We start from the raw sequence: 144,179 nt of genomic DNA, 5'->3' as shown, positions 1-144,179 counted from the left end.
AGAACCATTAGCGGACAATGAGCGCGGCTTATGATCCGAGACGTTGAATCGAATGTTGAGGCCAGAACACTATAACATGCCTGGAATGTCGGATCTGAACGCCTTTTAATCAGACCAGGCAGCTTGCCCACCCCGGATTGATTTCCTGTACGGTTTAAATTCGGCAGCCAAGGGACTAAATCCAAAGCCAGCTTCTCCCATCTTTTCAGCGCTAGAGAAACAGGACGCACTCATATTCAGGGCAGAGTCTGTTTCACGTTGAAGTTGAGATTGACGCTGAATGTATCCATATCCCAATGGAGGTGAGCTCATGCGTGCAGAACGGAAGATGGACTGATCAAGAATTGGCCAGAATCAAACACGGGTTTAGGTTGTCCAATGAGACACTGAGCCGAGTACATCTGAGATGCATGAACTTTACGCAGTTCGGTGAGTTTCACTTTGCTCCTGGGAATCTCCAGGATTTTTGGACGCTGTGTGAACAACGGCGCGCAATCAAACGTTATAATTTGAAACATGTCGACCGGCTGAAAAGTGTTTTTTTTGACTAAAAGTTGTCAGGGCTCGTCTGGGATTTGAACCCGGGACCTCTCGCATTTCAATTATTAGAACCCCTAAGCGAGAATCATACCCCGAGACCAACGAGCCGCCGACAGTAAGGGATGCAGCTCTCAGATTCTGACGTTCGTTTGCTATTCGGCCCATCGTGCCTGTGCTGACTCTCAGAGACCAATCTCATGAGTCCCCCTCTCCATAGTCCTGCTAATGTTTTCCCTTTGATGAATAGATTATTCTTTGAGACATTACTTCACCAACGAGCTGCATCCTTGTCAGTAAAAGGTGAATTTGGCAATGAGGTTAAATGTGATTACCGAAAAAAAACGAGTGGAAACGGTTTATGACAATAACGACGAAGTTGAGGGCATACTCGATTAGCAGTGGATTGCCTGAACTTCTCAGTCACCTTATCTCCTATTTACTGCAACGTCAGACATCCATCCCCTACTTTTTCCATTCAAACAGAAATAATGTGCACGAAAGTCTACTTCACCGCTTGTTTTGCCCGTGCAACCAGATCGACAGTGATGAAAATGTGCCATGAGCTTTTTAAAGCAAACAGCCTTCCTTTACTTTCGGTGAGTGACTGCACGAGATGGTTGGTTTTGAGGCAGAATCAAAATAAAGAATATAAAATTTCACGCAGCAATTTAGCTGACCGCGGCAGGACTCGAACCTGCAATCTTTTCATAACATCACAGTTGCAATCGAAGTCAGACGACTTATCCATTAGGCCACGCGGCTGCTGCTGCTGGCATGAAATTAGTTGTTTTTTTATACTGAGAGCAAATTTGGGACAAGGGATCTTTCAAGGAGTGGATTTATGAAAATATGGGCATATTTTGAGTAATGAACCGTTGCGCTGCGATATGGATGTGCACGGAGACAGGCAACGTCAATGTAGCTTGATACACAACAGTTTAACAATCGGTTATCGCACCTGAAATCACACTCCTTTTAAATTATACAGGATGATACCGATTATGAGAAAATGCGTCTTAAAGGGGCAGTTGATGAACCGGAACTGACAACCATCCCGTTTGAACAGACACCGAATGATCCAGGAAAGGAAGCACATCCATCTTACACAGCTGTAGAATGGGCCTTCACGGACAGCACTTGCCTTTCAAAAGATTAAAGTGGGATTTCTATCATTCCTGAAGGCAATTGTGCTGTGCGTGAGTGAGCGCGGATCTCAGGACAACGAGGGGCTGGGACGGTTTTTGAAGCCACAGGTGATTGACAGGCAGGAAGGAGGGAGGGAAGTAAAACCAACCCAGACAAAAAGACAATTTAAAACATATATATATTTATCACAATAAGAAAATAAATACATTTAAGTTTTATTGCAAAAAATTGAATTTAGTTTTATTTCAATAAATAAATAATTATTTCTTAATCTCTATGTTTTTGATTGAACGAAGGCTGTGCGACTGCTTGAAATCCACTGGAAATCAGGGCGTGCAGTCAGTAAATACACAAACAAGTAAGCCCATGGTGTAAGACAAGCCACGAGCGAAGATATGGGCAACAAAGGCGATCTTTTAAAGTCGCGAGTGCCTTTCTGCTGGATCTGACAGCAGCTGCGTGTGCTGTGAAAGAGCTCAAATGTAATAGACACCAGTGCTGGCAGAACAGAAAAGGCACATTTATTGTGAAAGTTAAAAAGTACGGATTGTTTGTAAATATACGTAGACATAAATATGTATACATATATTTACATATACAAAGTCAGTCAGTCAGTCATGTCTTGTCTTGTCTTGATTTGATTTGTATTTGAAAATAAGGGGGAAAGAGCTCATCATGTCACAAAGCCCATCCGCAAGCTCTCGATCAAATCGCTATGTTTCTAACTTATATAATTTGCCTTCTTTCAGATGTGGAACAGCAAAATCCCACAGCAGATTCTTCTCCTGTCAGGCAGTCCTCGAATGCATGTTCAATCAAATCAGTGTGGCTTCAAGTTGCATGTAATGCATTTTTTCTCCCATGACATGAAATGCACAGTAAGATCACGCAGCACGTTCGCACACACTCCCTCGCTACACAAACACACGAACAAACTAAAATTCCTGCAACTTCCAAAGGCAGTTTTTGAAATTTGAAATTTAAAATCCGGGACAGACAGCACATTCCTTTTTAACAGATACATAATGATCCGATACTGATAGCATACCATTTTGGAGAGACAGCGAATGTCCCCGGACAGACCAGCACATCACCTTAAAAGGGATACAGAAACACAGTGAACAAAAACAAAGAATTCTGTAAAACTCAGCTGGTCGTGTACATTCTGTGGATGAAGATCCCGGGCTCACGTTCAGTCAGATGATCATTCCGATATTTTAAGAAAAATGTAAAGTTTACAGATTTTTTCCACGAAAATAGCGCCTGGAAATAAATAGGCAGCGAGGAAGGACAAAATGTCTGTGATACAGTGGAGCGTAGGAGTGATTGAATAATAAATGGCACAATGCGAAAAGGCAAAGTGGGTGGTAAGCGGGCAATACGGTAACAAAGGATGGACCAGAGGAGTTGTTAGTGGGAACTGCAGAACCATTAGCAGACAATGGGAGCGGTGCTTATGATCCGATACGTCGAACCGAATGTTGAGGCCAGAACACTATAACATGCCTGGAATGTAGGGTCTGAACGCCTTTTAATCAGACCAGGCAGCTTGCCCACCCCGGATTCATTTCCTGTACGGTTTAAATTCGGCAGCCAAGGGACGAAATCCAAAGCCAGCTTCTCCCATCTTTTCAGCGCTAGAGAAACAGGACGCACTCATATTCAGGGCAGAGTCTGTTTCACGTTGAAGTTGAGATTGACGCTGAATGTATCCATATCCCAATGGAGGTGAGCTCATGCGTGCAGAAAGGTAGAAGGACTGATCAAGTATTGGCCAGAATCAAACACGGGTTTAGGTTGTCCAATGAGACACAGAGCCGATTACATCTGAGATACATGGACTTTACTCAGTTCGGTGAGTTTTACTTTGCTCCTGGGAATCTCCAGGATTTTTGGACGCTGTCTGAACAACAGAGCGCAATCAAACGTTTTAATTTGAAACATGTCAGTTTTCTCACATGTCGACCGGCTGAAAAGTGTTTTTTTGACGAAAAGTTGTCAGGACTCGTCCGGGATCTCTCGCATTTCAATTATTAGAATCCCTAAGCGAGAATCATACCCCGAGACCAACGAGCCGCCGACAGTAAGGGATCTAGCGCTCAGATTCTGACGTTAGTTTGCTATTCGGCCCATCGTGCCTGTGCTGACTCTCAGAGACCTATCTCATGAGTCCCCCTCTCCATAGTCCTGCTAATGTTTTCCCTTTGATGAATAGATTATTCTTTGAGATATTACTTCACCAATGAGCTGCATCCTTGTCAGTAAAAGGTGAATTTGGCAATGAGGTTAAATGTGATTGCCGAAAAAAAACGAGTGGAAACGGTTTAACACAATAACGACGAAGTTGAGGGCATACTGGATCAGCAGTCCATTGCCTGAACTTCTCAGTCACCTTATATCCTATTTACTGCAACGTCAGACATCCATCCCCTACTTTTTGCATTCAAACAGAAATAATGTGCACGAAAGTCTACTTCACCGCTTGTTTTGCCCGTGCAACCAGATCGACAGTGATGAAAATGTGCCATTCGTTTTTTAAAGCAAACAGCCTTCCTTTACTTTAGGTGAGTGACTGCACGAGATGGTTGGTTTTGAGGCAGAATCAAAATAAAGAATATAAAATTTCACGCGGCAAATTAGCTGACCGCGGCAGGACTCCAACCTGCAATCTTTTGATAACATCACAGTTACAATCGAAGTCAGACGACTTATCCATTAGGCCACGCGGCTGCTGCTGCTGGCATGAAATTTGTTGTTTTTTTTATACTGAGAGCAAATTTGGGACAAGGGATCTTTCAAGCAGTGGATTTATGAAAATTTGGGCATATTTTGAGTAATGAACCGTTACGCTGCGATATGGATGTGCACGGACACAGGCAACGTCAATGTAGCTTGATACACAACAGTTTAACAATCGGTTATCGCAACTGAAATCACACTCCTTTTAAAATATACAGGATGATCCCGATTATGAGAAAATACGTCTTAAAGGGGCAGTTGATGAACCGGAACTGACAACCATCCCGTTTGAACAGACACCGAATGATCCAGGACAGGAAGCACATCCATCTTACACAGCTGTAGAATGGGCTTTCACGGACAGCACTTCCCTTTCAAAAGATTAAAGTGGGATTTCTATCATTCCTGAAGGCAATTGTGCTGTGCGTGAGTGAGCGCGGATCTCAGGACAACGAGGGGCTGGGACGGTTTTTGAAGCCACAGGTGATTGACAGGCAGGAAGGAGGGAGGGAAGCAAAACCAACCCAGACAAAAAGACAATTTAAAACATATATATATTTATCACAGTAAGAAAATAAATACATTTAAGTTTTATTGCAAAAAATTGAATTTAGTTTGATTTCAATAAATAAATAATTATTTCTTAATCTCTATGTTTTTGATTGAACGAAGGCTGTGCGACTGCTTGAAATCCACTGGAAATCAGGGCGTGCAGTCAGTAAATACACAAACAAGTAAGCCCATGGTGTAAGACAAGCCACGAGCGAAGATATTGGCAACAAAGGCGATCTTTTAAAGTCGCGAGTGCCTTTCTGCTGGATCTGACAGCAGCTGCGTGTGCTGTGAAAGAGCTCAAATGTAATAGAGCCCAGTGCTGGCAGAACAGAAAAGGCACATTTATTTTGAAAGTTAAAAAGTAGGGATTGTTTGTAAATATACGTATACATTAATATTTATATATATATCTGTAAAAACAAAGTCAGTCAGTCAGTCATGTCTTGTCTTGTCTTGATTTGATTTTATTTGAAAATAAGGGGGAAAGAGCTCATCATGTCATGCAGCCCATCCGCAAGCTCTCGCTAAAATCGCTATGTTTCTAACTTATATAATTTGCCTTCTTTCAGATGTGCAACAGCAAAATCCCACAGCAGATTCTTCTCCTGTCAGGCAGTCCTCGAATGTGTGTTCAATCAAATCAGTGTAGCTTCAATTTGCATTTAATGCATTTTTTCTCCCATGAAATGAAATGCACAGTAAGATCGCGCAGCACGTTTGCACACACTCCGTCGCTACACAAACACACCAACAAACTAAAATTCCTGCAACTTCCAAAGGCAGTTTTTGAAATTTGAAATTTGAAATACGGGACAGACAGCACATTCCTTTTAAACAGATACATAATGATCCGATACTGAGAGCACACCATTTTGGAGAGACAGAGAATGTGCCCGGACAGACCAGCACATCACCTTAAAAGGGATACAGAAACACAGTGAACAAAAAGAAAGAATTCTGTAAAACTCAGCTGGTCGTGTACATTCTGTGGATGAAGATCCCGGGCTCACGTTCAGTCAGATGATCATTCCGATATTTTAAGAAAAATTTAATGTTTACAGATTTTTTACACGAAAATAGCGCCTGGAAATAAATAGGCAGCGAGGAAGGATAAAAGGGAATGCCTGTGATACAGTGGAGCTGAGGAGTGATTGAATAATAAATGGCATAATGCGAAAAGGCAAAGTGGGTGGTAAGCGGGCAATACACTAACAAAGGATGGACCAGAGGAGGTGTTAGTGGGAACTGCAGAACCATTAGCAGACAATGGGAGCGGTGCTTATGATCCGAGACGTCGAACAGAATGTTGAGGCCAGAACACTATAACATGCCTGGAATGTAGGGTCTGAACGCCTTTTAATCAGACAAGGCAGCTTGCCCACCCCGGATTGATTTCCTGTACGGTTTAAATTCGGCAGCCAAGGGATTAAATCCAAAGCCAGCTTCTCCCATCTTCTCCCAGCTAGAGAAACAGGACGCACTCATATTCAGGGCAGAGTCTGTTTCACGTTGAAGTTGAGATTGATGCTGAATGTATCCATATCCCAATGGAGGTGAGCTCATGCGTGCAGAAAGGAAGATGGACTGATCAAGTATTGGCCAGAATCAAACACGGGTTTAGGTTGTCCAATGAGACACAGAGCCGAGTAGATCTGAGATACATAAACTTTACTCAGTTCGGTGAGTTTCACTTTGCTCCTGGGAATCTCCAGGATTTTTGGACGCTGTGTGAACAACGGAGCGCAATCAAACGTTTTAATTTGAAACATGTCAGTTTTCTCACATGTCGACCGGCTGAAAAGTGGTTTTTTGACTAAAAGTTGTCAGAACTCGTCCGGGATCTCTCGCATTTCAATTATTAGAATCCCGAAGCGAGAATCATACCCCGAGACCAACGAGCCGCCGACAGTAAGGGATCTGGCGCTCAGATTCTGACGTTAGTTTGCTATTCGGCCCATCGTGGCTGTGCTGACTCTCAGAGACCAATCTCATGAGTCCCCCTCTCCATAGTCCTGCTAATGTTTTCCCTTTGATGAATAGATTATTCTTTGAGACATTACTTCACCAATGAGCTGCATCCTTGTTAGTAAAAGGTGAATTTGGCAATGAGGTTAAATGTGATTGCCCAAAAAAAACGAGTGGAAACGGTTTAACACAATAACGACGAAGTTGAGGGCATACTGGATCAGCAGTCCATTGTCTGAACTTCTCAGTCACCTTATCTCCTATTTACTGCAACGTCAGACATCCATCCCCTACTTTTTGCATTCAAACAGAAATAATATGCACGAAAGTCTACTTCACCGCTTGTTTTGCCCGTGCAACCAGATCGACAGTGATGAAAATGTGCCACTCGCTTTTTAAAGCAAACAGCCTTCCTTCACTTCAGCTGAGTGACTGCACGAGATGGTTGGTTTTGAGGCAGAATCAAAATAAAAATACAAAATTTCACGCGGCAAGTTAGCTGACCGCGGCATGACTCGAACCTGCAATCTTTTGAAAACATCACAGTTGCAATCGAACTCAGACGATTATCCATTAGGCCACGCGGCCGCTGCTGCTGGCATGAAATTTGTTGTTTTTTTTATACTGAGAGCAGATTTAGGCCAAGGGAACTTTCAAGGAGTGGATTTATGAAAATATGGGAATATTTTGAGTAATGAATCGATGCGCTGCGATATGGATGTGCACGGACACAGGCAACGTCAATGTAGCTTGATGCACAACAGTTTAACAATCGGTTATCGCAACTGAAATCACACTCCTTTTAAAATATACAGGATGATCACGATTATGAGAAAATACGTCTTCAAGGGGCAGTTGATGAACCGGAACTAACAACCATCCCGTTTGAACAGACACCGAATGATCCAGGACAGGAAGCACATCCCTCTTACACAGCTGTAGAAAAGGCCTTCACGGACAGCACTTCCCTTTCAAAAGATTAAAGTGTGATTTCTATCATTCCTGAAGGCAATTGTGCTCTGCGTGAGTGAGCGCGGGTCTCAGGACCACGCGGGGCTGGGACGGATGTTGAAGCCACAGGTGATTGATAGGCAGGAAGGAGGGAGGGAAGTAAAACTAACCCAGACAAAAAGACAATTTAAAACATGTTTATATTTATCACATTAAGAAAATAAATAAATTTACAGTTTTATTGCAAAAAATTGAATAAGTTTGATTTAAATAAATAAATAATTATTTCTTAATCGATATATTTTTATCGAACGAAGGCTGTGCGACTGCATGAAATCCACTGGAAATCTGGGCGTGCAGTCAGTAAATACCCAAACACAGTAAGCCCATGGTGTAAGACAAGCCACGAGGGAAGATGTGGGCAACAGAGGCGATCTTTTCAAGTCGCGAGTCCCTTTCTGCAGGATCAGACAGAAGCTGCGTGTGCTGTGAAAGAGGTCAAATGTAGTAATAGAGCCAATGCAGGCAGAACAGAAAAAGCGTATTTATTGTGAAAGTTAAAAAGTAGGGAATGTATGTTAATATACGCATATATAAATATTTATACATATATTTATATAAACAAAGTCAGTCAGTCAGTCATGTCTTGTCTTGTATTGATTTGATTTGTATTTGAAAATAAGGGGGAAAGAGCTCATCATGTCACAAAGCCCATCCGCAAGCTCTCGCTAAATCGCTATGTTTATATAATTTATATAATTCGCCTTCTTTCAGATGTGGAACAGCAAAATCCCACAGCAGATTCTTCTCCTGTCAGGCAGTCCTCGAATGCGTGTTCAATCAAATCAGTGTGGCTTCAAGTTGCATGCAATGCATTTTTTCTCCCATGACATGAAATGCACAGTAAGATCACGCAGCACGTTTGCACACACTCCCTCGCTACACAAACACACCAACAAACTAAAATTCCTGCAAATTCCAAAGGCAGTTTTTGAAATTTGAAATTTAAAATCCGGGACAGACAGCACATTCCTTTTAAACAGATACATAATGATCCGATACTGATAGCACACATTTTGGAGAGACAGAGAATATCCCCGGACAGACCATCACATCACCTTAAAAGAGATACAGAAAAACAGTGAACAAAAAGAAAGAATTCTGTAAAACTCAGCTGGTCGTGTACATTCTGTGGATGAAGATCCCTGGCTCACGTTCAGTCAGATGATCATTCCGATATTTTAAGAAAAATGTAAAGTTTACAGATTTTTTCCACGAAAATAGCGCCTGGAAATAAATAGGCAGCGAGGAAGGACAAAATGTCTGTGATACAGTGGAGCGTATGAGTGATTGAATAATAAATGGCACAATGCGAAAAGGCAAAGTGGGTGGTAAGCGGGCAATACAGTAACAAAGGAGGAACCAGAGGAGGTGTTAGTGGGAACTGCAGATCCATTAGCAGACAATGGGAGCGGTGCTTATGATCCGATATGTCGAACCGAATTTTGAGGCCAGAACACTATAACATGCCTGGAATGTCGGGTCTGAACGCCTTTTAATCAGACCAGGCAGCTTGCCCACACCGGATTGATTTCCTGTACGGTTTAAATTCGGCAGCCAAGGGACTAAATCCAAAGCCAGCTTCTCCCATCTTTTCAGCGCTCGAGAAACAGGACGCACTCATATTCAGGGCAGCGTCTGTTTCACGTTGAAGTTGAGATTGACGCTGAATGTATCCATATCCCAATGGAGGTGAGCTCATGCGTGCAGACAGGAAGATGGACTGATCAAGTATTGGCCAGAATCAAACACGGGTTTAGGTTGTCCAATGAGACACAGAGCCGATTACATCTGAGATACATGAACTTTACTCAGTTCGGTGAGTTTCACTTTGCTCCTGGGAATCTCCAGGATTTTTGGACGTTGTGTGAACAACGGCGCGCAATCAAACGTTTTAATTTGAAACATGTCAGTTTTCTCACATGTCGACCGGCTGAAAAGTGTTTTTTTGACTAAAAGTTGTCAGGACTCGTCCGGGATCTCTCGCATTTCAATTATTAGAATCCCTAAGCGAGAATCATACCCCGAGACCAACGAGCCGCCGACAGTAAGGGATCTAGCGCTCAGATTCTGACGTTAGTTTGCTATTCGGCCCATCGTGCCTGTGCTGACTCTCAGAGACCGATCTCATGAGTCCCCCTCTCCATAGTCCTGCTAATGTTTTCCCTTTGATGAATAGATTATTCTTTGAGACATTACTTCACCAATGAGCTGCATCCTTGTCAGTAAAAGGTGAATTTGGCAATGAGTTTAAATGTGATTGCCGAAAAAAAAACGAGTGGAAACGGTTTAACACAATAACGACGAAGTTGAGGGCATACTGGATCAGCAGTCCATTGCCTGAACTTCTCAGTCACCTTATCTCCTATTTACTGCAACGTCAGACATCCATCCCCTACTTTTTGCATTCAAACAGAAATAATGTGCACGAAAGTCTACTTCACCGCTTGTTTTGCCCGTGCAACCAGATCGACAGTGATGAAAATGTACCATTCGCTTTTTAAAGCAAACAGCCTTCCTTTACTTTAGGTGAGTGACTGCACGAGATGGTTGGTTTTGAGGCAGAATCAAAATAAAGAATATAAAATTTCACGCGGCAATTTAGCTGACCGCGGCAGGACTCGAACCTGCAATCTTTTCATAACTTCACAGTTGCAATCGAAGTCAGACGACTTATCCATTAGGCCACGCGGCCGCTGCTGCTGGCATTAAATGTGTTATTTTTTTATACTGAGAGCAAATTTGGGACAAGGGATCTTTCAAGGAGTGGATTTATGAAAATATGGGAATATTTTGAGTAATGAATCGATGCGCTGCGATATGGATGTGCACGGACACAGGCAACGTCAATGTAGCTTGATACACATCAGTTTAACAATCGGTTATCGCAACTGAAATCACAGTCCTTTTAAAATATACAGGATGATCCCGATTATGAGAAAATACGTCTTGAAGGGGCAGTTGATGAACCGGAACTGACAACCATCCCGTTTGAACAGACACCGAATGATCCAGGACAGGAAGCACATCCCTCTTACACAGCTGTAGAATGGGCCTTCACGGACAGCACTTCACTTTCAAAAGATTAAAGTGGGATTTCTATCATTCCTGAAGGCAATTGTGCTGTGCGTGAGTGAGCGCGGGTCTCAGGACCACGCGTGGCTGGGACGGATGTTGAAGCCACAGGTGATTAACTGGCAGGAAGGAGGGAGGGAAGTCAAACCAACCCAGACAAAAAGACAATTTAAAACATATATATATTTATCACAATAAGAAAATAAATAAATTTACAGTTTTATTGCAAAAAATTGAATTTGGTTTGATTTAAATAAATAAATAATTATTTCTTAATCTATATATTTTTGATTGAACGAAGGCTGTGCGACTGCATGAAATCCACTGGAAATCAGAGCGTGCAGTCAGTAAATACCCAAACACAGTAAGCCCATGGTGTCAGACAAGCCACGAGGGAAGATATGGGGAACAAAGGCGATCTTTTAAAGTCGCGAGTGCCTTTCTGCTGGATCTGACAGCAGCTGCGTGTGCTGTGAAAGAGCTCAAATGCAATAGAGCCCAGTGCCGGCAGAACAGAAAAGGCACATTTATTTTGAAAGTTAAAAAGTATGGAATGTATGTTAATATACGCATATATAAATATTTATACATATATCTGTATAAACAAAGTCAGTCAGTCAGTCATGTCTTGTCTTGTCTTGATTTGATTTGTGTTTGAAAATAAGGGGGTAGGAGCTCATCATTTCACACAGCCCAACCGCAAGCTCTCGCTAAAATCGCTATGTTTCTAACTTATATAATTTGCCTTCTTTCAGATGTGGAACAGCAAAATCCCACAGCAGATTCTTCTCCTGTCAGGCAGTCCTCGAATGTGTGTTCAATCAAATCAGTGTGGCTTCAAGTTGCATGTAATGCATTTTTTCTCCCATGACATGAAATGCACAGTAAGATCGCGCAGCACGTTTGCACACACTCCCTCGCTACACAAACACACCAACAAACTAAAATTCCTGCAACCTCCAAAGGCAGTTTTTGAAATTTGTAATTTAAAATCCGGGACAGACAGCACATTCCTTTTAAACAGATACATAATGATCCGATACTGATAGCAACCATTTTGGAGAGACAGAGAATGACCTCGGACAGACAGGACATCACCTTAAAAGCGATAAAGAAACACAGTGAACAAAAACAAAGAATTCTGTAAAACTCAGCTGGTCGTGAACATTCTGTGGATGAAGAACCCGGGCTCACGTTCAGTCAGATGATCATTCCGATATTTTAAGAAAAATGTAAAGTTTACAGATTTTTTCCACGAAAATAGCGCCTGGAAAAAAATAGGCAGCGAGGAAGGACAAAAGGGAATGTCTGTGATACAGTGGAGCGTAGGAGTGATTGAATAATAAATGGCACAATGCGAAAAGGCAAAGTGGGTGGTAAGCGGGCAATAAAATAACAAAGGATGGACCAGAGCAGGTGTTAGTGGGAACAGCAGAACCATTAGCAGACAATGAGCGCGGCTTATGATCCGAGACGTTGAATCGAATGTTGAGGCCAGAGCACAATAACATGCCTGGAATGTAGGGTCTGAACGCCTTTTAATCAGACCAGGCAGCTTGCCCACCCCGGATTGATTTCCTGTACGGTTTAAATTCGGCAGCCAAGGGACTAAATCCAAAGCCAGCTTCTCCCATCTTTTCAGCGCTGGAGAAACAGGACGCACTCATATTAAGGGAAGAGTCTGTTTCACGTTGAAGTTGAGATTGACGCTGAATGTATCCATATCCCAATGGAGGTGAGCTCATGAGTGCAGAACGGAAGATGGACTGATCAAGAATTGGCCAGAATCAAACAAGGGTTTAGGTTGTCCAATGAGACACTGATCCGAGTACATCTGAGATGCATGAACTTTGCTCAGTTCGGTGAGTTTCACTTTGCTCCTGGGAATCTCCAGGATTTTTGGACGCTGTGTGAACAACGGCGCGCAATCAAACGTTTTAATTTGAAATATGTCGACCGGCTGAGAAGTGTTTTTTTGACTAAAAGTTGTCAGGACTCGTGCGGGATTTGAACCGGTGATCTCTCGCATTTCAATTATTAAAACCCCTAAGCGAGAATCATACCCCTAGACCAACGAGCCGCCGACAGTAAGGGATCTAGCTCTCAGATTCTGACCTTCGTTTGCTATTCGGCCCATCGTGCCTGTGCTGACTCTCAGAGACCTATCTCATGAGTCCCCCTCTCCATAGTCCTGCTAATGTATTCCCTTTGATGAATAGATTATTCTTTGAGACATTACTTCACCAACGAGCTGCATCCTTGTCAGTAAAAGGTGAATTTGGCAATGAGGTTAATTGTGATTACCGAAAAAAACCGAGTGGAAACGGTTTAACACAATAACGACGAAGTTGAGGGCAGACTGGATCAGCAGTCCATTGCCTGAACTTCTCAGTCACCTTATCTCCTATTTACTGCAACGTCAGACATCCATCCCCTACTTTTTCCATTCAAACAGAAATAATGTGCACGAAAGTCTACTTCACCGCTTGTTTTGCCCGTGCAACCAGATCGACAGTGATGAAAATGTGCCATGAGCTTTTTAAAGCAAACAGCCTTCCTTTACTTTCGGTGAGTGACTGCACGAAATGGTTGGTTTTGAGGCAGAATCAAAATAAAGAATGTAAAATTTCACGCGGCAAGTTAGCTGACCGCGGCAGGACTCGAACCTGCAATCTTTTGATAACATCACAGTTACAATCGAAGTCAGACGACTTATCCATTAGGCCACGCGGCTGCTGCTGCTGGCATGAAATTTGTTGTTTTGTTTATACTGAGAGCAAATTTTGGACAAGGGATCTTTCAAGGAGTGGATTTATGAAAATATGGGCATATTTTGAGTAATGAACCGTTACGCTGCGATATCGATGTGCACGGACACAGGCAACGTCAATGTAGCTTGATACACAACAGTTTAACAATCGGTTATCGCAACTGAAATCACACTCCTTTTAAAATATACAGGATGCTCCCGATTATGAGAAAATACGTCTTGAAGGGGCAGTTGATGAACCAGAACTGACAACCATCCCGTTTGAACAGACACCGAATGATCCAGGACAGGAAGCACATCCATCTTACACAGCTGTAGAATGGGCCTTCACGGACAGCACTTCCCTTTCAAAAGATTAAAGTGGGATTTCTATCATTCCTGAAGGCAATTGTGCTGTGCGTGAGTGAGCGCGGATCTCAGGATCACGAGTGGCTGGGACGGTTTTTGAAGCCACAGGTGATTGACAGGCAGGAAGGACGGAGGGAAGTAAAATCAACCCAGACAAAAAGACAATTTAAAACATATATATATTTATCACAATAAGAAAATAAATAAATTTACAGTTTTATTGCAAAAAATTGAATTTAGTTTGATTTCAATAAATAAATAATTATTTCTTAATCTATATGTTTTTGATTGAACGATTGCTGTGCGACTGCTTGAAATCCACTGGAAATCAGGGCGTGCAGTCAGTAAATACACAAACACGAAAGCCCATGGTGTAAGACAAGCCACGAGCGAAGATGTGGGGAACAAAGGCGATCTTTTAAAGTCGCGAGTGCCTTTCTGCTGGATCTGACAGCAGCTGCGTGTGCTGTGAAAGAGCTCAAATGCAATAGAGCCCAGTGCCGGTAGAACAGAAAAGGCACATTTATTTTGAAAGTTAAAAAGTATGGAATGTATGTTAATATACGCATATATAAATATTAATACATATATTTATATAAACAAAGTCAGTCAGTCAGTCATGTCTTGTCTTGTCTTGATTTGATTTGTATTTGAAAATAAGGAGGAAAGAGCTCATCATGTCACAAAGCCCATCCGCAAGCTCTCGCTCAAATCGCTATGTTTCTAACTTATATAATTTGCCTTCTTTCAGATGTGGAACAGCAAAATCCCACAGCAGATTCTTCTCCTGTCAGGCAGTCCTCGAATGTGTGTTCAATCAAATCAGTGTGGCTTCAAGTTGCATGTGATGCATTTTTTCTCCCATGACATGAAATGCACAGTAAGATCGCGCAGCACGTTTGCACACACTCCCTCGCTACAGAAACACACCAACAAACTAAAATTCCTGCAACCTCCAAAGGCAGTTTTTGAAATTTGTAATTTAAAATCCGGGACAGACAGCACATTCCTTTCAAACAGATACATAATGATCCGATACTGATAGCAACCATTTTGGAGAGACAGAGATTGACCTCGGACAGACAGGACATCACCTTAAAAGCGATACAGAAACACAGTGAACAAAAACAAAGAATTCTGTAAAACTCAGCTGGTCGTGAACATTCTGTGGATGAAGAACCCGGGCTCACGTTCAGTCAGATGATCATTCCGATATTTTAAGAAAAATGTAAAGTTTACAGATTTCTTCCACGAAAATAGCGCCTGGAAAAAAATAGGCAGCGAGGAAGGACAAAAGGGAAAGTCTGTGATACAGTGGAGCGTAGGAGTGATTGAATAATAAATGGCACAATGCGAAAAGGCAAAGTGGGTGGTAAGCGGGCAATAAAATAACAAAGGATGGACTAGAGCAGGTGTTAGTGGGAACAGCAGAACCATTAGCAGACAATGAGCGCGGCTTATGATCCGAGACGTTGAATCGAATGTTGAGGCCAGAACACAATAACATGCCTGGAATGTAGGGTCTGAACGCCTTTTAATCAGACCAGGCAGCTTGCCCATCCCGGATTGATTTCCTGTACGGTTTAAATTCGGCAGCCAAGGGACTAAATCCAAAGCCAGCTTCTCCCATCTTTTCAGCGCTGGAGAAACAGGACGCACTCATATTAAGGGCAGAGTCTGTTTCACGTTGAAGTTGAGATTGACGCTGAATGTATCCATATCCCAATGGAGGTGAGCTCATGCGTGCAGAACGGAAGATGGACTGATCAAGAATTGGCCAGAATCAAACACGGGTTTAGGTTGTCCAATGAGACACTGAGCCGAGCACATCTGAGATGCATGAACTTTACTCAGTTCGGTGAGTTTCACTTTGCTCCTGGGAATCTCCAGAATTTTTGGACGCTGTGTGAACAACGGCGCGCAATCAAACGTTTTAATTTGAAACATGTCGACCGGCTGAGAAGTGTTTTTTTGACTAAAAGTTGTCAGGGCTCGTCCGGGATTTGAACCCGGGACCTCTCGCATTTCAATTATTAAAACCCCTAAGCGAGAATCATACCCCTAGACCAACGAGCCGCCGACAATAAGGGAGCTAGCTCTCAGATTCTGACCTTCGTTTGCTATTCGGCCCATCGTCCCCCTCTCCATAGTCCTGCTCATGTTTTCCCTTTGATGAATAGATTATTTTTGAGACATTACTTCACCAACGAGCTGCATTCTTGTCAGTAAAAGGTGAATTTGGCAATGAGGTTAAATGTGATTACGGAAAAAAACCGAGTGGAAACGGTTTAACACAATAACGACGAAGTTGAGGGCAGACTGGATCAGCAGTCCATTGCCTGAACTTCTCAGTCACCTTATCTCCTATTTACTGCAACGTCAGACATCCATCCCCTACTTTTTCCATTCAAACAGAAATAATGTGCACGAAAGTCTACTTCACCGCTTGTTTTGCCCGTGCAACCAGATCGACAGTGATGAAAATGTGCCATGAGCTTTTTAAAGCAAACAGCCTTCCTTTACTTTCGGTGAGTGACTGCACGAGATGGTTGGTTTTGAGGCAGAATCAAAATAAAGAATGTAAAATTTCACGCGGCAAGTTAGCTGACCGCGGCAGGACTCGAACCTGCAATCTTTTGATAACATCACAGTTACAATCGAAGTCAGACGAACTATCCATTAGGCCACGCGGCTGCTGCTGCTGGCATGAAATTTGTTGTTTTTTTTATACTGAGAGCAAATTTGGGACAAGGGATTTTTCAAGGAGTGGATTTATGAAAATATGGGCATATTTTGAGTAATGAACCGTTACGCTGCGATATGGATGTGCACGGACACAGGCAACGTCAATGTAGCTTGATACACAACAGTTTAACAATCGGTTATCGCAACTGAAATCACACTCCTTTTAAAATATACAGGATGATCGCGATTATGAGAAAATACGTCTTAAAGGGGCAGTTGATGAACCGGAACTGACAACCATCCCGTTTGAACAGACACCGAATGATCCAGGACAGGAAGCACATCCATCTTACACAGCTGTAGAATGGGCCTTCACGGACAGCACTTCCCTTTCAAAAGATTAAAGTCGGATTTCTATCATTCCTGAAGGCAATTGTGCTGTGCGTGAGTGAGCGCGGATCTCAGGACCACGAGTGGCTGGGACGGTTTTTGAAGCCACAGGTGATTGACAGGCAGGAAGGAAGGAGGGAAGTAAAATCAACCCAGACAAAAAGACAATTTAAAACATATATATATTTATCACAATAAGAAAATAAATAAATTTACAGTTTTATTGCATAAAATTGAATTTAGTTTGATTTCAATAAAGAAATAATTATTTCTTAATCTATATGTTTTTGATTGAACGAAGGCTGTGCGACTGCTTGAAATCCACTGGAAATCAGGGCGTGCAGTCAGTAAATACACAAACACGAAAGCCCATGGTGTAAGACAAGCCACGAGCGAAGATGTGGGGAACAAAGGCGATCTTTTAAAGTCGCGAGTGCCTTTCTGCTGGATCTGACAGCAGCTGCGTGTGCTGTGAAAGAGCTCAAATGCAATAGAGCCCAGTGCCGGTAGAACAGAAAAGGCACATTTATTTTGAAAGTTAAAAAGTATGGAATGTATGTTAATATACGCATATATAAATATTAATACATATATTTATATAAACAAAGTCAGTCAGTCAGTCATGTCTTGTCTTGTCTTGATTTGATTTGTATTTGAAAATAAGGAGGAAAGAGCTCATCATGTCACAAAGCCCATCCGCAAGCTCTCGCTCAAATCGCTATGTTTCTAACTTATATAATTTGCCTTCTTTCAGATGTGGAACAGCAAAATCCCACAGCAGATTCTTCTCCTGTCAGGCAGTCCTCGAATGTGTGTTCAATCAAATCAGTGTGGCTTCAAGTTGCATGTGATGCATTTTTTCTCCCATGACATGAAATGCACAGTAAGATCGCGCAGCACGTTTGCACACACTCCCTCGCTACAGAAACACACCAACAAACTAAAATTCCTGCAACCTCCAAAGGCAGTTTTTGAAATTTGTAATTTAAAATCCGGGACAGACAGCACATTCCTTTCAAACAGATACATAATGATCCGATACTGATAGCAACCATTTTGGAGAGACAGAGATTGACCTCGGACAGACAGGACATCACCTTAAAAGCGATACAGAAACACAGTGAACAAAAACAAAGAATTCTGTAAAACTCAGCTGGTCGTGAACATTCTGTGGATGAAGAACCCGGGCTCACGTTCAGTCAGATGATCATTCCGATATTTTAAGAAAAATGTAAAGTTTACAGATTTCTTCCACGAAAATAGCGCCTGGAAAAAAATAGGCAGCGAGGAAGGACAAAAGGGAATGTCTGTGATACAGTGGAGCGTAGGAGTGATTGAATAATAAATGGCACAATGCGAAAAGGCAAAGTGGGTGGTAAGCGGGCAATAAAATAACAAAGGATGGACTAGAGCAGGTGTTAGTGGGAACAGCAGAACCATTAGCAGACAATGAGCGCGGCTTATGATCCGAGACGTTGAATCGAATGTTGAGGCCAGAACACAATAACATGCCTGGAATGTAGGGTCTGAACGCCTTTTAATCAGACCAGGCAGCTTGCCCACCCCGGATTGATTTCCTGTACGGTTTAAATTCGGCAGCCAAGGGACTAAATCCAAAGCCAGCTTCTCCCATCTTTTCAGCGCTGGAGAAACAGGACGCACTCATATTAAGGGCAGAGTCTGTTTCACGTTGAAGTTGAGATTGACGCTGAATGTATCCATATCCCAATGGAGGTGAGCTCATGCGTGCAGAACGGAAGATGGACTGATCAAGAATTGGCCAGAATCAAACACGGGTTTAGGTTGTCCAATGAGACACTGAGCCGAGCACATCTGAGATGCATGAACTTTACTCAGTTCGGTGAGTTTCACTTTGCTCCTGGGAATCTCCAGGATTTTTGGACGCTGTGTGAACAACGGCGCGCAATCAAACGTTTTAATTTGAAACATGTCGACCGGCTGAGAAGTGTTTTTTTGACTAAAAGTTGTCAGGGCTCGTCCGGGATTTGAACCCGGGACCTCTCGCATTTCAATTATTAAAACCCCTAAGCGAGAATCATACCCCTAGACCAACGAGCCGCCGACAATAAGGGAGCTAGCTCTCAGATTCTGACCTTCGTTTGCTATTCGGCCCATCGTCCCCCTCTCCATAGTCCTGCTCATGTTTTCCCTTTGATGAATAGATTATTTTTGAGACATTACTTCACCAACGAGCTGCATTCTTGTCAGTAAAAGGTGAATTTGGCAATGAGGTTAAATGTGATTACGGAAAAAAACCGAGTGGAAACGGTTTAACACAATAACGACGAAGTTGAGGGCAGACTGGATCAGCAGTCCATTGCCTGAACTTCTCAGTCACCTTATCTCCTATTTACTGCAACGTCAGACATCCATCCCCTACTTTTTCCATTCAAACAGAAATAATGTGCACGAAAGTCTACTTCACCGCTTGTTTTGCCCGTGCAACCAGATCGACAGTGATGAAAATGTGCCATGAGCTTTTTAAAGCAAACAGCCTTCCTTTACTTTCGGTGAGTGACTGCACGAGATGGTTGGTTTTGAGGCAGAATCAAAATAAAGAATGTAAAATTTCACGCGGCAAGTTAGCTGACCGCGGCAGGACTCGAACCTGCAATCTTTTGATAACATCACAGTTACAATCGAAGTCAGACGAACTATCCATTAGGCCACGCGGCTGCTGCTGCTGGCATGAAATTTGTTGTTTTTTTTATACTGAGAGCAAATTTGGGACAAGGGATTTTTCAAGGAGTGGATTTATGAAAATATGGGCATATTTTGAGTAATGAACCGTTACGCTGCGATATGGATGTGCACGGACACAGGCAACGTCAATGTAGCTTGATACACAACAGTTTAACAATCGGTTATCGCAACTGAAATCACACTCCTTTTAAAATATACAGGATGATCGCGATTATGAGAAAATACGTCTTAAAGGGGCAGTTGATGAACCGGAACTGACAACCATCCCGTTTGAACAGACACCGAATGATCCAGGACAGGAAGCACATCCATCTTACACAGCTGTAGAATGGGCCTTCACGGACAGCACTTCCCTTTCAAAAGATTAAAGTCGGATTTCTATCATTCCTGAAGGCAATTGTGCTGTGCGTGAGTGAGCGCGGATCTCAGGACCACGAGTGGCTGGGACGGTTTTTGAAGCCACAGGTGATTGACAGGCAGGAAGGAAGGAGGGAAGTAAAATCAACCCAGACAAAAAGACAATTTAAAACATATATATATTTATCACAATAAGAAAATAAATAAATTTACAGTTTTATTGCAAAAAATTGAATTTAGTTTGATTTCAATAAAGAAATAATTATTTCTTAATCTATATGTTTTTGATTGAACGAAGGCTGTGCGACTGCTTGAAATCCACTGGAAATCAGGGCGTGCAGTCAGTAAATACACAAACACGAAAGCCCATGGTGTAAGACAAGCCACGAGCGAAGATGTGGGGAACAAAGGCGATCTTTTAAAGTCGCGAGTGCCTTTCTGCTGGATCTGACAGCAGCTGCGTGTGCTGTGAAAGAGCTCAAATGCAATAGAGCCCAGTGCCGGTAGAACAGAAAAGGCACATTTATTTTGAAAGTTAAAAAGTATGGAATGTATGTTAATATACGCATATATAAATATTAATACATATATTTATATAAACAAAGTCAGTCAGTCAGTCATGTCTTGTCTTGTCTTGATTTGATTTGTATTTGAAAATAAGGAGGAAAGAGCTCATCATGTCACAAAGCCCATCCGCAAGCTCTCGCTCAAATCGCTATGTTTCTAACTTATATAATTTGCCTTCTTTCAGATGTGGAACAGCAAAATCCCACAGCAGATTCTTCTCCTGTCAGGCAGTCCTCGAATGTGTGTTCAATCAAATCAGTGTGGCTTCAAGTTGCATGGAATGCATTTTTTCTCCCATGACATGAAATGCACAGTAAGATCGCGCAGCACGTTTGCACACACTCCCTCGCTACAGAAACACACCAACAAACTAAAATTCCTGCAACCTCCAAAGGCAGTTTTTGAAATTTGTAATTTAAAATCCGGGACAGACAGCACATTCCTTTTAAACAGATACATAATGATCCGATACTGATAGCAACCATTTTGGAGAGACAGAGAATGACCTCGGACAGACAGGACATCACCTTAAAAGCGATACAGAAACACAGTGAACAAAAACAAAGAATTCTGTAAAACTCAGCTGGTCGTGAACATTCTGTGGATGAAGAACCCGGGCTCACGTTCAGTCAGATGATCATTCCGACATTTTAAGAAAAATGTAAAGTTTACAGATTTCTTCCACGAAAATAGCGCCTGGAAAAAAATAGGCAGCGAGGAAGGACAAAAGGGAATGTCTGTGATACAGTGGAGCGTAGGAGTGATTGAATAATAAATGGCACAATGCGAAAAGGCAAAGTGGGTGGTAAGCGGGCAATAAAATAACAAAGGATGGACTAGAGCAGGTGTTAGTGGGAACAGCAGAACCATTAGCAGACAATGAGCGCGGCTTATGATCCGAGACGTTGAATCGAATGTTGAGGCCAGAACACAATAACATGCCTGGAATGTAGGGTCTGAACGCCTTTTAATCAGACCAGGCAGCTTGCCCACCCCGGATTGATTTCCTGTACGGTTTAAATTCGGCAGCCAAGGGACTAAATCCAAAGCCAGCTTCTCCCATCTTTTCAGCGCTGGAGAAACAGGACGCACTCATATTAAGGGCAGAGTCTGTTTCACGTTGAAGTTGAGATTGACGCTGAATGTATCCATATCCCAATGGAGGTGAGCTCATGCGTGCAGAACGGAAGATGGACTGATCAAGAATTGGCCAGAATCAAACACGGGTTTAGGTTGTCCAATGAGACACTGAGCCGAGCACATCTGAGATGCATGAACTTTACTCAGTTCGGTGAGTTTCACTTTGCTCCTGGGAATCTCCAGGATTTTTGGACGCTGTGTGAACAACGGCGCGCAATCAAACGTTTTAATTTGAAACATGTCGACCGGCTGAGAAGTGTTTTTTTGACTAAAAGTTGTCAGGGCTCGTCCGGGATTTGAACCCGGGACCTCTCGCATTTCAATTATTAAAACCCCTAAGCGAGAATCATACCCCTAGACCAACGAGCCGCCGACAATAAGGGAGCTAGCTCTCAGATTCTGACCTTCGTTTGCTATTCGGCCCATCGTCCCCCTCTCCATAGTCCTGCTCATGTTTTCCCTTTGATGAATAGATTATTTTTGAGACATTACTTCACCAACGAGCTGCATTCTTGTCAGTAAAAGGTGAATTTGGCAATGAGGTTAAATGTGATTACGGAAAAAAACCGAGTGGAAACGGTTTAACACAATAACGACGAAGTTGAGGGCAGACTGGATCAGCAGTCCATTGCCTGAACTTCTCAGTCACCTTATCTCCTATTTACTGCAACGTCAGACATCCAACCCCTACTTTTTCCATTCAAACAGAAATAATGTGCACGAAAGTCTACTTCACCGCTTGTTTTGCCCGTGCAACCAGATCGACAGTGATGAAAATGTGCCATGAGCTTTTTAAAGCAAACAGCCTTCCTTTACTTTCGGTGAGTGACTGCACGAGATGGTTGGTTTTGAGGCAGAATCAAAATAAAGAATGTAAAATTTCACGCGGCAAGTTAGCTGACCGCGGCAGGACTCGAACCTGCAATCTTTTGATAACATCACAGTTACAATCGAAGTCAGACGACTTATCCATTAGGCCACGCGGCTGCTGCTGCTGGCATGAAATTTGTTGTTTTTTTTATACTGAGAGCAAATTTGGGACAAGGGATCTTTCAAGGAGTGGATTTATGAAAATATGGGCATATTTTGAGTAATGAACCGTTACGCTGCGATATGGATGTGCACGGACACAGGCAACGTCAATGTAGCTTGATACACAACAGTTTAACAATCGGTTATCGCAACTGAAATCACACTCCTTTTAAAATATACAGGATGATCGCGATTATGAGAAAATACGTCTTAAAGGGGCAGTTGATGAACCGGAACTGACAACCATCCCGTTTGAACAGACACCGAATGATCCAGGACAGGAAGCACATCCATCTTACACAGCTGTAGAATGGGCCTTCACGGACAGCACTTCCCTTTCAAAAGATTAAAGTCGGATTTCTATCATTCCTGAAGGCAATTGTGCTGTGCGTGAGTGAGCGCGGATCTCAGGACCACGAGTGGCTGGGACGGTTTTTGAAGCCACAGGTGATTGACAGGCAGGAAGGACGGAGGGAAGTAAAATCAACCCAGACAAAAAGACAATTTAAAACATATATATATTTATCACAATAAGAAAATAAATAAATTTACAGTTTTATTGCAAAAAATTGAATTTAGTTTGATTTCAATAAAGAAATAATTATTTCTTAATCTATATGTTTTTGATTGAACGAAGGCTGTGCGACTGCTTGAAATCCACTGGAAATCAGGGCGTGCATGCAGTAAATACACAAACACGAAAGCCCATGGTGTAAGACAAGCCACGAGCGAAGATGTGGGGAACAAAGGCGATCTTTTAAAGTCGCGAGTGCCTTTCTGCTGGATCTGACAGCAGCTGCGTGTGCTGTGAAAGAGCTCAAATGCAATAGAGCCCAGTGCCGGTAGAACAGAAAAGGCACATTTATTTTGAAAGTTAAAAAGTATGGAATGTATGTTAATATACGCATATATAAATATTAATACATATATTTATATAAACAAAGTCAGTCAGTCAGTCATGTCTTGTCTTGTCTTGATTTGATTTGTATTTGAAAATAAGGAGGAAAGAGCTCATCATGTCACAAAGCCCATCCGCAAGCTCTCGCTCAAATCGCTATGTTTCTAACTTATATAATTTGCCTTCTTTCAGATGTGGAACAGCAAAATCCCACAGCAGATTCTTCTCCTGTCAGGCAGTCCTCGAATGTGTGTTCAATCAAATCAGTGTGGCTTCAAGTTGCATGGAATGCATTTTTTCTCCCATGACATGAAATGCACAGTAAGATCGCGCAGCACGTTTGCACACACTCCCTCGCTACAGAAACACACCAACAAACTAAAATTCCTGCAACCTCCAAAGGCAGTTTTTGAAATTTGTAATTTAAAATCCGGGACAGACAGCACATTCCTTTTAAACAGATACATAATGATCCGATACTGATAGCAACCATTTTGGAGAGACAGAGAATGACCTCGGACAGACAGGACATCACCTTAAAAGCGATACAGAAACACAGTGAACAAAAACAAAGAATTCTGTAAAACTCAGCTGGTCGTGAACATTCTGTGGATGAAGAACCCGGGCTCACGTTCAGTCAGATGATCATTCCGACATTTTAAGAAAAATGTAAAGTTTACAGATTTCTTCCACGAAAATAGCGCCTGGAAAAAAATAGGCAGCGAGGAAGGACAAAAGGGAATGTCTGTGATACAGTGGAGCGTAGGAGTGATTGAATAATAAATGGCACAATGCGAAAAGGCAAAGTGGGTGGTAAGCGGGCAATAAAATAACAAAGGATGGACTAGAGCAGGTGTTAGTGGGAACAGCAGAACCATTAGCAGACAATGAGCGCGGCTTATGATCCGAGACGTTGAATCGAATGTTGAGGCCAGAACACAATAACATGCCTGGAATGTAGGGTCTGAACGCCTTTTAATCAGACCAGGCAGCTTGCCCACCCCGGATTGATTTCCTGTACGGTTTAAATTCGGCAGCCAAGGGACTAAATCCAAAGCCAGCTTCTCCCATCTTTTCAGCGCTGGAGAAACAGGACGCACTCATATTAAGGGCAGAGTCTGTTTCACGTTGAAGTTGAGATTGACGCTGAATGTATCCATATCCCAATGGAGGTGAGCTCATGCGTGCAGAACGGAAGATGGACTGATCACGAATTGGCAAGAATCAAACACGGGTTTAGGTTGTCCAATGAGACACTGAGCCGAGCACATCTGAGATGCATGAACTTTACTCAGTTCGGTGAGTTTCACTTTGCTCCTGGGAATCTCCAGGATTTTTGGACGCTGTGTGAACAACGGCGCGCAATCAAACGTTTTAATTTGAAATATGTCGACCGGCTGAGAAGTGTTTTTTTGACTAAAAGTTGTCAGGGCTCGTCCGGGATTTGAACCCGGGACCTCTCGCATTTCAATTATTAAAACCCCTAAGCGAGAATCATACCCCTAGACCAACGAGCCGCCGACAGTAAGGGATCTAGCTCTCAGATTCTGACCTTCGTTTGCTATTCGGCCCATCGTCCCCCTCTCCATAGTCCTGCTCATGTTTTCCCTTTGATGAATAGATTATTCTTTGAGACATTACTTCACCAACGAGCTGCATTCTTGTCAGTAAAAGGTGAATTTGGCAATGAGGTTAAATGTGATTACGGAAAAAAACCGAGTGGAAACGGTTTAACACAATAACGACGAAGTTGAGGGCAGACTGGATCAGCAGTACATTGCCTGAACTTGTCAGTCACCTTATCTCCTATTTACTGCAACGTCAGACATCCATCCCCTACTTTTTCCATTCAAACAGAAATAATGTGCACGAAAGTCTACTTCACCGCTTGTTTTGCCCGTGCAACCAGATCGACAGTGATGAAAATGTGCCATGAGCTTTTTAAAGCAAACAGCCTTCCTTTACTTTCGGTGAGTGACTGCACGAGATGGTTGGTTTTGAGGCAGAATCAAAATAAAGAATGTAAAATTTCACGCGGCAAGTTAGCTGACCGCGGCAGGACTCGAACCTGCAATCTTTTGATAACATCACAGTTACAATCGAAGTCAGACGAACTATCCATTAGGCCACGCGGCTGCTGCTGCTGGCATGAAATTTGTTGTTTTTTTTATACTGAGAGCAAATTTGGGACAAGGGATTTTTCAAGGAGTGGATTTATGAAAATATGGGCATATTTTGAGTAATGAACCGTTACGCTGCGATATGGATGTGCACGGACACAGGCAACGTCAATGTAGCTTGATACACAACAGTTTAACAATCGGTTATCGCAACTGAAATCACACTCCTTTTAAAATATACAGGATGATCGCGATTATGAGAAAATACGTCTTAAAGGGGCAGTTGATGAACCGGAACTGACAACCATCCCGTTTGAACAGACACCGAATGATCCAGGACAGGAAGCACATCCATCTTACACAGCTGTAGAATGGGCCTTCACGGACAGCACTTCCCTTTCAAAAGATTAAAGTCGGATTTCTATCATTCCTGAAGGCAATTGTGCTGTGCGTGAGTGAGCGCGGATCTCAGGACCACGAGTGGCTGGGACGGTTTTTGAAGCCACAGGTGATTGACAGGCAGGAAGGAAGGAGGGAAGTAAAATCAACCCAGACAAAAAGACAATTTAAAACATATATATATTTATCACAATAAGAAAATAAATAAATTTACAGTTTTATTGCAAAAAATTGAATTTAGTTTGATTTCAATAAAGAAATAATTATTTCTTAATCTATATGTTTTTGATTGAACGAAGGCTGTGCGACTGCTTGAAATCCACTGGAAATCAGGGCGTGCAGTCAGTAAATACACAAACACGAAAGCCCATGGTGTAAGACAAGCCACGAGCGAAGATGTGGGGAACAAAGGCGATCTTTTAAAGTCGCGAGTGCCTTTCTGCTGGATCTGACAGCAGCTGCGTGTGCTGTGAAAGAGCTCAAATGCAATAGAGCCCAGTGCCGGTAGAACAGAAAAGGCACATTTATTTTGAAAGTTAAAAAGTATGGAATGTATGTTAATATACGCATATATAAATATTAATACATATATTTATATAAACAAAGTCAGTCAGTCAGTCATGTCTTGTCTTGTCTTGATTTGATTTGTATTTGAAAATAAGGAGGAAAGAGCTCATCATGTCACAAAGCCCATCCGCAAGCTCTCGCTCAAATCGCTATGTTTCTAACTTATATAATTTGCCTTCTTTCAGATGTGGAACAGCAAAATCCCACAGCAGATTCTTCTCCTGTCAGGCAGTCCTCGAATGTGTGTTCAATCAAATCAGTGTGGCTTCAAGTTGCATGTGATGCATTTTTTCTCCCATGACATGAAATGCACAGTAAGATCGCGCAGCACGTTTGCACACACTCCCTCGCTACAGAAACACACCAACAAACTAAAATTCCTGCAACCTCCAAAGGCAGTTTTTGAAATTTGTAATTTAAAATCCGGGACAGACAGCACATTCCTTTCAAACAGATACATAATGATCCGATACTGATAGCAACCATTTTGGAGAGACAGAGATTGACCTCGGACAGACAGGACATCACCTTAAAAGCGATACAGAAACACAGTGAACAAAAACAAAGAATTCTGTAAAACTCAGCTGGTCGTGAACATTCTGTGGATGAAGAACCCGGGCTCACGTTCAGTCAGATGATCATTCCGATATTTTAAGAAAAATGTAAAGTTTACAGATTTCTTCCACGAAAATAGCGCCTGGAAAAAAATAGGCAGCGAGGAAGGACAAAAGGGAATGTCTGTGATACAGTGGAGCGTAGGAGTGATTGAATAATAAATGGCACAATGCGAAAAGGCAAAGTGGGTGGTAAGCGGGCAATAAAATAACAAAGGATGGACTAGAGCAGGTGTTAGTGGGAACAGCAGAACCATTAGCAGACAATGAGCGCGGCTTATGATCCGAGACGTTGAATCGAATGTTGAGGCCAGAACACAATAACATGCCTGGAATGTAGGGTCTGAACGCCTTTTAATCAGACCAGGCAGCTTGCCCACCCCGGATTGATTTCCTGTACGGTTTAAATTCGGCAGCCAAGGGACTAAATCCAAAGCCAGCTTCTCCCATCTTTTCAGCGCTGGAGAAACAGGACGCACTCATATTAAGGGCAGAGTCTGTTTCACGTTGAAGTTGAGATTGACGCTGAATGTATCCATATCCCAATGGAGGTGAGCTCATGCGTGCAGAACGGAAGATGGACTGATCAAGAATTGGCCAGAATCAAACACGGGTTTAGGTTGTCCAATGAGACACTGAGCCGAGCACATCTGAGATGCATGAACTTTACTCAGTTCGGTGAGTTTCACTTTGCTCCTGGGAATCTCCAGAATTTTTGGACGCTGTGTGAACAACGGCGCGCAATCAAACGTTTTAATTTGAAACATGTCGACCGGCTGAGAAGTGTTTTTTTGACTAAAAGTTGTCAGGGCTCGTCCGGGATTTGAACCCGGGACCTCTCGCATTTCAATTATTAAAACCCCTAAGCGAGAATCATACCCCTAGACCAACGAGCCGCCGACAATAAGGGAGCTAGCTCTCAGATTCTGACCTTCGTTTGCTATTCGGCCCATCGTCCCCCTCTCCATAGTCCTGCTCATGTTTTCCCTTTGATGAATAGATTATTTTTGAGACATTACTTCACCAACGAGCTGCATTCTTGTCAGTAAAAGGTGAATTTGGCAATGAGGTTAAATGTGATTACGGAAAAAAACCGAGTGGAAACGGTTTAACACAATAACGACGAAGTTGAGGGCAGACTGGATCAGCAGTCCATTGCCTGAACTTCTCAGTCACCTTATCTCCTATTTACTGCAACGTCAGACATCCATCCCCTACTTTTTCCATTCAAACAGAAATAATGTGCACGAAAGTCTACTTCACCGCTTGTTTTGCCCGTGCAACCAGATCGACAGTGATGAAAATGTGCCATGAGCTTTTTAAAGCAAACAGCCTTCCTTTACTTTCGGTGAGTGACTGCACGAGATGGTTGGTTTTGAGGCAGAATCAAAATAAAGAATGTAAAATTTCACGCGGCAAGTTAGCTGACCGCGGCAGGACTCGAACCTGCAATCTTTTGATAACATCACAGTTACAATCGAAGTCAGACGACTTATCCATTAGGCCACGCGGCTGCTGCTGCTGGCATGAAATTTGTTGTTTTTTTTATACTGAGAGCAAATTTGGGACAAGGGATCTTTCAAGGAGTGGATTTATGAAAATATGGGCATATTTTGAGTAATGAACCGTTACGCTGCGATATGGATGTGCACGGACACAGGCAACGTCAATGTAGCTTGATACACAACAGTTTAACAATCGGTTATCGCAACTGAAATCACACTCCTTTTAAAATATACAGGATGATCGCGATTATGAGAAAATACGTCTTAAAGGGGCAGTTGATGAACCGGAACTGACAACCATCCCGTTTGAACAGACACCGAATGATCCAGGACAGGAAGCACATCCATCTTACACAGCTGTAGAATGGGCCTTCACGGACAGCACTTCCCTTTCAAAAGATTAAAGTCGGATTTCTATCATTCCTGAAGGCAATTGTGCTGTGCGTGAGTGAGCGCGGATCTCAGGACCACGAGTGGCTGGGACGGTTTTTGAAGCCACAGGTGATTGACAGGCAGGAAGGACGGAGGGAAGTAAAATCAACCCAGACAAAAAGACAATTTAAAACATATATATATTTATCACAATAAGAAAATCAATAAATTTACAGTTTTATTGCAAAAAATTGAATTTAGTTTGATTTCAATAAATAAATAATTATTTCTTAATCTATATGTTTTTGATTGAACGAAGGCTGTGCGACTGCTTGAAATCCACTGGAAATCAGGGCGTGCAGTCAGTAAATACACAAACAAGTAAGCCCATGGTGTAAGACAAGCCACGAGCGAAGATGTGGGGAACAAAGGCGATCTTTTAAAGTCGCGAGTGCCTTTCTGCTGGATCTGACAGCAGCTGCGTGTGCTGTGAAAGAGCTCAAATGCAATAGAGCCCAGTGCCGGTAGAACAGAAAAGGCACATTTATTTTGAAAGTTAAAAAGTATGGAATGTATGTTAATATACGCATATATAAATATTAATACATATATTTATAAAAACAAAGTCTGTCAGTCAGTCATGTCTTGTCTTGTCTTGATTTGATTTGTATTTGAAAATAAGGAGGAAAGAGCTCATCATGTCACAAAGCCCATCCGCAAGCTCTCGCTCAAATCGCTATGTTTCTAACTTATATAATTTGCCTTCTTTCAGATGTGGAACAGCAAAATCCCACAGCAGATTCTTCTCCTGTCAGGCAGTCCTCGAATGTGTGTTCAATCAAATCAGTGTGGCTTCAAGTTGCATGTAATGCATTTTTTCTCCCATGACATGAAATGCACAGTAAGATCGCGCAGCACGTTTGCACACACTCCCTCGCGACAGAAACACACCAACAAACTAAAATTCCTGCAACCTCCAAAGGCAGTTTTTGAAATTTGTAATTTAAAATCCGGGACAGACAGCACATTCCTTTTAAACAGATACATAATGATCCGATACTGATAGCAACCATTTTGGAGAGACAGAGAATGACCTCGGACAGACAGGACATCACCTTAAAAGCGATACAGAAACACAGTGAACAAAAACAAAGAATTCTGTAAAACTCAGCTGGTCGTGAACATTCTGTGGATGAAGAACCCGGGCTCACGTTCAGTCAGATGATCATTCCGATATTTTAAGAAAAATGTAAAGTTTACAGATTTCTTCCACGAAAATAGCGCCTGGAAAAAAATAGGCAGCGAGGAAGGACAAAAGGGAATGTCTGTGATACAGTGGAGCGTAGGAGTGATTGAATAATAAATGGCACAATGCGAAAAGGCAAAGTGGGTGGTAAGCGGGCAATAAAATAACAAAGGATGGACTAGAGCAGGTGTTAGTGGGAACAGCAGAACCATTAGCAGACAATGAGCGCGGCTTATGATCCGAGACGTTGAATCGAATGTTGAGGCCAGAACACAATAACATGCCTGGAATGTAGGGTCTGAACGCCTTTTAATCAGACCAGGCAGCTTGCCCACCCCGGATTGATTTCCTGTACGGTTGAAATTCGGCAGCCAAGGGACTAAATCCAAAGCCAGCTTCTCCCATCTTTTCAGCGCTGGAGAAACAGGACGCACTCATATTAAGGGCAGAGTCTGTTTCACGTTGAAGTTGAGATTGACGCTGAATGTATCCATATCCCAATGGAGGTGAGCTCATGCGTGCAGAACGGAAGATGGACTGATCAAGAATTGGCCAGAATCAAACACGGGTTTAGGTTGTCCAATGAGACACTGAGCCGAGCACATCTGAGATGCATGAACTTTACTCAGTTCGGTGAGTTTCACTTTGCTCCTGGGAATCTCCAGGATTTTTGGACGCTGTGTGAACAACGGCGCGCAATCAAACGTTTTAATTTGAAACATGTCGACCGGCTGAGAAGTGTTTTTTTGACTAAAAGTTGTCAGGGCTCGTCCGGAATTTGAACCCGGGACCTCTCGCATTTCAATTATTAGAACCCCTAAGCGAGAATCATACCCCTAGTCCAACGAGCCGCCGAGAGTAAGGGATCTAGCTCTCAGATTCTGACCTTCGTTTGCTATTCGGCCCATCGTCCCCCTCTCCATAGTACTGCTCATGTTTTCCCTTTGATGAATAGATTATTCTTTGAGACATTACTTCACCAACGAGCTGCATTCTTGTCAGTAAAAGATGAATTTGGCAATGTGGTTAAATGTGATTACGGAAAAAAACCGAGTGGAAACGGTTTAACACAATAACGACGAAGTTGAGGGCAGACTGGATCAGCAGTCCATTGCCTGAACTTCTCAGTCACCTTATCTCCTATTTACTGCAACGTCAGACATCCATCCCCTACTTTTTCCATTCAAACAGAAATAATGTGCACGAAAGTCTACTTCACCGCTTGTTTTGCCCGTGCAACCAGATCGACAGTGATGAAAATGTGCCATGAGCTTTTTAAAGCAAACAGCCTTCCTTTACTTTCGGTGAGTGACTGCACGAGATGGTTGGTTTTGAGGCAGAATCAAAATAAAGAATGTAAAATTTCACGCGGCAAGTTAGCTGACCGCGGCAGGACTCGAACCTGCAATCTTTTGATAACATCACAGTTACAATCGAAGTCAGACGACTTATCCATTAGGCCACGCGGCTGCTGCTGCTGGCATGAAATTTGTTGTTTTTTTTATACTGAGAGCAAATTTGGGACAAGGGATCTTTCAAGGAGTGGATTTATGAAAATATGGGCATATTTTGAGTAATGAACCGTTACGCTGCGATATGGATGTGCACGGACACAGGCAACGTCAATGTAGCTTGATACACAACAGTTTAACAATCGGTTATCGCAACTGAAATCACACTCCTTTTAAAATATACAGGATGATCGCGATTATGAGAAAATACGTCTTAAAGGGGCAGTTGATGAACCGGAACTGACAACCATCCCGTTTGAACAGACACCGAATGATCCAGGACAGGAAGCACATCCATCTTACACAGCTGTAGAATGGGCCGTCACGGACAGCACTTCCCTTTTAAAAGATTAAAGTCGGATTTCTATCATTCCTGAAGGCAATTGTGCTGTGCGTGAGTGAGCGCGGATCTCAGGACCACGAGTGGCTGGGACGGTTTTTGAAGCCACAGGTGATTGACAGGCAGGAAGGACGGAGGGAAGTAAAATCAACCCAGACAAAAAGACAATTTAAAACATATATATATTTATCACAATAAGAAAATCAATAAATTTACAGTTTTATTGCAAAAAATTGAATTTAGTTTGATTTCAATAAAGAAATAATTATTTCTTAATCTATATGTTTTTGATTGAACGAAGGCTGTGCGACTGCTTGAAATCTACTGGAAATCAGGGCGTGCAGTCAGTAAATACACAAACAAGTAAGCCCATGGTGTAAGACAAGCCACGAGCGAAGATGTGGGGAACAAAGGCGATCTTTTAAAGTCGCGAGTGCCTTTCTGCTGGATCTGACAGCAGCTGCGTGTGCTGTGAAAGAGCTCAAATGCAATAGAGCCCAGTGCCGGTAGAACAGAAAAGGCACATTTATTTTGAAAGTTAAAAAGTATGGAATGTATGTTAATATACGCATATATAAATATTAATACATATATTTATATAAACAAAGTCAGTCAGTCAGTCATGTCTTGTCTTGTCTTGATTTGATTTGTATTTGAAAATAAGGAGGAAAGAGCTCATCATGTCACAAAGCCCATCCGCAAGCTCTCGCTCAAATCGCTATGTTTCCAACTTATATAATTTGCCTTCTTTCAGATGTGGAACAGCAAAATCCCACAGCAGATTCTTCTCCTGTCAGGCAGTCCTCGAATGTGTGTTCAATCAAATCAGTGTGGCTTCAAGTTGCATGTAATGCATTTTTTCTCCCATGACATGAAATGCACAGTAAGATCGCGCAGCACGTTTGCACACACTCCCTCGCTACAGAAACACACCAACAAACTAAAATTCCTGCAACCTCCAAAGGCAGTTTTTGAAATTTGTAATTTAAAATCCGGGACAGACAGCACATTCCTTTTAAACAGATACATAATGATCCGATACTGATAGCAACCATTTTGGAGAGACAGAGAATGACCTCGGACAGACAGGACATCACCTTAAAAGCGATATAGAAACACAGTGAACAAAAACAAAGAATTCTGTAAAACTCAGCTGGTCGTGAACATTCTGTGGATGAAGAACCCGGGCTCACGTTCAGTCAGATGATCATTCCGATATTTTAAGAAAAATGTAAAGTTTACAGATTTCTTCCACGAAAATAGCGCCTGGAAAAAAATAGGCAGCGAGGAAGGACAAAAGGGAATGTCTGTGATACAGTGGAGCGTAGGAGTGATTGAATAATAAATGGCACAATGCGAAAAGGCAAAGTGGGTGGTAAGCGGGCAATAAAATAACAAAGGATGGACGAGAGCAGGTGTTAGTGGGAACAGCAGAACCATTAGCAGACAATGAGCGCGGCTTATGATCCGAGACGTTGAATCGAATGTTGAGGCCAGAACACAATAACATGCCTGGAATGTAGGGTCTGAACGCCTTTTAATCAGACCAGGCAGCTTGCCCACCCCGGATTGATTTCCTGTACGGTTTAAATTCGGCAGCCAAGGGACTAAATCCAAAGCCAGCTTCTCCCATCTTTTCAGCGCTGGAGAAACAGGACGCACTCATATTAAGGGCAGAGTCTGTTTCACGTTGAAGTTGAGATTGACGCTGAATGTATCCATATCCCAATGGAGGTGAGCTCATGCGTGCAGAACGGAAGATGGACTGATCAAGAATTGGCCAGAATCAAACACGGGTTTAGGTTGTCCAATGAGACACTGAGCCGAGCACATCTGAGATGCATGAACTTTACTCAGTTCGGTGAGTTTCACTTTGCTCCTGGGAATCTCCAGGATTTTTGGACGCTGTGTGAACAACGGCGCGCAATCAAACGTTTTAATTTGAAACATGTCGACCGGCTGAGAAGTGTTTTTTTGACTAAAAGTTGTCAGGGCTCGTCCGGGATTTGAACCCGGGACCTCTCGCATTTCAATTATTAAAACCCCTAAGCGAGAATCATACCCCTAGACCAACGAGCCGCCGACAGTAAGGGATCTAGCTCTCAGATTCTGACCTTCGTTTGCTATTCGGCCCATCGTCCCCCTCTCCATAGTCCTGCTCATGTTTTCCCTTTGATGAATAGATTATTCTTTGAGACATTACTTCACCAACGAGCTGCATTCTTGTCAGTAAAAGGTGAATTTGGCAATGTGGTTAAATATGATTACGGAAAAAAACCGAGTGGAAACGGTTTAACACAATAACGACGAAGTTGAGGGCAGACTGGATCAGCAGTCCATTGCCTGAACTTCTCAGTCACCTTATCTCCTATTTACTGCAACGTCAGACATCCATCCCCTACTTTTTCCATTCAAACAGAAATAATGTGCACGAAAGTCTACTTCACCGCTTGTTTTGCCCGTGCAACCAGATCGACAGTGATGAAAATGTGCCATGAGCTTTTTAAAGCAAACAGCCTTCCTTTACTTTCGGTGAGTGACTGCACGAGATGGTTGGTTTTGAGGGAGAATCAAAATAAAGAATGTAAAATTTCACGCGGCAAGTTAGCTGACCGCGGCAGGACTCGAACCTGCAATCTTTTGATAACATCACAGTTACAATCGAAGTCAGACGACTTATCCATTAGGCCACGCGGCTGCTGCTGCTGGCATGAAATTTGTTGTTTTTTTTATACTGAGAGCAAATTTGGGACAAGGGATCTTTCAAGGAGTGGATTTATGAAAATATGGGCATATTTTGAGTAATGAACCTTTACGCTGCGATATGGATGTGCACGGACACAGGCAACGTCAATGTAGCTTGATACACAACAGTTTAACAATCGGTTATCGCAACTGAAATCACACTCCTTTTAAAATATACAGGATGATCGCGATTATGAGAAAATACGTCTTAAAGGGGCAGTTGATGAACCGGAACTGACAACCATCCCGTTTGAACAGACACCGAATGATCCAGGACAGGAAGCACATCCATCTTACACAGCTGTAGAATGGGCCTTCACGGACAGCACTTCCCTTTCAAAAGATTAAAGTCGGATTTCTATCATTCCTGAAGGCAATTGTGCTGTGCGTGAGTGAGCGCGGATCTCAGGACCACGAGTGGCTGGGACGGTTTTTGAAGCCACAGGTGATTGACAGGCAGAAAGGACGGAGGGAAGTAAAATCAACCCAGACAAAAAGACAATTTAAAACATATATATATTTATCACAATAAGAAAATCAATAAATTTACAGTTTTATTGCAAAAAATTGAATTTAGTTTGATTTCAATAAATAAATAATTATTTCTTAATCTATATGTTTTTGATTGAACGAAGGCTGTGCGACTGCTTGAAATCCACTGGAAATCAGGGCGTGCAGTCAGTAAATACACAAACAAGTAAGCCCATGGTGTAAGACAAGCCACGAGCGAAGATGTGGGGAACAAAGGCGATCTTTTAAAGTCGCGAGTGCCTTTCTGCTGGATCTGACAGCAGCTGCGTGTGCTGTGAAAGAGCTCAAATGCAATAGAGCCCAGTGCCGGTAGAACAGAAAAGGCACATTTATTTTGAAAGTTAAAAAGTATGGAATGTATGTTAATATACGCATATATAAATATTAATACATATATTTATATAAACAAAGTCAGTCAGTCAGTCATGTCTTGTCTTGTCTTGATTTGATTTGTATTTGAAAATAAGGAGGAAAGAGCTCATCATGTCACAAAGCCCATCCGCAAGCTCTCGCTCAAATCGCTATGTTTCTAACTTATATAATTTGCCTTCTTTCAGATGTGGAACAGCAAAATCCCACAGCAGATTCTTCTCCTGTCAGGCAGTCCTCGAAAGTGTGTTCAATCAAATCAGTGTGGCTTCAAGTTGCATGTAATGCATTTTTTCTCCCATGACATGAAATGCACAGTAAGATCGCGCAGCACGTTTGCACACACTCCCTCGCTACAGAAACACACCAACAAACTAAAATTCCTGCAACCTCCAAAGGCAGTTTTTGAAATTTGTAATTTAAAATCCGGGACAGACAGCACATTCCTTTTAAACAGATACATAATGATCCGATACTGATAGCAACCATTTTGGAGAGACAGAGAATGACCTCGGACAGACAGGACATCACCTTAAAAGCGATACAGAAACACAGTGAACAAAAACAAAGAATTCTGTAAAACTCAGCTGGTCGTGAACATTCTGTGGATGAAGAACCCGGGCTCACGTTCAGTCAGATGATCATTCCGATATTTTAAGAAAAATGTAAAGTTTACAGATTTCTTCCACGAAAATAGCGCCTGGAAAAAAATAGGCAGCGAGGAAGGACAAAAGGGAATGTCTGTGATACAGTGGAGCGTAGGAGTGATTGAATAATAAATGGCACAATGCGAAAAGGCAAAGTGGGTGGTAAGCGGGCAATAAAATAACAAAGGATGGACTAGAGCAGGTGTTAGTGGGAACAGCAGAACCATTAGCAGACAATGAGCGCGGCTTATGATCCGAGACGTTGAATCGAATGTTGAGGCCAGAACACAATAACATGCCTGGAATGTAGGGTCTGAACGCCTTTTAATCAGACCAGGCAGCTTGCCCACCCCGGATTGATTTCCTGTACGGTTGAAATTCGGCAGCCAAGGGACTAAATCCAAAGCCAGCTTCTCCCATCTTTTCAGCGCTGGAGAAACAGGACGCACTCATATTAAGGGCAGAGTCTGTTTCACGTTGAAGTTGAGATTGACGCTGAATGTATCCATATCCCAATGGAGGTGAGCTCATGCGTGCAGAACGGAAGATGGACTGATCAAGAATTGGCCAGAATCAAACACGGGTTTAGGTTGTCCAATGAGACACTGAGCCGAGCACATCTGAGATGCATGAACTTTACTCAGTTCGGTGAGTTTCACTTTGCTCCTGGGAATCTCCAGGATTTTTGGACGCTGTGTGAAAAACGGCGCGCAATCAAACGTTTTAATTTGAAACATGTCGACCGCCTGAGAAGTGTTTTTTTGACTAAAAGTTGTCAGGGCTCGTCCGGAATTTGAACCCGGGACCTCTCGCATTTTAATTATTAGAACCCCTAAGCGAGAATCATACCCCTAGTCCAACGAGCCGCCGAGAGTAAGGGATCTAGCTCTCAGATTCTGACCTTCGTTTGCTATTCGGCCCATCGTCCCCCTCTCCATAGTCCTGCTCATGTTTTCCCTTTGATGAATAGATTATTCTTTGAGACATTACTTCACCAACGAGCTGCATTCTTGTCAGTAAAAGATGAATTTGGCAATGTGGTTAAATGTGATTACGGAAAAAAACCGAGTGGAAACGGTTTAACACAATAACGACGAAGTTGAGGGCAGACTGGATCAGCAGTCCATTGCCTGAACTTCTCAGTCACCTTATCTCCTATTTACTGCAACGTCAGACATCCATCCCCTACTTTTTCCATTCAAACAGAAATAATGTGCACGAAAGTCTACTTCACCGCTTGTTTTGCCCGTGCAACCAGATCGACAGTGATGAAAATGTGCCATGAGCTTTTTAAAGCAAACAGCCTTCCTTTACTTTCGGTGAGTGACTGCACGAGATGGTTGGTTTTGAGGCAGAATCAAAATAAAGAATGTAAAATTTCACGCGGCAAGTTAGCTGACCGCGGCAGGACTCGAACCTGCAATCTTTTGATAACATCACAGTTACAATCGAAGTCAGACGACTTATCCATTAGGCCACGCGGCTGCTGCTGCTGGCATGAAATTTGTTGTTTTTTTTATACTGAGAGCAAATTTGGGACAAGGGATCTTTCAAGGAGTGGATTTATGAAAATATGGGCATATTTTGAGTAATGAACCGTTACGCTGCGATATGGATGTGCACGGACACAGGCAACGTCAATGTAGCTTGATACACAACAGTTTAACAATCGGTTATCGCAACTGAAATCACACTCCTTTTAAAATATACAGGATGATCGCGATTATGAGAAAATACGTCTTAAAGGGGCAGTTGATGAACCGGAACTGACAACCATCCCGTTTGAACAGACACCGAATGATCCAGGACAGGAAGCACATCCATCTTACACAGCTGTAGAATGGGCCGTCACGGACAGCACTTCCCTTTTAAAAGATTAAAGTCGGATTTCTATCATTCCTGAAGGCAATTGTGCTGTGCGTGAGTGAGCGCGGATCTCAGGACCACGAGTGGCTGGGACGGTTTTTGAAGCCACAGGTGATTGACAGGCAGGAAGGACGGAGGGAAGTAAAATCAACCCAGACAAAAAGACAATTTAAAACATATATATATTTATCACAATAAGAAAATCAATAAATTTACAGTTTTATTGCAAAAAATTGAATTTAGTTTGATTTCAATAAAGAAATAATTATTTCTTAATCTATATGTTTTTGATTGAACGAAGGCTGTGCGACTGCTTGAAATCCACTGGAAATCAGGGCGTGCAGTCAGTAAATACACAAACAAGTAAGCCCATGGTGTAAGACAAGCCACGAGCGAAGATGTGGGGAACAAAGGCGATCTTTTAAAGTCGCGAGTGCCTTTCTGCTGGATCTGACAGCAGCTGCGTGTGCTGTGAAAGAGCTCAAATGCAATAGAGCCCAGTGCCGGTAGAACAGAAAAGGCACATTTATTTTGAAAGTTAAAAAGTATGGAATGTATGTTAATATACGCATATATAAATATTAATACATATATTTATATAAACAAAGTCAGTCAGTCAGTCATGTCTTGTCTTGTCTTGATTTGATTTGTATTTGAAAATAAGGAGGAAAGAGCTCATCATGTCACAAAGCCCATCCGCAAGCTCTCGCTCAAATCGCTATGTTTCTAACTTATATAATTTGCCTTCTTTCAGATGTGGAACAGCAAAATCCCACAGCAGATTCTTCTCCTGTCAGGCAGTCCTCGAATGTGTGTTCAATCAAATCAGTGTGGCTTCAAGTTGCATGTAATGCATTTTTTCTCCCATGACATGAAATGCACAGTAAGATCGCGCAGCACGTTTGCACACACTCCCTCGCTACAGAAACACACCAACAAACTAAAATTCCTGCAACCTCCAAAGGCAGTTTTTGAAATTTGTAATTTAAAATCCGGGACAGACAGCACATTCCTTTTAAACAGATACATAATGATCCGATACTGATAGCAACCATTTTGGAGAGACAGAGAATGACCTCGGACAGACAGGACATCACCTTAAAAGCGATACAGAAACACAGTGAACAAAAACAAAGAATTCTGTAAAACTCAGCTGGTCGTGAACATTCTGTGGATGAAGAACCCGGGCTCACGTTCAGTCAGATGATCATTCCGATATTTTAAGAAAAATGTAAAGTTTACAGATTTCTTCCACGAAAATAGCGCCTGGAAAAAAATAGGCAGCGAGGAAGGACAAAAGGGAATGTCTGTGATACAGTGGAGCGTAGGAGTGATTGAATAATAAATGGCACAATGCGAAAAGGCAAAGTGGGTGGTAAGCGGGCAATAAAATAACAAAGGATGGACGAGAGCAGGTGTTAGTGGGAACAGCAGAACCATTAGCAGACAATGAGCGCGGCTTATGATCCGAGACGTTGAATCGAATGTTGAGGCCAGAACACAATAACATGCCTGGAATGTAGGGTCTGAACGCCTTTTAATCAGACCAGGCAGCTTGCCCACCCCGGATTGATTTCCTGTACGGTTTAAATTCGGCAGCCAAGGGACTAAATCCAAAGCCAGCTTCTCCCATCTTTTCAGCGCTGGAGAAACAGGACGCACTCATATTAAGGGCAGAGTCTGTTTCACGTTGAAGTTGAGATTGACGCTGAATGTATCCATATCCCAATGGAGGTGAGCTCATGCGTGCAGAACGGAAGATGGACTGATCAAGAATTGGCCAGAATCAAACACGGGTTTAGGTTGTCCAATGAGACACTGAGCCGAGCACATCTGAGATGCATGAACTTTACTCAGTTCGGTGAGTTTCACTTTGCTCCTGGGAATCTCCAGGATTTTTGGACGCTGTGTGAACAACGGCGCGCAATCAAACGTTTTAATTTGAAACATGTCGACCGGCTGAGAAGTGTTTTTTTGACTAAAAGTTGTCAGGGCTCGTCCGGAATTTGAACCCGGGACCTCTCGCATTTCAATTATTAGAACCCCTAAGCGAGAATCATACCCCTAGTCCAACGAGCCGCCGAGAGTAAGGGATCTAGCTCTCAGATTCTGACCTTCGTTTGCTATTCGGCCCATCGTCCCCCTCTCCATAGTCCTGCTCATGTTTTCCCTTTGATGAATAGATTATTCTTTGAGACATTACTTCACCAACGAGCTGCATTCTTGTCAGTAAAAGATGAATTTGGCAATGTGGTTAAATGTGATTACGGAAAAAAACCGAGTGGAAACGGTTTAACACAATAACGACGAAGTTGAGGGCAGACTGGATCAGCAGTCCATTGCCTGAACTTCTCAGTCACCTTATCTCCTATTTACTGCAACGTCAGACATCCATCCCCTACTTTTTCCATTCAAACAGAAATAATGTGCACGAAAGTCTACTTCACCGCTTGTTTTGCCCGTGCAACCAGATCGACAGTGATGAAAATGTGCCATGAGCTTTTTAAAGCAAACAGCCTTCCTTTACTTTCGGTGAGTGACTGCACGAGATGGTTGGTTTTGAGGCAGAATCAAAATAAAGAATGTAAAATTTCACGCGGCAAGTTAGCTGACCGCGGCAGGACTCGAACCTGCAATCTTTTGATAACATCACAGTTACAATCGAAGTCAGACGACTTATCCATTAGGCCACGCGGCTGCTGCTGCTGGCATGAAATTTGTTGTTTTTTTTATACTGAGAGCAAATTTGGGACAAGGGATCTTTCAAGGAGTGGATTTATGAAAATATGGGCATATTTTGAGTAATGAACCGTTACGCTGCGATATGGATGTGCACGGACACAGGCAACGTCAATGTAGCTTGATACACAACAGTTTAACAATCGGTTATCGCAACTGAAATCACACTCCTTTTAAAATATACAGGATGATCGCGATTATGAGAAAATACGTCTTAAAGGGGCAGTTGATGAACCGGAACTGACAACCATCCCGTTTGAACAGACACCGAATGATCCAGGACAGGAAGCACATCCATCTTACACAGCTGTAGAATGGGCCGTCACGGACAGCACTTCCCTTTTAAAAGATTAAAGTCGGATTTCTATCATTCCTGAAGGCAATTGTGCTGTGCGTGAGTGAGCGCGGATCTCAGGACCACGAGTGGCTGGGACGGTTTTTGAAGCCACAGGTGATTGACAGGCAGGAAGGACGGAGGGAAGTAAAATCAACCCAGACAAAAAGACAATTTAAAACATATATATATTTATCACAATAAGAAAATCAATAAATTTACAGTTTTATTGCAAAAAATTGAATTTAGTTTGATTTCAATAAAGAAATAATTATTTCTTAATCTATATGTTTTTGATTGAACGAAGGCTGTGCGACTGCTTGAAATCCACTGGAAATCAGGGCGTGCAGTCAGTAAATACACAAACAAGAAAGCCCATGGTGTAAGACAAGCCACGAGCGAAGATGTGGGGAACAAAGGCGATCTTTTAAAGTCGCGAGTGCCTTTCTGCTGGATCTGACAGCAGCTGCGGGTGCTGTGAAAGAGCTCAAATGCAATAGAGCCCAGTGCCGGTAGAACAGAAAAGGCACATTTATTTTGAAAGTTAAAAAGTATGGAATGTATGTTAATATACGCATATATAAATATTAATACATATATTTATATAAACAAAGTCAGTCAGTCAGTCATGTCTTGTCTTGTCTTGATTTGATTTGTATTTGAAAATAAGGAGGAAAGAGCTCATCATGTCACAAAGCCCATCCGCAAGCTCTCGCTCAAATCGCTATGTTTCCAAATTATATAATTTGCCTTCTTTCAGATGTGGAACAGCAAAATCCCACAGCAGATTCTTCTCCTGTCAGGCAGTCCTCGAATGTGTGTTCAATCAAATCAGTGTGGCTTCAAGTTGCATGTAATGCATTTTTTCTCCCATGACATGAAATGCACAGTAAGATCGCGCAGCACGTTTGCACACACTCCCTCGCTACAGAAACACACCAACAAACTAAAATTCCTGCAACCTCCAAAGGCAGTTTTTGAAATTTGTAATTTAAAATCCGGGACAGACAGCACATTCCTTTTAAACAGATACATAATGATCCGATACTGATAGCAACCATTTTGGAGAGACAGAGAATGACCTCGGACAGACAGGACATCACCTTAAAAGCGATACAGAAACACAGTGAACAAAAACAAAGAATTCTGTAAAACTCAGCTGGTCGTGAACATTCTGTGGATGAAGAACCCGGGCTCACGTTCAGTCAGATGATCATTCCGATATTTTAAGAAAAATGTAAAGTTTACAGATTTCTTCCACGAAAATAGCGCCTGGAAAAAAATAGGCAGCGAGGAAGGACAAAAGGGAATGTCTGTGATACAGTGGAGCGTAGGAGTGATTGAATAATAAATGGCACAATGCGAAAAGGCAAAGTGGGTGGTAAGCGGGCAATAAAATAACAAAGGATGGACTAGAGCAGGTGTTAGTGGGAACAGCAGAACCATTAGCAGACAATGAGCGCGGCTTATGATCCGAGACGTTGAATCGAATGTTGAGGCCAGAACACAATAACATGCCTGGAATGTAGGGTCTGAACGCCTTTTAATCAGACCAGGCAGCTTGCCCACCCCGGATTGATTTCCTGTACGGTTTAAATTCGGCAGCCAAGGGACTAAATCCAAAGCCAGCTTCTCCCATCTTTTCAGCGCTGGAGAAACAGGACGCACTCATATTAAGGGCAGAGTCTGTTTCACGTTGAAGTTGAGATTGACGCTGAATGTATCCATATCCCAATGGAGGTGAGCTCATGCGTGCAGAACGGAAGATGGACTGATCAAGAATTGGCCAGAATCAAACACGGGTTTAGGTTGTCCAATGAGACACTGAGCCGAGCACATCTGAGATGCATGAACTTTACTCAGTTCGGTGAGTTTCACTTTGCTCCTGGGAATCTCCAGGATTTTTGGACGCTGTGTGAACAACGGCGCGCAATCAAACGTTTTAATTTGAAACATGTCGACCGGCTGAGAAGTGTTTTTTTGACTAAAAGTTGTCAGGGCTCGTCCGGGATTTGAACCCGGGACCTCTCGCATTTCAATTATTAAAACCCCTAAGCGAGAATCATACCCCTAGACCAACGAGCCGCCGACAGTAAGGGATCTAGCTCTCAGATTCTGACCTTCGTTTGCTATTCGGCCCATCGTCCCCCTCTCCATAGTCCTGCTCATGTTTTCCCTTTGATGAATAGATTATTCTTTGAGACATTACTTCACCAACGAGCTGCATTCTTGTCAGTAAAAGGTGAATTTGGCAATGAGGTTAAATGTGATTACGGAAAAAAACCGAGTGGAAACGGTTTAACACAATAACGACGAAGTTGAGGGCAGACTGGATCAGCAGTACATTGCCTGAACTTGTCAGTCACCTTATCTCCTATTTACTGCAACGTCAGACATCCATCCCCTACTTTTTCCATTCAAACAGAAATAATGTGCACGAAAGTCTACTTCACCGCTTGTTTTGCCCGTGCAACCAGATCGACAGTGATGAAAATGTGCCATGAGCTTTTTAAAGCAAACAGCCTTCCTTTACTTTCGGTGAGTGACTGCACGAGATGGTTGGTTTTGAGGCAGAATCAAAATAAAGAATGTAAAATTTCACGCGGCAAGTTAGCTGACCGCGGCAGGACTCGAACCTGCAATCTTTTGTTAACATCACAGTTACAATGGAAGTCAGACGACTTATCCATTAGGCCACGCGGCTGCTGCTGCTGGCATGAAATTTGTTGTTTTTTTTATACTGAGAGCAAATTTGGGACAAGGGATCTTTCAAGGAGTGGATTTATGAAAATATGGGCATATTTTGAGTAATGAACCGTTACGCTGCGATATGGATGTGCACGGACACAGGCAACGTCAATGTAGCTTGATACACAACAGTTTAACAATCGGTTATCGCAACTGAAATCACACTCCTTTTAAAATATACAGGATGATCGCGATTATGAGAAAATACGTCTTAAAGGGGCAGTTGATGAACCGGAACTGACAACCATCCCGTTTGAACAGACACCGAATGATCCAGGACAGGAAGCACATCCATCTTACACAGCTGTAGAATGGGCCTTCACAGACAGCACTTCCCTTTCAAAAGATTAAAGTCGGATTTCTATCATTCCTGAAGGCAATTGTGCTGTGCGTGAGTGAGCGCGGATCTCAGGACCACGAGTGGCTGGGACGGTTTTTGAAGCCACAGGTGATTGACAGGCAGGAAGGACGGAGGGAAGTAAAATCAACCCAGACAAAAAGACAATTTAAAACATATATATATTTATCACAATAAGAAAATAAATAAATTTACAGTTTTATTGCAAAAAATTGAATTTAGTTTGATTTCAATAAAGAAATAATTATTTCTTAATCTATATGTTTTTGATTGAACGAAGGCTGTGCGACTGCTTGAAATCCACTGGAAATCAGGGCGTGCAGTCAGTAAATACACAAACAAGAAAGCCCATGGTGTAAGACAAGCCACGAGCGAAGATGTGGGGAACAAAGGCGATCTTTTAAAGTCGCGAGTGCCTTTCTGCTGGATCTGACAGCAGCTGCGTGTGCTGTGAAAGAGCTCAAATGCAATAGAGCCCAGTGCCGGTAGAACAGAAAAGGCACATTTATTTTGAAAGTTAAAAAGTATGGAATGTATGTTAATATACGCATATATAAATATTAATACATATATTTATATAAACAAAGTCAGTCAGTCAGTCATGTCTTGTCTTGTCTTGATTTGATTTGTATTTGAAAATAAGGAGGAAAGAGCTCATCATGTCACAAAGCCCATCCGCAAGCTCTCGCTCAAATCGCTATGTTTCCAAATTATATAATTTGCCTTCTTTCAGATGTGGAACAGCAAAATCCCACAGCAGATTCTTCTCCTGTCAGGCAGTCCTCGAATGTGTGTTCAATCAAATCAGTGTGGCTTCAAGTTGCATGTAATGCATTTTTTCTCCCATGACATGAAATGCACAGTAAGATCGCGCAGCACGTTTGCACACACTCCCTCGCTACAGAAACACACCAACAAACTAAAATTCCTGCAACCTCCAAAGGCAGTTTTTGAAATTTGTAATTTAAAATCCGGGACAGACAGCACATTCCTTTTAAACAGATACATAATGATCCGATACTGATAGCAACCATTTTGGAGAGACAGAGAATGACCTCGGACAGACAGGACATCACCTTAAAAGCGATACAGAAACACAGTGAACAAAAACAAAGAATTCTGTAAAACTCAGCTGGTCGTGAACATTCTGTGGATGAAGAACCCGGGCTCACGTTCAGTCAGATGATCATTCCGATATTTTAAGAAAAATGTAAAGTTTACAGATTTCTTCCACGAAAATAGCGCCTGGAAAAAAATAGGCAGCGAGGAAGGACAAAAGGGAATGTCTGTGATACAGTGGAGCGTAGGAGTGATTGAATAATAAATGGCACAATGCGAAAAGGCAAAGTGGGTGGTAAGCGGGCAATAAAATAACAAAGGATGGACTAGAGCAGGTGTTAGTGGGAACAGCAGAACCATTAGCAGACAATGAGCGCGGCTTATGATCCGAGACGTTGAATCGAATGTTGAGGCCAGAACACAATAACATGCCTGGAATGTAGGGTCTGAACGCCTTTTAATCAGACCAAGCAGCTTCCCCACCCCGGATTGATTTCCTGTACGGTTTAAATTCGGCAGCCAAGGGACTAAATCCAAAGCCAGCTTCTCCCATCTTTTCAGCGCTGGAGAAACAGGACGCACTCATATTAAGGGCAGAGTCTGTTTCACGTTGAAGTTGAGATTGACGCTGAATGTATCCATATCCCAATGGAGGTGAGCTCATGCGTGCAGAACGGAAGATGGACTGATCAAGAATTGGCCAGAATCAAACACGGGTTTAGGTTGTCCAATGAGACACTGAGCCGAGCACATCTGAGATGCATGAACTTTACTCAGTTCGGTGAGTTTCACTTTGCTCCTGGGAATCTCCAGGATTTTTGGACGCTGTGTGAACAACGGCGCGCAATCAAACGTTTTAATTTGAAACATGTCGACCGGCTGAAAAGTGTTTTTTTGACTAAAAGTTGTCAGGGCTCGTCCGGGATTTGAACCCGGGACCTCTCGCATTTCAATTATTAAAACCCCTAAGCGAGAATCATACCCCTAGACCAACGAGCCGCCGACAGTAAGGGATCTAGCTCTCAGATTCTGACCTTCGTTTGCTATTCGGCCCATCGTCCCCCTCTCCATAGTCCTGCTCATGTTTTCCCTTTGATGAATAGATTATTCTTTGAGACATTACTTCACCAACGAGCTGCATTCTTGTCAGTAAAAGGTGAATTTGGCAATGTGGTTAAATATGATTACGGAAAAAAACCGAGTGGAAACGGTTTAACACAATAACGACGAAGTTGAGGGCAGACTGGATCAGCAGTCCATTGCCTGAACTTCTCAGTCACCTTATCTCCTATTTACTGCAACGTCAGACATCCATCCCCTACTTTTTCCATTCAAACAGAAATAATGTGCACGAAAGTCTACTTCACCGCTTGTTTTGCCCGTGCAACCAGATCGACAGTGATGAAAATGTGCCATGAGCTTTTTAAAGCAAACAGCCTTCCTTTACTTTCGGTGAGTGACTGCACGAGATGGTTGGTTTTGAGGCAGAATCAAAATAAAGAATGTAAAATTTCACGCGGCAAGTTAGCTGACCGCGGCAGGACTCGAACCTGCAATCTTTTGATAACATCACAGTTACAATCGAAGTCAGACGACTTATCCATTAGGCCACGCGGCTGCTGCTGCTGGCATGAAATTTGTTGTTTTTTTTATACTGAGAGCAAATTTGGGACAAGGGATCTTTCAAGGAGTGGATTTATGAAAATATGGGCATATTTTGAGTAATGAACCTTTACGCTGCGATATGGATGTGCACGGACACAGGCAACGTCAATGTAGCTTGATACACAACAGTTTAACAATCGGTTATCGCAACTGAAATCACACTCCTTTTAAAATATACAGGATGATCGCGATTATGAGAAAATACGTCTTAAAGGGGCAGTTGATGAACCGGAACTGACAACCATCCCGTTTGAACAGACACCGAATGATCCAGGACAGGAAGCACATCCATCTTACACAGCTGTAGAATGGGCCTTCACGGACAGCACTTCCCTTTCAAAAGATTAAAGTGGGATTTCTATCATTCCTGAAGGCAATTGTGCTGTGCGTGAGTGAGCGCGGATCTCAGGACCACGAGTGGCTGGGACGGTTTTTGAAGCCACAGGTGATTGACAGGCAGGAAGGACGGAGGGAAGTAAAATCAACCCAGACAAAAAGACAATTTAAAACATATATATATTTATCACAATAAGAAATCAATAAATTTACAGTTTTATTGCAAAAAATTGAATTTAGTTTGATTTCAATAAATAAATAATTATTTCTTAATCTATATGTTTTTGATTGAACGAAGGCTGTGCGACTGCTTGAAATCCACTAGAAATCAGGGCGTGCAGTCAGTAAATACACAAACAAGTAAGCCCATGGTGTAAGACAAGCCACGAGCGAAGATGTGGGGAACAAAGGCGATCTTTTAAAGTCGCGAGTGCCTTTCTGCTGGATCTGACAGCAGCTGCGTGTGCTGTGAAAGAGCTCAAATGCAATAGAGCCCAGTGCCGGTAGAACAGAAAAGGCACATTTATTTTGAAAGTTAAAAAGTATGGAATGTATGTTAATATACGCATATATAAATATTAATACATATATTTATATAAACAAAGTCAGTCAGTCAGTCATGTCTTGTCTTGTCTTGATTTGATTTGTATTTGAAAATAAGGAGGAAAGAGCTCATCATGTCACAAAGCCCATCCGCAAGCTCTCGCTCAAATCGCTATGTTTCTAACTTATATAATTTGCCTTCTTTCAGATGTGGAACAGCAAAATCCCACAGCAGATTCTTCTCCTGTCAGGCAGTCCTCGAATGTGTGTTCAATCAAATCAGTGTGGCTTCAAGTTGCATGGAATGCATTTTTTCTCCCATGACATGAAATGCACAGTAAGATCGCGCAGCACGTTTGCACACACTCCCTCGCTACAGAAACACACCAACAAACTAAAATTCCTGCAACCTCCAAAGGCAGTTTTTGAAATTTGTAATTTAAAATCCGGGACAGACAGCACATTCCTTTTAAACAGATACATAATGATCCGATACTGATAGCAACCATTTTGGAGAGACAGAGAATGACCTCGGACAGACAGGACATCACCTTAAAAGCGATACAGAAACACAGTGAACAAAAACAAAGAATTCTCTAAAACTCAGCTGGTCGTGAACATTCTGTGGATGAAGAACCCGGGCTCACGTTCAGTCAGATGATCATTCCGATATTTTAAGAAAAATGTAAAGTTTACAGATTTCTTCCACGAAAATAGCGCCTGGAAAAAAATAGGCAGCGAGGAAGGACAAAAGGGAATGTCTGTGATACAGTGGAGCGTAGGAGTGATTGAATAATAAATGGCACAATGCGAAAAATGAGCGCGGCTTATGATCCGAGACGTTGAATCGAATGTTGAGGCCAGAACACAATAACATGCCTGGAATGTAGGGTCTGAACGCCTTTTAATCAGACCAGGCAGCTTGCCCACCCCGGATTGATTTCCTGTACGGTTTAAATTCGGCAGCCAAGGGACTAAATCCAAAGCCAGCTTCTCCCATCTTTTCAGCGCTGGAGAAACAGGACGCACTCATATTAAGGGCAGAGTCTGTTTCACGTTGAAGTTGAGATTGACGCTGAATGTATCCATATCCCAATGGAGGTGAGCTCATGCGTGCAGAACGGAAGATGGACTGATCAAGAATTGGCCAGAATCAAACACGGGTTTAGGTTGTCCAATGAGACACTGAGCCGAGCACATCTGAGATGCATGAACTTTACTCAGTTCGGTGAGTTTCACTTTGCTCCTGGGAATCTCCAGGATTTTTGGACGCTGTGTGAACAACGGCGCGCAATCAAACGTTTTAATTTGAAACATGTCGACCGGCTGAGAAGTGTTTTTTTGACTAAAAGTTGTCAGGGCTCGTCCGGGATTTGAACCCGGGACCTCTCGCATTTCAATTATTAAAACCCCTAAGCGAGAATCATACCCCTAGACCAACGAGCCGCCGACAGTAAGGGATCTAGCTCTCAGATTCTGACCTTCGTTTGCTATTCGGCCCATCGTCCCCCTCTCCATCGTCCTGCTCATGTTTTCCCTTTGATGAATAGATTATTCTTTGAGACATTACTTCACCAACGAGCTGCATTCTTGTCAGTAAAAGGTGAATTTGGCAATGAGGTTAAATGTGATTACGGAAAAAAACCGAGTGGAAACGGTTTAACACAATAACGACGAAGTTGAGGGCAGACTGGATCAGCAGTCCATTGCCTGAACTTCTCAGTCACCTTATCTCCTATTTCCTGCAACGTCAGACATCCATCCCCTACTTTTTCCATTCAAACAGAAATAATGTGCACGAAAGTCTACTTCACCGCTTGTTTTGCCCGTGCAACCAGATCGACAGTGATGAAAATGTGCCATGAGCTTTTTAAAGCAAACAGCCTTCCTTTACTTTCGGTGAGTGACTGCACGAGATGGTTGGTTTTGAGGCAGAATCAAAATAAAGAATGTAAAATTTCACGCGGCAAGTTAGCTGACCGCGGCAGGACTCGAACCTGCAATCTTTTGATAACATCACAGTTACAATCGAAGTCAGACGACTTATCCATTAGGCCACGCGGCTGCTGCTGCTGGCATGAAATTTGTTGTTTTTTTTATACTGAGAGCAAATTTGGGACAAGGGATCTTTCAAGGAGTGGATTTATGAAAATATGGGCATATTTTGAGTAATGAACCGTTACGCTGCGATATGGATGTGCACGGACACAGGCAACGTCAATGTAGCTTGATACACAACAGTTTAACAATCGGTTATCGCAACTGAAATCACACTCCTTTTAAAATATACAGGATGATCGCGATTATGAGAAAATACGTCCTAAAGGGGCAGTTGATGAACCGGAACTGACAACCATCCCGTTTGAACAGACACCGAATGATCCAGGACAGGAAGCACATCCATCTTACACAGCTGTAGAATGGGCCTTCACGGACAGCACTTCCCTTTCAAAAGATTAAAGTCGGATTTCTATCATTCCTGAAGGCAATTGTGCTGTGCGTGAGTGAGCGCGGATCTCAGGACCACGAGTGGCTGGGACGGTTTTTGAAGCCACAGGTGATTGACAGGCAGGAAGGACGGAGGGAAGTAAAATCAACCCAGACAAAAAGACAATTTAAAACATATATATATTTATCACAATAAGAAAATAAATAAATTTACAGTTTTATTGCAAAAAATTGAATTTGGTTTGATTTAAATAAATAAATAATTATTTCTTAATCTATATATTTTTGATTGAACGAAGGCTGTGCGACTGCATGAAATCCACTGGAAATCAGAGCGTGCAGTCAGTAAATACCCAAACACAGTAAGCCCATGGTGTAAGACAAGCCACGAGGGAAGATATGGGGAACAAAGGCGATCTTTTAAAGTCGCGAGTGCCTTTCTGCTGGATCTGACAGCAGCTGCGTGTGCTATGAAAGAGCTCAAATATAATAGAGCCCAGTGCTGGCAGAACAGAAAAGGCACATTTATTGTGAAAGTTAAAAAGTACGGATTGTTTGTAAATATACGTATAAATTAATATTTATATATATATCTGTATAAACAAAGTCAATCAGTCAGTCATGTCTTGTCTTGTCTTGATTTGATTTGTGTTTGAAAATAAGGGGGTAGGAGCTCATCATTTCACACAGCCCAACCGCAAGCTCTCGCTAAAATCGCTATGTTTCTAACTTATATAATTTGCCTTCTTTCAGATGTGGAACAGCAAAATCCCACAGCAGATTCTTCTCCTGTCAGGCAGTCCTCGAATGTGTGTTCAATCAAATCAGTGTGGCTTCAAGTTGCATGTCATGCATTTTTTCTCCCATGACATGAAATGCACAGTAAGATCACGCAGCACGTTTGCACACACTCCCTCGCTACACAAACACACCAACAAACTAAAATTCCTGCAACCTCCAAAGGCAGTTTTTGAAATTTGTAATTTAAAATCCGGGACAGACAGCACATTCCTTTTAAACAGATACATAATGATCCGATACTGATAGCAACCATTTTGGAGAGACAGAGAATGACCTCGGACAGACAGGACATCACCTTAAAAGCGATACAGAAACACAGTGAACAAAAACAAAGAATTCTGTAAAACTCAGCTGGTCGTGTACATTCTGTGGATGAAGATCCCGGGCTCACGTTCAGTCAGATGATCTTTCCGATATTTTAAGAAAAATGTAAAGTTTACAGATTTTTTCCACGGAAATAGCACCTGGAAATAAATAGGCAGCGAGGAAGGACAAAATGTCTTTGATACACTGGAGCGTAGGAGTGATTGAATAATAAATGGCACAATGCGAAAAGGCAAAGTGGGTGGTAAGCGGGCAATATAGTAACAAAGGATGGACCAGAGGAGGTGTTAGTGGGAACTGCAGAACGATTAGCAGACAATGGGAGCGGTGCTTATGATCCGATACGTTGAACCGAATGTTGAGGCCAGAACACGATAACATGCCTGGAAGGTAGGGTCTGAACGCCTTTTAATCAGACCAGGCAGCTTGCCCACCCCGGATTGAATTCCGGAACGGTTTAAATTCGGCAGCCAAGGGACTAAATCCAAAGCAAGCTTCTCCCATCTTTTCAGCGCTAGAGAAACAGGACACATTCATATTCAGGACAGAGTCTGTTTCACGTTGAATTTGAGATTGACGCTGAGTGTATCCTTATCCCAATGGAGGTGAGCTCATGCGTGCAGAAAGGATGATGGACTGATCAAGTATTGGCCAGAATCAAACATGGGTTTAGTTTTTCCAACGAGACACAGAGCCGAGTACATCTGAGATACATGAACTTTACTCAGTTCGGTGAGTTTCACAATGCTCCTGGGAATCTCCAGGATTTTTGAACGCTGTGTGAACAACGGCGCGCAATCACACGTTTTAATTTGAAACATGTCAGTTTTCTCACATGTCGACCGGCTGAAAAGTGTTTTTTTGACTAAAAGTTGTCAGGACTCGTCCGGGATCTCTCGCATTTCAATTATTAGAATCCCTCAGCGAGAATCATACCCCGAGACCAACGAGCCGCCGACAGTAAGGGATCTAGCGCTCAGATTCTGACGTTAGTTTGCCATTCGGCCCATCGTGCCTGTGCTGACTCTCAGAGACCTATCTCATGAGTCCCCCTCTCCATAGTCCTGCTAATGTTTTCCCTTTGATGAATAGATTATTCTTTGAGACATTACTTCACCAACGAGCTGCATCCTTGTCAGTAAAAGGTGAATTTGGCAATGAGGTTAAATGTGATTGCCGAAAAAAAACGAGTGGAAACGGTTTAATACAATAACGACGAAGTTGAGGGCATACTGGATCAGCAGTCCATTGCCTCAACTTCTCAGTCACCTGATCTCCTATTTACTGCAACGTCAGACATCCATCCCCTACTTTTTGCATTCAAACAGAAATAATGTGCACGAAAGTCTACTTCACCGCTTATTTTGCCCGTGCAACCAGATCGACAGTGATGAAAATGTGCCATTCGCTTTTTAAAGCAAACAGCCTTCCTTTACTTTAGGTGAGTGACTGCACGAGATGGTTGCTTTTGAGGCAGAATCAAAATAAAGAATATAAAATTTCACGCAGCAAGTGAGCTGACCGCGGCAGGACTAGAACCTGCAATCTTTTCATAACATCACAGTTGCAATCGAAGTCAGACGTCTTATCCATTCGGCCACGCGGCCGCTGCTGCTGGCATGAAATTTGTTGTTTTTTTATACTGAGAGCAAATTTGGGACAAGAGTTCGATCAAGGAGTGGATTTCGGAAAATATGGGAATATTTTGAGTAATGAATCGATGCGCTGCGATATGGATGTGCACGGACACAGGCAACGTCAATGTAGCTTGATACACAACAGTTTAACAATCGGTTATCGCAACTGAAATCACACTCCTTTTAAAATATACAGGATGATCCCGATTATGAAAAAATACGTCTTAAAGGGGCAGCTGATGAACCGGAACTGACACCCATCCCGTTTGAACAGACACCGAATGATCCAGGACAGGAAGCACATCCCTCTTACACAGCTGTAGAATGGGCCTTCACGGACAGCACTTCTCTTTCAAAAGATTAAAGTGGGATTTCTATCATTCCTGAAGCCAATTGTGCTGTGCGTGAGTGAGCGCGGGTCTCAGGACCACGCGGGGGTGGGACGGATGTTGAAGCCACAGGTGATTGACAGGCAGGAAGGAGGGAGGGAAGTCAAACCAACCCAGACAAAAAGACAATTTAAAACATATATATATATTTATCACAATAAGAAAATAAATAAATTTACAGTTTTATTGCAAAGAATGTAATTTGGTTTGATTTAAATAAATAAATAATTATTTCTTAATCTATATATTTTGATTGAACGAAGGCTGTGCGACTGCATGAAATCCACTGGAAATCAGAGCGTGCAGTCAGTAAATACCCAAACACAGTAAGCCCATGGTGCAAGACAAGCCACGAGGCAAGATATGGGGAACAAAGGCGATCTTTTAAAGTCGCGAGTGCCTTTCTGCTGGATCTGACAGCAGCTGCGTGTGCTGTGAAAGAGCTCAAATGTAATAGAGCCCAGTGCTGGCAGAACAGAGAAGGCACATTTATTGTAAAAGTTAAAAAGTACGGATTGTTTGTAAATATACGTATACATTAATATTTATATATATATCTGCATAAACAAAGTCAGTCAGTCAGTCATGTCTTGTCTTGTCTTGATTTGATTTGTGTTTGAAAATAAGGGGGAAGGAGCTCATCATGTCACACAGCCCAACCGCAAGCTCTCGCTAAAATCGCTATGTTTCTAACTTATATAATTTGCCTTCTTTCAGATGTGGAACAGCAAAATCCCACAGCAGATTCTTCTCCTGTTAGGCAGTCCTCGAATGCGTGTTCAATCAAATCAGTGTGGCTTCAAGTTGCATGTAATGCATTTTTTCTCCCATGACATGAAATGCACAGTAAGATCGCGCAGCACGTTTGCACACACTCCCTCGCTACCCAAACACACCAACAAACTAAAATTCCTGCAACCTCCAAAGGCAGTTTTTGAAATTTGAAATTTAAAATCCGGGACAGGCAGCACATTCCTTTTAAACAGCTACATAATGATCCGATACTGATAGCAACCAATTTGGAGAGACAGAGTATGACCTCGGACAGACAGGACATCACCTTGAAAGCGATACAGAAACGCAGAGAACAAAAACAAAGAATTCTGTAAAACTCAGCTGATCGTGAACATTCTGTGGATGAAGAACCTGGGCTCACGTTCAGTCAGATGATGGGCTCACGTTCAGTCAGATGATCATTCCGATATTTTAAGAAAAATGTAAAGTTTACAGATTTTTTCCACGAAAATAGCGCCTGGAAAAAAATAGGCAGCGAGGAAGGACAAAAGGGAATGTCTGTGATACAGTGGAGCGTAGGAGTGATTGAATAATAAATGTCACAATGCGAAAAGGCAAAGTGGTTGGTAAGCGGGCAATAAAATAACAAAGGATGGACCAGAGGAGGTGTTAATGGGAACAGCAGAACCATTAGCGGACAATGAGCGCGGCTTATGATCCGAGACGTTGAATCGAATGTTGAGGCCAGAACACTATAACATGCCTGGAATGTCGGATCTGAACGCCTTTTAATCAGACCAGGCAGCTTGCCCACGCCGGATTGATTTCCTGTACGGTTTAAATTCGGCTGCCAAGGGACTAAATCCAAAGCCAGCTTCTCCCATCTTTTCAGCGCTAGAGAAACAGGACGCACTCATATTCAGGGCAGAGTCTGTTTCACGTTGAAGTTGAGATTGACGCTGAATGTATCCATATCCCAATGGAGGTGAGCTCATGCGTGCAGAACGGAAGATGGACTGATCAAGAATTGGCCAGAATCAAACACGGGTTTAGGTTGTCCAATGAGACACTGAGCCGAGTACATCTGAGATGCATGAACTTTCCGCAGTTCGGTGAGTTTCACTTTGCTCCTGGGAATCTCCAGGATTTTTGGACGCTGTGTGAACAACGGCGCGCAATCAAACGTTATAATTTGAAACATGTCGACCGGCTGAGAAGTGTTTTTTTGACTAAAAGTTGTCAGGGCTCGTCCGGGATTTGAACCCGGGATCTCTCGCATTTCAATTATTAGAACCCCTAAGCGAGAATCATACCCCGAGACCAACGAGCCGCCGACAGTAAGGGATGCAGCTCTCAGATTCTGACGTTCGTTTGCTATTCGGCCCATCGTGCCTGTGCTGACTCTCAGAGACCAATCTCATGAGTCCCCCTCTCCATAGTCCTGCTAATGTTTTCCCTTTGATGAATAGATTATTCTTTGAGACATTACTTCACCAACGAGCTGCATCCTTGTCAGTAAAAGGTGAATTTGGCAATGAGGTTAAATGTGATTACCGAAAAAAAACGAGTGGAAACGGTTTATGACAATAACGACGAAGTTGAGGGCATACTCGATTAGCAGTGGATTGCCTGAACTTCTCAGTCACCTTATCTCCTATTTACTGCAACGTCAGACATCCATCCCCTACTTTTTCCATTCAAACAGAAATAATGTGCACGAAAGTCTACTTCACCGCTTGTTTTGCCCGTGCAACCAGATCGACAGTGATGAAAATGTGCCATGAGCTTTTTAAAGCAAACAGCCTTCCTTTACTTTCGGTGAGTGACTGCACGAGATGGTTGGTTTTGAGGCAGAATCAAAATAAAGAATATAAAATTTCACGCGGCAATTTAGCTGACCGCGGCAGGACTCGAACCTGCAATCTTTTCATAACATCACAGTTGCAATCGAAGTCAGACGACTTATCCATTAGGCCACGCGGCTGCTGCTGCTGGCATGAAATTAGTTGTTTTTTTATACTGAGAGCAAATTTGGGACAAGGGATCTTTCAAGGAGTGGATTTATGAAAATATGGGCATATTTTGAGTAATGAACCGTTGCGCTGCGATATGGATGTGCACGGACACAGGCAACGTCAATGTAGCTTGATACACAACAGTTTAACAATCGGTTATCTCGCACCTGAAATCACACTCCTTTTAAATTATACAGGATGATACCGATTATGAGAAAATGCGTCTTAAAGGGGCAATTGATGAACCGGAACTGACAACCATCCCGTTTGAACAGACACCGAATGATCCAGGAAAGGAAGCACATCCATCTTACACAGCTGTAGAATGGGCATTCACGGACAGCACTTGCCTTTCAAAAGATTAAAGTGGGATTTCTATCATTCCTGAAGGCAATTGTGCTGTGCGTGAGTGAGCGCGGATCTCAGGACAACGAGGGGCTGGGACGGTTTTTGAAGCCACAGGTGATTGACAGGCAGGAAGGAGGGAGGGAAGTAAAACCAACCCAGACAAAAAGACAATTTAAAACATATATATATTTATCACAATAAGAAAATAAATACATTTAAGTTTTATTGCAAAAAATTGAATTTAGTTTTATTTCAATAAATAAATAATTATTTCTTAATCTCTATGTTTTTGATTGAACGAAGGCTGTGCGACTGCTTGAAATCCACTGGAAATCAGGGCGTGCAGTCAGTAAATACACAAACAAGTAAGCCCATGGTGTAAGACCAGCCACGAGCGAAGATATGGGCAACAAAGGCGATCTTTTAAAGTCGCGAGTGCCTTTCTGCTGGATCTGACAGCAGCTGCGTGTGCTGTGAAAGAGCTCAAATGTAATAGACACCAGTGCTGGCAGAACAGAAAAGGCACATTTATTGTGAAAGTTAAAAAGTACGGATTGTTTGTAAATATACGTAGACATAAATATGTATACATATATTTACATATACAAAGTCAGTCAGTCAGTCATGTCTTGTCTTGTCTTGATTTGATTTGTATTTGAAAATAAGGGGGAAAGAGCTCATCATGTCACAAAGCCCATCCGCAAGCTCTCGATCAAATCGCTATGTTTCTAACTTATATAATTTGCCTTCTTTCAGATGTGGAACAGCAAAATCCCACAGCAGATTCTTCTCCTGTCAGGCAGTCCTCGAATGCATGTTCAATCAAATCAGCGTGGCTTCAAGTTGCATGTAATGCATTTTTTCTCCCATGACATGAAATGCACAGTAAGATCACGCAGCACGTTCGCACACACTCCCTCGCTACACAAACACACGAACAAAATAAAATTCCTGCAACTTCCAAAGGCAGTTTTTGAAATTTGAAATTTAAAATCCGGGACAGACAGCACATTCCTTTTTAACAGATACATAATGATCCGATACTGATAGCATACCATTTTGGAGAGACAGCGAATGTCCCCGGACAGACCAGCACATCACCTTAAAAGGGATACAGAAACACAGTGAACAAAAACAAAGAATTCTGTAAAACTCAGCTGGTCGTGTACATTCTGTGGATGAAGATCCCGGGCTCACGTTCAGTCAGATGATCATTCCGATATTTTAAGAAAAATGTAAAGTTTACAGATTTTTTCCACGAAAATAGCGCCTGGAAATAAATAGGCAGCGAGGAAGGACAAAATGTCTGTGATACAGTGGAGCGTAGGAGTGATTGAATAATAAATGGCACAATGCGAAAAGGCAAAGTGGGTGGTAAGCGGGCAATACGGTAACAAAGGATGGACCAGAGGAGTTGTTAGTGGGAACTGCAGAACCATTAGCAGACAATGGGAGCGGTGCTTATGATCCGATACGTCGAACCGAATGTTGAGGCCAGAACACTATAACATGCCTGGAATGTAGGGTCTGAACGCCTTTTAATCAGACCAGGCAGCTTCCCCACCCCGGATTCATTTCCTGTACGGTTTAAATTCGGCAGCCAAGGGACGAAATCCAAAGCCAGCTTCTCCCATCTTTTCAGCGCTAGAGAAACAGGACGCACTCATATTCAGGGCAGAGTCTGTTTCACGTTGAAGTTGAGATTGACGCTGAATGTATCCATATCCCAATGGAGGTGAGCTCATGCGTGCAGAAAGGTAGAAGGACTGATCAAGTATTGGCCAGAATCAAACACGGGTTTAGGTTGTCCAATGAGACACAGAGCCGATTACATCTGAGATACATGGACTTTACTCAGTTCGGTGAGTTTTACTTTGCTCCTGGGAATCTCCAGGATTTTTGGACGCTGTCTGAACAACGGAGCGCAATCAAACGTTTTAATTTGAAACATGTCAGTTTTCTCACATGTCGACCGGCTGAAAAGTGTTTTTTTGACGAAAAGTTGTCAGGACTCGTCCGGGATCTCTCGCATTTCAATTATTAGAATCCCTAAGCGAGAATCATACCCCGAGACCAACGAGCCGCCGACAGTAAGGGATCTAGCGCTCAGATTCTGACGTTAGTTTGCTATTCGGCCCATCGTGCCTGTGCTGACTCTCAGAGACCTATCTCATGAGTCCCCCTCTCCATAGTCCTGCTAATGTTTTCCCTTTGATGAATAGATTATTCTTTGAGATATTACTTCACCAATGAGCTGCATCCTTGTCAGTAAAAGGTGAATTTGGCAATGAGGTTAAATGTGATTGCCGAAAAAAAACGAGTGGAAACGGTTTAACACAATAACGACGAAGTTGAGGGCATACTGGATCAGCAGTCCATTGCCTGAACTTCTCAGTCACCTTATATCCTATTTACTGCAACGTCAGACATCCATCCCCTACTTTTTGCATTCAAACAGAAATAATGTGCACGAAAGTCTACTTCACCGCTTGTTTTGCCCGTGCAACCAGATCGACAGTGATGAAAATGTGCCATTCGTTTTTTAAAGCAAACAGCCTTCCTTTACTTTAGGTGAGTGACTGCACGAGATGGTTGGTTTTGAGGCAGAATCAAAATAAAGAATATAAAATTTCACGCGGCAAATTAGCTGACCGCGGCAGGACTCCAACCTGCAATCTTTTGATAACATCACAGTTACAATCGAAGTCAGACGACTTATCCATTAGGCCACGCGGCTGCTGCTGCTGGCATGAAATTTGTTGTTTTTTTTATACTGAGAGCAAATTTGGGACAAGGGCTCTTTCAAGCAGTGGATTTATGAAAATTTGGGCATATTTTGAGTAATGAACCGTTACGCTGCGATATGGATGTGCACGGACACAGGCAACGTCAATGTAGCTTGATACACAACAGTTTAACAATCGGTTATCGCAACTGAAATCACACTCCTTTTAAAATATACAGGATGATCCCGATTATGAGAAAATACGTCTTAAAGGGGCAGTTGATGAACCGGAACTGACAACCATCCCGTTTGAACAGACACCGAATGATCCAGGACAGGAAGCACATCCATCTTACACAGCTGTAGAATGGGCTTTCACGGACAGCACTTCCCTTTCAAAAGATTAAAGTGGGATTTCTATCATTCCTGAAGGCAATTGTGCTGTGCGTGAGTGAGCGCGGATCTCAGGACAACGAGGGGCTGGGACGGTTTTTGAAGCCACAGGTGATTGACAGGCAGGAAGGAGGGAGGGAAGCAAAACCAACCCAGACAAAAAGACAATTTAAAACATATATATATTTATCACAGTAAGAAAATAAATACATTTAAGTTTTATTGCAAAAAATTGAATTTAGTTTGATTTCAATAAATAAATAATTATTTCTTAATCTCTATGTTTTTGATTGAACGAAGGCTGTGCGACTGCTTGAAATCCACTGGAAATCAGGGCGTGCAGTCAGTAAATACACAAACAAGTAAGCCCATGGTGTAAGACAAGCCACGAGCGAAGATATTGGCAACAAAGGCGATCTTTTAAAGTCGCGAGTGCCTTTCTGCTGGATCTGACAGCAGCTGCGTGTGCTGTGAAAGAGCTCAAATGTAATAGAGCCCAGTGCTGGCAGAACAGAAAAGGCACATTTATTTTGAAAGTTAAAAAGTAGGGATTGTTTGTAACTATACGTATACATTAATATTTATATATATATCTGTAAAAACAAAGTCAGTCAGTCAGTCATGTCTTGTCTTGTCTTGATTTGATTTTATTTGAAAATAAGGGGGAAAGAGCTCATCATGTCATGCAGCCCATCCGCAAGCTCTCGCTAAAATCGCTATGTTTCTAACTTATATAATTTGCCTTCTTTCAGATGTGCAACAGCAAAATCCCACAGCAGATTCTTCTCCTGTCAGGCAGTCCTCGAATGTGTGTTCAATCAAATCAGTGTAGCTTCAATTTGCATGTAATGCATTTTTTCTCCCATGAAATGAAATGCACAGTAAGATCGCGCAGCACGTTTGCACACACTCCGTCGCTACACAAACACACCAACAAACTAAAATTCCTGCAACTTCCAAAGGCAGTTTTTGAAATTTGAAATTTGAAATACGGGACAGACAGCACATTCCTTTTAAACAGATACATAATGATCCGATACTGAGAGCACACCATTTTGGAGAGACAGAGAATGTGCCCGGACAGACCAGCACATCACCTTAAAAGGGATACAGAAACACAGTGAACAAAAAGAAAGAATTCTGTAAAACTCAGCTGGTCGTGTACATTCTGTGGATGAAGATCCCGGGCTCACGTTCAGTCAGATGATCATTCCGATATTTTAAGAAAAATTTAATGTTTACAGATTTTTTACACGAAAATAGCGCCTGGAAATAAATAGGCAGCGAGGAAGGATAAAAGGGAATGCCTGTGATACAGTGGAGCTGAGGAGTGATTGAATAATAAATGGCATAATGCGAAAAGGCAAAGTGGGTGGTAAGCGGGCAATACACTAACAAAGGATGGACCAGAGGAGGTGTTAGTGGGAACTGCAGAACCATTAGCAGACAATGGGAGCGGTGCTTTTGATCCGAGACGTCGAACAGAATGTTGAGGCCAGAACACTATAACATGCCTGGAATGTAGGGTCTGAACGCCTTTTAATCAGACAAGGCAGCTTGCCCACCCCGGATTGATTTCCTGTACGGTTTAAATTCGGCAGCCAAGGGATTAAATCCAAAGCCAGCTTCTCCCATCTTCTCCCAGCTAGAGAAACAGGACGCACTCATATTCAGGGCAGAGTCTGTTTCACGTTGAAGTTGAGATTGATGCTGAATGTATCCATATCCCAATGGAGGTGAGCTCATGCGTGCAGAAAGGAAGATGGACTGATCAAGTATTGGCCAGAATCAAACACGGGTTTAGGTTGTCCAATGAGACACAGAGCCGAGTAGATCTGAGATACATAAACTTTACTCAGTTCGGTGAGTTTCACTTTGCTCCTGGGAATCTCCAGGATTTTTGGACGCTGTGTGAACAACGGAGCGCAATCAAACGTTTTAATTTGAAACATGTCAGTTTTCTCACATGTCGACCGGCTGAAAAGTGGTTTTTTGACTAAAAGTTGTCAGAACTCGTCCGGGATCTCTCGCATTTCAATTATTAGAATCCCGAAGCGAGAATCATACCCCGAGACCAACGAGCCGCCGACAGTAAGGGATCTGGCGCTCAGATTCTGACGTTAGTTTGCTATTCGGCCCATCGTGGCTGCGCTGACTCTCAGAGACCTATCTCATGAGTCCCCCTCTCCATAGTCCTGCTAATGTTTTCCCTTTGATGAATAGATTATTCTTTGAGACATTACTTCACCAATGAGCTGCATCCTTGTTAGTAAAAGGTGAATTTGGCAATGAGGTTAAATGTGATTGCCCAAAAAAAACGAGTGGAAACGGTTTAACACAATAACGACGAAGTTGAGGGCATACTGGATCAGCAGTCCATTGTCTGAACTTCTCAGTCACCTTATCTCCTATTTACTGCAACGTCAGACATCCATCCCCTACTTTTTGCATTCAAACAGAAATAATATGCACGAAAGTCTACTTCACCGCTTGTTTTGCCCGTGCAACCAGATCGACAGTGATGAAAATGTGCCACTCGCTTTTTAAAGCAAACAGCCTTCCTTCACTTCAGGTGAGTGACTGCACGAGATGGTTGGTTTTGAGGCAGAATCAAAATAAAAATACAAAATTTCACGCGGCAAGTTAGCTGACCGCGGCATGACTCGAACCTGCAATCTTTTGAAAACATCACAGTTGCAATCGAACTCAGACGATTATCCATTAGGCCACGCGGCCGCTGCTGCTGGCATGAAATTTGTTGTTTTTTTTATACTGAGAGCAGATTTAGGCCAAGGGAACTTTCAAGGAGTGGATTTATGAAAATATGGGAATATTTTGAGTAATGAATCGATGCGCTGCGATATGGATGTGCACGGACACAGGCAACGTCAATGTAGCTTGATGCACAACAGTTTAACAATCGGTTATCGCAACTGAAATCACACTCCTTTTAAAATATACAGGATGATCACGATTATGAGAAAATACGTCTTCAAGGGGCAGTTGATGAACCGGAACTAACAACCATCCCGTTTGAACAGACACCGAATGATCCAGGACAGGAAGCACATCCCTCTTACACAGCTGTAGAAAAGGCCTTCACGGACAGCACTTCCCTTTCAAAAGATTAAAGTGTGATTTCTATCATTCCTGAAGGCAATTGTGCTCTGCGTGAGTGAGCGCGGGTCTCAGGACCACGCGGGGCTGGGACGGATGTTGAAGCCACAGGTGATTGATAGGCAGGAAGGAGGGAGGGAAGTAAAACTAACCCAGACAAAAAGACAATTTAAAACATGTTTATATTTATCACATTAAGAAAATAAATAAATTTACAGTTTTATTGCAAAAAATTGAATAATTTTGATTTAAATAAATAAATAATTATTTCTTAATCGATATATTTTTATCGAACGAAGGCTGTGCGACTGCATGAAATCCACTGGAAATCTGGGCGTGCAGTCAGTAAATACCCAAACACAGTAAGCCCATGGTGTAAGACAAGCCACGAGGGAAGATGTGGGCAACAGAGGCGATATTTTCAAGTCGCGAGTCCCTTTCTGCAGGATCAGACAGAAGCTGCGTGTGCTGTGAAAGAGGTCAAATGTAGTAATAGAGCCAATGCAGGCAGAACAGAAAAAGCGTATTTATTGTGAAAGTTAAAAAGTAGGGAATGTATGTTAATATACGCATATATAAATATTTATACATATATTTATATAAACAAAGTCAGTCAGTCAGTCATGTCTTGTCTTGTATTGATTTGATTTGTATTTGAAAATAAGGGGGAAAGAGCTCATCATGTCACAAAGCCCATCCGCAAGCTCTCGCTAAATCGCTATGTTTATATAATTTATATAATTCGCCTTCTTTCAGATGTGGAACAGCAAAATCCCACAGCAGATTCTTCTCCTGTCAGGCAGTCCTCGAATGCGTGTTCAATCAAATCAGTGTGGCTTCAAGTTGCATGTAATGCATTTTTTCTCCCATGACATGAAATGCACAGTAAGATCACGCAGCACGTTTGCACACACTCCCTCGCTACACAAACACACCAACAAACTAAAATTCCTGCAAATTCCAAAGGCAGTTTTTGAAATTTGAAATTTAAAATCCGGGACAGACAGCACATTCCTTTTAAACAGATACATAATGATCCGATACTGATAGCACACATTTTGGAGAGACAGAGAATATTCCCGGACAGACCATCACATCACCTTAAAAGGGATACAGAAAAACAGTGAACAAAAAGAAAGAATTCTGTAAAACTCAGCTGGTCGTGTACATTCTGTGGATGAAGATCCCTGGCTCACGTTCAGTCAGATGATCATTCCGATATTTTAAGAAAAATGTAAAGTTTACAGATTTTTTCCACGAAAATAGCGCCTGGAAATAAATAGGCAGCGAGGAAGGACAAAATGTCTGTGATACAGTGGAGCGTATGAGTGATTGAATAATAAATGGCACAATGCGAAAAGGCAAAGTGGGTGGTAAGCGGGCAATACAGTAACAAAGGAGGAACCAGAGGAGGTGTTAGTGGGAACTGCAGATCCATTAGCAGACAATGGGAGCGGTGCTTATGATCCGATATGTCGAACCGAATTTTGAGGCCAGAACACTATAACATGCCTGGAATGTCGGGTCTGAACGCCTTTTAATCAGACCAGGCAGCTTGCCCACCCCGGATTGATTTCCTGTACGGTTTAAATTCGGCAGCCAAGGGACTAAATCCAAAGCCAGCTTCTCCCATCTTTTCAGCGCTGGAGAAACAGGACGCACTCATATTCAGGGCAGAGTCTGTTTCACCTTGAAGTTGAGATTGACGCTGAATGTATCCATATCCCAATGGAGGTGAGCTCATGCGTGCAGACAGGAAGATGGACTGATCAAGTATTGGCCAGAATCAAACACGGGTTTAGGTTGTCCAATGAGACACAGAGCCGATTACATCTGAGATACATGAACTTTACTCAGTTCGGTGAGTTTCACTTTGCTCCTGGGAATCTCCAGGATTTTTGGACGCTGTGTGAACAACGGCGCGCAATCAAACGTTTTAATTTGAAACATGTCAGTTTTCTCACATGTCGACCGGCTGAAAAGTGTTTTTTTGACTAAAAGTTGTCAGGACTCGTCCGGGATCTCTCGCATTTCAATTATTAGAATCCCTAAGCGAGAATCATACCCCGAGACCAACGAGCCGCCGACAGTAAGGGATCTAGCGCTCAGATTCTGACGTTAGTTTGCTATTCGGCCCATCGTGCCTGTGCTGACTCTCAGAGACCGATCTCATGAGTCCCCCTCTCCATAGTCCTGCTAATGTTTTCCCTTTGATGAATAGATTATTCTTTGAGACATTACTTCACCAATGAGCTGCATCCTTGTCAGTAAAAGGTGAATTTGGCAATGAGTTTAAATGTGATTGCCGAAAAAAAAACGAGTGGAAACGGTTTAACACAATAACGACGAAGTTGAGGGCATACTGGATCAGCAGTCCATTGCCTGAACTTCTCAGTCACCTTATCTCCTATTTACTGCAACGTCAGACATCCATCCCCTACTTTTTGCATTCAAACAGAAATAATGTGCACGAAAGTCTACTTCACCGCTTGTTTTGCCCGTGCAACCAGATCGACAGTGATGAAAATGTACCATTCGCTTTTTAAAGCAAACAGCCTTCCTTTACTTTAGGTGAGTGACTGCACGAGATGGTTGGTTTTGAGGCAGAATCAAAATAAAGAATATAAAATTTCACGCGGCAATTTAGCTGACCGCGGCAGGACTCGAACCTGCAATCTTTTCATAACTTCACAGTTGCAATCGAAGTCAGACGACTTATCCATTAGGCCACGCGGCCGCTGCTGCTGGCATTAAATTTGTTATTTTTTTATACTGAGAGCAAATTTGGGACAAGGGATCTTTCAAGGAGTGGATTTATGAAAATATGGGAATATTTTGAGTAATGAATCGATGCGCTGCGATATGGATGTGCACGGACACAGGCAACGTCAATGTAGCTTGATACACATCAGTTTAACAATCGGTTATCGCAACTGAAATCACAGTCCTTTTAAAATATACAGGATGATCCCGATTATGAGAAAATACGTCTTAAAGGGGCAGTTGATGAACCGGAACTGACAACAATCCCGTTTGAACAGACACCGAATGATCCAGGACAGGAAGCACATCCCTCTTACACAGCTGTAGAATGGGCCTTTACGGACAGCACTTCACTTTCAAAAGATTAAAGTGGGATTTCTATCATTCCTGAAGGCAATTGTGCTGTGCGTGAGTGAGCGCGGGTCTCAGGACCACGCGTGGCTGGGACGGATGTTGAAGCCACAGGTGATTAACTGGCAGGAAGGAGGGAGGGAAGTCAAACCAACCCAGACAAAAAGACAATTTAAAACATATATATATTTATCACAATAAGAAAATAAATAAATTTACAGTTTTATTGCAAAAAATTGAATTTGGTTTGATTTAAATAAATAAATAATTATTTCTTAATCTATATATTTTTGATTGAACGAAGGCTGTGCGACTGCATGAAATCCACTGGAAATCAGAGCGTGCAGTCAGTAAATACCCAAACACAGTAAGCCCATGGTGTCAGACAAGCCACGAGGGAAGATATGGGGAACAAAGGCGATCTTTTAAAGTCGCGAGTGCCTTTCTGCTGGATCTGACAGCAGCTGCGTGTGCTGTGAAAGAGCTCAAATGCAATAGAGCCCAGTGCCGGCAGAACAGAAAAGGCACATTTATTTTGAAAGTTAAAAAGTATGGAATTTCTGTTAATATACGCATATATAAATATTTATACATATATCTGTATAAACAAAGTCAGTCAGTCAGTCATGTCTTGTCTTGTCTTGATTTGATTTGTGTTTGAAAATAAGGGGGTAGGAGCTCATCATTTCACGCAGCCCAACCGCAAGCTCTCGCTAAAATCGCTATGTTTCTAACTTATATAATTTGCCTTCTTTCAGATGTGGAACAGCAAAATCCCACAGCAGATTCTTCTCCTGTCAGGCAGTCCTCGAATGTGTGTTCAATCAAATCAGTGTGGCTTCAAGTTGCATGTAATGCATTTTTTCTCCCATGACATGAAATGCACAGTAAGATCGCGCAGCACGTTTGCACACACTCCCTCGCTACACAAACACACCAACAAACTAAAATTCCTGCAACCTCCAAAGGCAGTTTTTGAAATTTGTAATTTAAAATCCGGGACAGACAGCACATTCCTTTTAAACAGATACATAATGATCCGATACTGATAGCAACCATTTTGGAGAGACAGAGAATGACCTCGGACAGACAGGACATCACCTTAAAAGCGATAAAGAAACACAGTGAACAAAAACAAAGAATTCTGTAAAACTCAGCTGGTCGTGAACATTCTGTGGATGAAGAACCCGGGCTCACGTTCAGTCAGATGATCATTCCGATATTTTAAGAAAAATGTAAAGTTTACAGATTTTTTCCACGAAAATAGCGCCTGGAAAAAAATAGGCAGCGAGGAAGGACAAAAGGGAATGTCTGTGATACAGTGGAGCGTAGGAGTGATTGAATAATAAATGGCACAATGCGAAAAGGCAAAGTGGGTGGTAAGCGGGCAATAAAATAACAAAGGATGGACCAGAGCAGGTGTTAGTGGGAACAGCAGAACCATTAGCAGACAATGAGCGCGGCTTATGATCCGAGACGTTGAATCGAATGTTGAGGCTAGAGCACAATAACATGCCTGGAATGTAAGGTCTGAACGCCTTTTAATCAGACCAGGCAGCTTGCCCACCCCGGATTGATTTCCTGTACGGTTTAAATTCGGCAGCCAAGGGACTAAATCCAAAGCCAGCTTCTCCCATCTTTTCAGCGCTGGAGAAACAGGACGCACTCATATTAAGGGAAGAGTCTGTTTCACGTTGAAGTTGAGATTGACGCTGAATGTATCCATATCCCAATGGAGGTGAGCTCATGAGTGCAGAACGGAAGATGGACTGATCAAGAATTGGCCAGAATCAAACAAGGGTTTAGGTTGTCCAATGAGACACTGATCCGAGTACATCTGAGATGCATGAACTTTGATCAGTTCGGTGAGTTTCACTTTGCTCCTGGGAATCTCCAGGATTTTTGGACGCTGTGTGAACAACGGCGCGCAATCAAACGTTTTAATTTGAAATATGTCGACCGGCTGAGAAGTGTTTTTTTGACTAAAAGTTGTCAGGACTCGTTCGGGATTTGAACCGGTGATCTCTCGCATTTCAATTATTAAAACCCCTAAGCGAGAATCATACCCCTAGACCAACGAGCCGCCGACAGTAAGGGATCTAGCTCTCAGATTCTGACCTTCGTTTGCTATTCGGCCCATCGTGCCTGTGCTGACTCTCAGAGACCTATCTCATGAGTCCCCCTCTCCATAGTCCTGCTAATGTATTCCCTTTGATGAATAGATTATTCTTTGAGACATTACTTCACCAACGAGCTGCATCCTTGTCAGTAAAAGGTGAATTTGGCAATGAGGTTAATTGTGATTACCGAAAAAAACCGAGTGGAAACGGTTTAACACAATAACGACGAAGTTGAGGGCAGACTGGATCAGCAGTCCATTGCCTGAACTTCTCAGTCACCTTATCCCCTATTTACTGCAACGTCAGACATCCATCCCCTACTTTTTCCATTCAAACAGAAATAATGTGCACGAAAGTCTACTTCACCGCTTGTTTTGCCCGTGCAACCAGATCGACAGTGATGAAAATGTGCCATGAGCTTTTTAAAGCAAACAGCCTTCCTTTACTTTCGGTGAGTGACTGCACGAAATGGTTGGTTTTGAGGCAGAATCAAAATAAAGAATGTAAAATTTCACGCGGCAAGTTAGCTGACCGCGGCAGGACTCGAACCTGCAATCTTTTGATAACATCACAGTTACAATCGAAGTCAGACGACTTATCCATTAGGCCACGCGGCTGCTGCTGCTGGCATGAAATTTGTTGTTTTGTTTATACTGAGAGCAAATTTTGGACAAGGGATCTTTCAAGGAGTGGATTTATGAAAATATGGGCATATTTTGAGTAATGAACCGTTACGCTGCGATATCGATGTGCACGGACACAGGCAACGTCAATGTAGCTTGATACACAACAGTTTAACAATCGGTTATCGCAACTGAAATCACACTCCTTTTAAAATATACAGGATGCTCCCGATTATGAGAAAATACGTCTTGAAGGGGCAGTTGATGAACCAGAACTGACAACCATCCCGTTTGAACAGACACCGAATGATCCAGGACAGGAAGCACATCCATCTTACACAGCTGTAGAATGGGCCTTCACGGACAGCACTTCCCTTTCAAAAGATTAAAGTGGGATTTCTATCATTCCTGAAGGCAATTGTGCTGTGCGTGAGTGAGCGCGGATCTCAGGACCACGAGTGGCTGGGACGGTTTTTGAAGCCACAGGTGATTGACAGGCAGGAAGGACGGAGGGAAGTAAAATCAACCCAGACAAAAAGACAATTTAAAACATATATATATTTATCACAATAAGAAAATAAATAAATTTACAGTTTTATTGCAAAAAATTGAATTTAGTTTGATTTCAATAAAGAAATAATTATTTCTTAATTTATATGTTTTTGATTGAACGAAGGCTGTGCGACTGCTTGAAATCCACTGGAAATCAGGGCGTGCAGTCAGTAAATACACAAACACGAAAGCCCATGGTGTAAGACAAGCCACGAGCGAAGATGTGGGGAACAAAGGCGATCTTTTAAAGTCGCGAGTGCCTTTCTGCTGGATCTGACAGCAGCTGCGTGTGCTGTGAAAGAGCTCAAATGCAATAGAGCCCAGTGCCGGTAGAACAGAAAAGGCACATTTATTTTGAAAGTTAAAAAGTATGGAATGTATGTTAATATACGCATATATAAATATTAATACATATATTTATATAAACAAAGTCAGTCAGTCAGTCATGTCTTGTCTTGTCTTGATTTGATTTGTATTTGAAAATAAGGAGGAAAGAGCTCATCATGTCACAAAGCCCATCCGCAAGCTCTCGCTCAAATCGCTATGTTTCTAACTTATATAATTTGCCTTCTTTCAGATGTGGAACAGCAAAATCCCACAGCAGATTCTTCTCCTGTCAGGCAGTCCTCGAATGTGTGTTCAATCAAATCAGTGTGGCTTCAAGTTGCATGTGATGCATTTTTTCTCCCATGACATGAAATGCACAGTAAGATCGCGCAGCACGTTTGCACACACTCCCTCGCTACAGAAACACACCAACAAACTAAAATTCCTGCAACCTCCAAAGGCAGTTTTTGAAATTTGTAATTTAAAATCCGGGACAGACAGCACATTCCTTTCAAACAGATACATAATGATCCGATACTGATAGCAACCATTTTGGAGAGACAGAGATTGACCTCGGACAGACAGGACATCACCTTAAAAGCGATACAGAAACACAGTGAACAAAAACAAAGAATTCTGTAAAACTCAGCTGGTCGTGAACATTCTGTGGATGAAGAACCCGGGCTCACGTTCAGTCAGATGATCATTCCGATATTTTAAGAAAAATGTAAAGTTTACAGATTTCTTCCACGAAAATAGCGCCTGGAAAAAAATAGGCAGCGAGGAAGGACAAAAGGGAATGTCTGTGATACAGTGGAGCGTAGGAGTGATTGAATAATAAATGGCACAATGCGAAAAGGCAAAGTGGGTGGTAAGCGGGCAATAAAATAACAAAGGATGGACTAGAGCAGGTGTTAGTGGGAACAGCAGAACCATTAGCAGACAATGAGCGCGGCTTATGATCCGAGACGTTGAATCGAATGTTGAGGCCAGAACACAATAACATGCCTGGAATGTAGGGTCTGAACGCCTTTTAATCAGACCAGGCAGCTTGCCCACCCCGGATTGATTTCCTGTACGGTTTAAATTCGGCAGCCAAGGGACTAAATCCAAAGCCAGCTTCTCCCATCTTTTCAGCGCTGGAGAAACAGGACGCACTCATATTAAGGGCAGAGTCTGTTTCACGTTGAAGTTGAGATTGACGCTGAATGTATCCATATCCCAATGGAGGTGAGCTCATGCGTGCAGAACGGAAGATGGACTGATCAAGAATTGGCCAGAATCAAACACGGGTTTAGGTTGTCCAATGAGACACTGAGCCGAGCACATCTGAGATGCATGAACTTTACTCAGTTCGGTGAGTTTCACTTTGCTCCTGGGAATCTCCAGGATTTTTGGACGCTGTGTGAACAACGGCGCGCAATCAAAGGTTTTAATTTGAAACATGTCGACCGGCTGAGAAGTGTTTTTTTGACTAAAAGTTGTCAGGGCTCGTCCGGGATTTGAACCCGGGACCTCTCGCATTTCAATTATTAAAACCCCTAAGCGAGAATCATACCCCTAGACCAACGAGCCGCCGACAGTAAGGGAGCTAGCTCTCAGATTCTGACCTTCGTTTGCTATTCGGCCCATCGTCCCCCTCTCCATAGTCCTGCTCATGTTTTCCCTTTGATGAATAGATTATTTTTGAGACATTACTTCACCAACGAGCTGCATTCTTGTCAGTAAAAGGTGAATTTGGCAATGAGGTTAAATGTGATTACGGAAAAAAACCGAGTGGAAACGGTTTAACAAAATAACGACGAAGTTGAGGGCAGACTGGATCAGCAGTCCATTGCCTGAACTTCTCAGTCACCATATCTCCTATTTACTGCAACGTCAGACATCCATCCCCTACTTTTTCCATTCAAACAGAAATAATGTGCACGAAAGTCTACTTCACCGCTTGTTTTGCCCGTGCAACCAGATCGACAGTGATGAAAATGTGCCATGAGCTTTTTAAAGCAAACAGCCTTCCTTTACTTTCGGTGAGTGACTGCACGAGATGGTTGGTTTTGAGGCAGAATCAAAATAAAGAATGTAAAATTTCACGCGGCAAGTTAGCTGACCGCGGCAGGACTCGAACCTGCAATCTTTTGATAACATCACAGTTACAATCGAAGTCAGACGACTTATTCATTAGGCCACGCGGCTGCTGCTGCTGGCATGAAATTTGTTGTTTTTTTTATACTGAGAGCAAATTTGGGACAAGGGATCTTTCAAGGAGTGGATTTATGAAAATATGGGCATATTTTGAGTAATGAACCGTTACGCTGCGATATGGATGTGCACGGACACAGGCAACGTCAATGTAGCTTGATACACAACAGTTTAACAATCGGTTATCGCAACTGAAATCACACTCCTTTTAAAATATACAGGATGATCGCGATTATGAGAAAATACGTCTTAAAGGGGCAGTTGATGAACCGGAACTGACAACCATCCCGTTTGAACAGACACCGAATGATCCAGGACAGGAAGCACATCCATCTTACACAGCTGTAGAATGGGCCTTCAAGGACAGCACTTCCCTTTCAAAAGATTAAAGTCGGATTTCTATCATTCCTGAAGGCAATTGTGCTGTGCGTGAGTAAGCGCGGATCTCAGGACCAGGAGGGGCTGGGACGGTTTTTGAAGCCACAGGTGATTGACAGGCAGGAAGGACGGAGGGAAGTAAAATCAACCCAGACAAAAAGACAATTTAAAACATATATATATTTATCACAATAAGAAAATAAATAAATTTACAGTTTTATTGCAAAAAATTGAATTTAGTTTGATTTCAATAAAGAAATAATTATTTCTTAATCTATATGTTTTTGATTGAACGAAGGCTGTGCGACTGCTTGAAATCCACTGGAAATCAGGGCGTGCAGTCAGTAAATACACAAACACGAAAGCCCATGGTGTAAGACAAGCCACGAGCGAAGATGTGGGGAACAAAGGCGATCTTTTAAAGTCGCGAGTGCCTTTCTGCTGGATCTGACAGCAGCTGCGTGTGCTGTGAAAGAGCTCAAATGCAATAGAGCCCAGTGCCGGTAGAACAGAAAAGGCACATTTATTTTGAAAGTTAAAAAGTATGGAATGTATGTTAATATACGCATATATAAATATTAATACATATATTTATATAAACAAAGTCAGTCAGTCAGTCATGTCTTGTCTTGTCTTGATTTGATTTGTATTTGAAAATAAGGAGGAAAGAGCTCATCATGTCACAAAGCCCATCCGCAAGCTCTCGCTCAAATCGCTATGTTTCTAACTTATATAATTTGCCTTCTTTCAGATGTGGAACAGCAAAATCCCACAGCAGATTCTTCTCCTGTCAGGCAGTCCTCGAATGTGTGTTCAATCAAATCAGTGTGGCTTCAAGTTGCATGTAATGCATTTTTTCTCCCATGACATGAAATGCACAGTAAGATCGCGCAGCACGTTTGCACACACTCCCTCGCTACAGAAACACACCAACAAACTAAAATTCCTGCAACCTCCAAAGGCAGTTTTTGAAATTTGTAATTTAAAATCCGGGACAGACAGCACATTCCTTTTAAACAGATACATAATGATCCGATACTGATAGCAACCATTTTGGAGAACAGAGAATGACCTCGGACAGACAGGACATCACCTTAAAAGCGATACAGAAACACAGTGAACAAAAACAAAGAATTCTGTAAAACTCAGCTGGTCGTGAACATTCTGTGGATGAAGAACCCGGGCTCACGTTCAGTCAGATGATCATTCCGATATTTTAAGAAAAATGTAAAGTTTACAGATTTCTTCCACGAAAATAGCGCCTGGAAAAAAATAGGCAGCGAGGAAGGACAAAAGGGAATGTCTGTGATACAGTGGAGCGTAGGAGTGATTGAATAATAAATGGCACAATGCGAAAAATGAGCGCGGCTTATGATCCGAGACGTTGAATCGAATGTTGAGGCCAGAACACAATAACATGCCTGGAATGTAGGGTCTGAACGCCTTTTAATCAGACCAGGCAGCTTGCCCACCCCGGATTGATTTCCTGTACGGTTTAAATTCGGCAGCCAAGGGACTAAATCCAAAGCCAGCTTCTCCCATCTTTTCAGCGCTGGAGAAACAGGACGCACTCATATTAAGGGCAGAGTCTGTTTCACGTTGAAGTTGAGATTGACGCTGAATGTATCCATATCCCAATGGAGGTGAGCTCATGCGTGCAGAACGGAAGATGGACTGATCAAGAATTGGCCAGAATCAAACACGGGTTTAGGTTGTCCAATGAGACACTGAGCCGAGCACATCTGAGATGCATGAACTTTACTCAGTTCGGTGAGTTTCACTTTGCTCCTGGGAATCTCCAGGATTTTTGGACGCTGTGTGAACAACGGCGCGCAATCAAACGTTTTAATTTGAAACATGTCGACCGGCTGAGAAGTGTTTTTTTGACTAAAAGTTGTCAGGGCTCGTCCGGGATTTGAACCCGGGACCTCTCGCATTTCAATTATTAAAACCCCTAAGCGAGAATCATACCCCTAGACCAACGAGCCGCCGACAGTAAGGGATCTAGCTCTCAGATTCTGACCTTCGTTTGCTATTCGGCCCATCGTCCCCCTCTCCATCGTCCTGCTCATGTTTTCCCTTTGATGAATAGATTATTCTTTGAGACATTACTTCACCAACGAGCTGCATTCTTGTCAGTAAAAGGTGAATTTGGCAATGAGGTTAAATGTGATTACGGAAAAAAACCGAGTGGAAACGGTTTAACACAATAACGACGAAGTTGAGGGCAGACTGGATCAGCAGTCCATTGCCTGAACTTCTCAGTCACCTTATCTCCTATTTCCTGCAACGTCAGACATCCATCCCCTACTTTTTCCATTCAAACAGAAATAATGTGCACGAAAGTCTACTTCACCGCTTGTTTTGCCCGTGCAACCAGATCGACAGTGATGAAAATGTGCCATGAGCTTTTTAAAGCAAACAGCCTTCCTTTACTTTCGGTGAGTGACTGCACGAGATGGTTGGTTTTGAGGCAGAATCAAAATAAAGAATGTAAAATTTCACGCGGCAAGTTAGCTGACCGCGGCAGGACTCGAACCTGCAATCTTTTGATAACATCACAGTTACAATCGAAGTCAGACGACTTATCCATTAGGCCACGCGGCTGCTGCTGCTGGCATGAAATTTGTTGTTTTTTTTATACTGAGAGCAAATTTGGGACAAGGGATCTTTCAAGGAGTGGATTTATGAAAATATGGGCATATTTTGAGTAATGAACCGTTACGCTGCGATATCGATGTGCACGGACACAGGCAACGTCAATGTAGCTTGATACACAACAGTTTAACAATCGGTTATCGCAACTGAAATCACACTCCTTTTAAAATATACAGGATGCTCCCGATTATGAGAAAATACGTCTTGAAGGGGCAGTTGATGAACCAGAACTGACAACCATCCCGTTTGAACAGACACCGAATGATCCAGGACAGGAAGCACATCCATCTTACACAGCTGTAGAATGGGCCTTCACGGACAGCACTTCCCTTTCAAAAGATTAAAGTGGGATTTCTATCATTCCTGAAGGCAATTGTGCTGTGCGTGAGTGAGCGCGGATCTCAGGACCACGAGTGGCTGGGACGGTTTTTGAAGCCACAGGTGATTGACAGGCAGGAAGGACGGAGGGAAGTAAAATCAACCCAGACAAAAAGACAATTTAAAACATATATATATTTATCACAATAAGAAAATAAATAAATTTACAGTTTTATTGCAAAAAATTGAATTTAGTTTGATTTCAATAAAGAAATAATTATTTCTTAATCTATATGTTTTTGATTGAACGAAGGCTGTGCGACTGCTTGAAATCCACTGGAAATCAGGGCGTGCAGTCAGTAAATACACAAACACGAAAGCCCATGGTGTAAGACAAGCCGCGAGCGAAGATGTGGGGAACAAAGGCGATCTTTTAAAGTCGCGAGTGCCTTTCTGCTGGATCTGACAGCAGCTGCGTGTGCTGTGAAAGAGCTCAAATGCAATAGAGCCCAGTGCCGGTAGAACAGAAAAGGCACATTTATTTTGAAAGTTAAAAAGTATGGAATGTATGTTAATATACGCATATATAAATATTAATACATATATTTATATAAACAAAGTCAGTCAGTCAGTCATGTCTTGTCTTGTCTTGATTTGATTTGTATTTGAAAATAAGGAGGAAAGAGCTCATCATGTCACAAAGCCCATCCGCAAGCTCTCGCTCAAATCGCTATGTTTCTAACTTATATAATTTGCCTTCTTTCAGATGTGGAACAGCAAAATCCCACAGCAGATTCTTCTCCTGTCAGGCAGTCCTCGAATGTGTGTTCAATCAAATCAGTGTGGCTTCAAGTTGCATGTGATGCATTTTTTCTCCCATGACATGAAATGCACAGTAAGATCGCGCAGCACGTTTGCACACACTCCCTCGCTACAGAAACACACCAACAAACTAAAATTCCTGCAACCTCCAAAGGCAGTTTTTGAAATTTGTAATTTAAAATCCGGGACAGACAGCACATTCCTTTCAAACAGATACATAATGATCCGATACTGATAGCAACCATTTTGGAGAGACAGAGATTGACCTCGGACAGACAGGACATCACCTTAAAAGCGATACAGAAACACAGTGAACAAAAACAAAGAATTCTGTAAAACTCAGCTGGTCGTGAACATTCTGTGGATGAAGAACCCGGGCTCACGTTCAGTCAGATGATCATTCCGATATTTTAAGAAAAATGTAAAGTTTACAGATTTCTTCCACGAAAATAGCGCCTGGAAAAAAATAGGCAGCGAGGAAGGACAAAAGGGAATGTCTGTGATACAGTGGAGCGTAGGAGTGATTGAATAATAAATGGCACAATGCGAAAAGGCAAAGTGGGTGGTAAGCGGGCAATAACAATAACAAAGGATGGACTAGAGCAGGTGTTAGTGGGAACAGCAGAACCATTAGCAGACAATGAGCGCGGCTTATGATCCGAGACGTTGAATCGAATGTTGAGGCCAGAACACAATAACATGCCTGGAATGTAGGGTCTGAACGCCTTTTAATCAGACCAGGCAGCTTGCCCACCCCGGATTGATTTCCTGTACGGTTTAAATTCGGCAGCCAAGGGACTAAATCCAAAGCCAGCTTCTCCCATCTTTTCAGCGCTGGAGAAACAGGACGCACTCATATTAAGGGCAGAGTCTGTTTCACGTTGAAGTTGAGATTGACGCTGAATGTATCCATATCCCAATGGAGGTGAGCTCATGCGTGCAGAACGGAAGATGGACTGATCAAGAATTGGCCAGAATCAAACACGGGTTTAGGTTGTCCAATGAGACACTGAGCCGAGCACATCTGAGATGCATGAACTTTACTCAGTTCGGTGAGTTTCACTTTGCTCCTGGGAATCTCCAGAATTTTTGGACGCTGTGTGAACAACGGCGCGCAATCAAAGGTTTTAATTTGAAACATGTCGACCGGCTGAGAAGTGTTTTTTTGACTAAAAGTTGTCAGGGCTCGTCCGGGATTTGAACCCGGGACCTCTCGCATTTCAATTATTAAAACCCCTAAGCGAGAATCATACCCCTAGACCAACGAGCCGCCGACAGCAAGGGAGCTAGCTCTCAGATTCTGACCTTCGTTTGCTATTCGGCCCATCGTCCCCCTCTCCATAGTCCTGCTCATGTTTTCCCTTTGATGAATAGATTATTTTTGAGACATTACTTCACCAACGAGCTGCATTCTTGTCAGTAAAAGGTGAATTTGGCAATGAGGTTAAATGTGATTACGGAAAAAAACCGAGTGGAAACGGTTTAACAAAATAACGACGAAGTTGAGGGCAGACTGGATCAGCAGTCCATTGCCTGAACTTCTCAGTCACCATATCTCCTATTTACTGCAACGTCAGACATCCATCCCCTACTTTTTCCATTCAAACAGAAATAATGTGCACGAAAGTCTACTTCACCGCTTGTTTTGCCCGTGCAACCAGATCGACAGTGATGAAAATGTGCCATGAGCTTTTTAAAGCAAACAGCCTTCCTTTACTTTCGGTGAGTGACTGCACGAGATGGTTGGTTTTGAGGCAGAATCAAAATAAAGAATGTAAAATTTCACGCGGCAAGTTAGCTGACCGCGGCAGGACTCGAACCTGCAATCTTTTGATAACATCACAGTTACAATCGAAGTCAGACGACTTATTCATTAGGCCACGCGGCTGCTGCTGCTGGCATGAAATTTGTTGTTTTTTTTATACTGAGAGCAAATTTGGGACAAGGGATCTTTCAAGGAGTGGATTTATGAAAATATGGGCATATTTTGAGTAATGAACCGTTACGCTGCGATATGGATGTGCACGGACACAGGCAACGTCAATGTAGCTTGATACACAACAGTTTAACAATCGGTTATCGCAACTGAAATCACACTCCTTTTAAAATATACAGGATGATCGCGATTATGAGAAAATACGTCTTAAAGGGGCAGTTGATGAACCGGAACTGACAACCATCCCGTTTGAACAGACACCGAATGATCCAGGACAGGAAGCACATCCATCTTACACAGCTGTAGAATGGGCCTTCAAGGACAGCACTTCCCTTTCAAAAGATTAAAGTCGGATTTCTATCATTCCTGAAGGCAATTGTGCTGTGCGTGAGTAAGCGCGGATCTCAGGACCACGAGGGGCTGGGACGGTTTTTGAAGCCACAGGTGATTGACAGGCAGGAAGGACGGAGGGAAGTAAAATCAACCCAGACAAAAAGACAATTTAAAACATATATATATTTATCACAATAAGAAAATAAATAAATTTACAGTTTTATTGCAAAAAATTGAATTTAGTTTGATTTCAATAAAGAAATAATTATTTCTTAATCTATATGTTTTTGATTGAACGAAGGCTGTGCGACTGCTTGAAATCCACTGGAAATCAGGGCGTGCAGTCAGTAAATACACAAACACGAAAGCCCATGGTGTAAGACAAGCCACGAGCGAAGATGTGGGGAACAAAGGCGATCTTTTAAAGTCGCGAGTGCCTTTCTGCTGGATCTGACAGCAGCTGCGTGTGCTGTGAAAGAGCTCAAATGCAATAGAGCCCAGTGCCGGTAGAACAGAAAAGGCACATTTATTTTGAAAGTTAAAAAGTATGGAATGTATGTTAATATACGCATATATAAATATTAATACATATATTTATATAAACAAAGTCAGTCAGTCAGTCATGTCTTGTCTTGTCTTGATTTGATTTGTATTTGAAAATAAGGAGGAAAGAGCTCATCATGTCACAAAGCCCATCCGCAAGCTCTCGCTCAAATCGCTATGTTTCTAACTTATATAATTTGCCTTCTTTCAGATGTGGAACAGCAAAATCCCACAGCAGATTCTTCTCCTGTCAGGCAGTCCTCGAATGTGTGTTCAATCAAATCAGTGTGGCTTCAAGTTGCATGTAATGCATTTTTTCTCCCATGACATGAAATGCACAGTAAGATCGCGCAGCACGTTTGCACACACTCCCTCGCTACAGAAACACACCAACAAACTAAAATTCCTGCAACCTCCAAAGGCAGTTTTTGAAATTTGTAATTTAAAATCCGGGACAGACAGCACATTCCTTTTAAACAGATACATAATGATCCGATACTGATAGCAACCATTTTGGAGAACAGAGAATGACCTCGGACAGACAGGACATCACCTTAAAAGCGATACAGAAACACAGTGAACAAAAACAAAGAATTCTGTAAAACTCAGCTGGTCGTGAACATTCTGTGGATGAAGAACCCGGGCTCACGTTCAGTCAGATGATCATTCCGATATTTTAAGAAAAATGTAAAGTTTACAGATTTCTTCCACGAAAATAGCGCCTGGAAAAAAATAGGCAGCGAGGAAGGACAAAAGGGAATGTCTGTGATACAGTGGAGCGTAGGAGTGATTGAATAATAAATGGCACATTGCGAAAAGGCAAAGTGGGTGGTAAGCGGGCAATAAAATAACAAAGGATGGACTAGAGCAGGTGTTAGTGGGAACAGCAGAACCATTAGCAGACAATGAGCGCGGCTTATGATCCGAGACGTTGAATCGAATGTTGAGGCCAGAACACAATAACATGCCTGGAATGTAGGGTCTGAACGCCTTTTAATCAGACCAGGCAGCTTGCCCACCCCGGATTGATTTCCTGTACGGTTTAAATTCGGCAGCAAAGGGACTAAATCCAAAGCCAGCTTCTCCCATCTTTTCAGCGCTGGAGAAACAGGACGCACTCATATTAAGGGCAGAGTCTGTTTCACGTTGAAGTTGAGATTGACGCTGAATGTATCCACATCCCAATGGAGGTGAGCTCATGCGTGCAGAACGGAAGATGGACTGATCAAGAATTGGCCAGAATCAAACACGGGTTTAGGTTGTCCAATGAGACACTGAGCGGAGCACATCTGAGATGCATGAACTTTACTCAGTTCGGTGAGTTTCACTTTGCTCCTGGGAATCTCCAGGATTTTTGGACGCTGTGTGAACAACGGCGCGCAATCAAAGTTTTAATTTGAAACATGTCGACCGGCTGAGAAGTGTTTTTTTGACTAAAAGCGAGAATCATACCCCTAGACCAACGAGCCGCCGACAGTAAGGGATCTAGCTCTCAGATTCTGACCTTCGTTTGCTATTCGGCCCATCGTCCCCCTCTCCATAGTCCTGCTCATGTTTTCCCTTTGATGAATAGATTATTCTTTGAGACATTACTTCACCAACGAGCTGCATTCTTGTCAGTAAAAGGTGAATTTGGCAATGAGGTTAAATGTGATTACGGAAAAAAACCGAGTGGAAACGGTTTAACACAATAACGACGAAGTTGAGGGCAGACTGGATCAGCAGTACATTGCCTGAACTTGTCAGTCACCTTATCTCCTATTTACTGCAACGTCAGACATCCATCCCCTACTTTTTCCATTCAAACAGAAATAATGTGCACGAAAGTCTACTTCACCGCTTGTTTTGCCCGTGCAACCAGATCGACAGTGATGAAAATGTGCCATGAGCTTTTTAAAGCAAACAGCCTTCCTTTACTTTCGGTGAGTGACTGCACGAGATGGTTGGTTTTGAGGCAGAATCAAAATAAAGAATGTAAAATTTCACGCGGCAAGTTAGCTGACCGCGGCAGGACTCGAACCTGCAATCTTTTGATAACATCACAGTTACAATCGAAGTCAGACGAACTATCCATTAGGCCACGCGGCTGCTGCTGCTGGCATGAAATTTGTTGTTTTTTTTATACTGAGAGCAAATTTGGGACAAGGGATTTTTCAAGGAGTGGATTTATGAAAATATGGGCATATTTTGAGTAATGAACCGTTACGCTGCGATATGGATGTGCACGGACACAGGCAACGTCAATGTAGCTTGATACACAACAGTTTAACAATCGGTTATCGCAACTGAAATCACACTCCTTTTAAAATATACAGGATGATCGCGATTATGAGAAAATACGTCTTAAAGGGGCAGTTGATGAACCGGAACTGACAACCATCCCGTTTGAACAGACACCGAATGATCCAGGACAGGAAGCACATCCATCTTACACAGCTGTAGAATGGGCCTTCACGGACAGCACTTCCCTTTCAAAAGATTAAAGTCGGATTTCTATCATTCCTGAAGGCAATTGTGCTGTGCGTGAGTGAGCGCGGATCTCAGGACCACGAGTGGCTGGGACGGTTTTTGAAGCCACAGGTGATTGACAGGCAGGAAGGAGGGAGGGAAGTAAAATCAACCCAGACAAAAAGACAATTTAAAACATATATATATTTATCACAATAAGAAAATAAATAAATTTACAGTTTTATTGCAAAAAATTGAATTTAGTTTGATTTCAATAAAGAAATAATTATTTCTTAATCTATATGTTTTTGATTGAACGAAGGCTGTGCGACTGCTTGAAATCCACTGGAAATCAGGGCGTGCAGTCAGTAAATACACAAACACGAAAGCCCATGGTGTAAGACAAGCCACGAGCGAAGATGTGGGGAACAAAGGCGATCTTTTAAAGTCGCGAGTGCCTTTCTGCTGGATCTGACAGCAGCTGCGTGTGCTGTGAAAGAGCTCAAATGCAATAGAGCCCAGTGCCGGTAGAACAGAAAAGGCACATTTATTTTGAAAGTTAAAAAGTATGGAATGTATGTTAATATACGCATATATAAATATTAATACATATATTTATATAAACAAAGTCAGTCAGTCAGTCATGTCTTGTCTTGTCTTGATTTGATTTGTATTTGAAAATAAGGAGGAAAGAGCTCATCATGTCACAAAGCCCATCCGCAAGCTCTCGCTCAAATCGCTATGTTTCTAACTTATATAATTTGCCTTCTTTCAGATGTGGAACAGCAAAATCCCACAGCAGATTCTTCTCCTGTCAGGCAGTCCTCGAATGTGTGTTCAATCAAATCAGTGTGGCTTCAAGTTGCATGTAATGCATTTTTTCTCCCATGACATGAAATGCACAGTAAGATCGCGCAGCACGTTTGCACACACTCCCTCGCTACAGAAACACACCAACAAACTAAAATTCCTGCAACCTCCAAAGGCAGTTTTTGAAATTTGTAATTTAAAATCCGGGACAGACAGCACATTCCTTTTAAACAGATACATAATGATCCGATACTGATAGCAACCATTTTGGAGAACAGAGAATGACCTCGGACAGACAGGACATCACCTTAAAAGCGATACAGAAACACAGTGAACAAAAACAAAGAATTCTGTAAAACTCAGCTGGTCGTGAACATTCTGTGGATGAAGAACCCGGGCTCACGTTCAGTCAGATGATCATTCCGATATTTTAAGAAAAATGTAAAGTTTACAGATTTCTTCCACGAAAATAGCGCCTGGAAAAAAATAGGCAGCGAGGAAGGACAAAAGGGAATGTCTGTGATACAGTGGAGCGTAGGAGTGATTGAATAATAAATGGCACATTGCGAAAAGGCAAAGTGGGTGGTAAGCGGGCAATAAAATAACAAAGGATGGACTAGAGCAGGTGTTAGTGGGAACAGCAGAACCATTAGCAGACAATGAGCGCGGCTTATGATCCGAGACGTTGAATCGAATGTTGAGGCCAGAACACAATAACATGCCTGGAATGTAGGGTCTGAACGCCTTTTAATCAGACCAGGCAGCTTGCCCACCCCGGATTGATTTCCTGTACGGTTTAAATTCGGCAGCAAAGGGACTAAATCCAAAGCCAGCTTCTCCCATCTTTTCAGCGCTGGAGAAACAGGACGCACTCATATTAAGGGCAGAGTCTGTTTCACGTTGAAGTTGAGATTGACGCTGAATGTATCCACATCCCAATGGAGGTGAGCTCATGCGTGCAGAACGGAAGATGGACTGATCAAGAATTGGCCAGAATCAAACACGGGTTTAGGTTGTCCAATGAGACACTGAGCCGAGCACATCTGAGATGCATGAACTTTACTCAGTTCGGTGAGTTTCACTTTGCTCCTGGGAATCTCCAGGATTTTTGGACGCTGTGTGAAAAACGGCGCGCAATCAAACGTTTTAATTTGAAACATGTCGACCGGCTGAGAAGTGTTTTTTTGACTAAAAGCGAGAATCATACCCCTAGACCAACGAGCCGCCGACAGTAAGGGATCTAGCTCTCAGATTCTGACCTTCGTTTGCTATTCGGCCCATCGTCCCCCTCTCCATAGTCCTGCTCATGTTTTCCCTTTGATGAATAGATTATTCTTTGAGACATTACTTCACCAACGAGCTGCATTCTTGTCAGTAAAAGGTGAATTTGGCAATGAGGTTAAATGTGATTACGGAAAAAAACCGAGTGGAAACGGTTTAACACAATAACGACGAAGTTGAGGGCAGACTGGATCAGCAGTACATTGCCTGAACTTGTCAGTCACCTTATCTCCTATTTACTGCAACGTCAGACATCCATCCCCTACTTTTTCCATTCAAACAGAAATAATGTGCACGAAAGTCTACTTCACCGCTTGTTTTGCCCGTGCAACCAGATCGACAGTGATGAAAATGTGCCATGAGCTTTTTAAAGCAAACAGCCTTCCTTTACTTTCGGTGAGTGACTGCACGAGATGGTTGGTTTTGAGGCAGAATCAAAATAAAGAATGTAAAATTTCACGCGGCAAGTTAGCTGACCGCGGCAGGACTCGAACCTGCAATCTTTTGATAACATCACAGTTACAATCGAAGTCAGACGAACTATCCATTAGGCCACGCGGCTGCTGCTGCTGGCATGAAATTTGTTGTTTTTTTTATACTGAGAGCAAATTTGGGACAAGGGATTTTTCAAGGAGTGGATTTATGAAAATATGGGCATATTTTGAGTAATGAACCGTTACGCTGCGATATGGATGTGCACGGACACAGGCAACGTCAATGTAGCTTGATACACAACAGTTTAACAATCGGTTATCGCAACTGAAATCACACTCCTTTTAAAATATACAGGATGATCGCGATTATGAGAAAATACGTCTTAAAGGGGCAGTTGATGAACCGGAACTGACAACCATCCCGTTTGAACAGACACCGAATGATCCAGGACAGGAAGCACATCCATCTTACACAGCTGTAGAATGGGCCTTCACGGACAGCACTTCCCTTTCAAAAGATTAAAGTCGGATTTCTATCATTCCTGAAGGCAATTGTGCTGTGCGTGAGTGAGCGCGGATCTCAGGACCACGAGTGGCTGGGACGGTTTTTGAAGCCACAGGTGATTGACAGGCAGGAAGGAGGGAGGGAAGTAAAATCAACCCAGACAAAAAGACAATTTAAAACATATATATATTTATCACAATAAGAAAATAAATAAATTTACAGTTTTATTGCAAAAAATTGAATTTAGTTTGATTTCAATAAAGAAATAATTATTTCTTAATCTATATGTTTTTGATTGAACGAAGGCTGTGCGACTGCTTGAAATCCACTGGAAATCAGGGCGTGCAGTCAGTAAATACACAAACACGAAAGCCCATGGTGTAAGACAAGCCACGAGCGAAGATGTGGGGAACAAAGGCGATCTTTTAAAGTCGCGAGTGCCTTTCTGCTGGATCTGACAGCAGCTGCGTGTGCTGTGAAAGAGCTCAAATGCAATAGAGCCCAGTGCCGGTAGAACAGAAAAGGCACATTTATTTTGAAAGTTAAAAAGTATGGAATGTATGTTAATATACGCATATATAAATATTAATACATATATTTATATAAACAAAGTCAGTCAGTCAGTCATGTCTTGTCTTGTCTTGATTTGATTTGTATTTGAAAATAAGGAGGAAAGAGCTCATCATGTCACAAAGCCCATCCGCAAGCTCTCGCTCAAATCGCTATGTTTCTAACTTATATAATTTGCCTTCTTTCAGATGTGGAACAGCAAAATCCCACAGCAGATTCTTCTCCTGTCAGGCAGTCCTCGAATGTGTGTTCAATCAAATCAGTGTGGCTTCAAGTTGCATGTAATGCATTTTTTCTCCCATGACATGAAATGCACAGTAAGATCGCGCAGCACGTTTGCACACACTCCCTCGCTACAGAAACACACCAACAAACTAAAATTCCTGCAACCTCCAAAGGCAGTTTTTGAAATTTGTAATTTAAAATCCGGGACAGACAGCACATTCCTTTTAAACAGATACATAATGATCCGATACTGATAGCAACCATTTTGGAGAGACAGAGAATGACCTCGGACAGACAGGACATCACCTTAAAAGCGATACAGAAACACAGTGAACAAAAACAAAGAATTCTGTAAAACTCAGCTGGTCGTGAACATTCTGTGGATGAAGAACCCGGGCTCACGTTCAGTCAGATGATCATTCCGATATTTTAAGAAAAATGTAAAGTTTACAGATTTCTTCCACGAAAATAGCGCCTGGAAAAAAATAGGCAGCGAGGAAGGACAAAAGGGAATGTCTGTGATACAGTGGAGCGTAGGAGTGATTGAATAATAAATGGCACAATGCGAAAAGGCAAAGTGGGTGGTAAGCGGGCAATAAAATAACAAAGGATGGACGAGAGCAGGTGTTAGTGGGAACAGCAGAACCATTAGCAGACAATGAGCGCGGCTTATGATCCGAGACGTTGAATCGAATGTTGAGGCCAGAACACAATAACATGCCTGGAATGTAGGGTCTGAACGCCTTTTAATCAGACCAGGCAGCTTGCCCACCCCGGATTGATTTCCTGTACGGTTTAAATTCGGCAGCCAAGGGACTAAATCCAAAGCCAGCTTCTCCCATCTTTTCAGCGCTGGAGAAACAGGACGCACTCATATTAAGGGCAGAGTCTGTTTCACGATGAAGTTGAGATTGACGCTGAATGTATCCATATCCCAATGGAGGTGAGCTCATGCGTGCAGAACGGAAGATGGACTGATCAAGAATTGGCCAGAATCAAACACGGGTTTAGGTTGTCCAATGAGACACTGAGCCGAGCACATCTGAGATGCATGAACTTTACTCAGTTCGGTGAGTTTCACTTTGCTCCTGGGAATCTCCAGGATTTTTGGACGCTGTGTGAACAACGGCGCGCAATCAAACGTTTTAATTTGAAACATGTCGACCGGCTGAGAAGTGTTTTTTTGACTAAAAGTTGTCAGGGCTCGTCCGGGATTTGAACCCGGGACCTCTCGCATTTCAATTATTAAAACCCCTAAGCGAGAATCATACCCCTAGACCAACGAGCCGCCGACAGTAAGGGAGCTAGCTCTCAGATTCTGACCTTCGTTTGCTATTCGGCCCATCGTCCCCCTCTCCATAGTCCTGCTCATGTTTTCCCTTTGATGAATAGATTATTCTTTGAGACATTACTTCACCAATGAGCTGCATCCTTGTTAGTAAAAGGTGAATTTGGCAATGAGGTTAAATGTGATTGCCCAAAAAAAACGAGTGGAAACGGTTTAACACAATAACGACGAAGTTGAGGGCATACTGGATCAGCAGTCCATTGTCTGAACTTCTCAGTCACCTTATCTCCTATTTACTGCAACGTCAGACATCCATCCCCTACTTTTTGCATTCAAACAGAAATAATATGCACGAAAGTCTACTTCACCGCTTGTTTTGCCCGTGCAACCAGATCGACAGTGATGAAAATGTGCCACTCGCTTTTTAAAGCAAACAGCCTTCCTTCACTTCAGGTGAGTGACTGCACGAGATGGTTGGTTTTGAGGCAGAATCAAAATAAAAATACAAAATTTCACGCGGCAAGTTAGCTGACCGCGGCATGACTCGAACCTGCAATCTTTTGAAAACATCACAGTTGCAATCGAACTCAGACGATTATCCATTAGGCCACGCGGCCGCTGCTGCTGGCATGAAATTTGTTGTTTTTTTTATACTGAGAGCAGATTTAGGCCAAGGGAACTTTCAAGGAGTGGATTTATGAAAATATGGGAATATTTTGAGTAATGAATCGATGCGCTGCGATATGGATGTGCACGGACACAGGCAACGTCAATGTAGCTTGATGCACAACAGTTTAACAATCGGTTATCGCAACTGAAATCACACTCCTTTTAAAATATACAGGATGATCACGATTATGAGAAAATACGTCTTCAAGGGGCAGTTGATGAACCGGAACTAACAACCATCCCGTTTGAACAGACACCGAATGATCCAGGACAGGAAGCACATCCCTCTTACACAGCTGTAGAAAAGGCCTTCACGGACAGCACTTCCCTTTCAAAAGATTAAAGTGTGATTTCTATCATTCCTGAAGGCAATTGTGCTCTGCGTGAGTGAGCGCGGGTCTCAGGACCACGCGGGGCTGGGACGGATGTTGAAGCCACAGGTGATTGATAGGCAGGAAGGAGGGAGGGAAGTAAAACTAACCCAGACAAAAAGACAATTTAAAACATGTTTATATTTATCACATTAAGAAAATAAATAAATTTACAGTTTTATTGCAAAAAATTGAATAAGTTTGATTTAAATAAATAAATAATTATTTCTTAATCGATATATTTTTATCGAACGAAGGCTGTGCGACTGCATGAAATCCACTGGAAATCTGGGCGTGCAGTCAGTAAATACCCAAACACAGTAAGCCCATGGTGTAAGACAAGCCACGAGGGAAGATGTGGGCAACAGAGGCGATCTTTTCAAGTCGCGAGTCCCTTTCTGCAGGATCAGACAGAAGCTGCGTGTGCTGTGAAAGAGGTCAAATGTAGTAATAGAGCCAATGCAGGCAGAACAGAAAAAGCGTATTTATTGTGAAAGTTAAAAAGTAGGGAATGTATGTTAATATACGCATATATAAATATTTATACATATATTTATATAAACAAAGTCAGTCAGTCAGTCATGTCTTGTCTTGTATTGATTTGATTTGTATTTGAAAATAAGGGGGAAAGAGCTCATCATGTCACAAAGCCCATCCGCAAGCTCTCGCTAAATCGCTATGTTTATATAATTTATATAATTCGCCTTCTTTCAGATGTGGAACAGCAAAATCCCACAGCAGATTCTTCTCCTGTCAGGCAGTCCTCGAATGCGTGTTCAATCAAATCAGTGTGGCTTCAAGTTGCATGTAATGCATTTTTTCTCCCATGACATGAAATGCACAGTAAGATCACGCAGCACGTTTGCACACACTCCCTCGCTACACAAACACACCAACAAACTAAAATTCCTGCAAATTCCAAAGGCAGTTTTTGAAATTTGAAATTTAAAATCCGGGACAGACAGCACATTCCTTTTAAACAGATACATAATGATCCGATACTGATAGCACACATTTTGGAGAGACAGAGAATATCCCCGGACAGACCATCACATCACCTTAAAAGGGATACAGAAAAACAGTGAACAAAAAGAAAGAATTCTGTAAAACTCAGCTGGTCGTGTACATTCTGTGGATGAAGATCCCTGGCTCACGTTCAGTCAGATGATCATTCCGATATTTTAAGAAAAATGTAAAGTTTACAGATTTTTTCCACGAAAATAGCGCCTGGAAATAAATAGGCAGCGAGGAAGGACAAAATGTCTGTGATACAGTGGAGCGTATGAGTGATTGAATAATAAATGGCACAATGCGAAAAGGCAAAGTGGGTGGTAAGCGGGCAATACAGTAACAAAGGAGGAACCAGAGGAGGTGTTAGTGGGAACTGCAGATCCATTAGCAGACAATGGGAGCGGTGCTTATGATCCGATATGTCGAACCGAATTTTGAGGCCAGAACACTATAACATGCCTGGAATGTCGGGTCTGAACGCCTTTTAATCAGACCAGGCAGCTTGCCCACCCCGGATTGATTTCAAGTACGGTTTAAATTCGGCAGCCAAGGGACTAAATCCAAAGCCAGCTTCTCCCATCTTTTCAGCGCTGGAGAAACAGGACGCACTCATATTCAGGGCAGAGTCTGTTTCACGTTGAAGTTGAGATTGACGCTGAATGTATCCATATCCCAATGGAGGTGAGCTCATGCGTGCAGACAGGAAGATGGACTGATCAAGTATTGGCCAGAATCAAACACGGGTTTAGGTTGTCCAATGAGACACAGAGCCGATTACATCTGAGATACATGAACTTTACTCAGTTCGGTGAGTTTCACTTTGCTCCTGGGAATCTCCAGGATTTTTGGACGCTGTGTGAACAACGGCGCGCAATCAAACGTTTTAATTTGAAACATGTCAGTTTTCTCACATGTCGACCGGCTGAAAAGTGTTTTTTTGACTAAAAGTTGTCAGGACTCGTCCGGGATCTCTCGCATTTCAATTATTAGAATCCCTAAGCGAGAATCATACCCCGAGACCAACGAGCCGCCGACAGTAAGGGATCTAGCGCTCAGATTCTGACGTTAGTTTGCTATTCGGCCCATCGTGCCTGTGCTGACTCTCAGAGACCGATCTCATGAGTCCCCCTCTCCATAGTCCTGCTAATGTTTTCCCTTTGATGAATAGATTATTCTTTGAGACATTACTTCACCAATGAGCTGCATCCTTGTCAGTAAAAGGTGAATTTGGCAATGAGTTTAAATGTGATTGCCGAAAAAAAAACGAGTGGAAACGGTTTAACAAAATAACGACGAAGTTGAGGGCATACTGGATCAGCAGTCCATTGCCTGAACTTCTCAGTCACCTTATCTCCTATTTACTGCAACGTCAGACATCCATCCCCTACTTTTTGCATTCAAACAGAAATAATGTGCACGAAAGTCTACTTCACCGCTTGTTTTGCCCGTGCAACCAGATCGACAGTGATGAAAATGTACCATTCGCTTTTTAAAGCAAACAGCCTTCCTTTACTTTAGGTGAGTGACTGCACGAGATGGTTGGTTTTGAGGCAGAATCAAAATAAAGAATATAAAATTTCACGCGGCAATTTAGCTGACCGCGGCAGGACTCGAACCTGCAATCTTTTCATAACTTCACAGTTGCAATCGAAGTCAGACGACTTATCCATTAGGGCACGCGGCCGCTGCTGCTGGCATTAAATTTGTTATTTTTTTATACTGAGAGCAAATTTGGGACAAGGGATCTTTCAAGGAGTGGATTTATGAAAATATGGGAATATTTTGAGTAATGAATCGATGCGCTGCGATATGGATGTGCACGGACACAGGCAACGTCAATGTAGCTTGATACACATCAGTTTAACAATCGGTTATCGCAACTGAAATCACACTCCTTTTAAAATATACAGGATGATCCCGATTATGAGAAAATACGTCTTAAAGGGGCAGTTGATGAACCGGAACTGACAACCATCCCGTTTGAACAGACACCGAATGATCCAGGACAGGAAGCACATCCCTCTTACACAGCTGTAGAATGGGCCTTCACGGACAGCACTTCACTTTCAAAAGATTAAAGTGGGATTTCTATCATTCCTGAAGGCAATTGTGCTGTGCGTGAGTGAGCGCGGGTCTCAGGACCACGGGTGGCTGGGACGGATGTTGAAGCCACAGGTGATTAACTGGCAGGAAGGAGGGAGGGAAGTCAAACCAACCCAGACAAAAAGACAATTTAAAACATATATATATTTATCACAATAAGAAAATAAATAAATTTACAGTTTTATTGCAAAAAATTGAATTTGGTTTGATTTAAATAAATAAATAATTATTTCTTAATCTATATATTTTTGATTGAACGAAGGCTGTGCGACTGCATGAAATCCACTGGAAATCAGAGCGTGCAGTCAGTAAATACCCAAACACAGTAAGCCCATGGTGTCAGACAAGCCACGAGGGAAGATATGGGGAACAAAGGCGATCTTTTAAAGTCGCGAGTGCCTTTCTGCTGGATCTGACAGCAGCTGCGTGTGCTGTGAAAGAGCTCAAATGCAATAGAGCCCAGTGCCGGCAGAACAGAAAAGGCACATTTATTTTGAAAGTTAAAAAGTATGGAATGTATGTTAATATACGCATATATAAATATTTATACATATATCTGTATAAACAAAGTCAGTCAGTCAGTCATGTCTTGTCTTGTCTTGATTTGATTTGTGTTTGAAAATAAGGGGGTAGGAGCTCATCATTTCACACAGCCCAACCGCAAGCTCTCGCTAAAATCGCTATGTTTCTAACTTATATAATTTGCCTTCTTTCAGATGTGGAACAGCAAAATCCCACAGCAGATTCTTCTCCTGTCAGGCAGTCCTCGAATGTGTGTTCAATCAAATCAGTGTGGCTTCAAGTTGCATGTAATGCATTTTTTCTCCCATGACATGAAATGCACAGTAAGATCGCGCAGCACGTTTGCACACACTCCCTCGCTACACAAACACACCAACAAACTAAAATTCCTGCAACCTCCAAAGGCAGTTTTTGAAATTTGTAATTTAAAATCCGGGACAGACAGCACATTCCTTTTAAACAGATACATAATGATCCGATACTGATAGCAACCATTTTGGAGAGACAGAGAATGACCTCGGACAGACAGGACATCACCTTAAAAGCGATAAAGAAACACAGTGAACAAAAACAAAGAATTCTGTAAAACTCAGCTGGTCGTGAACATTCTGTGGATGAAGAACCCGGGCTCACGTTCAGTCAGATGATCATTCCGACATTTTAAGAAAAATGTAAAGTTTACAGATTTCTTCCACGAAAATAGCGCCTGGAAAAAAATAGGCAGCGAGGAAGGACAAAAGGGAATGTCTGTGATACAGTGGAGCGTAGGAGTGATTGAATAATAAATGGCACAATGCGAAAAGGCAAAGTGGGTGGTAAGCGGGCAATAAAATAACAAAGGATGGACCAGAGCAGGTGTTAGTGGGAACAGCAGAACCATTAGCAGACAATGAGCGCGGCTTATGATCCGAGACGTTGAATCGAATGTTGAGGCCAGAGCACAATAACATGCCTGGAATGTAGGGTCTGAACGCCTTTTAATCAGACCAGGCAGCTTGCCCACCCCGGATTGATTTCCTGTACGGTTTAAATTCGGCAGCCAAGGGACTAAATCCAAAGCCAGCTTCTCCCATCTTTTCAGCGCTGGAGAAACAGGACGCACTCATATTAAGGGAAGAGTCTGTTTCACGTTGAAGTTGAGATTGACGCTGAATGTATCCATATCCCAATGGAGGTGAGCTCATGAGTGCAGAACGGAAGATGGACTGATCAAGAATTGGCCAGAATCAAACAAGGGTTTAGGTTGTCCAATGAGACACTGATCCGAGTACATCTGAGATGCATGAACTTTGCTCAGTTCGGTGAGTTTCACTTTGCTCCTGGGAATCTCCAGGATTTTTGGACGCTGTGTGAACAACGGCGCGCAATCAAACGTTTTAATTTGAAATATGTCGACCGGCTGAGAAGTGTTTTTTTGACTAAAAGTTGTCAGGACTCGTTCGGGATTTGAACCGGTGATCTCTCGCATTTCAATTATTAAAACCCCTAAGCGAGAATCATACCCCTAGACCAACGAGCCGCCGACAGTAAGGGATCTAGCTCTCAGATTCTGACCTTCGTTTGCTATTCGGCCCATCGTGCCTGTGCTGACTCTCAGAGACCTATCTCATGAGTCCCCCTCTCCATAGTCCTGCTAATGTATTCCCTTTGATGAATAGATTATTCTTTGAGACATTACTTCACCAACGAGCTGCATCCTTGTCAGTAAAAGGTGAATTTGGCAATGAGGTTAATTGTGATTACCGAAAAAAACCGAGTGGAAACGGTTTAACACAATAACGACGAAGTTGAGGGCAGACTGGATCAGCAGTCCATTGCCTGAACTTCTCAGTCACCTTATCTCCTATTTACTGCAACGTCAGACATCCATCCCCTACTTTTTCCATTCAAACAGAAATAATGTGCACGAAAGTCTACTTCACCGCTTGTTTTGCCCGTGCAACCAGATCGACAGTGATGAAAATGTGCCATGAGCTTTTTAAAGCAAACAGCCTTCCTTTACTTTCGGTGAGTGACTGCACGAAATGGTTGGTTTTGAGGCAGAATCAAAATAAAGAATGTAAAATTTCACGCGGCAAGTTAGCTGACCGCGGCAGGACTCGAACCTGCAATCTTTTGATAACATCACAGTTACAATGGAAGTCAGACGACTTATCCATTAGGCCACGCGGCTGCTGCTGCTGGCATGAAATTTGTTGTTTTGTTTATACTGAGAGCAAATTTTGGACAAGGGATCTTTCAAGGAGTGGATTTATGAAAATATGGGCATATTTTGAGTAATGAACCGTTACGCTGCGATATCGATGTGCACGGACACAGGCAACGTCAATGTAGCTTGATACACAACAGTTTAACAATCGGTTATCGCAACTGAAATCACACTCCTTTTAAAATATACAGGATGCTCCCGATTATGAGAAAATACGTCTTGAAGGGGCAGTTGATGAACCAGAACTGACAACCATCCCGTTTGAACAGACACCGAATGATCCAGGACAGGAAGCACATCCATCTTACACAGCTGTAGAATGGGCCTTCACGGACAGCACTTCCCTTTCAAAAGATTAAAGTGGGATTTCTATCATTCCTGAAGGCAATTGTGCTGTGCGTGAGTGAGCGCGGATCTCAGGACCACGAGTGGCTGGGACGGTTTTTGAAGCCACAGGTGATTGACAGGCAGGAAGGACGGAGGGAAGTAAAATCAACCCAGACAAAAAGACAATTTAAAACATATATATATTTATCACAATAAGAAAATAAATAAATTTACAGTTTTATTGCAAAAAATTGAATTTAGTTTGATTTCAATAAAGAAATAATTATTTCTTAATCTATATGTTTTTGATTGAACGAAGGCTGTGCGACTGCTTGAAATCCACTGGAAATCAGGGCGTGCAGTCAGTAAATACACAAACACGAAAGCCCATGGTGTAAGACAAGCCACGAGCGAAGATGTGGGGAACAAAGGCGATCTTTTAAAGTCGCGAGTGCCTTTCTGCTGGATCTGACAGCAGCTGCGTGTGCTGTGAAAGAGCTCAAATGCAATAGAGCCCAGTGCCGGTAGAACAGAAAAGGCACATTTATTTTGAAAGTTAAAAAGTATGGAATGTATGTTAATATACGCATATATAAATATTAATACATATATTTATATAAACAAAGTCAGTCAGTCAGTCATGTCTTGTCTTGTCTTGATTTGATTTGTATTTGAAAATAAGGAGGAAAGAGCTCATCATGTCACAAAGCCCATCCGCAAGCTCTCGCTCAAATCGCTATGTTTCTAACTTATATAATTTGCCTTCTTTCAGATGTGGAACAGCAAAATCCCACAGCAGATTCTTCTCCTGTCAGGCAGTCCTCGAATGTGTGTTCAATCAAATCAGTGTGGCCTCAAGTTGCATGTGATGCATTTTTTCTCCCATGACATGAAATGCACAGTAAGATCGCGCAGCACGTTTGCACACACTCCCTCGTTACAAAAACACACCAACAAACTAAAATTCCTGCAACCTCCAAAGGCAGTTTTTGAAATTTGTAATTTAAAATCCGGGACAGACAGCACATTCCTTTCAAACAGATACATAATGATCCGATACTGATAGCAACCATTTTGGAGAGACAGAGATTGACCTCGGACAGACAGGACATCACCTTAAAAGCGATACAGAAACACAGTGAACAAAAACAAAGAATTCTGTAAAACTCAGCTGGTCGTGAACATTCTGTGGATGAAGAACCCGGGCTCACGTTCAGTCAGATGATCATTCCGATATTTTAAGAAAAATGTAAAGTTTACAGTTTTCTTCCACGAAAATAGCGCCTGGAAAAAAATAGGCAGCGAGGAAGGACAAAAGGGAATGTCTGTGATACAGTGGAGCGTAGGAGTGATTGAATAATAAATGGCACAATGCGAAAAGGCAAAGTGGGTGGTAAGCGGGCAATAAAATAACAAAGGATGGACTAGAGCAGGTGTTAGTGGGAACAGCGGAACCATTAGCAGACAATGAGCGCGGCTTATGATCCGAGACGTTGAATCGAATGTTGAGGCCAGAACACAATAACATGCCTGGAATGTAGGGTCTGAACGCCTTTTAATCAGACCAGGCAGCTTGCCCACCCCGGATTGATTTCCTGTACGGTTTAAATTCGGCAGCCAAGGGACTAAATCCAAAGCCAGCTTCTCCCATCTTTTCAGCGCTGGAGAAACAGGACGCACTCATATTAAGGGCAGAGTCTGTTTCACGTTGAAGTTGAGATTGACGCTGAATGTATCCATATCCCAATGGAGGTGAGCTCATGCGTGCAGAACGGAAGATGGACTGATCAAGAATTGGCCAGAATCAAACACGGGTTTAGGTTGTCCAATGAGACACTGAGCCGAGCACATCTGAGATGCATGAACTTTACTCAGTTCGGTGAGTTTCACTTTGCTCCTGGGAATCTCCAGAATTTTTGGACGCTGTGTGAACAACGGCGCGCAATCAAACGTTTTAATTTGAAACATGTCGACCGGCTGAGAAGTGTTTTTTTGACTAAAAGTTGTCAGGGCTCGTCCGGGATTTGAACCCGGGACCTCTCGCATTTCAATTATTAAAACCCCTAAGCGAGAATCATACCCCTAGACCAACGAGCCGCCGACAGTAAGGGAGCTAGCTCTCAGATTCTGACCTTCGTTTGCTATTCGGCCCATCGTCCCCCTCTCCATAGTCCTGCTCATGTTTTCCCTTTGATGAATAGATTATTTTTGAGACATTACTTCACCAACGAGCTGCATTCTTGCCAGTAAAAGGTGAATTTGGCAATGAGGTTAAATGTGATTACGGAAAAAAACCGAGTGGAAACGGTTTAACACAATAACGACGAAGTTGAGGGCAGACTGGATCAGCAGTCCATTGCCTGAACTTCTCAGTCACCATATCTCCTATTTACTGCAACGTCAGACATCCATCCCCTACTTTTTCCATTCAAACAGAAATAATGTGCACGAAAGTCTACTTCACCGCTTGTTTTGCCCGTGCAACCAGATCGACAGTGATGAAAATGTGCCATGAGCTTTTTAAAGCAAACAGCCTTCCTTTACTTTCGGTGAGTGACTGCACGAGATGGTTGGTTTTGAGGCAGAATCAAAATAAAGAATGTAAAATTTCACGCGGCAAGTTAGCTGACCGCGGCAGGACTCGAACCTGCAATCTTTTGATAACATCACAGTTACAATGGAAGTCAGACGACTTATCCATTAGGCCACGCGGCTGCTGCGGCTGGCATGAAATTTGTTGTTTTTTTTATACTGAGAGCAAATTTGGGACAAGGGATCTTTCAAGGAGTGGATTTATGAAAATATGGGCATATTTTGAGTAATGAACCGTTACGCTGCGATATGGATGTGCACGGACACAGGCAATGTCAATGTAGCTTGATACACAACAGTTTAACAATCGGTTATCGCAACTGAAATCACACTCCTTTTAAAATATACAGGATGATCGCGATTATGAGAAAATACGTCTTAAAGGGGCAGTTGATGAACCGGAACTGACAACCATCCCGTTTGAACAGACACCGAATGATCCAGGACAGGAAGCTCATCCATCTTACACAGCTGTAGAATGGGCCTTCACGGACAGCACTTCCCTTTCAAAAGATTAAAGTCGGATTTCTATCATTCCTGAAGGCAATTGTGCTGTGCGTGAGTGAGCGCGGATCTCAGGACCACGAGTGGCTGGGACGGTTTTTGAAGCCACAGGTGATTGACAGGCAGGAAGGACGGAGGGAAGTAAAATCAACCCAGATAAAAAGACAATTTAAAACATATATATATTTATCACAATAAGAAAATAAATAAATTTACAGTTTTATTGCAAAAAATTGAATTTAGTTTGATTTCAATAAAGAAATAATTATTTCTTAATCTATATGTTTTTGATTGAACGAAGGCTGTGCGACTGCTTGAAATCCACTGGAAATCAGGGCGTGCAGTCAGTAAATACACAAACACGAAAGCCCATGGTGTAAGACAAGCCACGAGCGAAGATGTGGGGAACAAAGGCGATCTTTTAAAGTCGCGAGTGCCTTTCTGCTGGATCTGACAGCAGCTGCGTGTGCTGTGAAAGAGCTCAAATGCAATAGAGCCCAGTGCCGGTAGAACAGAAAAGGCACATTTATTTTGAAAGTTAAAAAGTATGGAATGTATGTTAATATACGCATATATAAATATTAATACATATATTTATATAAACAAAGTCAGTCAGTCAGTCATGTCTTGTCTTGTCTTGATTTGATTTGTATTTGAAAATAAGGAGGAAAGAGCTCATCATGTCACAAAGCCCATCCGCAAGCTCTCGCTCAAATCGCTATGTTTCTAACTTATATAATTTGCCTTCTTTCAGATGTGGAACAGCAAAATCCCACAGCAGATTCTTCTCCTGTCAGGCAGTCCTCGAATGTGTGTTCAATCAAATCAGTGTGGCTTCAAGTTGCATGTAATGCATTTTTTCTCCCATGACATGAAATGCACAGTAAGATCGCGCAGCACGTTTGCACACACTCCCTCGCTACAGAAACACACCAACAAACTCAAATTCCTGCAACCTCCAAAGGCAGTTTTTGAAATTTGTAATTTAAAATCCGGGACAGACAGCACATTCCTTTTAAACAGATACATAATGATCCGATACTGATAGCAACCATTTTGGAGAACAGAGAATGACCTCGGACAGACAGGACATCACCTTAAAAGCGATACAGAAACACAGTGAACAAAAACAAAGAATTCTGTAAAACTCAGCTGGTCGTGAACATTCTGTGGATGAAGAACCCGGGCTCACGTTCAGTCAGATGATCATTCCGATATTTTAAGAAAAATGTAAAGTTTACAGATTTCTTCCACGAAAATAGCGCCTGGAAAAAAATAGGCAGCGAGGAAGGACAAAAGGGAATGTCTGTGATACAGTGGAGCGTAGGAGTGATTGAATAATAAATGGCACATTGCGAAAAGGCAAAGTGGGTGGTAAGCGGGCAATAAAATAACAAAGGATGGACTAGAGCAGGTGTTAGTGGGAACAGCAGAACCATTAGCAGACAATGAGCGCGGCTTATGATCCGAGACGTTGAATCGAATGTTGAGGCCAGAACACAATAACATGCCTGGAATGTAGGGTCTGAACGCCTTTTAATCAGACCAGGCAGCTTGCCCACCCCGGATTGATTTCCTGTACGGTTTAAATTCGGCAGCCAAGGGACTAAATCCAAAGCCAGCTTCTCCCATCTTTTCAGCGCTGGAGAAACAGGACGCACTCATATTAAGGGCAGAGTCTGTTTCACGTTGAAGTTGAGATTGACGCTGAATGTATCCACATCCCAATGGAGGTGAGCTCATGCGTGCAGAACGGAAGATGGACTGATCAAGAATTGGCCAGAATCAAACACGGGTTTAGGTTGTCCAATGAGACACTGAGCCGAGCACATCTGAGATGCATGAACTTTACTCAGTTCGGTGAGTTTCACTTTGCTCCTGGGAATCTCCAGGATTTTTGGACGCTGTGTGAACAACGGCGCGCAATCAAACGTTTTAATTTGAAACATGTCGACCGGCTGAGAAGTGTTTTTTTGACTAAAAGTTGTCAGGGCTCGTCCGGGATTTGAACCCGGGACCTCTCGCATTTCAATTATTAAAACCCCTAAGCGAGAATCATACCCCTAGACCAACGAGCCGCCGACAGTAAGGGATCTAGCTCTCAGATTCTGACCTTCGTTTGCTATTCGGCCCATCGTCCCCCTCTCCATAGTCCTGCTCATGTTTTCCCTTTGATGAATAGATTATTCCTTGAGACATTACTTCACCAACGAGCTGCATTCTTGTCAGTAAAAGGTGAATTTGGCAATGAGGTTAAATGTGATTACGGAAAAAAACCGAGTGGAAACGGTTTAACACAATAACGACGAAGTTGAGGGCAGACTGGATCAGCAGTCCATTGCCTGAACTTCTCAGTCACCTTATCTCCTATTTACTGCAACGTCAGACATCCATCCCCTACTTTTTCCATTCAAACAGAAATAATGTGCACGAAAGTCTACTTCACCGCTTGTTTTGCCCGTGCAACCAGATCGACAGTGATGAAAATGTGCCATGAGCTTTTTAAAGCAAACAGCCTTCCTTTACTTTCGGTGAGTGACTGCACGAGATGGTTGGTTTTGAGGCAGAATCAAAATAAAGAATGTAAAATTTCACGCGGCAAGTTAGCTGACCGCGGCAGGACTCGAACCTGCAATCTTTTGATAACATCACAGTTACAATCGAAGTCAGACGACTTATCCATTAGGCCACGCGGCTGCTGCTGCTGGCATGAAATTTGTTGTTTTTTTTATACTGAGAGCAAATTTGGGACAAGGGATCTTTCAAGGAGTGGATTTATGAAAATATGGGCATATTTTGAGTAATGAACCGTTACGCTGCGATATGGATGTGCACGGACACAGGCAACGTCAATGTAGCTTGATACACAACAGTTTAACAATCGGTTATCGCAACTGAAATCACACTCCTTTTAAAATATACAGGATGATCGCGATTATGAGAAAATACGTCTTAAAGGGGCAGTTGATGAACCGGAACTGACAACCATCCCGTTTGAACAGACACCGAATGATCCAGGACAGGAAGCACATCCATCTTACACAGCTGTAGAATGGGCCTTCACGGACAGCACTTCCCTTTCAAAAGATTAAAGTCGGATTTCTATCATTCCTGAAGGCAATTGTGCTGTGCGTGAGTGAGCGCGGATCTCAGGACCACGAGGGGCTGGGACGGTTTTTGAAGTCACAGGTGATTGACAGGCAGGAAGGACGGAGGGAAGTAAAATCAACCCAGACAAAAAGACAATTTAAAACATATATATATTTATCACAATAAGAAAATAAATAAATTTACAGTTTTATTGCAAAAAATTGAATTTAGTTTGATTTCAATAAAGAAATAATTATTTCTTAATCTATATGTTTTTGATTGAACGAAGGCTGTGCGACTGCTTGAAATCCACTGGAAATCAGGGCGTGCAGTCAGTAAATACACAAACACGAAAGCCCATGGTGTAAGACAAGCCACGAGCGAAGATGTGGGGAACAAAGGCGATCTTTTAAAGTCGCGAGTGCCTTTCTGCTGGATCTGACAGCAGCTGCGTGTGCTGTGAAAGAGCTCAAATGCAATAGAGCCCAGTGCCGGTAGAACAGAAAAGGCACATTTATTTTGAAAGTTAAAAAGTATGGAATGTATGTTAATATACGCATATATAAATATTAATACATATATTTATATAAACAAAGTCAGTCAGTCAGTCATGTCTTGTCTTGTCTTGATTTGATTTGTATTTGAAAATAAGGAGGAAAGAGCTCATCATGTCACAAAGCCCATCCGCAAGCTCTCGCTCAAATCGCTATGTTTCTAACTTATATAATTTGCCTTCTTTCAGATGTGGAACAGCAAAATCCCACAGCAGATTCTTCTCCTGTCAGGCAGTCCTCGAATGTGTGTTCAATCAAATCAGTGTGGCTTCAAGTTGCATGTAATGCATTTTTTCTCCCATGACATGAAATGCACAGTAAGATCGCGCAGCACGTTTGCACACACTCCCTCGCTACAGAAACACACCAACAAACTAAAATTCCTGCAACCTCCAAAGGCAGTTTTTGAAATTTGTAATTTAAAATCCGGGACAGACAGCACATTCCTTTTAAACAGATACATAATGATCCGATACTGATAGCAACCATTTTGGAGAACAGAGAATGACCTCGGACAGACAGGACATCACCTTAAAAGCGATACAGAAACACAGTGAACAAAAACAAAGAATTCTGTAAAACTCAGCTGGTCGTGAACATTCTGTGGATGAAGAACCCGGGCTCACGTTCAGTCAGATGATCATTCCGATATTTTAAGAAAAATGTAAAGTTTACAGATTTCTTCCACGAAAATAGCGCCTGGAAAAAAATAGGCAGCGAGGAAGGACAAAAGGGAATGTCTGTGATACAGTGGAGCGTAGGAGTGATTGAATAATAAATGGCACATTGCGAAAAGGCAAAGTGGGTGGTAAGCGGGCAATAAAATAACAAAGGATGGACTAGAGCAGGTGTTAGTGGGAACAGCAGAACCATTAGCAGACAATGAGCGCGGCTTATGATCCGAGACGTTGAATCGAATGTTGAGGCCAGAACACAATAACATGCCTGGAATGTAGGGTCTGAACGCCTTTTAATCAGACCAAGCAGCTTGCCCACCCCGGATTGATTTCCTGTACGGTTTAAATTCGGCAGCCAAGGGACTAAATCCAAAGCCAGCTTCTCCCATCTTTTCAGCGCTGGAGAAACAGGACGCACTCATATTAAGGGCAGAGTCTGTTTCACGTTGAAGTTGAGATTGACGCTGAATGTATCCACATCCCAATGGAGGTGAGCTCATGCGTGCAGAACGGAAGATGGACTGATCAAGAATTGGCCAGAATCAAACACGGGTTTAGGTTGTCCAATGAGACACTGAGCCGAGCACATCTGAGATGCATGAACTTTACTCAGTTCGGTGAGTTTCACTTTGCTCCTGGGAATCTCCAGGATTTTTGGACGCTGTGTGAACAACGGCGCGCAATCAAACGTTTTAATTTGAAACATGTCGACCGGCTGAGAAGTGTTTTTTTGACTAAAAGTTGTCAGGGCTCGTCCGGGATTTGAACCCGGGACATCTCGCATTTCAATTATTAAAACCCCTAAGCGAGAATCATACCCCTAGACCAACGAGCCGCCGACCGTAAGGGATCTAGCTCTCAGATTCTGACCTTCGTTTGCTATTCGGCCCATCGTCCCCCTCTCCATAGTCCTGCTCATGTTTTCCCTTTGATGAATAGATTATTCCTTGAGACATTACTTCACCAACGAGCTGCATTCTTGTCAGTAAAAGGTGAATTTGGCAATGAGGTTAAATGTGATTACGGAAAAAAACCGAGTGGAAACGGTTTAACACAATAACGACGAAGTTGAGGGCAGACTGGATCAGCAGTCCATTGCCTGAACTTCTCAGTCACCTTATCTCCTATTTACTGCAACGTCAGACATCCATCCCCTACTTTTTCCATTCAAACAGAAATAATGTGCACGAAAGTCTACTTCACCGCTTGTTTTGCCCGTGCAACCAGATCGACAGTGATGAAAATGTGCCATGAGCTTTTTAAAGCAAACAGCCTTCCTTTACTTTCGGTGAGTGACTGCACGAGATGGTTGGTTTTGAGGCAGAATCAAAATAAAGAATGTAAAATTTCACGCGGCAAGTTAGCTGACCGCGGCAGGACTCGAACCTGCAATCTTTTGATAACATCACAGTTACAATCGAAGTCAGACGACTTATCCATTAGGCCACGCGGCTGCTGCTGCTGGCATGAAATTTGTTGTTTTTTTTATACTGAGAGCAAATTTGGGACAAGGGATCTTTCAAGGAGTGGATTTATGAAAATATGGGCATATTTTGAGTAATGAACCGTTACGCTGCGATATGGATGTGCACGGACACAGGCAACGTCAATGTAGCTTGATACACAACAGTTTAACAATCGGTTATCGCAACTGAAATCACACTCCTTTTAAAATATACAGGATGATCGCGATTATGAGAAAATACGTCTTAAAGGGGCAGTTGATGAACCGGAACTGACAACCATCCCGTTTGAACAGACACCGAATGATCCAGGACAGGAAGCACATCCATCTTACACAGCTGTAGAATGGGCCTTCACGGACAGCACTTCCCTTTCAAAAGATTAAAGTCGGATTTCTATCATTCCTGAAGGCAATTGTGCTGTGCGTGAGTGAGCGCGGATCTCAGGACCACGAGGGGCTGGGACGGTTTTTGAAGTCACAGGTGATTGACAGGCAGGAAGGACGGAGGGAAGTAAAATCAACCCAGACAAAAAGACAATTTAAAACATATATATATTTATCACAATAAGAAAATAAATAAATTTACAGTTTTATTGCAAAAAATTGAATTTAGTTTGATTTCAATAAAGAAATAATTATTTCTTAATCTATATGTTTTTGATTGAACGAAGGCTGTGCGACTGCTTGAAATCCACTGGAAATCAGGGCGTGCAGTCAGTAAATACACAAACACGAAAGCCCATGGTGTAAGACAAGCCACGAGCGAAGATGTGGGGAACAAAGGCGATCTTTTAAAGTCGCGAGTGCCTTTCTGCTGGATCTGACAGCAGCTGCGTGTGCTGTGAAAGAGCTCAAATGCAATAGAGCCCAGTGCCGGTAGAACAGAAAAGGCACATTTATTTTGAAAGTTAAAAAGTATGGAATGTATGTTAATATACGCATATATAAATATTAATACATATATTTATATAAACAAAGTCAGTCAGTCAGTCATGTCTTGTCTTGTCTTGATTTGATTTGTATTTGAAAATAAGGAGGAAAGAGCTCATCATGTCACAAAGCCCATCCGCAAGCTCTCGCTCAAATCGCTATGTTTCTAACTTATATAATTTGCCTTCTTTCAGATGTGGAACAGCAAAATCCCACAGCAGATTCTTCTCCTGTCAGGCAGTCCTCGAATGTGTGTTCAATCAAATCAGTGTGGCTTCAAGTTGCATGTAATGCATTTTTTCTCCCATGACATGAAATGCACAGTAAGATCGCGCAGCACGTTTGCACACACTCCCTCGCTACAGAAACACACCAACAAACTAAAATTCCTGCAACCTCCAAAGGCAGTTTTTGAAATTTGTAATTTAAAATCCGGGACAGACAGCACATTCCTTTTAAACAGATACATAATGATCCGATACTGATAGCAACCATTTTGGAGAACAGAGAATGACCTCGGACAGACAGGACATCACCTTAAAAGCGATACAGAAACACAGTGAACAAAAACAAAGAATTCTGTAAAACTCAGCTGGTCGTGAACATTCTGTGGATGAAGAACCCGGGCTCACGTTCAGTCAGATGATCATTCCGATATTTTAAGAAAAATGTAAAGTTTACAGATTTCTTCCACGAAAATAGCGCCTGGAAAAAAATAGGCAGCGAGGAAGGACAAAAGGGAATGTCTGTGATACAGTGGAGCGTAGGAGTGATTGAATAATAAATGGCACATTGCGAAAAGGCAAAGTGGGTGGTAAGCGGGCAATAAAATAACAAAGGATGGACTAGAGCAGGTGTTAGTGGGAACAGCAGAACCATTAGCAGACAATGAGCGCGGCTTATGATCCGAGACGTTGAATCGAATGTTGAGGCCAGAACACAATAACATGCCTGGAATGTAGGGTCTGAACGCCTTTTAATCAGACCAAGCAGCTTGCCCACCCCGGATTGATTTCCTGTACGGTTTAAATTCGGCAGCCAAGGGACTAAATCCAAAGCCAGCTTCTCCCATCTTTTCAGCGCTGGAGAAACAGGACGCACTCATATTAAGGGCAGAGTCTGTTTCACGTTGAAGTTGAGATTGACGCTGAATGTATCCACATCCCAATGGAGGTGAGCTCATGCGTGCAGAACGGAAGATGGACTGATCAAGAATTGGCCAGAATCAAACACGGGTTTAGGTTGTCCAATGAGACACTGAGCCGAGCACATCTGAGATGCATGAACTTTACTCAGTTCGGTGAGTTTCACTTTGCTCCTGGGAATCTCCAGGATTTTTGGACGCTGTGTGAACAACGGCGCGCAATCAAACGTTTTAATTTGAAACATGTCGACCGGCTGAGAAGTGTTTTTTTGACTAAAAGTTGTCAGGGCTCGTCCGGGATTTGAACCCGGGACATCTCGCATTTCAATTATTAAAACCCCTAAGCGAGAATCATACCCCTAGACCAACGAGCCGCCGACAGTAAGGGATCTAGCTCTCAGATTCTGACCTTCGTTTGCTATTCGGCCCATCGTCCCCCTCTCCATAGTCCTGCTCATGTTTTCCCTTTGATGAATAGATTATTCCTTGAGACATTACTTCACCAACGAGCTGCATTCTTGTCAGTAAAAGGTGAATTTGGCAATGAGGTTAAATGTGATTACGGAAAAAAACCGAGTGGAAACGGTTTAACACAATAACGACGAAGTTGAGGGCAGACTGGATCAGCAGTCCATTGCCTGAACTTCTCAGTCACCTTATCTCCTATTTACTGCAACGTCAGACATCCATCCCCTACTTTTTCCATTCAAACAGAAATAATGTGCACGAAAGTCTACTTCACCGCTTGTTTTGCCCGTGCAACCAGATCGACAGTGATGAAAATGTGCCATGAGCTTTTTAAAGCAAACAGCCTTCCTTTACTTTCGGTGAGTGACTGCACGAGATGGTTGGTTTTGAGGCAGAATCAAAATAAAGAATGTAAAATTTCACGCGGCAAGTTAGCTGACCGCGGCAGGACTCGAACCTGCAATCTTTTGATAACATCACAGTTACAATCGAAGTCAGACGACTTATCCATTAGGCCACGCAGCTGCTGCTGCTGGCATGAAATTTGTTGTTTTTTTTATACTGAGAGCAAATTTGGGACAAGGGATCTTTCAAGGAGTGGATTTATGAAAATATGGGCATATTTTGAGTAATGAACCGTTACGCTGCGATATGGATGTGCACGGACACAGGCAACGTCAATGTAGCTTGATACACAACAGTTTAACAATCGGTTATCGCAACTGAAATCACACTCCTTTTAAAATATACAGGATGATCGCGATTATGAGAAAATACGTCTTAAAGGGGCAGTTGATGAACCGGAACTGACAACCATCCCGTTTGAACAGACACCGAATGATCCAGGACAGGAAGCACATCCATCTTACACAGCTGTAGAATGGGCCTTCACGGACAGCACTTCCCTTTCAAAAGATTAAAGTCGGATTTCTATCATTCCTGAAGGCAATTGTGCTGTGCGTGAGTGAGCGCGGATCTCAGGACCACGAGGGGCTGGGACGGTTTTTGAAGCCACAGGTGATTGACAGGCAGGAAGGACGGAGGGAAGTAAAATCAACCCAGACAAAAAGACAATTTAAAACATATATATATTTATCACAATAAGAAAATAAATAAATTTACAGTTTTATTGCAAAAAATTGAATTTAGTTTGATTTCAATAAAGAAATAATTATTTCTTAATCTATATGTTTTTGATTGAACGAAGGCTGTGCGACTGCTTGAAATCCACTGGAAATCAGGGCGTGCAGTCAGTAAATACACAAACACGAAAGCCCATGGTGTAAGACAAGCCACGAGCGAAGATGTGGGGAACAAAGGCGATCTTTTAAAGTCGCGAGTGCCTTTCTGCTGGATCTGACAGCAGCTGCGTGTGCTGTGAAAGAGCTCAAATGCAATAGAGCCCAGTGCCGGTAGAACAGAAAAGGCACATTTATTTTGAAAGTTAAAAAGTATGGAATGTATGTTAATATACGCATATATAAATATTAATACATATATTTATATAAACAAAGTCAGTCAGTCAGTCATGTCTTGTCTTGTCTTGATTTGATTTGTATTTGAAAATAAGGAGGAAAGAGCTCATCATGTCACAAAGCCCATCCGCAAGCTCTCGCTCAAATCGCTATGTTTCTAACTTATATAATTTGCCTTCTTTCAGATGTGGAACAGCAAAATCCCACAGCAGATTCTTCTCCTGTCAGGCAGTCCTCGAATGTGTGTTCAATCAAATCAGTGTGGCTTCAAGTTGCATGTAATGCATTTTTTCTCCCATGACATGAAATGCACAGTAAGATCGCGCAGCACGTTTGCACACACTCCCTCGCTACAGAAACACACCAACAAACTAAAATTCCTGCAACCTCCAAAGGCAGTTTTTGAAATTTGTAATTTAAAATCCGGGACAGACAGCACATTCCTTTTAAACAGATACATAATGATCCGATACTGATAGCAACCATTTTGGAGAGACAGAGAATGACCTCGGACAGACAGGACATCACCTTAAAAGCGATACAGAAACACAGTGAACAAAAACAAAGAATTCTGTAAAACTCAGCTGGTCGTGAACATTCTGTGGATGAAGAACCCGGGCTCACGTTCAGTCAGATGATCATTCCGACATTTTAAGAAAAATGTAAAGTTTACAGATTTCTTCCACGAAAATAGCGCCTGGAAAAAAATAGGCAGCGAGGAAGGACAAAAGGGAATGTCTGTGATACAGTGGAGCGTAGGAGTGATTGAATAATAAATGGCACATTGCGAAAAGGCAAAGTGGGTGGTAAGCGGGCAATAAAATAACAAAGGATGGACTAGAGCAGGTGTTAGTGGGAACAGCAGAACCATTAGCAGACAATGAGCGCGGCTTATGATCCGAGACGTTGAATCGAATGTTGAGGCCAGAACACAATAACATGCCTGGAATGTAGGGTCTGAACGCCTTTTAATCAGACCAGGCAGCTTGCCCACCCCGGATTGATTTCCTGTACGGTTTAAATTCGGCAGCCAAGGGACTAAATCCAAAGCCAGCTTCTCCCATCTTTTCAGCGCTGGAGAAACAGGACGCACTCATATTAAGGGCAGAGTCTGTTTCACGTTGAAGTTGAGATTGACGCTGAATGTATCCACATCCCAATGGAGGTGAGCTCATGCGTGCAGAACGGAAGATGGACTGATCAAGAATTGGCCAGAATCAAACACGGGTTTAGGTTGTCCAATGAGACACTGAGCCGAGCACATCTGAGATGCATGAACTTTACTCAGTTCGGTGAGTTTCACTTTGCTCCTGGGAATCTCCAGGATTTTTGGACGCTGTGTGAACAACGGCGCGCAATCAAACGTTTTAATTTGAAACATGTCGACCGGCTGAGAAGTGTTTTTTTGACTAAAAGTTGTCAGGGCTCGTCCGGGATTTGAACCCGGGACCTCTCGCATTTCAATTATTAAAACCCCTAAGCGAGAATCATACCCCTAGACCAACGAGCCGCCGACAGTAAGGGATCTAGCTCTCAGATTCTGACCTTCGTTTGCTATTCGGCCCATCGTCCCCCTCTCCATAGTCCTGCTCATGTTTTCCCTTTGATGAATAGATTATTCCTTGAGACATTACTTCACCAACGAGCTGCATTCTTGTCAGTAAAAGGTGAATTTGGCAATGAGGTTAAATGTGATTACGGAAAAAAACCGAGTGGAAACGGTTTAACACAATAACGACGAAGTTGAGGGCAGACTGGATCAGCAGTCCATTGCCTGAACTTCTCAGTCACCTTATCTCCTATTTACTGCAACGTCAGACATCCATCCCCTACTTTTTCCATTCAAACAGAAATAATGTGCACGAAAGTCTACTTCACCGCTTGTTTTGCCCGTGCAACCAGATCGACAGTGATGAAAATGTGCCATGAGCTTTTTAAAGCAAACAGCCTTCCTTTACTTTCGGTGAGTGACTGCACGAGATGGTTGGTTTTGAGGCAGAATCAAAATAAAGAATGTAAAATTTCACGCGGCAAGTTAGCTGACCGCGGCAGGACTCGAACCTGCAATCTTTTGATAACATCACAGTTACAATCGAAGTCAGACGACTTATCCATTAGGCCACGCGGCTGCTGCTGCTGGCATGAAATTTGTTGTTTTTTTTATACTGAGAGCAAATTTGGGACAAGGGATCTTTCAAGGAGTGGATTTATGAAAATATGGGCATATTTTGAGTAATGAACCGTTACGCTGCGATATGGATGTGCACGGACACAGGCAACGTCAATGTAGCTTGATACACAACAGTTTAACAATCGGTTATCGCAACTGAAATCACACTCCTTTTAAAATATACAGGATGATCGCGATTATGAGAAAATACGTCTTAAAGGGGCAGTTGATGAACCGGAACTGACAACCATCCCGTTTGAACAGACACCGAATGATCCAGGACAGGAAGCACATCCATCTTACACAGCTGTAGAATGGGCCTTCACGGACAGCACTTCCCTTTCAAAAGATTAAAGTCGGATTTCTATCATTCCTGAAGGCAATTGTGCTGTGCGTGAGTGAGCGCGGATCTCAGGACCACGAGGGGCTGGGACGGTTTTTGAAGTCACAGGTGATTGACAGGCAGGAAGGACGGAGGGAAGTAAAATCAACCCAGACAAAAAGACAATTTAAAACATATATATATTTATCACAATAAGAAAATAAATAAATTTACAGTTTTATTGCAAAAAATTGAATTTAGTTTGATTTCAATAAAGAAATAATTATTTCTTAATCTATATGTTTTTGATTGAACGAAGGCTGTGCGACTGCTTGAAATCCACTGGAAATCAGGGCGTGCAGTCAGTAAATACACAAACACGAAAGCCCATGGTGTAAGACAAGCCACGAGCGAAGATGTGGGGAACAAAGGCGATCTTTTAAAGTCGCGAGTGCCTTTCTGCTGGATCTGACAGCAGCTGCGTGTGCTGTGAAAGAGCTCAAATGCAATAGAGCCCAGTGCCGGTAGAACAGAAAAGGCACATTTATTTTGAAAGTTAAAAAGTATGGAATGTATGTTAATATACGCATATATAAATATTAATACATATATTTATATAAACAAAGTCAGTCAGTCAGTCATGTCTTGTCTTGTCTTGATTTGATTTGTATTTGAAAATAAGGAGGAAAGAGCTCATCATGTCACAAAGCCCATCCGCAAGCTCTCGCTCAAATCGCTATGTTTCTAACTTATATAATTTGCCTTCTTTCAGATGTGGAACAGCAAAATCCCACAGCAGATTCTTCTCCTGTCAGGCAGTCCTCGAATGTGTGTTCAATCAAATCAGTGTGGCTTCAAGTTGCATGTAATGCATTTTTTCTCCCATGACATGAAATGCACAGTAAGATCGCGCAGCACGTTTTCACACACTCCCTCGCTACAGAAACACACCAACAAACTAAAATTCCTGCAACCTCCAAAGGCAGTTTTTGAAATTTGTAATTTAAAATCCGGGACAGACAGCACATTCCTTTTAAACAGATACATAATGATCCGATACTGATAGCAACCATTTTGGAGAACAGAGAATGACCTCGGACAGACAGGACATCACCTTAAAAGCGATACAGAAACACAGTGAACAAAAACAAAGAATTCTGTAAAACTCAGCTGGTCGTGAACATTCTGTGGATGAAGAACCCGGGCTCACGTTCAGTCAGATGATCATTCCGATATTTTAAGAAAAATGTAAAGTTTACAGATTTCTTCCACGAAAATAGCGCCTGGAAAAAAATAGGCAGCGAGGAAGGACAAAAGGGAATGTCTGTGATACAGTGGAGCGTAGGAGTGATTGAATAATAAATGGCACATTGCGAAAAGGCAAAGTGGGTGGTAAGCGGGCAATAAAATAACAAAGGATGGACTAGAGCAGGTGTTAGTGGGAACAGCAGAACCATTAGCAGACAATGAGCGCGGCTTATGATCCGAGACGTTGAATCGAATGTTGAGGCCAGAACACAATAACATGCCTGGAATGTAGGGTCTGAACGCCTTTTAATCAGACCAAGCAGCTTGCCCACCCCGGATTGATTTCCTGTACGGTTTAAATTCGGCAGCCAAGGGACTAAATCCAAAGCCAGCTTCTCCCATCTTTTCAGCGCTGGAGAAACAGGACGCACTCATATTAAGGGCAGAGTCTGTTTCACGTTGAAGTTGAGATTGACGCTGAATGTATCCACATCCCAATGGAGGTGAGCTCATGCGTGCAGAACGGAAGATGGACTGATCAAGAATTGGCCAGAATCAAACACGGGTTTAGGTTGTCCAATGAGACACTGAGCCGAGCACATCTGAGATGCATGAACTTTACTCAGTTCGGTGAGTTTCACTTTGCTCCTGGGAATCTCCAGGATTTTTGGACGCTGTGTGAACAACGGCGCGCAATCAAACGTTTTAATTTGAAACATGTCGACCGGCTGAGAAGTGTTTTTTTGACTAAAAGTTGTCAGGGCTCGTCCGGGATTTGAACCCGGGACATCTCGCATTTCAATTATTAAAACCCCTAAGCGAGAATCATACCCCTAGACCAACGAGCCGCCGACAGTAAGGGATCTAGCTCTCAGATTCTGACCTTCGTTTGCTATTCGGCCCATCGTCCCCCTCTCCATAGTCCTGCTCATGTTTTCCCTTTGATGAATAGATTATTCCTTGAGACATTACTTCACCAACGAGCTGCATTCTTGTCAGTAAAAGGTGAATTTGGCAATGAGGTTAAATGTGATTACGGAAAAAAACCGAGTGGAAACGGTTTAACACAATAACGACGAAGTTGAGGGCAGACTGGATCAGCAGTCCATTGCCTGAACTTCTCAGTCACCTTATCTCCTATTTACTGCAACGTCAGACATCCATCCCCTACTTTTTCCATTCAAACAGAAATAATGTGCACGAAAGTCTACTTCACCGCTTGTTTTGCCCGTGCAACCAGATCGACAGTGATGAAAATGTGCCATGAGCTTTTTAAAGCAAACAGCCTTCCTTTACTTTCGGTGAGTGACTGCACGAGATGGTTGGTTTTGAGGCAGAATCAAAATAAAGAATGTAAAATTTCACGCGGCAAGTTAGCTGACCGCGGCAGGACTCGAACCTGCAATCTTTTGATAACATCACAGTTACAATCGAAGTCAGACGACTTATCCATTAGGCCACGCAGCTGCTGCTGCTGGCATGAAATTTGTTGTTTTTTTTATATTGAGAGCAAATTTGGGACAAGGGATCTTTCAAGGAGTGGATTTATGAAAATATGGGCATATTTTGAGTAATGAACCGTTACGCTGCGATATGGATGTGCACGGACACAGGCAACGTCAATGTAGCTTGATACACAACAGTTTAACAATCGGTTATCGCAACTGAAATCACACTCCTTTTAAAATATACAGGATGATCGCGATTATGAGAAAATACGTCTTAAAGGGGCAGTTGATGAACCGGAACTGACAACCATCCCGTTTGAACAGACACCGAATGATCCAGGACAGGAAGCACATCCATCTTACACAGCTGTAGAATGGGCCTTCACGGACAGCACTTCCCTTTCAAAAGATTAAAGTCGGATTTCTATCATTCCTGAAGGCAATTGTGCTGTGCGTGAGTGAGCGCGGATCTCAGGACCACGAGGGGCTGGGACGGTTTTTGAAGCCACAGGTGATTGACAGGCAGGAAGGACGGAGGGAAGTAAAATCAACCCAGACAAAAAGACAATTTAAAACATATATATATTTATCACAATAAGAAAATAAATAAATTTACAGTTTTATTGCAAAAAATTGAATTTAGTTTGATTTCAATAAAGAAATAATTATTTCTTAATCTATATGTTTTTGATTGAACGAAGGCTGTGCGACTGCTTGAAATCCACTGGAAATCAGGGCGTGCAGTCAGTAAATACACAAACACGAAAGCCCATGGTGTAAGACAAGCCACGAGCGAAGATGTGGGGAACAAAGGCGATCTTTTAAAGTCGCGAGTGCCTTTCTGCTGGATCTGACAGCAGCTGCGTGTGCTGTGAAAGAGCTCAAATGCAATAGAGCCCAGTGCCGGTAGAACAGAAAAGGCACATTTATTTTGAAAGTTAAAAAGTATGGAATGTATGTTAATATACGCATATATAAATATTAATACATATATTTATATAAACAAAGTCAGTCAGTCAGTCATGTCTTGTCTTGTCTTGATTTGATTTGTATTTGAAAATAAGGAGGAAAGAGCTCATCATGTCACAAAGCCCATCCGCAAGCTCTCGCTCAAATCGCTATGTTTCTAACTTATATAATTTGCCTTCTTTCAGATGTGGAACAGCAAAATCCCACAGCAGATTCTTCTCCTGTCAGGCAGTCCTCGAATGTGTGTTCAATCAAATCAGTGTGGCTTCAAGTTGCATGTAATGCATTTTTTCTCCCATGACATGAAATGCACAGTAAGATCGCGCAGCACGTTTGCACACACTCCCTCGCTACAGAAACACACCAACAAACTAAAATTCCTGCAACCTCCAAAGGCAGTTTTTGAAATTTGTAATTTAAAATCCGGGACAGACAGCACATTCCTTTTAAACAGATACATAATGATCCGATACTGATAGCAACCATTTTGGAGAGACAGAGAATGACCTCGGACAGACAGGACATCACCTTAAAAGCGATACAGAAACACAGTGAACAAAAACAAAGAATTCTGTAAAACTCAGCTGGTCGTGAACATTCTGTGGATGAAGAACCCGGGCTCACGTTCAGTCAGATGATCATTCCGACATTTTAAGAAAAATGTAAAGTTTACAGATTTCTTCCACGAAAATAGCGCCTGGAAAAAAATAGGCAGCGAGGAAGGACAAAAGGGAATGTCTGTGATACAGTGGAGCGTAGGAGTGATTGAATAATAAATGGCACAATGCGAAAAGGCAAAGTGGGTGGTAAGCGGGCAATAAAATAACAAAGGATGGACTAGAGCAGGTGTTAGTGGGAACAGCAGAACCATTAGCAGACAATGAGCGCGGCTTATGATCCGAGACGTTGAATCGAATGTTGAGGCCAGAACACAATAACATGCCTGGAATGTAGGGTCTGAACGCCTTTTAATCAGACCAGGCAGCTTGCCCACCCCGGATTGATTTCCTGTACGGTTTAAATTCGGCAGCCAAGGGACTAAATCCAAAGCCAGCTTCTCCCATCTTTTCAGCGCTGGAGAAACAGGACGCACTCATATTAAGGGCAGAGTCTGTTTCACGTTGAAGTTGAGATTGACGCTGAATGTATCCACATCCCAATGGAGGTGAGCTCATGCGTGCAGAACGGAAGATGGACTGATCAAGAATTGGCCAGAATCAAACACGGGTTTAGGTTGTCCAATGAGACACTGAGCCGAGCACATCTGAGATGCATGAACTTTACTCAGTTCGGTGAGTTTCACTTTGCTCCTGGGAATCTCCAGGATTTTTGGACGCTGTGTGAACAACGGCGCGCAATCAAACGTTTTAATTTGAAACATGTCGACCGGCTGAGAAGTGTTTTTTTGACTAAAAGTTGTCAGGGCTCGTCCGGGATTTGAACCCGGGACCTCTCGCATTTCAATTATTAAAACCCCTAAGCGAGAATCATACCCCTAGACCAACGAGCCGCCGACAGTAAGGGATCTAGCTCTCAGATTCTGACCTTCGTTTGCTATTCGGCCCATCGTCCCCCTCTCCATAGTCCTGCTCATGTTTTCCCTTTGATGAATAGATTATTCCTTGAGACATTACTTCACCAACGAGCTGCATTCTTGTCAGTAAAAGGTGAATTTGGCAATGAGGTTAAATGTGATTACGGAAAAAAACCGAGTGGAAACGGTTTAACACAATAACGACGAAGTTGAGGGCAGACTGGATCAGCAGTCCATTGCCTGAACTTCTCAGTCACCTTATCTCCTATTTACTGCAACGTCAGACATCCATCCCCTACTTTTTCCATTCAAACAGAAATAATGTGCACGAAAGTCTACTTCACCGCTTGTTTTGCCCGTGCAACCAGATCGACAGTGATGAAAATGTGCCATGAGCTTTTTAAAGCAAACAGCCTTCCTTTACTTTCGGTGAGTGACTGCACGAGATGGTTGGTTTTGAGGCAGAATCAAAATAAAGAATGTAAAATTTCACGCGGCAAGTTAGCTGACCGCGGCAGGACTCGAACCTGCAATCTTTTGATAACATCACAGTTACAATCGAAGTCAGACGACTTATCCATTAGGCCACGCGGCTGCTGCTGCTGGCATGAAATTTGTTGTTTTTTTTATACTGAGAGCAAATTTGGGACAAGGGATTTTTCAAGGAGTGGATTTATGAAAATATGGGCATATTTTGAGTAATGAACCGTTACGCTGCGATATGGATGTGCACGGACACAGGCAACGTCAATGTAGCTTGATACACAACAGTTTAACAATCGGTTATCGCAACTGAAATCACACTCCTTTTAAAATATACAGGATGATCGCGATTATGAGAAAATACGTCTTAAAGGGGCAGTTGATGAACCGGAACTGACAACCATCCCGTTTGAACAGACACCGAATGATCCAGGACAGGAAGCACATCCATCTTACACAGCTGTAGAATGGGCCTTCACAGACAGCACTTCCCTTTCAAAAGATTAAAGTCGGATTTCTATCATTCCTGAAGGCAATTGTGCTGTGCGTGAGTGAGCGCGGATCTCAGGACCACGAGTGGCTGGGACGGTTTTTGAAGCCACAGGTGATTGACAGGCAGGAAGGACGGAGGGAAGTAAAATCAACCCAGACAAAAAGACAATTTAAAACAAATATATATTTATCACAATAAGAAAATAAATAAATTTACAGTTTTATTGCAAAAAATTGAATTTAGTTTGATTTCAATAAAGAAATAATTATTTCTTAATCTATATGTTTTTGATTGAACGAAGGCTGTGCGACTGCTTGAAATCCACTGGAAATCAGGGCGTGCAGTCAGTAAATACACAAACAAGAAAGCCCATGGTGTAAGACAAGCCACGAGCGAAGATGTGGGGAACAAAGGCGATCTTTTAAAGTCGCGAGTGCCTTTCTGCTGGATCTGACAGCAGCTGCGGGTGCTGTGAAAGAGCTCAAATGCAATAGAGCCCAGTGCCGGTAGAACAGAAAAGGCACATTTATTTTGAAAGTTAAAAAGTATGGAATGTATGTTAATATACGCATATATAAATATTAATACATATATTTATATAAACAAAGTCAGTCAGTCAGTCATGTCTTGTCTTGTCTTGATTTGATTTGTATTTGAAAATAAGGAGGAAAGAGCTCATCATGTCACAAAGCCCATCCGCAAGCTCTCGCTCAAATCGCTATGTTTCTAACTTATATAATTTGCCTTCTTTCAGATGTGGAACAGCAAAATCCCACAGCAGATTCTTCTCCTGTCAGGCAGTCCTCGAATGTGTGTTCAATCAAATCAGTGTGGCTTCAAGTTGCATGTAATGCATTTTTTCTCCCATGACATGAAATGCACAGTAAGATCGCGCAGCACGTTTGCACACACTCCCTCGCTACAGAAACACACCAACAAACTAAAATTCCTGCAACCTCCAAAGGCAGTTTTTGAAATTTGTAATTTAAAATCCGGGACAGACAGCACATTCCTTTTAAACAGATACATAATGATCCGATACTGATAGCAACCATTTTGGAGAACAGAGAATGACCTCGGACAGACAGGACATCACCTTAAAAGCGATACAGAAACACAGTGAACAAAAACAAAGAATTCTGTAAAACTCAGCTGGTCGTGAACATTCTGTGGATGAAGAACCCGGGCTCACGTTCAGTCAGATGATCATTCCGATATTTTAAGAAAAATGTAAAGTTTACAGATTTCTTCCACGAAAATAGCGCCTGGAAAAAAATAGGCAGCGAGGAAGGACAAAAGGGAATGTCTGTGATACAGTGGAGCGTAGGAGTGATTGAATAATAAATGGCACATTGCGAAAAGGCAAAGTGGGTGGTAAGCGGGCAATAAAATAACAAAGGATGGACTAGAGCAGGTGTTAGTGGGAACAGCAGAACCATTAGCAGACAATGAGCGCGGCTTATGATCCGAGACGTTGAATCGAATGTTGAGGCCAGAACACAATAACATGCCTGGAATGTAGGGTCTGAACGCCTTTTAATCAGACCAAGCAGCTTGCCCACCCCGGATTGATTTCCTGTACGGTTTAAATTCGGCAGCCAAGGGACTAAATCCAAAGCCAGCTTCTCCCATCTTTTCAGCGCTGGAGAAACAGGACGCACTCATATTAAGGGCAGAGTCTGTTTCACGTTGAAGTTGAGATTGACGCTGAATGTATCCACATCCCAATGGAGGTGAGCTCATGCGTGCAGAACGGAAGATGGACTGATCAAGAATTGGCCAGAATCAAACACGGGTTTAGGTTGTCCAATGAGACACTGAGCCGAGCACATCTGAGATGCATGAACTTTACTCAGTTCGGTGAGTTTCACTTTGCTCCTGGGAATCTCCAGGATTTTTGGACGCTGTGTGAACAACGGCGCGCAATCAAACGTTTTAATTTGAAACATGTCGACCGGCTGAGAAGTGTTTTTTTGACTAAAAGTTGTCAGGGCTCGTCCGGGATTTGAACCCGGGACATCTCGCATTTCAATTATTAAAACCCCTAAGCGAGAATCATACCCCTAGACCAACGAGCCGCCGACAGTAAGGGATCTAGCTCTCAGATTCTGACCTTCGTTTGCTATTCGGCCCATCGTCCCCCTCTCCATAGTCCTGCTCATGTTTTCCCTTTGATGAATAGATTATTCCTTGAGACATTACTTCACCAACGAGCTGCATTCTTGTCAGTAAAAGGTGAATTTGGCAATGAGGTTAAATGTGATTACGGAAAAAAACCGAGTGGAAACGGTTTAACACAATAACGACGAAGTTGAGGGCAGACTGGATCAGCAGTCCATTGCCTGAACTTCTCAGTCACCTTATCTCCTATTTACTGCAACGTCAGACATCCATCCCCTACTTTTTCCATTCAAACAGAAATAATGTGCACGAAAGTCTACTTCACCGCTTGTTTTGCCCGTGCAACCAGATCGACAGTGATGAAAATGTGCCATGAGCTTTTTAAAGCAAACAGCCTTCCTTTACTTTCGGTGAGTGACTGCACGAGATGGTTGGTTTTGAGGCAGAATCAAAATAAAGAATGTAAAATTTCACGCGGCAAGTTAGCTGACCGCGGCAGGACTCGAACCTGCAATCTTTTGATAACATCACAGTTACAATCGAAGTCAGACGACTTATCCATTAGGCCACGCGGCTGCTGCTGCTGGCATGAAATTTGTTGTTTTTTTTATACTGAGAGCAAATTTGGGACAAGGGATCTTTCAAGGAGTGGATTTATGAAAATATGGGCATATTTTGAGTAATGAACCGTTACGCTGCGATATGGATGTGCACGGACACAGGCAACGTCAATGTAGCTTGATACACAACAGTTTAACAATCGGTTATCGCAACTGAAATCACACTCCTTTTAAAATATACAGGATGATCGCGATTATGAGAAAATACGTCTTAAAGGGGCAGTTGATGAACCGGAACTGACAACCATCCCGTTTGAACAGACACCGAATGATCCAGGACAGGAAGCACATCCATCTTACACAGCTGTAGAATGGGCCTTCACGGACAGCACTTCCCTTTCAAAAGATTAAAGTCGGATTTCTATCATTCCTGAAGGCAATTGTGCTGTGCGTGAGTGAGCGCGGATCTCAGGACCACGAGGGGCTGGGACGGTTTTTGAAGCCACAGGTGATTGACAGGCAGGAAGGACGGAGGGAAGTAAAATCAACCCAGACAAAAAGACAATTTAAAACATATATATATTTATCACAATAAGAAAATAAATAAATTTACAGTTTTATTGCAAAAAATTGAATTTAGTTTGATTTCAATAAAGAAATAATTATTTCTTAATCTATATGTTTTTGATTGAACGAAGGCTGTGCGACTGCTTGAAATCCACTGGAAATCAGGGCGTGCAGTCAGTAAATACACAAACACGAAAGCCCATGGTGTAAGACAAGCCACGAGCGAAGATGTGGGGAACAAAGGCGATCTTTTAAAGTCGCGAGTGCCTTTCTGCTGGATCTGACAGCAGCTGCGTGTGCTGTGAAAGAGCTCAAATGCAATAGAGCCCAGTGCCGGTAGAACAGAAAAGGCACATTTATTTTGAAAGTTAAAAAGTATGGAATGTATGTTAATATACGCATATATAAATATTAATACATATATTTATATAAACAAAGTCAGTCAGTCAGTCATGTCTTGTCTTGTCTTGATTTGATTTGTATTTGAAAATAAGGAGGAAAGAGCTCATCATGTCACAAAGCCCATCCGCAAGCTCTCGCTCAAATCGCTATGTTTCTAACTTATATAATTTGCCTTCTTTCAGATGTGGAACAGCAAAATCCCACAGCAGATTCTTCTCCTGTCAGGCAGTCCTCGAATGTGTGTTCAATCAAATCAGTGTGGCTTCAAGTTGCATGTAATGCATTTTTTCTCCCATGACATGAAATGCACAGTAAGATCGCGCAGCACGTTTGCACACACTCCCTCGCTACAGAAACACACCAACAAACTAAAATTCCTGCAACCTCCAAAGGCAGTTTTTGAAATTTGTAATTTAAAATCCGGGACAGACAGCACATTCCTTTTAAACAGATACATAATGATCCGATACTGATAGCAACCATTTTGGAGAGACAGAGAATGACCTCGGACAGACAGGACATCACCTTAAAAGCGATACAGAAACACAGTGAACAAAAACAAAGAATTCTGTAAAACTCAGCTGGTCGTGAACATTCTGTGGATGAAGAACCCGGGCTCACGTTCAGTCAGATGATCATTCCGACATTTTAAGAAAAATGTAAAGTTTACAGATTTCTTCCACGAAAATAGCGCCTGGAAAAAAATAGGCAGCGAGGAAGGACAAAAGGGAATGTCTGTGATACAGTGGAGCGTAGGAGTGATTGAATAATAAATGGCACAATGCGAAAAGGCAAAGTGGGTGGTAAGCGGGCAATAAAATAACAAAGGATGGACTAGAGCAGGTGTTAGTGGGAACAGCAGAACCATTAGCAGACAATGAGCGCGGCTTATGATCCGAGACGTTGAATCGAATGTTGAGGCCAGAACACAATAACATGCCTGGAATGTAGGGTCTGAACGCCTTTTAATCAGACCAGGCAGCTTGCCCACCCCGGATTGATTTCCTGTACGGTTTAAATTCGGCAGCCAAGGGACTAAATCCAAAGCCAGCTTCTCCCATCTTTTCAGCGCTGGAGAAACAGGACGCACTCATATTAAGGGCAGAGTCTGTTTCACGTTGAAGTTGAGATTGACGCTGAATGTATCCACATCCCAATGGAGGTGAGCTCATGCGTGCAGAACGGAAGATGGACTGATCAAGAATTGGCCAGAATCAAACACGGGTTTAGGTTGTCCAATGAGACACTGAGCCGAGCACATCTGAGATGCATGAACTTTACTCAGTTCGGTGAGTTTCACTTTGCTCCTGGGAATCTCCAGGATTTTTGGACGCTGTGTGAACAACGGCGCGCAATCAAACGTTTTAATTTGAAACATGTCGACCGGCTGAGAAGTGTTTTTTTGACTAAAAGTTGTCAGGGCTCGTCCGGGATTTGAACCCGGGACCTCTCGCATTTCAATTATTAAAACCCCTAAGCGAGAATCATACCCCTAGACCAACGAGCCGCCGACAGTAAGGGATCTAGCTCTCAGATTCTGACCTTCGTTTGCTATTCGGCCCATCGTCCCCCTCTCCATAGTCCTGCTCATGTTTTCCCTTTGATGAATAGATTATTCCTTGAGACATTACTTCACCAACGAGCTGCATTCTTGTCAGTAAAAGGTGAATTTGGCAATGAGGTTAAATGTGATTACGGAAAAAAACCGAGTGGAAACGGTTTAACACAATAACGACGAAGTTGAGGGCAGACTGGATCAGCAGTCCATTGCCTGAACTTCTCAGTCACCTTATCTCCTATTTACTGCAACGTCAGACATCCATCCCCTACTTTTTCCATTCAAACAGAAATAATGTGCACGAAAGTCTACTTCACCGCTTGTTTTGCCCGTGCAACCAGATCGACAGTGATGAAAATGTGCCATGAGCTTTTTAAAGCAAACAGCCTTCCTTTACTTTCGGTGAGTGACTGCACGAGATGGTTGGTTTTGAGGCAGAATCAAAATAAAGAATGTAAAATTTCACGCGGCAAGTTAGCTGACCGCGGCAGGACTCGAACCTGCAATCTTTTGATAACATCACAGTTACAATCGAAGTCAGACGACTTATCCATTAGGCCACGCGGCTGCTGCTGCTGGCATGAAATTTGTTGTTTTTTTTATACTGAGAGCAAATTTGGGACAAGGGATTTTTCAAGGAGTGGATTTATGAAAATATGGGCATATTTTGAGTAATGAACCGTTACGCTGCGATATGGATGTGCACGGACACAGGCAACGTCAATGTAGCTTGATACACAACAGTTTAACAATCGGTTATCGCAACTGAAATCACACTCCTTTTAAAATATACAGGATGATCGCGATTATGAGAAAATACGTCTTAAAGGGGCAGTTGATGAACCGGAACTGACAACCATCCCGTTTGAACAGACACCGAATGATCCAGGACAGGAAGCACATCCATCTTACACAGCTGTAGAATGGGCCTTCACAGACAGCACTTCCCTTTCAAAAGATTAAAGTCGGATTTCTATCATTCCTGAAGGCAATTGTGCTGTGCGTGAGTGAGCGCGGATCTCAGGACCACGAGTGGCTGGGACGGTTTTTGAAGCCACAGGTGATTGACAGGCAGGAAGGACGGAGGGAAGTAAAATCAACCCAGACAAAAAGACAATTTAAAACAAATATATATTTATCACAATAAGAAAATAAATAAATTTACAGTTTTATTGCAAAAAATTGAATTTAGTTTGATTTCAATAAAGAAATAATTATTTCTTAATCTATATGTTTTTGATTGAACGAAGGCTGTGCGACTGCTTGAAATCCACTGGAAATCAGGGCGTGCAGTCAGTAAATACACAAACAAGAAAGCCCATGGTGTAAGACAAGCCACGAGCGAAGATGTGGGGAACAAAGGCGATCTTTTAAAGTCGCGAGTGCCTTTCTGCTGGATCTGACAGCAGCTGCGGGTGCTGTGAAAGAGCTCAAATGCAATAGAGCCCAGTGCCGGTAGAACAGAAAAGGCACATTTATTTTGAAAGTTAAAAAGTATGGAATGTATGTTAATATACGCATATATAAATATTAATACATATATTTATATAAACAAAGTCAGTCAGTCAGTCATGTCTTGTCTTGTCTTGATTTGATTTGTATTTGAAAATAAGGAGGAAAGAGCTCATCATGTCACAAAGCCCATCCGCAAGCTCTCGCTCAAATCGCTATGTTTCTAACTTATATAATTTGCCTTCTTTCAGATGTGGAACAGCAAAATCCCACAGCAGATTCTTCTCCTGTCAGGCAGTCCTCGAATGTGTGTTCAATCAAATCAGTGTGGCTTCAAGTTGCATGTAATGCATTTTTTCTCCCATGACATGAAATGCACAGTAAGATCGCGCAGCACGTTTGCACACACTCCCTCGCTACAGAAACACACCAACAAACTAAAATTCCTGCAACCTCCAAAGGCAGTTTTTGAAATTTGTAATTTAAAATCCGGGACAGACAGCACATTCCTTTTAAACAGATACATAATGATCCGATACTGATAGCAACCATTTTGGAGAACAGAGAATGACCTCGGACAGACAGGACATCACCTTAAAAGCGATACAGAAACACAGTGAACAAAAACAAAGAATTCTGTAAAACTCAGCTGGTCGTGAACATTCTGTGGATGAAGAACCCGGGCTCACGTTCAGTCAGATGATCATTCCGATATTTTAAGAAAAATGTAAAGTTTACAGATTTCTTCCACGAAAATAGCGCCTGGAAAAAAATAGGCAGCGAGGAAGGACAAAAGGGAATGTCTGTGATACAGTGGAGCGTAGGAGTGATTGAATAATAAATGGCACATTGCGAAAAGGCAAAGTGGGTGGTAAGCGGGCAATAAAATAACAAAGGATGGACTAGAGCAGGTGTTAGTGGGAACAGCAGAACCATTAGCAGACAATGAGCGCGGCTTATGATCCGAGACGTTGAATCGAATGTTGAGGCCAGAACACAATAACATGCCTGGAATGTAGGGTCTGAACGCCTTTTAATCAGACCAAGCAGCTTGCCCACCCCGGATTGATTTCCTGTACGGTTTAAATTCGGCAGCCAAGGGACTAAATCCAAAGCCAGCTTCTCCCATCTTTTCAGCGCTGGAGAAACAGGACGCACTCATATTAAGGGCAGAGTCTGTTTCACGTTGAAGTTGAGATTGACGCTGAATGTATCCACATCCCAATGGAGGTGAGCTCATGCGTGCAGAACGGAAGATGGACTGATCAAGAATTGGCCAGAATCAAACACGGGTTTAGGTTGTCCAATGAGACACTGAGCCGAGCACATCTGAGATGCATGAACTTTACTCAGTTCGGTGAGTTTCACTTTGCTCCTGGGAATCTCCAGGATTTTTGGACGCTGTGTGAACAACGGCGCGCAATCAAACGTTTTAATTTGAAACATGTCGACCGGCTGAGAAGTGTTTTTTTGACTAAAAGTTGTCAGGGCTCGTCCGGGATTTGAACCCGGGACATCTCGCATTTCAATTATTAAAACCCCTAAGCGAGAATCATACCCCTAGACCAACGAGCCGCCGACAGTAAGGGATCTAGCTCTCAGATTCTGACCTTCGTTTGCTATTCGGCCCATCGTCCCCCTCTCCATAGTCCTGCTCATGTTTTCCCTTTGATGAATAGATTATTCCTTGAGACATTACTTCACCAACGAGCTGCATTCTTGTCAGTAAAAGGTGAATTTGGCAATGAGGTTAAATGTGATTACGGAAAAAAACCGAGTGGAAACGGTTTAACACAATAACGACGAAGTTGAGGGCAGACTGGATCAGCAGTCCATTGCCTGAACTTCTCAGTCACCTTATCTCCTATTTACTGCAACGTCAGACATCCATCCCCTACTTTTTCCATTCAAACAGAAATAATGTGCACGAAAGTCTACTTCACCGCTTGTTTTGCCCGTGCAACCAGATCGACAGTGATGAAAATGTGCCATGAGCTTTTTAAAGCAAACAGCCTTCCTTTACTTTCGGTGAGTGACTGCACGAGATGGTTGGTTTTGAGGCAGAATCAAAATAAAGAATGTAAAATTTCACGCGGCAAGTTAGCTGACCGCGGCAGGACTCGAACCTGCAATCTTTTGATAACATCACAGTTACAATCGAAGTCAGACGACTTATCCATTAGGCCACGCGGCTGCTGCTGCTGGCATGAAATTTGTTGTTTTTTTTATACTGAGAGCAAATTTGGGACAAGGGATCTTTCAAGGAGTGGATTTATGAAAATATGGGCATATTTTGAGTAATGAACCGTTACGCTGCGATATGGATGTGCACGGACACAGGCAACGTCAATGTAGCTTGATACACAACAGTTTAACAATCGGTTATCGCAACTGAAATCACACTCCTTTTAAAATATACAGGATGATCGCGATTATGAGAAAATACGTCTTAAAGGGGCAGTTGATGAACCGGAACTGACAACCATCCCGTTTGAACAGACACCGAATGATCCAGGACAGGAAGCACATCCATCTTACACAGCTGTAGAATGGGCCTTCACGGACAGCACTTCCCTTTCAAAAGATTAAAGTCGGATTTCTATCATTCCTGAAGGCAATTGTGCTGTGCGTGAGTGAGCGCGGATCTCAGGACCACGAGGGGCTGGGACGGTTTTTGAAGCCACAGGTGATTGACAGGCAGGAAGGACGGAGGGAAGTAAAATCAACCCAGACAAAAAGACAATTTAAAACATATATATATTTATCACAATAAGAAAATAAATAAATTTACAGTTTTATTGCAAAAAATTGAATTTAGTTTGATTTCAATAAAGAAATAATTATTTCTTAATCTATATGTTTTTGATTGAACGAAGGCTGTGCGACTGCTTGAAATCCACTGGAAATCAGGGCGTGCAGTCAGTAAATACACAAACACGAAAGCCCATGGTGTAAGACAAGCCACGAGCGAAGATGTGGGGAACAAAGGCGATCTTTTAAAGTCGCGAGTGCCTTTCTGCTGGATCTGACAGCAGCTGCGTGTGCTGTGAAAGAGCTCAAATGCAATAGAGCCCAGTGCCGGTAGAACAGAAAAGGCACATTTATTTTGAAAGTTAAAAAGTATGGAATGTATGTTAATATACGCATATATAAATATTAATACATATATTTATATAAACAAAGTCAGTCAGTCAGTCATGTCTTGTCTTGTCTTGATTTGATTTGTATTTGAAAATAAGGAGGAAAGAGCTCATCATGTCACAAAGCCCATCCGCAAGCTCTCGCTCAAATCGCTATGTTTCTAACTTATATAATTTGCCTTCTTTCAGATGTGGAACAGCAAAATCCCACAGCAGATTCTTCTCCTGTCAGGCAGTCCTCGAATGTGTGTTCAATCAAATCAGTGTGGCTTCAAGTTGCATGTAATGCATTTTTTCTCCCATGACATGAAATGCACAGTAAGATCGCGCAGCACGTTTGCACACACTCCCTCGCTACAGAAACACACCAACAAACTAAAATTCCTGCAACCTCCAAAGGCAGTTTTTGAAATTTGTAATTTAAAATCCGGGACAGACAGCACATTCCTTTTAAACAGATACATAATGATCCGATACTGATAGCAACCATTTTGGAGAGACAGAGAATGACCTCGGACAGACAGGACATCACCTTAAAAGCGATACAGAAACACAGTGAACAAAAACAAAGAATTCTGTAAAACTCAGCTGGTCGTGAACATTCTGTGGATGAAGAACCCGGGCTCACGTTCAGTCAGATGATCATTCCGACATTTTAAGAAAAATGTAAAGTTTACAGATTTCTTCCACGAAAATAGCGCCTGGAAAAAAATAGGCAGCGAGGAAGGACAAAAGGGAATGTCTGTGATACAGTGGAGCGTAGGAGTGATTGAATAATAAATGGCACATTGCGAAAAGGCAAAGTGGGTGGTAAGCGGGCAATAAAATAACAAAGGATGGACTAGAGCAGGTGTTAGTGGGAACAGCAGAACCATTAGCAGACAATGAGCGCGGCTTATGATCCGAGAGGTTGAATCGAATGTTGAGGCCAGAACACAATAACATGCCTGGAATGTAGGGTCTGAACGCCTTTTAATCAGACCAGGCAGCTTGCCCACCCCGGATTGATTTCCTGTACGGTTTAAATTCGGCAGCCAAGGGACTAAATCCAAAGCCAGCTTCTCCCATCTTTTCAGCGCTGGAGAAACAGGACGCACTCATATTAAGGGCAGAGTCTGTTTCACGTTGAAGTTGAGATTGACGCTGAATGTATCCACATCCCAATGGAGGTGAGCTCATGCGTGCAGAACGGAAGATGGACTGATCAAGAATTGGCCAGAATCAAACACGGGTTTAGGTTGTCCAATGAGACACTGAGCCGAGCACATCTGAGATGCATGAACTTTACTCAGTTCGGTGAGTTTCACTTTGCTCCTGGGAATCTCCAGGATTTTTGGACGCTGTGTGAACAACGGCGCGCAATCAAACGTTTTAATTTGAAACATGTCGACCGGCTGAGAAGTGTTTTTTTGACTAAAAGTTGTAAGGGCTCGTCCGGGATTTGAACCCGGGACCTCTCGCATTTCAATTATTAAAACCCCTAAGCGAGAATCATACCCCTAGACCAACGAGCCGCCGACAGTAAGGGATCTAGCTCTCAGATTCTGACCTTCGTTTGCTATTCGGCCCATCGTCCCCCTCTCCATAGTCCTGCTCATGTTTTCCCTTTGATGAATAGATTATTCCTTGAGACATTACTTCACCAACGAGCTGCATTCTTGTCAGTAAAAGGTGAATTTGGCAATGAGGTTAAATGTGATTACGGAAAAAAACCGAGTGGAAACGGTTTAACACAATAACGACGAAGTTGAGGGCAGACTGGATCAGCAGTCCATTGCCTGAACTTCTCAGTCACCTTATCTCCTATTTACTGCAACGTCAGACATCCATCCCCTACTTTTTCCATTCAAACAGAAATAATGTGCACGAAAGTCTACTTCACCGCTTGTTTTGCCCGTGCAACCAGATCGACAGTGATGAAAATGTGCCATGAGCTTTTTAAAGCAAACAGCCTTCCTTTACTTTCGGTGAGTGACTGCACGAGATGGTTGGTTTTGAGGCAGAATCAAAATAAAGAATGTAAAATTTCACGCGGCAAGTTAGCTGACCGCGGCAGGACTCGAACCTGCAATCTTTTGATAACATCACAGTTACAATCGAAGTCAGACGACTTATCCATTAGGCCACGCGGCTGCTGCTGCTGGCATGAAATTTGTTGTTTTTTTTATACTGAGAGCAAATTTGGGACAAGGGATCTTTCAAGGAGTGGATTTATGAAAATATGGGCATATTTTGAGTAATGAACCGTTACGCTGCGATATGGATGTGCACGGACACAGGCAACGTCAATGTAGCTTGATACACAACAGTTTAACAATCGGTTATCGCAACTGAAATCACACTCCTTTTAAAATATACAGGATGATCGCGATTATGAGAAAATACGTCTTAAAGGGGCAGTTGATGAACCGGAACTGACAACCATCCCGTTTGAACAGACACCGAATGATCCAGGACAGGAAGCACATCCATCTTACACAGCTGTAGAATGGGCCTTCACGGACAGCACTTCCCTTTCAAAAGATTAAAGTCGGATTTCTATCATTCCTGAAGGCAATTGTGCTGTGCGTGAGTGAGCGCGGATCTCAGGACCACGAGGGGCTGGGACGGTTTTTGAAGTCACAGGTGATTGACAGGCAGGAAGGACGGAGGGAAGTAAAATCAACCCAGACAAAAAGACAATTTAAAACATATATATATTTATCACAATAAGAAAATAAATAAATTTACAGTTTTATTGCAAAAAATTGAATTTAGTTTGATTTCAATAAAGAAATAATTATTTCTTAATCTATATGTTTTTGATTGAACGAAGGCTGTGCGACTGCTTGAAATCCACTGGAAATCAGGGCGTGCAGTCAGTAAATACACAAACACGAAAGCCCATGGTGTAAGACAAGCCACGAGCGAAGATGTGGGGAACAAAGGCGATCTTTTAAAGTCGCGAGTGCCTTTCTGCTGGATCTGACAGCAGCTGCGTGTGCTGTGAAAGAGCTCAAATGCAATAGAGCCCAGTGCCGGTAGAACAGAAAAGGCACATTTATTTTGAAAGTTAAAAAGTATGGAATGTATGTTAATATACGCATATATAAATATTAATACATATATTTATATAAACAAAGTCAGTCAGTCAGTCATGTCTTGTCTTGTCTTGATTTGATTTGTATTTGAAAATAAGGAGGAAAGAGCTCATCATGTCACAAAGCCCATCCGCAAGCTCTCGCTCAAATCGCTATGTTTCTAACTTATATAATTTGCCTTCTTTCAGATGTGGAACAGCAAAATCCCACAGCAGATTCTTCTCCTGTCAGGCAGTCCTCGAATGTGTGTTCAATCAAATCAGTGTGGCTTCAAGTTGCATGTAATGCATTTTTTCTCCCATGACATGAAATGCACAGTAAGATCGCGCAGCACGTTTTCACACACTCCCTCGCTACAGAAACACACCAACAAACTAAAATTCCTGCAACCTCCAAAGGCAGTTTTTGAAATTTGTAATTTAAAATCCGGGACAGACAGCACATTCCTTTTAAACAGATACATAATGATCCGATACTGATAGCAACCATTTTGGAGAACAGAGAATGACCTCGGACAGACAGGACATCACCTTAAAAGCGATACAGAAACACAGTGAACAAAAACAAAGAATTCTGTAAAACTCAGCTGGTCGTGAACATTCTGTGGATGAAGAACCCGGGCTCACGTTCAGTCAGATGATCATTCCGATATTTTAAGAAAAATGTAAAGTTTACAGATTTCTTCCACGAAAATAGCGCCTGGAAAAAAATAGGCAGCGAGGAAGGACAAAAGGGAATGTCTGTGATACAGTGGAGCGTAGGAGTGATTGAATAATAAATGGCACATTGCGAAAAGGCAAAGTGGGTGGTAAGCGGGCAATAAAATAACAAAGGATGGACTAGAGCAGGTGTTAGTGGGAACAGCAGAACCATTAGCAGACAATGAGCGCGGCTTATGATCCGAGACGTTGAATCGAATGTTGAGGCCAGAACACAATAACATGCCTGGAATGTAGGGTCTGAACGCCTTTTAATCAGACCAAGCAGCTTGCCCACCCCGGATTGATTTCCTGTACGGTTTAAATTCGGCAGCCAAGGGACTAAATCCAAAGCCAGCTTCTCCCATCTTTTCAGCGCTGGAGAAACAGGACGCACTCATATTAAGGGCAGAGTCTGTTTCACGTTGAAGTTGAGATTGACGCTGAATGTATCCACATCCCAATGGAGGTGAGCTCATGCGTGCAGAACGGAAGATGGACTGATCAAGAATTGGCCAGAATCAAACACGGGTTTAGGTTGTCCAATGAGACACTGAGCCGAGCACATCTGAGATGCATGAACTTTACTCAGTTCGGTGAGTTTCACTTTGCTCCTGGGAATCTCCAGGATTTTTGGACGCTGTGTGAACAACGGCGCGCAATCAAACGTTTTAATTTGAAACATGTCGACCGGCTGAGAAGTGTTTTTTTGACTAAAAGTTGTCAGGGCTCGTCCGGGATTTGAACCCGGGACATCTCGCATTTCAATTATTAAAACCCCTAAGCGAGAATCATACCCCTAGACCAACGAGCCGCCGACAGTAAGGGATCTAGCTCTCAGATTCTGACCTTCGTTTGCTATTCGGCCCATCGTCCCCCTCTCCATAGTCCTGCTCATGTTTTCCCTTTGATGAATAGATTATTCCTTGAGACATTACTTCACCAACGAGCTGCATTCTTGTCAGTAAAAGGTGAATTTGGCAATGAGGTTAAATGTGATTACGGAAAAAAACCGAGTGGAAACGGTTTAACACAATAACGACGAAGTTGAGGGCAGACTGGATCAGCAGTCCATTGCCTGAACTTCTCAGTCACCTTATCTCCTATTTACTGCAACGTCAGACATCCATCCCCTACTTTTTCCATTCAAACAGAAATAATGTGCACGAAAGTCTACTTCACCGCTTGTTTTGCCCGTGCAACCAGATCGACAGTGATGAAAATGTGCCATGAGCTTTTTAAAGCAAACAGCCTTCCTTTACTTTCGGTGAGTGACTGCACGAGATGGTTGGTTTTGAGGCAGAATCAAAATAAAGAATGTAAAATTTCACGCGGCAAGTTAGCTGACCGCGGCAGGACTCGAACCTGCAATCTTTTGATAACATCACAGTTACAATCGAAGTCAGACGACTTATCCATTAGGCCACGCAGCTGCTGCTGCTGGCATGAAATTTGTTGTTTTTTTTATATTGAGAGCAAATTTGGGACAAGGGATCTTTCAAGGAGTGGATTTATGAAAATATGGGCATATTTTGAGTAATGAACCGTTACGCTGCGATATGGATGTGCACGGACACAGGCAACGTCAATGTAGCTTGATACACAACAGTTTAACAATCGGTTATCGCAACTGAAATCACACTCCTTTTAAAATATACAGGATGATCGCGATTATGAGAAAATACGTCTTAAAGGGGCAGTTGATGAACCGGAACTGACAACCATCCCGTTTGAACAGACACCGAATGATCCAGGACAGGAAGCACATCCATCTTACACAGCTGTAGAATGGGCCTTCACGGACAGCACTTCCCTTTCAAAAGATTAAAGTCGGATTTCTATCATTCCTGAAGGCAATTGTGCTGTGCGTGAGTGAGCGCGGATCTCAGGACCACGAGGGGCTGGGACGGTTTTTGAAGCCACAGGTGATTGACAGGCAGGAAGGACGGAGGGAAGTAAAATCAACCCAGACAAAAAGACAATTTAAAACATATATATATTTATCACAATAAGAAAATAAATAAATTTACAGTTTTATTGCAAAAAATTGAATTTAGTTTGATTTCAATAAAGAAATAATTATTTCTTAATCTATATGTTTTTGATTGAACGAAGGCTGTGCGACTGCTTGAAATCCACTGGAAATCAGGGCGTGCAGTCAGTAAATACACAAACACGAAAGCCCATGGTGTAAGACAAGCCACGAGCGAAGATGTGGGGAACAAAGGCGATCTTTTAAAGTCGCGAGTGCCTTTCTGCTGGATCTGACAGCAGCTGCGTGTGCTGTGAAAGAGCTCAAATGCAATAGAGCCCAGTGCCGGTAGAACAGAAAAGGCACATTTATTTTGAAAGTTAAAAAGTATGGAATGTATGTTAATATACGCATATATAAATATTAATACATATATTTATATAAACAAAGTCAGTCAGTCAGTCATGTCTTGTCTTGTCTTGATTTGATTTGTATTTGAAAATAAGGAGGAAAGAGCTCATCATGTCACAAAGCCCATCCGCAAGCTCTCGCTCAAATCGCTATGTTTCTAACTTATATAATTTGCCTTCTTTCAGATGTGGAACAGCAAAATCCCACAGCAGATTCTTCTCCTGTCAGGCAGTCCTCGAATGTGTGTTCAATCAAATCAGTGTGGCTTCAAGTTGCATGTAATGCATTTTTTCTCCCATGACATGAAATGCACAGTAAGATCGCGCAGCACGTTTGCACACACTCCCTCGCTACAGAAACACACCAACAAACTAAAATTCCTGCAACCTCCAAAGGCAGTTTTTGAAATTTGTAATTTAAAATCCGGGACAGACAGCACATTCCTTTTAAACAGATACATAATGATCCGATACTGATAGCAACCATTTTGGAGAGACAGAGAATGACCTCGGACAGACAGGACATCACCTTAAAAGCGATACAGAAACACAGTGAACAAAAACAAAGAATTCTGTAAAACTCAGCTGGTCGTGAACATTCTGTGGATGAAGAACCCGGGCTCACGTTCAGTCAGATGATCATTCCGACATTTTAAGAAAAATGTAAAGTTTACAGATTTCTTCCACGAAAATAGCGCCTGGAAAAAAATAGGCAGCGAGGAAGGACAAAAGGGAATGTCTGTGATACAGTGGAGCGTAGGAGTGATTGAATAATAAATGGCACAATGCGAAAAGGCAAAGTGGGTGGTAAGCGGGCAATAAAATAACAAAGGATGGACTAGAGCAGGTGTTAGTGGGAACAGCAGAACCATTAGCAGACAATGAGCGCGGCTTATGATCCGAGACGTTGAATCGAATGTTGAGGCCAGAACACAATAACATGCCTGGAATGTAGGGTCTGAACGCCTTTTAATCAGACCAGGCAGCTTGCCCACCCCGGATTGATTTCCTGTACGGTTTAAATTCGGCAGCCAAGGGACTAAATCCAAAGCCAGCTTCTCCCATCTTTTCAGCGCTGGAGAAACAGGACGCACTCATATTAAGGGCAGAGTCTGTTTCACGTTGAAGTTGAGATTGACGCTGAATGTATCCACATCCCAATGGAGGTGAGCTCATGCGTGCAGAACGGAAGATGGACTGATCAAGAATTGGCCAGAATCAAACACGGGTTTAGGTTGTCCAATGAGACACTGAGCCGAGCACATCTGAGATGCATGAACTTTACTCAGTTCGGTGAGTTTCACTTTGCTCCTGGGAATCTCCAGGATTTTTGGACGCTGTGTGAACAACGGCGCGCAATCAAACGTTTTAATTTGAAACATGTCGACCGGCTGAGAAGTGTTTTTTTGACTAAAAGTTGTCAGGGCTCGTCCGGGATTTGAACCCGGGACCTCTCGCATTTCAATTATTAAAACCCCTAAGCGAGAATCATACCCCTAGACCAACGAGCCGCCGACAGTAAGGGATCTAGCTCTCAGATTCTGACCTTCGTTTGCTATTCGGCCCATCGTCCCCCTCTCCATAGTCCTGCTCATGTTTTCCCTTTGATGAATAGATTATTCCTTGAGACATTACTTCACCAACGAGCTGCATTCTTGTCAGTAAAAGGTGAATTTGGCAATGAGGTTAAATGTGATTACGGAAAAAAACCGAGTGGAAACGGTTTAACACAATAACGACGAAGTTGAGGGCAGACTGGATCAGCAGTCCATTGCCTGAACTTCTCAGTCACCTTATCTCCTATTTACTGCAACGTCAGACATCCATCCCCTACTTTTTCCATTCAAACAGAAATAATGTGCACGAAAGTCTACTTCACCGCTTGTTTTGCCCGTGCAACCAGATCGACAGTGATGAAAATGTGCCATGAGCTTTTTAAAGCAAACAGCCTTCCTTTACTTTCGGTGAGTGACTGCACGAGATGGTTGGTTTTGAGGCAGAATCAAAATAAAGAATGTAAAATTTCACGCGGCAAGTTAGCTGACCGCGGCAGGACTCGAACCTGCAATCTTTTGATAACATCACAGTTACAATCGAAGTCAGACGACTTATCCATTAGGCCACGCGGCTGCTGCTGCTGGCATGAAATTTGTTGTTTTTTTTATACTGAGAGCAAATTTGGGACAAGGGATTTTTCAAGGAGTGGATTTATGAAAATATGGGCATATTTTGAGTAATGAACCGTTACGCTGCGATATGGATGTGCACGGACACAGGCAACGTCAATGTAGCTTGATACACAACAGTTTAACAATCGGTTATCGCAACTGAAATCACACTCCTTTTAAAATATACAGGATGATCGCGATTATGAGAAAATACGTCTTAAAGGGGCAGTTGATGAACCGGAACTGACAACCATCCCGTTTGAACAGACACCGAATGATCCAGGACAGGAAGCACATCCATCTTACACAGCTGTAGAATGGGCCTTCACAGACAGCACTTCCCTTTCAAAAGATTAAAGTCGGATTTCTATCATTCCTGAAGGCAATTGTGCTGTGCGTGAGTGAGCGCGGATCTCAGGACCACGAGTGGCTGGGACGGTTTTTGAAGCCACAGGTGATTGACAGGCAGGAAGGACGGAGGGAAGTAAAATCAACCCAGACAAAAAGACAATTTAAAACAAATATATATTTATCACAATAAGAAAATAAATAAATTTACAGTTTTATTGCAAAAAATTGAATTTAGTTTGATTTCAATAAAGAAATAATTATTTCTTAATCTATATGTTTTTGATTGAACGAAGGCTGTGCGACTGCTTGAAATCCACTGGAAATCAGGGCGTGCAGTCAGTAAATACACAAACAAGAAAGCCCATGGTGTAAGACAAGCCACGAGCGAAGATGTGGGGAACAAAGGCGATCTTTTAAAGTCGCGAGTGCCTTTCTGCTGGATCTGACAGCAGCTGCGGGTGCTGTGAAAGAGCTCAAATGCAATAGAGCCCAGTGCCGGTAGAACAGAAAAGGCACATTTATTTTGAAAGTTAAAAAGTATGGAATGTATGTTAATATACGCATATATAAATATTAATACATATATTTATATAAACAAAGTCAGTCAGTCAGTCATGTCTTGTCTTGTCTTGATTTGATTTGTATTTGAAAATAAGGAGGAAAGAGCTCATCATGTCACAAAGCCCATCCGCAAGCTCTCGCTCAAATCGCTATGTTTCCAACTTATATAATTTGCCTTCTTTCAGATGTGGAACAGCAAAATCCCACAGCAGATTCTTCTCCTGTCAGGCAGTCCTCGAATGTGTGTTCAATCAAATCAGTGTGGCTTCAAGTTGCATGTAATGCATTTTTTCTCCCATGACATGAAATGCACAGTAAGATCGCGCAGCACGTTTGCACACACTCCCTCGCTACAGAAACACACCAACAAACTAAAATTCCTGCAACCTCCAAAGGCAGTTTTTGAAATTTGTAATTTAAAATCCGGGACAGACAGCACATTCCTTTTAAACAGATACATAATGATCCGATACTGATAGCAACCATTTTGGAGAGACAGAGAATGACCTCGGACAGACAGGACATCACCGTAAAAGCGATACAGAAACACAGTGAACAAAAACAAAGAATTCTGTAAAACTCAGCTGGTCGTGAACATTCTGTGGATGAAGAACCCGGGCTCACGTTCAGTCAGATGATCATTCCGATATTTTAAGAAAAATGTAAAGTTTACAGATTTCTTCCACGAAAATAGCGCCTGGAAAAAAATAGGCAGCGAGGAAGGACAAAAGGGAATGTCTGTGATACAGTGGAGCGTAGGAGTGATTGAATAATAAATGGCACAATGCGAAAAGGCAAAGTGGGTGGTAAGCGGGCAATAAAATAACAAAGGATGGACTAGAGCAGGTGTTAGTGGGAACAGCAGAACCATTAGCAGACAATGAGCGCGGCTTATGATCCGAGACGTTGAATCGAATGTTGAGGCCAGAACACAATAACATGCCTGGAATGTAGGGTCTGAACGCCTTTTAATCAGACCATGCAGCTTGCCCACCCCGGATTGATTTCCTGTACGGTTTAAATTCGGCAGCCAAGGGACTAAATCCAAAGCCAGCTTCTCCCATCTTTTCAGCGCTGGAGAAACAGGACGCACTCATATTAAGGGCAGAGTCTGTTTCACGTTGAAGTTGAGATTGACGCTGAATGTATCCATATCCCAATGGAGGTGAGCTCATGCGTGCAGAACGGAAGATGGACTGATCAAGAATTGGCCAGAATCAAACACGGGTTTAGGTTGTCCAATGAGACACTGAGCCGAGCACATCTGAGATGCATGAACTTTACTCAGTTCGGTGAGTTTCACTTTGCTCCTGGGAATCTCCAGGATTTTTGGACGCTGTGTGAACAACGGCGCGCAATCAAACGTTTTAATTTGAAACATGTCGACCGGCTGAGAAGTGTTTTTTTGACTAAAAGTTGTCAGGGCTCGTCCGGGATTTGAACCCGGGACCTCTCGCATTTCAATTATTAAAACCCCTAAGCGAGAATCATACCCGTAGACCAACGAGCCGCCGACAGTAAGGGATCTAGCTCTCAGATTCTGACCTTCGTTTGCTATTCGGCCCATCGTCCCCCTCTCCATAGTCCTGCTCATGTTTTCCCTTTGATGAATAGATTATTCTTTGAGACATTACTTCACCAACGAGCTGCATTCTTGTCAGTAAAAGGTGAATTTGGCAATGTGGTTAAATGTGATTACGGAAAAAAACCGAGTGGAAACGGTTTAACACAATAACGACGAAGTTGAGGGCAGACTGGATCAGCAGTCCATTGCCTGAACTTCTCAGTCACCTTATCTCCTATTTACTGCAACGTCAGACATCCATCCCCTACTTTTTCCATTCAAACAGAAATAATGTGCACGAAAGTCTACTTCACCGCTTGTTTTGCCCGTGCAACCAGATCGACAGTGATGAAAATGTGCCATGAGCTTTTTAAAGCAAACAGCCTTCCTTTACTTTCGGTGAGTGACTGCACGAGATGGTTGGTTTTGAGGCAGAATCAAAATAAAGAATGTAAAATTTCACGCGGCAAGTTAGCTGACCGCGGCAGGACTCGAACCTGCAATCTTTTGATAACATCACAGTTACAATCGAAGTCAGACGACTTATCCATTAGGCCACGCGGCTGCTGCTGCTGGCATGAAATTTGTTGTTTTTTTTATACTGAGAGCAAATTTGGGACAAGGGATCTTTCAAGGAGTGGATTTATGAAAATATGGGCATATTTTGAGTAATGAACCGTTACGCTGCGATATGGATGTGCACGGACACAGGCAACGTCAATGTAGCTTGATACACAACAGTTTAACAATCGGTTATCGCAACTGAAATCACACTCCTTTTAAAATATACAGGATGATCGCGATTATGAGAAAATACGTCTTAAAGGGGCAGTTGATGAACCGGAACTGACAACCATCCCGTTTGAACAGACACCGAATGATCCAGGACAGGAAGCACATCCATCTTACACAGCTGTAGAATGGGCCGTCACGGACAGCACTTCCCTTTTAAAAGATTAAAGTCGGATTTCTATCATTCCTGAAGGCAATTGTGCTGTGCGTGAGTGAGCGCGGATCTCAGGACCACGAGTGGCTGGGACGGTTTTTGAAGCCACAGGTGATTGACAGGCAGGAAGGACGGAGGGAAGTAAAATCAACCCAGACAAAAAGACAATTTAAAACATATATATATTTATCACAATAAGAAAATCAATAAATTTACAGTTTTATTGCAAAAAATTGAATTTAGTTTGATTTCAATAAAGAAATAATTATTTCTTAATCTATATGTTTTTGATTGAACGAAGGCTGTGCGACTGCTTGAAATCCACTGGAAATCAGGGCGTGCAGTCAGTAAATACACAAACAAGTAAGCCCATGGTGTAAGACAAGCCACGAGCGAAGATGTGGGGAACAAAGGCGATCTTTTAAAGTCGCGAGTGCCTTTCTGCTGGATCTGACAGCAGCTGCGTGTGCTGTGAAAGAGCTCAAATGCAATAGAGCCCAGTGCCGGTAGAACAGAAAAGGCACATTTATTTTGAAAGTTAAAAAGTATGGAATGTATGTTAATATACGCATATATAAATATTAATACATATATTTATATAAACAAAGTCAGTCAGTCAGTCATGTCTTGTCTTGTCTTGATTTGATTTGTATTTGAAAATAAGGAGGAAAGAGCTCATCATGTCACAAAGCCCATCCGCAAGCTCTCGCTCAAATCGCTATGTTTCTAACTTATATAATTTGCCTTCTTTCAGATGTGGAACAGCAAAATCCCACAGCAGATTCTTCTCCTGTCAGGCAGTCCTCGAATGTGTGTTCAATCAAATCAGTGTGGCTTCAAGTTGCATGTAATGCATTTTTTCTCCCATGACATGAAATGCACAGTAAGATCGCGCAGCACGTTTGCACACACTCCCTCGCTACAGAAACACACCAACAAACTAAAATTCCTGCAACCTCCAAAGGCAGTTTTTGAAATTTGTAATTTAAAATCCGGGACAGACAGCACATTCCTTTTAAACAGATACATAATGATCCGATACTGATAGCAACCATTTTGGAGAGACAGAGAATGACCTCGGACAGACAGGACATCACCTTAAAAGCGATACAGAAACACAGTGAACAAAAACAAAGAATTCTGTAAAACTCAGCTGGTCGTGAACATTCTGTGGATGAAGAACCCGGGCTCACGTTCAGTCAGATGATCATTCCGATATTTTAAGAAAAATGTAAAGTTTACAGATTTCTTCCACGAAAATAGCGCCTGGAAAAAAATAGGCAGCGAGGAAGGACAAAAGGGAATGTCTGTGATACAGTGGAGCGTAGGAGTGATTGAATAATAAATGGCACAATGCGAAAAGGCAAAGTGGGTGGTAAGCGGGCAATAAAATAACAAAGGATGGACGAGAGCAGGTGTTAGTGGGAACAGCAGAACCATTAGCAGACAATGAGCGCGGCTTATGATCCGAGACGTTGAATCGAATGTTGAGGCCAGAACACAATAACATGCCTGGAATGTAGGGTCTGAACGCCTTTTAATCAGACCAGGCAGCTTGCCCACCCCGGATTGATTTCCTGTACGGTTTAAATTCGGCAGCCAAGGGACTAAATCCAAAGCCAGCTTCTCCCATCTTTTCAGCGCTGGAGAAACAGGACGCACTCATATTAAGGGCAGAGTCTGTTTCACGTTGAAGTTGAGATTGACGCTGAATGTATCCATATCCCAATGGAGGTGAGCTCATGCGTGCAGAACGGAAGATGGACTGATCAAGAATTGGCCAGAATCAAACACGGGTTTAGGTTGTCCAATGAGACACTGAGCCGAGCACATCTGAGATGCATGAACTTTACTCAGTTCGGTGAGTTTCACTTTGCTCCTGGGAATCTCCAGGATTTTTGGACGCTGTGTGAACAACGGCGCGCAATCAAACGTTTTAATTTGAAACATGTCGACCGGCTGAGAAGTGTTTTTTTGACTAAAAGTTGTCAGGGCTCGTCCGGAATTTGAACCCGGGACCTCTCGCATTTCAATTATTAGAACCCCTAAGCGAGAATCATACCCCTAGTCCAACGAGCCGCCGAGAGTAAGGGATCTAGCTCTCAGATTCTGACCTTCGTTTGCTATTCGGCCCATCGTCCCCCTCTCCATAGTCCTGCTCATGTTTTCCCTTTGATGAATAGATTATTCTTTGAGACATTACTTCACCAACGAGCTGCATTCTTGTCAGTAAAAGGTGAATTTGGCAATGTGGTTAAATGTGATTACGGAAAAAAACCGAGTGGAAACGGTTTAACACAATAACGACGAAGTTGAGGGCAGACTGGATCAGCAGTCCATTGCCTGAACTTCTCAGTCACCTTATCTCCTATTTACTGCAACGTCAGACATCCATCCCCTACTTTTTCCATTCAAACAGAAATAATGTGCACGAAAGTCTACTTCACCGCTTGTTTTGCCCGTGCAACCAGATCGACAGTGATGAAAATGTGCCATGAGCTTTTTAAAGCAAACAGCCTTCCTTTACTTTCGGTGAGTGACTGCACGAGATGGTTGGTTTTGAGGCAGAATCAAAATAAAGAATGTAAAATTTCACGCGGCAAGTTAGCTGACCGCGGCAGGACTCGAACCTGCAATCTTTTGATAACATCACAGTTACAATCGAAGTCAGACGACTTATCCATTAGGCCACGCGGCTGCTGCTGCTGGCATGAAATTTGTTGTTTTTTTTATACTGAGAGCAAATTTGGGACAAGGGATCTTTCAAGGAGTGGATTTATGAAAATATGGGCATATTTTGAGTAATGAACCGTTACGCTGCGATATGGATGTGCACGGACACAGGCAACGTCAATGTAGCTTGATACACAACAGTTTAACAATCGGTTATCGCAACTGAAATCACACTCCTTTTAAAATATACAGGATGATCGCGATTATGAGAAAATACGTCTTAAAGGGGCAGTTGATGAACCGGAACTGACAACCATCCCGTTTGAACAGACACCGAATGATCCAGGACAGGAAGCACATCCATCTTACACAGCTGTAGAATGGGCCGTCACGGACAGCACTTCCCTTTTAAAAGATTAAAGTCGGATTTCTATCATTCCTGAAGGCAATTGTGCTGTGCGTGAGTGAGCGCGGATCTCAGGACCACGAGTGGCTGGGACGGTTTTTGAAGCCACAGGTGATTGACAGGCAGGAAGGACGGAGGGAAGTAAAATCAACCCAGACAAAAAGACAATTTAAAACATATATATATTTATCACAATAAGAAAATCAATAAATTTACAGTTTTATTGCAAAAAATTGAATTTAGTTTGATTTCAATAAAGAAATAATTATTTCTTAATCTATATGTTTTTGATTGAACGAAGGCTGTGCGACTGCTTGAAATCCACTGGAAATCAGGGCGTGCAGTCAGTAAATACACAAACAAGTAAGCCCATGGTGTAAGACAAGCCACGAGCGAAGATGTGGGGAACAAAGGCGATCTTTTAAAGTCGCGAGTGCCTTTCTGCTGGATCTGACAGCAGCTGCGTGTGCTGTGAAAGAGCTCAAATGCAATAGAGCCCAGTGCCGGTAGAACAGAAAAGGCACATTTATTTTGAAAGTTAAAAAGTATGGAATGTATGTTAATATACGCATATATAAATATTAATACATATATTTATATAAACAAAGTCAGTCAGTCAGTCATGTCTTGTCTTGTCTTGATTTGATTTGTATTTGAAAATAAGGAGGAAAGAGCTCATCATGTCACAAAGCCCATCCGCAAGCTCTCGCTCAAATCGCTATGTTTCTAACTTATATAATTTACCTTCTTTCAGATGTGGAACAGCAAAATCCCACAGCAGATTCTTCTCCTGTCAGGCAGCCCTCGAATGTGTGTTCAATCAAATCAGTGTGGCTTCAAGTTGCATGTAATGCATTTTTTCTCCCATGACATGAAATGCACAGTAAGATCGCGCAGCACGTTTGCACACACTCCCTCGCTACAGAAACACACCAACAAACTAAAATTCCTGCAACCTCCAAAGGCAGTTTTTGAAATTTGTAATTTAAAATCCGGGACAGACAGCACATTCCTTTTAAACAGATACATAATGATCCGATACTGATAGCAACCATTTTGGAGAGACAGAGAATGACCTCGGACAGACAGGACATCACCTTAAAAGCGATACAGAAACACAGTGAACAAAAACAAAGAATTCTGTAAAACTCAGCTGGTCGTGAACATTCTGTGGATGAAGAACCCGGGCTCACGTTCAGTCAGATGATCATTCCGATATTTTAAGAAAAATGTAAAGTTTACAGATTTCTTCCACGAAAATAGCGCCTGGAAAAAAATAGGCAGCGAGGAAGGACAAAAGGGAATGTCTGTGATACAGTGGAGCGTAGGAGTGATTGAATAATAAATGGCACAATGCGAAAAGGCAAAGTGGGTGGTAAGCGGGCAATAAAATAACAAAGGATGGACGAGAGCAGGTGTTAGTGGGAACAGCAGAACCATTAGCAGACAATGAGCGCGGCTTATGATCCGAGACGTTGAATCGAATGTTGAGGCCAGAACACAATAACATGCCTGGAATGTAGGGTCTGAACGCCTTTTAATCAGACCAGGCAGCTTGCCCACCCCGGATTGATTTCCTGTACGGTTTAAATTCGGCAGCCAAGGGACTAAATCCAAAGCCAGCTTCTCCCATCTTTTCAGCGCTGGAGAAACAGGACGCACTCATATTAAGGGCAGAGTCTGTTTCACGTTGAAGTTGAGATTGACGCTGAATGTATCCACATCCCAATGGAGGTGAGCTCATGCGTGCAGAACGGAAGATGGACTGATCAAGAATTGGCCAGAATCAAACACGGGTTTAGGTTGTCCAATGAGACACTGAGCCGAGCACATCTGAGATGCATGAACTTTACTCAGTTCGGTGAGTTTCACTTTGCTCCTGGGAATCTCCAGGATTTTTGGACGCTGTGTGAACAACGGCGCGCAATCAAACGTTTTAATTTGAAACATGTCGACCGGCTGAGAAGTGTTTTTTTGACTAAAAGTTGTCAGGGCTCGTCCGGGATTTGAACCCGGGACCTCTCGCATTTCAATTATTAAAACCCCTAAGCGAGAATCATACCCCTAGACCAACGAGCCGCCGACAGTAAGGGATCTAGCTCTCAGATTCTGACCTTCGTTTGCTATTCGGCCCATCGTCCCCCTCTCCATAGTCCTGCTCATGTTTTCCCTTTGATGAATAGATTATTCCTTGAGACATTACTTCACCAACGAGCTGCATTCTTGTCAGTAAAAGGTGAATTTGGCAATGAGGTTAAATGTGATTACGGAAAAAAACCGAGTGGAAACGGTTTAACACAATAACGACGAAGTTGAGGGCAGACTGGATCAGCAGTCCATTGCCTGAACTTCTCAGTCACCTTATCTCCTATTTACTGCAACGTCAGACATCCATCCCCTACTTTTTCCATTCAAACAGAAATAATGTGCACGAAAGTCTACTTCACCGCTTGTTTTGCCCGTGCAACCAGATCGACAGTGATGAAAATGTGCCATGAGCTTTTTAAAGCAAACAGCCTTCCTTTACTTTCGGTGAGTGACTGCACGAGATGGTTGGTTTTGAGGCAGAATCAAAATAAAGAATGTAAAATTTCACGCGGCAAGTTAGCTGACCGCGGCAGGACTCGAACCTGCAATCTTTTGATAACATCACAGTTACAATCGAAGTCAGACGACTTATCCATTAGGCCACGCGGCTGCTGCTGCTGGCATGAAATTTGTTGTTTTTTTTATACTGAGAGCAAATTTGGGACAAGGGATCTTTCAAGGAGTGGATTTATGAAAATATGGGCATATTTTGAGTAATGAACCGTTACGCTGCGATATGGATGTGCACGGACACAGGCAACGTCAATGTAGCTTGATACACAACAGTTTAACAATCGGTTATCGCAACTGAAATCACACTCCTTTTAAAATATACAGGATGATCGCGATTATGAGAAAATACGTCTTAAAGGGGCAGTTGATGAACCGGAACTGACAACCATCCCGTTTGAACAGACACCGAATGATCCAGGACAGGAAGCACATCCATCTTACACAGCTGTAGAATGGGCCTTCACGGACAGCACTTCCCTTTCAAAAGATTAAAGTCGGATTTCTATCATTCCTGAAGGCAATTGTGCTGTGCGTGAGTGAGCGCGGATCTCAGGACCACGAGGGGCTGGGACGGTTTTTGAAGTCACAGGTGATTGACAGGCAGGAAGGACGGAGGGAAGTAAAATCAACCCAGACAAAAAGACAATTTAAAACATATATATATTTATCACAATAAGAAAATAAATAAATTTACAGTTTTATTGCAAAAAATTGAATTTAGTTTGATTTCAATAAAGAAATAATTATTTCTTAATCTATATGTTTTTGATTGAACGAAGGCTGTGCGACTGCTTGAAATCCACTGGAAATCAGGGCGTGCAGTCAGTAAATACACAAACACGAAAGCCCATGGTGTAAGACAAGCCACGAGCGAAGATGTGGGGAACAAAGGCGATCTTTTAAAGTCGCGAGTGCCTTTCTGCTGGATCTGACAGCAGCTGCGTGTGCTGTGAAAGAGCTCAAATGCAATAGAGCCCAGTGCCGGTAGAACAGAAAAGGCACATTTATTTTGAAAGTTAAAAAGTATGGAATGTATGTTAATATACGCATATATAAATATTAATACATATATTTATATAAACAAAGTCAGTCAGTCAGTCATGTCTTGTCTTGTCTTGATTTGATTTGTATTTGAAAATAAGGAGGAAAGAGCTCATCATGTCACAAAGCCCATCCGCAAGCTCTCGCTCAAATCGCTA

General features: G+C 42.5%; 27 non-coding genes across 27 annotated transcripts; all 27 read right to left on the bottom strand.

Moving 5' to 3' along the window:
- Window positions 1-16,137: 16,137 nt before the first annotated feature.
- On the bottom strand, window positions 16,138-16,225 carry trnap-agg (transfer RNA proline (anticodon AGG)). The gene is given in 2 exon segments: window positions 16,138-16,173; window positions 16,190-16,225. It is a non-coding gene; the product is annotated as a tRNA-Pro (tRNA).
- A 2,990-nt stretch (window positions 16,226-19,215) lies between these two features.
- On the bottom strand, window positions 19,216-19,303 carry trnap-agg (transfer RNA proline (anticodon AGG)). Its single transcript is given in 2 exon segments — window positions 19,216-19,251; window positions 19,268-19,303. It is a non-coding gene; the product is annotated as a tRNA-Pro (tRNA).
- Window positions 19,304-22,293: 2,990 nt separating this feature from the next.
- trnap-agg (transfer RNA proline (anticodon AGG)) lies at window positions 22,294-22,381 on the bottom strand. The gene is given in 2 exon segments: window positions 22,294-22,329; window positions 22,346-22,381. It is a non-coding gene; the product is annotated as a tRNA-Pro (tRNA).
- A 2,990-nt stretch (window positions 22,382-25,371) lies between these two features.
- trnap-agg (transfer RNA proline (anticodon AGG)) lies at window positions 25,372-25,459 on the bottom strand. The gene is given in 2 exon segments: window positions 25,372-25,407; window positions 25,424-25,459. It is a non-coding gene; the product is annotated as a tRNA-Pro (tRNA).
- Window positions 25,460-28,450: 2,991 nt separating this feature from the next.
- Window positions 28,451-28,538, bottom strand: trnap-agg (transfer RNA proline (anticodon AGG)). The gene is given in 2 exon segments: window positions 28,451-28,486; window positions 28,503-28,538. It is a non-coding gene; the product is annotated as a tRNA-Pro (tRNA).
- Window positions 28,539-34,607: 6,069 nt separating this feature from the next.
- Window positions 34,608-34,695, bottom strand: trnap-agg (transfer RNA proline (anticodon AGG)). Its single transcript is given in 2 exon segments — window positions 34,608-34,643; window positions 34,660-34,695. It is a non-coding gene; the product is annotated as a tRNA-Pro (tRNA).
- Window positions 34,696-43,844: 9,149 nt separating this feature from the next.
- Window positions 43,845-43,932, bottom strand: trnap-agg (transfer RNA proline (anticodon AGG)). Its single transcript is given in 2 exon segments — window positions 43,845-43,880; window positions 43,897-43,932. It is a non-coding gene; the product is annotated as a tRNA-Pro (tRNA).
- Window positions 43,933-46,923: 2,991 nt separating this feature from the next.
- Window positions 46,924-47,011, bottom strand: trnap-agg (transfer RNA proline (anticodon AGG)). Its single transcript is given in 2 exon segments — window positions 46,924-46,959; window positions 46,976-47,011. It is a non-coding gene; the product is annotated as a tRNA-Pro (tRNA).
- A 2,903-nt stretch (window positions 47,012-49,914) lies between these two features.
- On the bottom strand, window positions 49,915-50,002 carry trnap-agg (transfer RNA proline (anticodon AGG)). Its single transcript is given in 2 exon segments — window positions 49,915-49,950; window positions 49,967-50,002. It is a non-coding gene; the product is annotated as a tRNA-Pro (tRNA).
- Window positions 50,003-71,711: 21,709 nt separating this feature from the next.
- trnap-agg (transfer RNA proline (anticodon AGG)) lies at window positions 71,712-71,799 on the bottom strand. Its single transcript is given in 2 exon segments — window positions 71,712-71,747; window positions 71,764-71,799. It is a non-coding gene; the product is annotated as a tRNA-Pro (tRNA).
- Window positions 71,800-74,701: 2,902 nt separating this feature from the next.
- On the bottom strand, window positions 74,702-74,789 carry trnap-agg (transfer RNA proline (anticodon AGG)). The gene is given in 2 exon segments: window positions 74,702-74,737; window positions 74,754-74,789. It is a non-coding gene; the product is annotated as a tRNA-Pro (tRNA).
- A 2,992-nt stretch (window positions 74,790-77,781) lies between these two features.
- trnap-agg (transfer RNA proline (anticodon AGG)) lies at window positions 77,782-77,869 on the bottom strand. Its single transcript is given in 2 exon segments — window positions 77,782-77,817; window positions 77,834-77,869. It is a non-coding gene; the product is annotated as a tRNA-Pro (tRNA).
- A 9,015-nt stretch (window positions 77,870-86,884) lies between these two features.
- trnap-agg (transfer RNA proline (anticodon AGG)) lies at window positions 86,885-86,972 on the bottom strand. Its single transcript is given in 2 exon segments — window positions 86,885-86,920; window positions 86,937-86,972. It is a non-coding gene; the product is annotated as a tRNA-Pro (tRNA).
- Window positions 86,973-96,193: 9,221 nt separating this feature from the next.
- On the bottom strand, window positions 96,194-96,281 carry trnap-agg (transfer RNA proline (anticodon AGG)). The gene is given in 2 exon segments: window positions 96,194-96,229; window positions 96,246-96,281. It is a non-coding gene; the product is annotated as a tRNA-Pro (tRNA).
- Window positions 96,282-99,270: 2,989 nt separating this feature from the next.
- trnap-agg (transfer RNA proline (anticodon AGG)) lies at window positions 99,271-99,358 on the bottom strand. Its single transcript is given in 2 exon segments — window positions 99,271-99,306; window positions 99,323-99,358. It is a non-coding gene; the product is annotated as a tRNA-Pro (tRNA).
- A 2,990-nt stretch (window positions 99,359-102,348) lies between these two features.
- trnap-agg (transfer RNA proline (anticodon AGG)) lies at window positions 102,349-102,436 on the bottom strand. The gene is given in 2 exon segments: window positions 102,349-102,384; window positions 102,401-102,436. It is a non-coding gene; the product is annotated as a tRNA-Pro (tRNA).
- A 2,990-nt stretch (window positions 102,437-105,426) lies between these two features.
- Window positions 105,427-105,514, bottom strand: trnap-agg (transfer RNA proline (anticodon AGG)). The gene is given in 2 exon segments: window positions 105,427-105,462; window positions 105,479-105,514. It is a non-coding gene; the product is annotated as a tRNA-Pro (tRNA).
- A 2,991-nt stretch (window positions 105,515-108,505) lies between these two features.
- trnap-agg (transfer RNA proline (anticodon AGG)) lies at window positions 108,506-108,593 on the bottom strand. Its single transcript is given in 2 exon segments — window positions 108,506-108,541; window positions 108,558-108,593. It is a non-coding gene; the product is annotated as a tRNA-Pro (tRNA).
- A 2,990-nt stretch (window positions 108,594-111,583) lies between these two features.
- trnap-agg (transfer RNA proline (anticodon AGG)) lies at window positions 111,584-111,671 on the bottom strand. Its single transcript is given in 2 exon segments — window positions 111,584-111,619; window positions 111,636-111,671. It is a non-coding gene; the product is annotated as a tRNA-Pro (tRNA).
- Window positions 111,672-114,662: 2,991 nt separating this feature from the next.
- Window positions 114,663-114,750, bottom strand: trnap-agg (transfer RNA proline (anticodon AGG)). The gene is given in 2 exon segments: window positions 114,663-114,698; window positions 114,715-114,750. It is a non-coding gene; the product is annotated as a tRNA-Pro (tRNA).
- Window positions 114,751-117,740: 2,990 nt separating this feature from the next.
- trnap-agg (transfer RNA proline (anticodon AGG)) lies at window positions 117,741-117,828 on the bottom strand. Its single transcript is given in 2 exon segments — window positions 117,741-117,776; window positions 117,793-117,828. It is a non-coding gene; the product is annotated as a tRNA-Pro (tRNA).
- A 2,991-nt stretch (window positions 117,829-120,819) lies between these two features.
- Window positions 120,820-120,907, bottom strand: trnap-agg (transfer RNA proline (anticodon AGG)). The gene is given in 2 exon segments: window positions 120,820-120,855; window positions 120,872-120,907. It is a non-coding gene; the product is annotated as a tRNA-Pro (tRNA).
- Window positions 120,908-123,897: 2,990 nt separating this feature from the next.
- trnap-agg (transfer RNA proline (anticodon AGG)) lies at window positions 123,898-123,985 on the bottom strand. Its single transcript is given in 2 exon segments — window positions 123,898-123,933; window positions 123,950-123,985. It is a non-coding gene; the product is annotated as a tRNA-Pro (tRNA).
- A 2,991-nt stretch (window positions 123,986-126,976) lies between these two features.
- Window positions 126,977-127,064, bottom strand: trnap-agg (transfer RNA proline (anticodon AGG)). Its single transcript is given in 2 exon segments — window positions 126,977-127,012; window positions 127,029-127,064. It is a non-coding gene; the product is annotated as a tRNA-Pro (tRNA).
- A 2,990-nt stretch (window positions 127,065-130,054) lies between these two features.
- Window positions 130,055-130,142, bottom strand: trnap-agg (transfer RNA proline (anticodon AGG)). The gene is given in 2 exon segments: window positions 130,055-130,090; window positions 130,107-130,142. It is a non-coding gene; the product is annotated as a tRNA-Pro (tRNA).
- A 2,991-nt stretch (window positions 130,143-133,133) lies between these two features.
- Window positions 133,134-133,221, bottom strand: trnap-agg (transfer RNA proline (anticodon AGG)). Its single transcript is given in 2 exon segments — window positions 133,134-133,169; window positions 133,186-133,221. It is a non-coding gene; the product is annotated as a tRNA-Pro (tRNA).
- A 9,149-nt stretch (window positions 133,222-142,370) lies between these two features.
- On the bottom strand, window positions 142,371-142,458 carry trnap-agg (transfer RNA proline (anticodon AGG)). The gene is given in 2 exon segments: window positions 142,371-142,406; window positions 142,423-142,458. It is a non-coding gene; the product is annotated as a tRNA-Pro (tRNA).
- Window positions 142,459-144,179: the final 1,721 nt, after the last annotated feature.

The sequence above is a fragment of the Pristiophorus japonicus genome, unplaced genomic scaffold, assembly GCF_044704955.1.
Source record: "Pristiophorus japonicus isolate sPriJap1 unplaced genomic scaffold, sPriJap1.hap1 HAP1_SCAFFOLD_66, whole genome shotgun sequence".
NCBI classification, from domain to species: Eukaryota; Metazoa; Chordata; class Chondrichthyes; family Pristiophoridae; genus Pristiophorus; species Pristiophorus japonicus.
This window is presented reverse-complemented; position numbering and strand designations above follow the sequence as displayed.